This window comes from Argiope bruennichi, chromosome 1 (genome assembly GCF_947563725.1).
Source record: "Argiope bruennichi chromosome 1, qqArgBrue1.1, whole genome shotgun sequence".
Taxonomy (NCBI): Eukaryota; Metazoa; Arthropoda; class Arachnida; order Araneae; family Araneidae; genus Argiope; species Argiope bruennichi.
This window is the reverse complement of record NC_079151.1, coordinates 90,272,194-90,416,372: the sequence shown is the minus strand read 5'-3', so window position 1 is coordinate 90,416,372 and position 144,179 is coordinate 90,272,194. Positions and strand designations below refer to the sequence as shown.

Sequence of the window (144,179 nt, the reverse complement as noted above, 5' to 3'; positions counted from 1 at the left end):
AATACTTCTTTTAGATCAATCCTTCAGGGGGGTGGGATTAGAAATTTGAGAAGTAATAACACTAAAATATGCAAATTCCGAATCCTTTAGCTTCCAATTTTACGCTTAAAATAATTTTAAAGTCAACTGTAAACAATTTTTAGATCAATTGTTTAACGACCAGAAATAACAAGTTCCAGAATTTTATCGAGAATGTTTGTTTTAAAAGGAAAAAGAAGACCGTTTCTATCTAATCAGTATTTCAATCGAACGATAATTAAAAATGCATTAAATACTTGAAATAAAACTATTCCATGTTGTGATCAATCGTACAATCACGTTTTCAAAATATGAATTTCAATTCACCTCTCTTTACTTTTTCTGGCTCTTTCTGTTTCAAATAAATAAAATAAAATAAAATGTGATACAAATTTCCATTCTTTCAACAATTTATTCGCCGTTTTAGAGTAAGTAGTAATAATGAAAAAAAAGTGAGATATTCCCTTCCAACATTGGCTGCACATTTAGTTAAATGAGAATTAGCCTGGATTCCAATTGTAGGCCTAAAGAATTCAAGAGACTTCTTCTGAATCTTACATGTGTATGTCTCTTCTAGGGAATTATGATAGAGAAAAAAGACAAAAAGATATTTTCTTGATGAAATTTTCAATTCCTTGAGAGATATATTATCAGATTTTAAAGTCTATTTCCAGTAAATGGGAAGTAAGATAGAATTTTAATTTCTTTTCTTTAAATTTTTCGCATGACTCTCCGATTTTATTTTGCATGTAATGTGAATTGGAATTAAAAATGAAATTCTAAAATAAAATATTAATGCATTTGTTAATTTTATTCAAGTTGATTTCATTTCCCTTAAAAAAGTTTGTTTACTGTTTAAGTGAAATTTTGATTACTCATACTCATCTTTATAAAAAAATACATTTTGTGAAAAAATATCAATAAAAAAATGTCATTTATCTTTGAAAGATATTGTCTGTGTAATTTATTAGATTGGCATGGAACATTATGCTTTTATTTCATTTAATATGATTGGTGGAAAATAAATTATAATAAATCGTTTAACTCTATTGTTTACGACTTTGCATCCAGAAAGAAGCTTCTTCTGAAAACCCTTAATATTTAAACATTCTTCGAAAAAAGAAGCGAATATTTTAGTTGCTTAGATTTAAGTTTAAGGAAATATTTCAATGCAAGGAAAATTTAATCAAACCTGAAATTGGCTTTGTAATTATGACAATAAAAATAAAACAGGGGATGCTATAGATTTTTTAAAAAAATGAATCATAGGTATAAAATTACTATCAAAAATATTAATATAATATTAGCAGATAAATAAAAAGCATATAAATTATTCAGAATATCAGCATTTAAAGTTTTACTTCCTAAAACTAAATATGCTCCTCATATAAAATTTAAGATTAGTTTTTTTCAAATTAATTTTTATAAATTTTTAAGAACTGATTAAAAACATTCTAATTTTTCTCTTAATAGCCCAATGAGAAAATTATCATAATTAAGTTTTGTTGATTTAAAAAATATGAATATAGAAAAGAAACTCGTTCAGCATTGAAGTTTTATATGAATTGCAGAATATTTTTAGAATATATACAATATCTGAAAATATTATTCCATAAAAATTTCCGATTTATTGTTAATTTCAGTTTTGTATTAATTTCAAAAAGATTTAAATGGCTTGAATAATTACATTTTATTTTGTTTCTGTCAATAAATGTCATTAATTATGAAGTCCAAATTTTACACAGTTTTTTTATTCTATTAATTTATATAGTAAAATATTTTTGATGCTCCAACTTTTAAATAAAAAAAAAACGTTTCAATCTTCTGCGGCCTAATCTGACCGAGTTATAAAGCTTTAAAAATCATTATTTTCAGATAATAAATCTGATTTTAGACCAATCAGCTTTGGAGAATCTTCGGACATTTTTAAGTGTATTTATTTTTAAGTTGCTAAATGAAATGGTCTAAGATCGCAAAATTTTATTAAATGGGTTTTATTAATTTAGATTATCATAACTCAAATCAGTTTTTTTCTCAAAACAATTAAATTTTTCTTATTAGTGTCGTATTAATATTTTATTAAATAAGATTCACAAGATCGGAGGTTTGTATAAAAAATTATAGTTGTGTAATTAAATCAATGTTTATTTTCTCAAACTTCATAAGATATATAATTACTTATTTCAGCGAGACCAATTTTCTTAAGATGTTTATTATTAACCTATTATTAATGGTTTAGGAATCAGTTGCAGAGTCATTATTAGAATGGATATCCTGTATATAATAAATTACATTTGCCTTAAAAAAAATCACAGAATTAATGAATTAAGATTAGAGATATTTTTAAAATGATAGAAACCATTTTCTTGTATTTATTTTTCTAGAAAATATTATCTTTCCCATTTATTTTATTTCATACATACACATGCTAAAACTTACACTTATCTAGGTTTAATTGGTAATAATAGTTAACTTAAATATTAATTTGAGTTTTTATCAAAGTTATGGCAACATTTTGATAAAAACTTTTTAATTCAAACTTGATATGAAAATTATTTTTGAGCTATAATATTTCATAACATTACTTTTCGAAAAGCATCAAAACTTAGTTTAGTTTTTAATTAATCAAACTTTAAAAAAATTGTTCTTAGGGACACATTTTTACTCTCTAAATTATATATGCCAAATTTGATTTCTCCAAGTCGAACGGGTCAAGGTTGTAAAGCACTACAATATACGCGCACGCAAGCACCACACACACTCCTCTTTATTATTATCGGAGATTAAAAGTAAAAAAAAAAAAAAAAAAAAAAAAAAAAGATAATTTTATACTTTGACAGTTTATTATTTTTCATTAGAATGCCTAAGAAATGTGTGAAATGTTTAATCGTTTCATACAATGACTTTCAATTTTTGGTATTCTATAAAATGCATAAGTACTGGACATTTTATAAAATACCATCTATTGACTACAGAATGTCGGATTTCAAGCTTTACCAGTAATGTATATATATTTTGATTACATTCATAATACACACACACACATTATATATACCTCATTAATTACACCAATAACGATAGATACGCTTATAAGAGATTTATTGAAAAAAATGCAGATGAAATATTTAAAACCACATATAAATGGCTCGAAATTTTCGTAAATCTCAAAACTTATGAATAAATCTTTTTCCATTTCCAAATCATTCCATATATTCAAGCATTCCATCAGATCACTCTTCGTATATCCATAAAATGCAAAACCCCAAGACTTGAAGAACCACATATGTTCTCTTCATGTATGAAAAAGCTGAAACCAGAAAAAAAATGTATCGTGCTCAACGTTCGGAGTGCTTTTTCGGATGGAAACGTAAATTAAAATCCTCCTGAATGTATACAGAACTGACTATCTAACAAAATGGAAAAAGATTGAGTGCAGATTCGCATGCATCCAATCCGGCATTTTTTCCACATTCCAGCGATACTATTCGTTCCGCCAAAATTGGATAAGTTTTACTACTTCTGAAAAGAAAAAAAGGTAAACCACCGATGAAAAATGGCACAAAACAAGTTTTAGCCTTTTATGGATGCATCCAGTAATCATTTCAAATATTTTCGATGCTGTTGATGTTTATTAAGTTGGATAACTTCAGGTAAAAGCTAGGAAAGAGACATCAGTATTTGAATGCATTATAATATTTTAAAGCAGACTAATATTGATTTAATTTTTTCTGTTCTATGCTTTTTCTAGTAAAATTACACGAATTTATCTGAATCTGTGGGAGTGACTGGAATAGTTTGGGTGCTTTATGAATATATATTTTGAAGATGACCAGTAAGTAAGCAGAAATGAATAAGAAATTATCTATAAAACTGATGAAATATGTTTTTTTAGAACTAATTTTTTTAAATTTTAATTCGGAAAACCAAATAAATAAATAATGATTTCTGCTCGTGTAATGTATTGTTTAATTTTTATAAAAATAATCATGATAAAATCATGAAAATCCACATAAAACCAACTGAAATAAAGAATATTGAAACATTTGTAATACTGTTCCCCAGTGGAGTGAGTCTCTTAATAAGGAAGATGGTTCTACAGATAGCTCTGATGGATGCCGAAAGAATGCAAATTCAATCACTCACGGTCTTGAAGACAAACATAGTGACTATTTGGCGATTGATTGTGAATTTGGAGTTTTTGAAGGCAAAATCCATTATTCCAGAAACTACAAGAATTTTGGCAGTGAAGTTGAATATACTTATTCTAATAATTAGAAATGAATTTTTTTTCTGTAAAATCGCGTTTTTCTAAGAAAAGAAATCTTTATAGATAAATTTAAAAAATATATCTAAATATAAAATTTGACCCAAATCTTTAGAGCCGTTTCCAAGATACACTATATATAAATAAAGAATTGACCGTTTAAAGTTATAAGATTACGATGAATGAAATACGATATGAAATTTTCTGATATATACGAGGCTCAATTTATAATAATTTAATAATATACTAAGAATGAAGATATATTCGACCTTTTTTACAATTAAACCTAATTATTCAAAGTTGTAAAAAAATGCCAAATTTTATAAAATTACTCAGCAATTTTCGTCTCATACAGAACAACTCAAGTCAGCCCTCAGCTCTGCTGATATTTTTCGAGGCTGAACGGTATCCACTTATAGATTTATATAATATGCCCTATTTATATCCCTTCAAAGTTATTGAAGATTTAATATTATTAGATGCACATTTAAAACTTTTTATTACAAAGATTCATTTTTTTTTAGTATTTCAAGTACTTCCTTCAAATTTCAATGCAATGCTAAATTTGTATAATATTAAGTATTAGATAATTTTAGCATAATTTGGTTGAAAATTCCGCTTGTTACAGGCATAAAAAAAGGGTAAAATTTAGGAACTTAAATACTGTTAATGTGCAAGAGAATATATGTGTCTATTGTGAGCTGCAAATAAAATCACGGATATTAATATTAGATCCAAAACATCATCAACTACCGCTGAAGCACGATAAATTCAAATCCTTTTCTTCTAAACGTTATCCTGACTGAATGCCACTGCAAAACTTGAACTTAATTATACTCTCTACATAGTAAAAATTCAAAGTTAGTTCGCCCAGTTTTTCAGGATGAATTTGAAAATCTATGCAAAAATCAATAGTTTCTGGATTCTTTGAATAATATGGTATATGTCTATACAGTTTCCGATTCAAAGGGCCTATTATTCATTTATTGGACACCAAATTTTAATCATTTTTATGTTCTCTCGAACTGCATTAGACATTCATTTTTTTATGGTTGCGTCGATTTTTACATAAATATGAATCCAATTCTCTTGACTTTCGATATCGAAGAAATAAATTACCAGAATGCAAAAATGTCCATCTTTTTTTTTACTTAATCACGCAGATGATGGCAGAAAGGGAAACAAAAGCAACAACAAAAAAAACCCCTCCAGATTTACTGAAAACCAAATAAAAATTTTTATTTTAAGATCCAGAACTCCCAAAATTATTTCAATAAACTTTTTTTTTCATTCCAAATTATTTCATAAAATGACATATTCCAACAAATAACTATTAATATTTCTATATAAATAAAAAAAACAAGCCATAAAGAATTCTCTTTCCTTTCTACTATCTGTTTCCAGCCACTGGCATAAATTCTCTTTAAATAGAAACCTAATTTAAAGTTTCCCGAATATATATATATATATATATGGCCTAACAAAACAGAACTAGATTAAGCGAGGTTAGATACTCGTACATAGATTTATACGATTTTTTTCTGATAATACAGCCATCTTATTCTTTCTTTACTTATATCGTTTTTTTCACTTCTTACGAGAGAAAAAAAAAAGAATACACCCAAGATTTTTAGCATTTTTTAGATACATCTGACAATCAATGCAAATTTTTCCGATGTAGCTGTTTTATAAGTCGGATGTTCCTCTCTAAATACCTGGGAAATAACACATCATTATTTAAATGTAGTATGCAGTTGTAAAGCAGGTCATTGCTGATTTACTTTCTCAATGTTGATTTTTTTTTATGTTGATCTTTTATTAATTTTTTGGATGCTTTTGAAATGGATGAAGTTACTTGGTTAGCTCCTGTCAGGAATATGCATCCAAAGATTAACTACACGTGAACAGAAATAAATAAATAGATATTTAGGAAATTATTTAGGTATACGTTTCTAAATTTCAAATGTATGTTGTGTTTAGAAAAACCGGCCAACCAGCGGTGGTGGTTACCCCAAATTTTCACGCATACTATCAAATAAACACAACATACATTTTGTGTGTTGCCAGAGAATGTGTTGCACTAGTTTGGCGTACAATAGTTATGAAATATTGACTTTTGGAGTGAATTCAGCATTCTTACTGATTCTATTGTGTGATCCTAACCCAGTTATTTGGCGATTAATCCCTGGTATGCGTTAATGATATTCAAAAATCGAATTTGTGTTTCAGACACGTTTTTCTCAACCGACCGAAACAAAAAAATTGCACTTGTACTTAGTCATAAAATACCATAACAAATGTGATATATTTTAATCATTGCGTCTTTGAATGACCGTGTTTACATATTTCTGAAAGTATAGACCGGCAGACAGTCAACCCGTAGTTGGATTTGGCTCAAAACATGACAGATATCTGTACTACAGAGGTTAAATCTGCGTAACAAATTTTGCGTAGTTCGTCCTCTTCTGTTTGAAATTATCTTGTTAACTTATATTCGAATTGCCGGACAGATCTATTCCTCTGAATAGATTTTACTCAACATTTGACAGCAATCTGAAAATTTTATGTTAATATCGTATACCAAATTTCAACAGTCTAGCTCAAAAACGTTTTTTTGTTTTTGTTTTTTTTTGTCACAGACACAATGACATTTTTAAAAATGTGTTTTTTTTTAAATTCAGAGGGGGGGGGGGGGGGACAAAAACTTGGAGATTCGACAAATTTCGAGTTCGAATTGTTTTAATTAGTATAATTTCTCTATACTACGTTGACGAGAAAGTAAAATTTCAGTTTAGATATATTAACGTCCCGTTGTAAAGCAACACTAAGGCTATTTTGGGACGGACCTCATAATTTTGAACCGTGGTCAGATGACGAGGACGACACATGAGCTGGCATCCCTCTCCACGCCACACCATACCAGCGGGAGGACGTTTGACATGACGGATTTAAAGTGCAACAGACCCCCTTACACCACGGTTCTTCGGTGGAATAGGATCTTGAACCTGAAACCCTACGGCTCACAAGCCGAGACCTTACCACCAGACCACCCCGGCCCATGAGAAAGTAAAAAACGTGTTTCTCACTTTGTACAAAATCCAAATATTATAATTACTTTTTAGAATATACAAAAAGTATGATCACAACATTTCTAGAAGTTCTGGTACCATAAAGATTTAATGATGACAAAATACCAATTCTTCACAGTTCAGTAAATGAGATGATGATTGATAAAAACAAATATTTTGTACAGAAATCTAAAAAAAATGGCTTACATTTAAAAAAAAAATTCAATCAAATATTTCCTACATTACGAAATCCTTTGAATAAATTCTTTATCATTCATATAGTTTCACATTCATTCCATCACAACACTATTTATCTAGTCATGAAACTCGAAAGCTTTAAGATATTATCCACAATCTTTTGCAAATAAAATAACTAGAAACAAATTGATAGCGTTCAACTACAGTTATGATTTTCCTTCGAATAGTAATCCAATTTGAATTCTTTCCAAAATAAACCAGCAGACAAACCGGAACAAGATTTAGTGAGTGCGGATTCATATATAGATCTCGTCTTTTTTTCCATAAGGCAAACCTACCATTCGTTCGGTACAAATTGGATTCGTTTCGTTCTTTTTCTTCTAAGAAAACAAACAAATAAAAAGAATAAACAATGAAGAAAAAGAGTACACAAAAGCAGTTAGCTTTTTCATCATCTGCGAACCTGAACAAATCCTTTCCGTGTATTGTATACGTTTTATATTGATAGCTACATTCTGCTGAAGAGCCGAGAAAAGGCGTCGTTATTTCAATATTTTATAAATTTTTTTATAAAAAAAATCACACATTTAAGTTGCCAGCTTTTCGTACTTTCGAATGATTTTTTTATTTGTTTGTATAAGTGGATTCGAGTAAGCACTCGGAAATGTATTATTAATGCGTATTTAAAACAAAAGTAAGCTATTGAGATATTTGATTTCGGTTTCAGAATAAAAAGCAGATTTTGAAGGTAACAAACTATAGACTTTTCTTATTCTAAAATGGAGCAAAAGAATTGTTCATTTATTTTACTTTCAAACTTCCAAAATACATATAATTAGCCGCCTTTGGCGACCAGCTGGTTAACCAGTATTACCACTCGCTACAATTTTCAATTAAATATTTTCAGTAACTTGTCTCTTAATAGCTTCTCAAACAAAACATTTTTAATCTTCAAATTTTGATAGTAATACCAAACTTATACTGTTGTTTAGATATTTACTAAATATTTTCCTAATTTGTTGTCATTTCCGGTAAAACTTCAACTTAAATTAAAGTGGAAGTGCTGAGATTGCAATTAATATAAAGATATTTTTTAATGAAACCAAGCATTCGATTTTATTTATCATTTTTATTGTTATTTATTTATTATTATTATTATTGAATATGAGTATTGCAAACAGAATCGCTCGGTATTTAAGTCTTATGTGAATTAAAAAATATTTTTCATAATTTATGTAATATCTCAAAGAATAATTCAACAAAAATTTCTCAGATTCAGCATAAAATTCAGTTTTTAGTTTTGCTTTCAAAAGGATTGAAATGAAATTCATAATATTTTGTTCCGGCCTATAAATATATTTCAAAAATTATGAAGTCTAAATTTAATGCAGTAAGGTATCATATTCTGAAAAATATTCTGGACACACCAAATTTTAAATAAATGAATGAATGTTTCTATTTTCAACGATCAACTAAGATTGATTTATGAAGTTTTGAGTTTTAAAAATTTAGAAAAACTCAACATTTTCATAATTTTAGGCCAATTAATCTTGAGAAACCTGCGCGCTGATTGGCGTATTTTCTTTGAAACGATCGATGGAAAATCAAAAATTATCCTTTTTTATTGAATAGTGATATTCAAATTTTCATGAATCAGTCAGTTTAAGTGATTGATTTAGTTGATTGGAAATTAACTCTTTTTATTTAAAATATTAGTGTTTCAAGAACATTTTGTTAAACGTGATATCCACAGAAGAAGCTTTATGTAAAATCAAAAATTCGTTATTTATTAGAGCATTTATTGGATCAAGTTACATAAAATATAATCATTTTCAATTTAGACCATTTTAGAAGATCTGTGTCTATTACTAAAAGTTTTCAAATTAGCTGTGGGGTCCTGATTTGAATGGATATCCTGTTCATATTAAACAAAACTTGCCTTAAAATAAAACTGATTTATTGGATTAATAATATAAAAAGTGTAAAAGATCATAAAATAAATTTTCTTGAATTTATTTTTTAGAAAAAATAATATTTCGTATTTGTTTTATTTCCTACAGACACGTGCCGAAAATTATATTTTTGCAGATTTCATTTCCAAAAAGATTTAATTTATTTTCAATTGGAGGTTTAATCAATGTGATGGCAACACTTTGGAAAAAGCTAATTTTTCCCCGAGAATGCGAAACGTGCTCGTGCAACTTAAATTTTATTTTTATTTTGTACGAAAGAATTGTTGAAAAATATAGTTAGAAAAATTAATTCAAAATAGAAATTCAATTTTAAGGTTAAAACATTGGTATCATTTAAAAAGAGAAATTTTTTATCTTTAACTTGATGTAAAAATCTTTTTTGTGCGGTAATATTTTTGGAAGTTATAGCAGAAACACGCCAAAATTTCGCTTATTTTTTAAATAAATAAAATTGTAATTAAAAATTCGAAAAAATAACCCCAAGGTGCACATTCCCGGCCTCCAAGGTATACACGTGCTAAATTTCGTAGTTGTTGGTCGAACGGTCTGGCCTGTAGAGCGCCAACACACACACACACACACATTGAGCTTTATTATAAGTATAGATATAGATAATAATAATATAGAAGTAGATATAGTATATAGCATAAGAATGCTGCATTTGACAGGTCAGAGTCTACGGCTGAATGTACGCATATTTCAACCAAATTATTAATACTAGGTTTACAGACGTTTCTTATATACCCATCTCTACGACACACGTCAATTGAACGCATGAACGACTACATATATTTAAAGAAAAAACAACCACTTAGAAGGCAATATGATTTTATAAGTAAAAAATAAAAATACGAGATATCTATTTATAGAAAGTCTTTATTATTCAAAAATTTTGGAATATATTATTTCAATATTTTACATTAATTTCGCGCATCTTTTACACAAATACTCAGCTGTGTTTGTACACTTTCCGCAAACAATCTTTTCACATATTTTATAAGTGTTAATGTTTCTGCTTTCTTTCACAAAAGCCAATTTGATAACCCTTGCGTTTTTACGAAGTACTCGGTGACGGAAGATTATAATCTATGTTTTTGTATTTTTTTCTTATTTCCTTCAGCAAGTTTATTGGACAACTGAAATTGAAAATCATTTAGGATAGTTTTGATGTAGTACATTCTTGTGTGAGATTTATGCGTTTATTGCCACTAAATCTCAAATGTTGAAAAATAGCTAGAGAAGCCATCGAAAAGATGCTACCTTGATAGTATATTTGAGCATCATTTTGTATACTTTGTCGATTCCAATCTTTTTCTCATTGTAATAAGCTATTGTTTCCGGGGTATGTTTGTTATTGTCTTTTAACACTAGGTTTACGATCGCGTCAGATTGACACACATTCGTAAAGATAGATATACCACATAGAGTATTACAATATTTCAACACGTTTGAAGAAAACAGACATCAATATATACCTCGTTCAATTGATAAAAGTCAGAGCAAGAGATAAAATAAAAATGCGAACTTTATAATTTTCCTTATAATATTTGAAATGTGTCAAAATGACGCTCTTCCGTAAACCTAATGTTAAAAATGCTGGGGAAAGTAAAATTAGTTTGTTCATTCATGTGTGAATTACATATCAGCTACAAGTGTAACAAGTAGTAATAAGAACCTTTGTAGCTGTTCTTGAACCTGTGTTTTGAAACTGCGGATCACTTTGGAGCCACACTACCTCACCAGCCATCCCTTAACACTATTTTTCAACTACTGATTTTCTTAATAATCTCATAGCTTTCTTTTCTGGTAAGAAGAAGCAAGCGTCTGATTATCACCACTGTCAGCAAACTTATTAGATATAAAAATATAAACAATGCAATCAATTGTAACAAGCGTCTCAATACGGATAATTATAAAATATAATCAAAAGCACTTCTTAATAATAATTAATGAATTATTAATGATAAAGAGTATCATTCGGTTCGATTTTCCCCAACGGAACTAAGTTGGTTACCCTTAAATTACCTAAAATTCTTACAACATTTATTCGTGAATTTCCTCTACTCTGGTCTCCTGCTATGAATATTTAGCTTTTCTGCTTCAACGATTCTTTCGTTTTAGATCTTTTCAAACTCAAGCTAGCGTTCTTAACTTTCTTAGCTTGCATGCATTAATCGGTTTCACGGAGTTGACAACCCTTCCGAGCAACTTCACGAGGAAAATATTTAATGAAATCTCTGAAACAATTAGCCAGTTAAAACTCGGGCCAGTGAAGGGATAGAGGTCGATTCTATTGAGTTTCAAATATTTCAACTAAAACAGCAACTCTCAGAATTCTAATTTTCAAAACTTATTGATCGATATTTCTTTGGTGCTCGTTCCCAATGAGTTTTTTCTGAATCTTACCATCTTTCCCTTTCTATGATATTTAAAATTCTTAATGAGTTTTGGATGAATTATATATTTGAAAAATAAAAATATATATTTGATATATTCATAACATATTAATAAATGTATATTAAAATGTACTAATAAATAATAACTGACATATTAACAATTATGCAGGTAAAATAATAAAAACGTTTTTTAAACTCTCTTTAATTATTGCACTAAAATATTGATTCTTTCATCAAAAACTGGGGCTCAAAACTAAACTGTAAAAGCGTCAAGAGACAGATTGGATTTGGAATCCCTTCAGATAACATTTTGATTTTCATTGAATGTTTAATATTTTATTTTATAATATTCTTCGTGTTTTAGTTTCTACATACTGCTTTTAGAATATAGTTTTTTTCAATCCAATCCCAGAGTTTTTAATAATAAATTGCGTTTTATGAAGTAGCACAATAATGAAAGCATATATTCAAAACTTTCTCATTTTCATTACTCTTTCCTTTTTAAACTTTAACATAATATTATATAATCATTTCAACTTTCATCAGTTTACTTTCAGAGAGCGAAATTGTATTAAAGTCAACTGATAATAAAAATCTGAAAATTTTAAAATAGTGTATTATCATCTACAATTTAGAAATGTGTAAAATTTCATGATCAATGATGCTGGGAGATGGGGTCCTGGGAAGAGCCTAGACTCGAGGGTCTTTTTTCGTCCATTTGGAATTGTAAGGTAATGTTTAATGACATGACACATATGACTTGCGCCTAAAGTTAAGTATGATATGACTGCTAAACTATGGTAAAAGATTTGATTCAGATTTTAAATTTTATCATTAAAATGAATTTCATAACAGAAGTTCATAAGGAAGAGAGTAAAAAATCAATTATAAAATTCCATATTTGCAATATTTATTTCGCAAGTTTAATAAAAGCGTATAATATTCCATAAAAATATTCACTTATGCAATTCTTTCATTTAAATACAGGATTTACACACGATTTATACACGATTTGCATCAAAATTTTAAATGACTAGATTTTGTAATCTTAGTACGATAAATTCTCGGACTAAGTGTAAAATGGTCACTCAAACATTCACAACAATCAAAGTCAAGAACTAAACATAGTGTACAGTGTATCTAAACAGGAAAGAAGAGTAAGAACATTAATTCCTGTTTGTTTCTTTTTAGAATTTATATGAGATTAGTTTTACGTAATTAAGCATGTCTATCATTAATCAAACGCAAATATGTATATAAAAAACAACAACAACAAAACAATCCATCTGTCTAATATATCCCTTTATCATCTCGTAAAACCCTGGCTATAGGAAAGTAATCCTCACAAAACATCTCTCTTACAATGCTTTGAATAGGAAAAATAATATATTACTATTTACTTACCTCATTCAATCTCAGTTGCCAAATTCTGACTTTTTCTGGCTCAAAATTAGAAGACCAATTTTCATCAAACGAGGGATCCATTATTTATTTATTTCAAAATGCATGCACATACGAAACGCACAGGTTTAAAGTCAACTGTCAAGTACTGCGTATTAAGCCTAATTAAATATGCCTGTCATGGAATGTACCTTTCTGACACCAATCTCAAATCACAAAGTAATGCTAAAGATAATTAACTGTGTTTCTATCTAAACTTTTTTTCCTACAGGGCAAACAGTAATAAGCATTTGAATCCATTTGCGTTGTTTCGTTCTTTCGTAAATTACTCATTATTTGCACATATGACGTAACAGAAACTTTCATTCCTTTTAACAAACTCGGCAGAGAAGCCACAAATATCCAAAATTTAATATTGTGACTTGGATTGTTATTTTCAGTTCGAAAATTTAATTTTCAAACCAATTATTTAAAACTTATTTTCCAAAACTTTATATTATAATTTTCTTTATTTGGAGAAAATGACAAAATCAGAGTTATTTTTCTTTATTTTTTTCGTTGAGAAGTTCTTTTAATTTTCTTTTAGCTAGTTTGAATAGTTTTGAAAATAAGCAGAATCCATAAAATTTGAGGCATATTATAGGGAAAAATTATTGTTTTCTAGCCGTAAAAAATTGAAAATAATAATATTTTACTTTAACTTCATTCCTTAATATTCACTCCAGGACATCAGGACCTCTTTTTTCTTCCTCTCTTTGTAATTGATTCGTCTGTTTTTTTTTATTATAATATAGCAGAGACAATTAGATTAATGTAGCTAAATTAATGCTACATTTTGAAACAATAATAGCTTTTTTTGAGATGTGCCTATAAATTTGAACCAAGGTAAATACATAAGGACGATACCTGAGTTCGGACCCAGGTCTGAAATTTCAGCACCAATTCAAAATGTGCTGTGCATTTTATTCATTTAAAATTGTTTGTATTAATTTCTGGTTTTGAAACAAAGCGAGCTCCTCTGTTTCAGGACAGACCTCATAAATTTGGAAGTGTAATCTGATAATCATAATGACATCTAAGTCGAAACCCACCCTTGAACTTTCTTAATACCCTCCTTCGAATTCGGATTTGAGATTTAAAACACCCTAGATACCTATGTAGACTGCTTATTATTGGTGGAATCAGTTTCAAAGCTGGATCCCTCTAGTTTCGAATTCGAATCATTACCACCAGGACGCAGCGGCACATAAGGAGGCTGTGAGAACGAGGAATAACTATATAACATTTTGTTTTAAGATAGTTTTGTGTCAATTTATTATTAAACTCTCGAAACTCAGATGAAATAGTTATTTATGGACTAATTTTAACTTGAAGATGGCATTGCATGACCTTAGCTCCCATTTTTATGATTACACTCTACAATTTTATATAGTCATCATCTAATATAGTATAAAATACAAAAAGAAATTTTGCACTTAAATATCAATACGCAATTTTTCATTTTAGCCCTTTGCGGTGTAAGGGCAATGGCTAAGGTTCCCACAACATGGAACACTTAATTTCGCTCTCTTCTAAAATCGTTAAACTCAACTATTAATAGAAGAAAAATTATTTAGGATTAACTTTTAACTTTATTTTTTAATAATAAAGGACAACTGAAATCAAGCTAATCCATAATTTTCAACTATAGCGCCTGCCTGCGTAAAAGCCTGATTTTTCAAGGAATTTTGTTAATTTTTTTCTATTAAAAATAATTGTTAGAAAAATAGTTCCAGTGTTATTTTGTTGTTTATATCTTATCTATTTATTCGATAAATTTTTAAATTTTTTTATCGAGAAAGCATACGTTGAAAGGATACGTTTATCGAGAAAGCATATAATCGTTGGATGAAATTGGGCGTTACATCGGTTGTGTTACCCGGCCGGGGCGCTATGCTGGAAAGAGCATACCTGTGTCTTCGTTTACTGTTCTTTCTTTTTCATGGAAAATGAACTCAATACAAGGAATATTGTTTGGGAGTGTCTGAATTCTCGGAAATTAAGACCCTTACTCTTGGTATTTAGTTTTATGATTTTACTTTTTTAATCCGTATGTTTGGTCATCTTTACTTAAAGATGCACACATTTTGAGTTTCCCGAATGTTATTTTTATATAATAGTATAACTATTTTTTAATTATATATTTATATTATAACTCATTTTTCATTTTAAATAGAAATGTAAATTATTTATTGTAAATTAATTGTATTGAAACTGGCTCGGAGAGATCAACTAAATCTTTCATGAATACCAAAAATGTTTCAAACATTACCCTCGAATAGAGAATCTGAGAATGCATTCTTGTGGTTTGCATTGGATCAGGTTAAATCTGCCACATATGTATAATGTAGTCTTTTTTTTTTAAACTCATTTTCGCTCTTTACTGCAATGCTCGTTTAGTCGCACTTTTCTCAGCTCTAACAGCGTAGTGTTCCAGCAAATGGAACACTCCCAGAATCAAAACGCGTACAATCTTCATGAAATTATATACACCTATATTAACCTAAACAGGTTAATTACATTTTTCGTTTGAGTTTAAAAATTAAAGGGTAGTGTGCCGCGAAGCGTTAGTCAACACTGAAAATTCTAAAAATATTACCATTTTTACTTCAAAAAGTTTGATTGTATATCTGTGAAAAAAAATAGAAACGGTGTTTAGATTTTACTTTTTATAATTTTTAGTTTTTTCTAAAAGAGATTTTATGTCAGATTTGGAGGGGGTTTAGATAAACATGAATAATTAATAGTTAGAGGTACCTTTCTTTATTGAAAAAAAAAGTAAAGAAGGTAAGATCGGTAGAGAAAGTATGAATAGGGTGAAGATCTGAATATATCATCTTGGTAAAACTCAATTAATGAGCAGAATATTTTCATTTATCCAAAAGAAAATAGTCAACCGAAATGTTATGGATCCATAATAACAACAAGAAAGCACTTTTGACTGAAAAAGAAAGAAAGGTAGAGAAAGACCAATAGAAGAAATATGAATAGCTCGCAGATTTTAATATATCATTTTGGTGAGACTCAATTAATGAGTCGAATATTTTCATTTATCCAAAAGAAAATAGTCAACCGAAATGTTATGGATCCATAATAACGACAAGAAAGCACTTTTGACTGAAAAAGAAAGAAAGGCAGAGAAAGACCAATAGAAGAAATATGAATAGCGCGCAGATTTTAATATATCATTTTGGTGAGACTCAATTAATGAGTCTAATATTTTCATTTATCCAAAAGAAAATAGTCAACCGAAATGTTATGGATCCATAATAACGACAAGAAATCCCTTTTGACTGAAAAAGAAAGAAAGGTAGAGAAAGACCAATAGAAGAAATATGAATAGCGCGCAGATTTTAATATATCATTTTGGTGAGACTCAATTAATGAGTCGAATATTTTCACCTATCCAAAAGTAAAGAATTCGAAAAAATATTTTAAATCCATAATCATGACAAGAAAGCACTTCTGACTAAAAAAAAAAAAAAAAAAAAGAAAGATAGAGAACAAAAGGATCGGTAGAAGAAATATGAATAGCTCGGCGATTTTAATATATCATGTTGGTGAGACTCAATTAAGAACGAATATTTTCATCGATCCAAAAGTAAACAGTTCGATGAAATATTATAGAACCCTAATCAAGACAAGAAAGCATTTCTGATTAGTTCAATATAATGGATTTATATTAGGAAGAAATACTTTAAAGAATTCACCTGAAACATATAAGAATATAAGAAAGGCATCATTTCAATATTATTTAACTAAAAAACAGAAAAGTAAGCTGAAGGAACGATATTAAATTAATTCATGTCTACATTGATGAGATATGAAGATTAAAAAATAAGATTTAACTCTTCATTAGACTGTAATTTTTTGAAACGATAATATGCCAAATGTACAATACACAAATACTCGCTTGTTACCAGAATGAAAATGTAATGCTTTTTTTACGTAATTTCTTGTCACAATTTGAAATATAAGCCATTTACCAAGTATTTAAACAGTTCACTAAAGTGTCACAAATTAGGCGAAGAGATTATATATTAATATTATTGCAAATTAATAAATGCATAACAATAAATGTATTACAATAAAATGTTATAAATGTATTACAAAAAATGTAATAAATGTATTACAATAAAATTTAAAATAAAAATAATTTTGCGATTTTTTTTTTTTTTAGTTTTAATCTTTTATTCGCAGATTACCAGAAATAACATGGATATAGTTCTGTATTATTGGATTATGAATTCATATACAGACACTTTAAGCATACTTTAAAAATATAATTTAAGTTGTTATATACGTTTTGAAATATTCCACGTAAATCAAATTTTAAATCATAATTTTTGAAAAAAAAAGTCTACAGTGTTTATATGGGAATATAGAAATGGCAACAAAAATATTTTTGAATAAAAAAATAAGATTTTATTAGCAACCAAGACTTTTAAAGAGAAATAAATGATGAATTTTCATTAAAGAAGGGGCTTAAAAGTATCTTTTTCAGAATGTTGCAACAGCGAAATGTGCGTATACAATTTTGCGAATAAATTATAATAGTTCAAATTGTTTATTCTTTGAAATCTTTAGAAAAAAGCTTCATTTGCGATTTAAGTGTTTTATACTTAATGCCACATTTATGTTGTATAAACACATATTTTAATAGAGTTTTATATTAATAAAGTTTACTTTTTTATTCAAATTCTAGTGTATTATTACTACCGATTTTTAAAAGAAATACCAATTCTTGATTTGAAGCATAAATTGTTATTTTTAGTGATCTTAAAGATTAAAAAAAGCAAAAAATATGTATTTAAAAATTAAGAATAATAGATTTATATTATATTTTAATGAGTATGAAAATATAAGCAAATTGAATTTAAGATCTAAGGATCACATTTTCTTTTTCTAAATGATCCTTGTGAGGATCTTTATTATTTTTAAATTGATAACATATTTCTTTTATTTGTAGAGACATCCACTAGCAAATTTTATTTATAATTTCCAGACGTCTTTCGCAGAAATACTTTAGAAGGAAAAAAGTACATTTTAAAGGAAACTCAATTTTTATCAAAAGCATATGCTTCTTTTAGATCAACCCTTTACTTTAAAATGAATAAAGCTAGAAAAGTAATAACACTAAAAAGTATATGTACCGAATCCCCTTGATCCCAGTTAGACATTTATAAATTTGTAAGCATTTTCAGATCAATAATCTACTTACTAGACGCAGTAAGAATTTTATTGCAAATGTCTGCTTGGAAAAGAAAAAAAAACAAGTTTTAGCAATCTTATCATTGTCCCAGACAGAACCCGGCTAAAAATACATTAAACGGTTGGAATCGCGCTGTTCCCTGTTAAGGTTCAACCACGTTTCGGAGTTAAGAATTTCAATTCGCATCTTTTCTTACTTGCTATCTCTTTTTTTTTCTTTCTTTTAAATAAATAAATGAGATAAAATACGATGTCATATAAATTTCTATTCGTCCCACAATTTATTCACCGTTTTCAGTGAACGAGCCAATAAAAGAAAGTGAGATATTCTCTTCCCCTTCCGGCATTGGCTACGTATTTATTTAAACGAGAGTTTGCCTAAATTTCAGCTGTAGGCCTAATATATTCAAAAATGCTCTTCTTTAGACGAGTTTTGCAAATTTAAGTCCCTTCTAGAGGTTTAACTCCAGAATTTGGTGATCTGATCGAAAAAAAGACATTTTGAACGGATAAAGTTTCTTTTCTTGGTGAAAATTTCAATGCCTCGGGAGATATCTTGTCAGAAGTTAAGGTTCATTTTCCAGTAAATGCGAAATAAGATGGAATTTTATTTTCTCTTCCTTAAATTTATTTCTCAAAGCTCCGATTTTATTTTCCACAGAATATGTGTCTGAATTCACGATAGAATTTTAAAATAAAATATTAAAGGATTTGCTGATTTTTATTCAAACTAGTTTTGTTTTCTTTAACAAAAAAAAGTTTGTTTGTTGGTTGGTTAAAAAGAATTTTGCTTGCTTTCATTTATCTTACAAAAAAGAAGAAAAGTAAAAAAAGAATTGCAAAGGACATTTATCTTCAAAACACATTTTATTGTGGCAGTATATGCTTTATTATATTTGGAAACGCTTGTGTGTTTTTATTTGATTTGATACGAAAGATTCAAAACATTTTTTCTTGTAATAAAAATTTTTAAGCTATTGTTTACAATTTTATTTAAAAAGACACTAAAAAAGATTTGTCTGTGAATATTTCTAGCATTCTTTGGAAGAAACAATGAATACTTTAACATATCAAATTTATACTTCAGGAAAAATGGCATTGCAGAAAGATCTTGAGTAAAACAAGATTTGCAATACAAAATTGGTATATAAATATTTATTAACCCCAAAAAATTGACTTTAATAATTTTTGAAAATGTATCGCAGTTATATTACTGCTGATCATAGATACTTATATAATATCATCACATAAAGAGAAAAAAAAATTAGTTGGAATAATTTATTTTTTTCCTCTTTATATTTGATATGTTTCCACTTTATGACAAAAATTTACAAAATTTTAAAACAAATTATCTGGAAAACAGAACTTTGTTCGGCAATTATTATTTTTTTTATATAAAATTGTGTGGGTTTTTTTTTTCGAAAAAAATTATTTAGATGCGAATCTTATGCTGATTGCATATGAACATTTTTCAACCTTAACTTCATATGAACTGGTCATTTAAATAAAAAAAAATCATGAATGCTCTTAGTTTAACATGTAAAATGTGGGATTCTGTTACAGATCAAGAAAATATAATAATAATTTTACGAATATTCCTTTTTAACTGATAATAACTTTATGTTAATTGTAAATTCTGTCATTTTACGAACATAAAAGAAATCGATCATTATTCGCCACAGAGTAGACATTTGAACTTAAATTGAAATATAATTACTTTGTGGAAATAGATATTAAATTATTAGATTTTTAATTAATAAATAATAAATATCGGAATGTTTTTTCCCAATAACTTTGAAATATATTATTAAAAATAAGTCTTTTTTTTTTCACGATGCTTTCTTAAAATTCAATGAATTTGTTTTTCAGTGGTTTTATTTTTATTTTTCATTCAATTTTTTTCTATAATTTCTTCTTTTCATTTTAAAATAAATTTTACAGTAATATTTTTCAATGCTTCAACTATTTGCTTTTTATACACCCGTATCATGATGATACCAAATACATTTTTGCATATTGTTGCAGCTATATAATTTGAAATAAATTACAAAAATAAAGCAACGAATGAAGTAAATTACAGAAATAAAGTAATGGATCAAACCTAAAGATTATAATAATATGAAAATTGTTAGGGCCTTGAATTTTTTTCTAATTTTTCAGTTATTTTTACCAACTTGCCAGTAGAATTTTTTTTCTAATTTTTCAGTTACTTTTACCAATTTGCCAGAAGTTAGTAGTCAGCGAATCTGTTCATGTTTTTACTTGTTATGTTTGCATTTAATAAACTCCATAGAATAAAACAAGATAATCAATGATTCATGTGAAAATAATTTTTTACAAATTGTACAATTTACATGTACATTTTTTTTTATAAACAGTAATTTTGAATATATATATATATATATATATATATATATATATATACGAATTTCAGAAAAAAATTTAACGAATAAATGAAAACATTCTTCAAATTTCAATAAAATACGGTTAAATTCATTAACACTTGGTTAATCACACTATCTAATATATAAATGCGGTAATGGTTTATTTCAAGTAATTGTTTGTTAGAAGAGCAATATAAAAACTCTCTGCTATTAATTTCCGTAATTAAAATTAATGCCGTAATTCCTAATCCACACAATTTTAACCATGTCTATAAATAGCAGAGCTGTTCAGTAATGAATTATTACAATATTTAAAAGGGATAAAAAATGAAAAAATAAAATTTATCATACATTTCTAGAGGGATAAAAATGAATAATAGATAGCTTATGTTTAAGAATTATAACGTCACTGCTGTGGCTGTTTCAGCCGTCCATTTATACATTGTTTCACTTTTACCTAAGCTAAAAAAAGAATCAAATAAAAAATGGAAAAATTCAACAGATACATTGAAATTTTGTGTTTGTCTTTAAACAAATCGTCAACTAAAGCATATGGGACGCTACAAAAAGTATATGGGTAACTGTCTTATATTGTAGGATAGTTAGAAGATGATTAAAATGTAAAAAAAATGGTATATTCAATGGTATATAGTAATTTAAAACGATAGCAATGATTGTTCTAACGAATATAAACTTCAACACAGTTGCTGTAATAATGAATCAATATGCTCAAAACACATTAAATTTCTATAAAAAAAACTGAACTTTTTATTGAATGCTGTTCACGCGAATGTCGCTTAACGCCAAACTTGGCAATGTTAAAATTACGGCAACCCCTTTACCCGCCCTTCCGGTCGAGTCTTTCAGGAGTTCATTAGAACGTTGACCCGCATCGGCTCCCGCAGAAGCTGTGTACAACTTCAGTTTGTAAGGCTTAACAAAGCCAACCGCAATGCAATACCGCAATCAGCCATGTATGATATGATCTACTTACCGCAAAAGGAGTGTATATAGTGAAAATAAAGAAGTTCAAGCAAAAGTACAGTCCACTGCTCATTTCGAATCACCATATTTATGGTCCGTCGAGCCGGAGTAATTGCTAGTAAAAGTAATCATGGCTGATGATCAACGAGCAAAAATCATATCTCTTAACAGAAAAAGAGGTAGTATAAAATCCTCTTTAACAAAGCTGAACTCTTTTATCGAAACGAATGATTCAAAGGACTCAATAGTGTATCAAACTAAACTGGATAATCTTCTCAGGATTAAACAAAACCTAGAACAGATTAAAGAAGAGTACTTCGTCACAGCCGAGGATTCCGAATTACAAGAATTGGAAGATTCGGTAGAAGAATTAGAAGAAGAGTGCGAAAGACTAGAGGTAAGCCTTAAGAAAATATTAGCCTCTAATAAGGAACTTTTATCTGCTTCGAACTGTAATTCTCATTCTAATGAAGCATTAAGCAAAAGTACAGTCCACTGCTGATTTCGAATCACCAGATGCCTTTCACAAATTTCTAAAAGATAAACTGCACATGATACTTCATGGATTGAATAAAAAGCAGTGGAAACCTACTTATAGATTTCTTTAATCTAGGAATGATGTAAAATATTTTTAGATTAATATACTCTATTACTTTTCTAAACAATTTAACTTATCTCACTGATATTATCAGCAGATTATTAATTCCAAAATTTAATTTAATACAATTAATTCTTAAATATCAATAAGAATGATTTTAGAAATCAATCACCCACAAAAAAATCGATGAAAGTATATGCCATCAAATTATTCGTAAGATCCTTTTTAAAAGAAGTTATAACAAAAAGAGATTTTGGTTTAACAAAAAATCTTCTTAAATTTTCGATTAGTGATTTTTTAAAGTCCCTTACTTCCGAGAAGATAAAGAAACAAGGGTTTAAATAGTAAACATTCTATGTTCCAAAAGAGAAATGTTAGAAAATCTTTAAAAACTATTTGTACTATGCTTAGGCAGGTTTGACGTTAGTAGTCTCTTTCCATTTTCTTTTGAAATACTTAAAAAACAAACAAGCACTTTTTACATTTACCACATTATAAATTACTGCTCATTTGAAAATTTTTGATTTAATGAATTTTTTAGTATTTACATCGTTTGCTATTTTTATTCTTTAATTATACATGCTACTAAAAAATCAATATTTTTTGTGAAATTAAAAAAAAAAATTCTGTTTGATCTCAATTTGATTAATAAGATTTATCTGATTGATTGATTGATATGAAAAATCTGATTTATCATCTAAATCTAAATCTGATAGATGGGAACTTCAATTTATATTATAAAAAATTCAAGTAAGATTATTGTCAAAATAACAAAAACATTTTTTTTTTCTTCTGCCAAAACCTTTTCAAATAAAAAAAAAAAAGAAATGACTATTAAAAAAAACCTGAAAATTATAGTCAAAGATGAATTTCAATTTATATTGTTAGAATTTAAAGTATAATTATTGTCAAAAAAAGAAAAATGTAATGTTTTATTCCATCTGTCAAAACTTTTTCAGATAAAAATGAATTTAAGAAATGATGAAAAGTGCAGGCAAAGATTAAATACAGGAATGAAACTTCTAAAGTTGCGCACTAGATGGCGACACAGAAAAACCTCTTTCATCATTGCAGCATTATTGTCGCACTAACATTCGAACATTTTTGCCTCTAAGCTTTTCAGTTCATTTTTATTCTGTCTATCAAACATTTCGATTTTTTTTGTAAAATTCTAACTTAATTAACGTTTTCAAAATATATATTATGTTGTTTGATATTTCTAAAAAATAATTATAAAATTATAATTTTTAACTTCGCTATCCAATTATTAAATATTATTTACACTATTTTAAGTTTGCAGTTTATATATTTTAAATAAAAAATATTATAAATGATAAATAAATAAATAATATATATTAAATATTATTTCTGTTTGGTTTAAAATTTCAAAGATGCATTTTTTAAATACGTGATGTACTGAATCTAAAATTTTAAAAGATTTGCAGTTAAACATTTTGCTATTTCAGTCTGTCAAGTTTTGCTACTTAAAACATCTTATATGAAAATTAAATTAAAATTAAAAAAAATAGTTTTGAACGTTTGAAGGGGGAAAGGGTTCTCAAGATTGGTATTGCTGAAGAATCTTTAGAAATCTTAATCCAGTTTTGACAGATTTAAAATCCAGTGTTTGTTTAAAAGAATTAGAAATTAAGAGGGATTTCATTAAATTGTATGTAGAGAAGAAATTAAAAGGAAGATTGTATGATTGTGACTATATCTAAATTCGATAAATACAATCATATTTTTCGGTGAAGGTAAATATTAATGAATTTTGTTTTAGACTCCACCCAATATATTTCAGTCTTTTTTTTAATGATAATGTAAAAATAAATTTATTTTACTTATTTTGATAATTCATTCTCTCAAGAATTCAAAAATATATTTTATTTTCCTTCTGTTTTTGACATTTTCTTTCATTATTAATTATTAATATTTCAATCCACATTTTTTTTTAACTTGAATAGATACTGTACTTTGTTTTCCCTTTTTAATGAGTTGACAGGAATTTAAAAAAAATTATTATTGCTTAGAAAGCTTATGAAATTTTTCCAGCAGAAAAAAAAATACAAAAAAGAAAATAATAGCTGCCTTAGGTTTACTACAATATCCTTAAACAAAGAATGGAATTATTAAAAGTTTACTATTAAGTTTTCAATTGCAATTTTTAAAATAACGCTGTTAACTTTCCAAACATAAAAATAACAAAAATTATTTCGATAGTTTTTTTTTTTTTTTTTTTTTTTTTTTTTACAAAATCATCAATTCTATTCAAAATGCATTACATCACTAACTCTGCAGGATTCCAAAAACACTTTTATACCGTATCCTTTTAAAAAATAAGAACTAAACGAATTATTTTTCTGCTATTCTTAATAAAGCAAAAATGGTGACATAGACTTTTAAAGGTTCAACAATCACTTCAAATTATGAAAAATGATATTCATATGTGAATGAATATAATAATTATTTAAAAATGTTAAACTGGAAAAGAAGATACTTTTGAATATACAGTGCCGATAGCAAAAAATCATAGAAAATTCTGAAAAGAAACACTTTAATAATGCTCTGCATATTCAATTGTATGTGTTTTAATAATTGTGTATTTCCTGTCCATTATTAAGAAAAATAGCCTAATAGGTTTTTTTGGAAGGATTTTGAATTGTTGGATTAATAAAGTCAACGTTCCAGATCTTAGATTAAAATGAATAAAAAATATTCTAAACTTACATTCTAGTTCTTTTATGAACTCCTTATCTAATTATAACACTCGCTATTATTTAACTAGCTATACAAATCCATGTAAAGATGCAGTCACCCACGAATATCCTTTGTATTTTATACCACCTCCCCCACCAATCTTTAAAATGAGAACTATATCTTTCTCCTTTTATTTATTTAATGGCAGGAAGTGAGATTTATAACGAAACAATAAGTGTTTTTTCATTGTTATTTAAAATTCCCCTTTCAAACGCTGTATTTTAAGATGCTCGTATTTGTGTGATTTTCTTCACAATGGAAAAAAGATCCTTCCGTTCTCCAATATCATTAAGTGTTCTTTTTCATTTTAACGGCAAATTGTTTCGAAGAAAATTCAAAATCGATATTTCTCTTGAATTCTAAAAAAAGTAGTATAAAAAAAGAATACGTTTATATCTATATTTTCTACTAAAATATCTATCGAAAAGTATTGAAACTCAGGCTTGCTTTCGAAATACTGAAAATTGAATACATGAAATAAATGAAAAACTGGTTCATTATGTTATGTTAAAATATTGTCGCAAAAAGGAAGACCTGTACATACTTAGCGAGGCTGAGAGGTAAAGTACGAGCTTGTGAAGCACAAGATCGCGGGTTCGAATCTCAGCGAAGCGGTATTACATTAAAGGTTGGACTTTAATTAAAATTTATTGTTATTCATTTATTAATGTTCTAGAAGCTTCTAAAACTTTCTATAAACTTCTTGATAATTCCTGATTATTCTGTAAAAGGTATGAATTCGGAGTTCCACAAGCAGTGGGATCAATTCTTCGCCTGCTTAAAGCTAATAAACTTGATATTGCGTTAATTTGTGACTTGTTATTTTTCGCGTCTTTGTGACAATTCCTATTTCCTTTATAGATTCAGTATTTGTATTTAATTTATTATTTATATTCAAAAGAGAGAGAGTTGTTTCTCCTTAATTTTTAGCATACTTCTGCTGAAAGTACTGAGAAATAGGATTTTCATCCTATTGATATATTGGACTCAAACTGTGAAGCAAAGCTGCACTTTAGATGCTAAATTTGTATACCAAATTTTATCTATTTAAAGCGACATTGAATATGAGGAATACCTAAATCGTCACAAGTTTTTGCATTTATTTCGGATGGAACTGTTAATAGATTCATGAATCCTTGAAGCAGTTCAGAAGCGAATATCACGAACTAATTAATAACTTTTCCACTAAATTAAATCATAATCAAATGCGCCGGAATCCCAATAGAGAAAGTTCAAGGCCCAGCGAGCCAAACATTCTGTCCATATATTCTTACTCAATAAATCATTTCATCCGAAGTATCAACAAAACTGGTATTGATTCAGATATTCAAATAATCTTAAGTCCCTGGAGATGTAACTATGTTATTGCCACTTTTAAATTTCCAACTATTGTAAAAGTCAGTTTGCATTTCAGAGCACAGAAAGAAGGTCCTTATCATTCGAATAAAGATAAATGTTCCTGTAAGTTCAAAAAAGCATATAGATATCGCGATTGTCATCTCAGAAATGTTCTTTAACACTTTCGCTTAACTTCTTGTGTCATGTTTATAAAGATAAAATATTTTGGTTATCATTTTTGTCATTCTCTTCCAGATGTGCTAAAAGTGTTCTGAACTTATTTATTATTTAATTGAATGGTTAAATTAAAATTTGACTCCGCACCCGTGGTGACATCTGATAGTCAGTTTGGTAAAAATTTTATTTCAAGATTAAAAAGTAAAAAATAATTTCTAAAAATTTTGCCCCTTCATATAATGAAAAGATGTTTAAGAAACTTGTTTTTAATTGATTTTATTCTTTTAGAGAATAACTAAGATTATACATGCATTTTTTCACCTCACTATTAATCTAAAAATATAAATCTCAGTGCAATGATAATTTGAAATATTTCGAATAATTTACAATATTATATAATAATGTTTCAGAGCATCTTTTACTTTAAGATTCATTTTCTTTTCAAATATGTTTCTCTGTTTTTTACATGAAAAAAATGAGTCACCAACTCATAACTTTATAAAAGTCAGCATCGAAGGATTTATCAGAATTTATTATCTTTTTCAAGCTATGAAGAGAACGAAAGAAATAAACCCGAACGCAACCATCGATTTGGCTCTCATTCAGATGGAAACGTAATTTAAAATCTTCCGAAAGTCATATAAACTGCCTGCCAAAACGAAACTGGATTAGAAATTGGTGAATCTCATGCATCTATTTTAAGATTTCTTTGGCGGCCTTCTACTAAAAATGGATTCGCTTCGTTGCCTTGGCAGAAGACAAATAATACGATGGAGCTAAAAAATGGACGCACAACAGATTTTTGCATTTTATGGATGTGTCTAGAAACCTCAAAAAAGCTTATTGATTTTTCAGTTGAAGATGCTTTGAGTCTGATAACAAAAAATGAATGTATTCCATAGAATTCAATAGTAATACATATAAGTTGGTCCTATGGAATTGGCTTGATTTGCATGGATCATTGATGGTATAAAAGCGATGCTCGTATTATTCGTAAATGGATAATCTATATCCCATAAAAGGTCATGAATTTTTGATTAACCCTTAACTGGGGAGGTGAAATTTTAGGACTTAACTGGGGAGGTGCGGTCTACGAGACCGCATTTCATTTACACTTAAATTAAATTTTTTAATGAATGTATTAGTATGGAAAACTGCCAATATATTTTTCAAATATTTTTATTGATATATAGATATGTTTTAGAAATTTTTCATAATATATTATCATTGAAAAAAGTAAATGCGTTGGAACATCATTTTCTCCTCAAATTACATGTTACAATAAATAATATTCTTGAAAAAGTATATTACTTTTTACGTTTTAAATCATAATTATTTTTACAGTATATGAAGGTATATAGAAAACAATATAATGTAAAAATCAGCAATTATATGAAAGATAAAAAAATTGACAATAGGTAAAATTGGCCCTTTTTTTATCGGCTTGTGTGACTTTCATAGCGCGGTTTTCTAGGGCATTTTAAACATATAAGTTAGAACTAATCTAAAAATCAACCTATAAATTCTGTATATATATCTCTTGGTATATTAATATATTTTATAAAATTTTCAAAATACATTATCACTAGAAAAATTAATTATGTTTGAACATGCATATCAAAATCAGTTGAATGCGAACTTTCATCGAAAAACTCTTCTGTCAATTATTTGTATCCCTAAAACCACTTTCTGCTTCATTTAAAAGTGTCTGGAGTACTGCTTCATAATAGGATCAGTAAACTGAATGATATTTCGGGCCCACGTTTTAGCGCCATCTGCTAAGCCTTGTTTATCACTGGGACACTAACAGGGAGATGCGGTTTTAGAGACCACACTCGAAGAAATAACTGAATTATTTTAAAAAGCATCTGCTGAAATCGGTTGAAAAAGTGCACGTGTATTGAAGGTCACAAAACAGGAAGCTACAGGGTCAATCCATTCAATTGAGATAAAAATAGAATAGGGGTGACAGAAAATCCATCGCTAGAGGTCTCACAGACCGCATGTCCCCAGTTAAGGGTTAAACTGACCTGAAGACACAAGAAATAAAAAAATCTATGTAATCTCTAACTATATTTATATGTGGATTATTGATAGATGGTATAAATATGATGTTCGAATTGTTTGTTAACATATAATATATGTTCCATAGAGTTTGGATATTGCTTGAACTAATCTGGAGACCCAAGAAATAAAAAATAATCTATCCAATCTCTCACTAAGTTTATTTATGCGCACCGTTGTTCAAAACAATTACGTCGAATAGAAATAGTTACATTTTCTTGAGAAAGTCGTTAAGAAGAAACTTTATCGTATATTCGCTAATAAAGACGTTCATTCCTTTTTTCCAGCATAAAATTTAAGAATCTTAGGTAAGGAAAGGAAGGTGAATGCCACGAGTGCTCTGAATTTTATTTTCTTGTCCCGTTCTTAAATGTTCTATGCTTCTTAGTACAACGAAGAAAATGAATCGTTTCAAATGTATCTAGTACCAATCAAAATAAAAACAATGTAGATGAGCCATCTATCGAACTCACAAAATAGAGGTTTATTTTTGAATAAATATGCAGTACAATTGGCATATTTGGCAAATAATGTACAGCATAACTATTATAAAAAATCTACACAAGAAATTTCCTTCAAATTGTCTAGCATGTTCTTTTATAAATATACTTATATATTATTAACTACATACCATTAAAGAACAATAATTGCGGACGAGTCTAATAGTGAGCTATCTTTGGCAACTGGGAGGCGGTTAGTACTCAAGACCAAAAAAAATAACCGAATATATATTTTTGGATATCTTTTTTCTGACTGATTGAAGCCGAAATTTAACTCAGAGTTACACTTTCATTAACAGATTGACAAGTCTGTAAAAATATACTTAACAAGTTTCGTTGATATAAAATATGTACGTTTCTAAGTTCATACGTTAACGCGCATGTGAAAGTGTAGATCACTAAACGGTTAATTCTTTGACAGGATTTACTTTAGAATTTGATGAAATTACACTTTATCTTGTATCAAATTTTATTTATCCATCTCGTTACGTTTTGAGTTACATCTCTTGGACATAAGTGAAACATCCATGCGATAGTTAATTTCATGTCAGATGCTGTCAAACCATTTCGCAATTTTTGATGCATATCCGACAGTCACATGCACGTGACTGTCTTCTGATATTACTTCTTGAATATTCATTCTGTTGAAATGGATCGTAGATTTTGTATCAGTGCTTAATTTGTGTAACAGTAAACGAACTGAAAACACTCAATGAAAGTGCTTCATATAGTAATGAAATGGAGTATTGCAAGGATTTGGTCTTGGATTTGGTCAACCAAGTGAAGCTAATGGTGAATGTTTTAGGTGCATAAATAAAATATTAAATTTTCTTCAGTATTTTGTTGAAATTTTTCTTCCTGTCGTTGCTTACAGAAAGAAAAAAATTGTACCTTCGTATGTGACAAATACAATGCACCTGCTTTTGTATAACACTACAATAACACAACAAAAATACTTACTTTAAGCGATCTAGCGAGTTACGTCATGGAATTACAAGAATAGGAAGATTATTATCTGGAATCGATCCTCTGACACTGCTATTCATCGCTGAATTACTGAAATACTGATTAGTGAATTGCTCTTCAGAAACGAATCTATTTGCTAATTACTGGGGGCTTTATTAAGTACAAACAAATGCCAAATGCCCATAAATTCTACCAGAAAAGCAATTTATTTCTATATATTTGATACTGATACTATTTAAGTGTTTCTAGATAGCGTTACTCAATTTCGTTTAATTTGGAAGACACGGAAGATATTTTCTTTTTATCCTGATTTCTTGATTCATGAGCTTAGCTAATTGTGCTAAATAAATTGAATTTAGAACCACAATTATATATTTTCTGCTCAATTCACAATTTCTGAGATTCTTCTCTCAACACGTTAGTTGTCGGTTTGAATCGCATGTGATTCACACCCACCGTCTAATCAGATGATCGTTTCTCTACTATAGTTATGATACAGGGCTAAAAAGTGGTCATCTAATTAGATGAATGAACCGAATTCTATTGAACTAAAGCAACAAACGTATTTAAGATTTAAAAAATTTAAAACTTTATTATAAGAAGCATTTAAAAACACATACCGAAATTCAATGACCATAATTATATAACACTTGAAATTCTTATTTATATTACTGCCTTAAATTTGTTCGAAAAGCTACTCACACACGTATAAAAATTCACAACACACTTTTGATTCCATTTTTATGTTATTTTCGATTTCTTTTCAACCCTTCATGTGTTTAATTTGTGACTACTCTCTGCAATCTTTTAACCATTGGTGCTGCTGCTGTGGCGACATTGAGTTGCATGCATACTTTAGACACATACAATGCTATTTTTTATTCATGGTTCCAATGTAATTACAAATTTGATTTCAAGATCACTAACTGAAATCTTAGTAAAAGTCTTTCAATACCGTTAAAATAAAAAAATAGCTTAATTAAAACAGCAAATTAACATGCATGCTTTACTCTTAAAGTATGCATGTCACCCATGTTACCATTACATGGGCTAGTGGTGTGTCACGGGTTAATATTCTACCGAGTCCTGACGTTCTCCAGATCACCCTCCACCTGCCTCGTGGATAAGACGGAGGATACAAGTCTTGAGGGATCCAGATACACCCTAGATCTTGTCGGAGATCTCCACGACAAGTTACTGAGAGCTAAGCATTTTACAGTCTATCACTACAGGGGATAAGCCCCTGCCGGGGCTATGCATCTTATCAAAGAAGCTTATTTGCGCGAGTTAATATTCTACTTTCGTCTATTTATTTTTCCAACAGTGGCGCCAATAAGCCTCAGTACAAAGTTGTACTAAAAACTCTGATACAGAATATCCTCATTATATTTTTCGATATGAAGTAAACGAAGAGAAAAAAAATTAAATAAAAATTCGAACACGAGATCTTGTCGAACCTTCCTGTGTCAGACTCCCAGAGACCAAGAAAACAATTTTTTAGAATTATGTTTGTATCTTTGTCAGCACGATCAAAAAACGCTTTGAGTTAGACGGATGAAATCTGGTATGGAACTTTAGCCAAAATTGTAGACTTTCATCAAATTTTGAATAAACTCCATTCACAGCAAACTGTTTATCCGACTTACCAAATGTGAGTAGCTGTTTCTACTGGCACTTGTCATCGATAAGCTCACTGACTTTAGAAGTCAGTGAATTTAAGCCAAGGGTCGTCTCTTGTTTTTCAGTAACGCCATCTAGGGCCAAGTGTAAGACTTAGCTACACACACGTCACAACCCTTTTTACGGGGTGGATTTCTTTCATGCATTTCATTCACTCATCCACAGATCGCAATTTAGACTTGAATCAGAGAGCGATCACCCCTGATCCAGTACCCCCAGTGGTATAACTCTCGACATGGAGGAATCTGTGACCACAACAGATTTATACGTGCACCAGTCACCACAGACACGGAGAGTCTCCGGCCGGTGGGGTTCGAACTCGCAAGCCAATGGATGCAAATCCAACGCCCTACCAACCAGGCTATCACGTTCCGCCAAATATGAGTAAATACAATAACTCTAAAGCGTAAAGACCTAGATGGATAAAAATTTAGTATATAGATTTAGAATTTAAAATATCAATCGACCGAATCGACCAACAAGATGGGCTTCTGCCACCTATATATTCTGATGCATGTAAACACTGAAACTCAACAGTTCAATAAAGTTTAGTATGCAGTTTTAGCTTTTAAAATGTTGAACACAATCAAATTTCAAAATAAATCTCTCAAAGAGCTGATGTTTTTTTTTTTTTTTTTTTTTTTTTTTTTTTGTGGTTTCGCATACATGCCCGAGAGATGGCTCAAAAACTCAATGGCTTGACCAAATGAAATTTCGCATGCAATCTTATGATTACAATTGAAGTTCTGTATCAAATTTTGGTTTCGAATTTTTTTACAAAATAAGGTTGATATCGATCTGAAATTTTTACCAGCAATTTTTTTCTTTTTTATAACTCATACCTCAATGTAATTCCAAAGCATTCACTTAAATTTCAAAGAGATAAAACGTTAATTTTCCAAATTGGACACTGTTGCGAGATCCCTTCCGTAATATAGTGCTGGTGCCATGTTGAAGCTTCTTATAATGTGATTTTTTTTTCTCATGTAAGCAATAGACAGTAGAGATCTGTGTGTTGAATGTGGCTAGATTGGTTAACTAACCACTGCCTTCTTTATACCTAAATTATATGTTATACTAGAGCAACAGGTATCGCATCTCATTAAAACCCTACACTTCATAAACGGACATTTCTTTTAAATTTAGTCTTAACTCATTTCATAAGTTGTTGTTTTTTTTAATGACAGCAACTTTTTAATTTAGAGTTTCCTTTCAGATTGATAACTTTTTATTAAGCTGTGAAAGATTGACTTTTCAATTCAATTTTTTACCATCACCATCTTTTATCTGGTAACATATATAGTCGCTCCAAGCCAAACTCCTACATCAAAGAAACGATACTAATACAGTCAAAATTTGTAAAGTAAAAATGATAAGAAACTTAATTAAATGAATTGTCAGTATATTTTAGTATATTTATAGCAATTATAAAAACAAATAATAAAAATTATAATTTAATTCATTTTAACCAGAAATTACAGCAAAAATCAAAACAGAATATCAAATAGTGCACAGGCCAAACTCAGACGGATAAGAAGATTTTAAAGTGTAGTTAATATTTCAAATAAATTATTTTGTATGCAAGTCCTTGTTTTTTATTACCATTTTAAGATACTTAGGCATAAATTGCCAAATGTTTCACAAAAATTAATTTCGATATTTTTTCATTCCTGCAACAATGCTCTTTTCAATTCATCTTTGCAGGAAATAGGGTGTTCCCGGATTTTTTTCTTCTAGTATACCAATAAATGCTCGATGGAATTTATATCTGCTCCTTGGGTTGGAGTGTCCATGACATGAGGACAATTATACAGAAGACAGGAATTCACTCTTTAAGTTTTATGTTTCGGATCATTATCCTGATAAAATCGCCAATTGTTGCCAAGAGAAAGTTTCAGCACACATTGTCGCTAATTTTTCTTTAAAATGTCAAAGTAGACAATAATATATCGAAAGGAGATCGAATCCCCCTTCAATAAAATGCAGGATTCCTGGGTCAATAGCTGAAGGCGAACCCCTGACCATTACTGATCCACCACCATGCTTCACAGCTGCTTTCAAATTTTTTTTTGTGCGAAATTCCTCTTTCGATTTTCTCTAGGCTTGCCATCGGATTCAAAAATTTCGAATTTGCTCTCACCAGAAAATAAGACAATTTTTTCCAACAAAAAAAATCCTTGTTTCCACGTTCCTTGTGAATTTAAATCCTTATTTTGCGAATTTAAGTCTTAATCTGATTTCGCTTACTTATAAAAGGTGCACATTTCTTTTATTGTTGATGGGCTAAAATTTTTTCCTAATTCCTTTTCAGCAATAACAGATAGGATTGATGCACTAAGGAACGGATTTGCTTTTACTTTTCCGATTAAATATCGATCATCTGCTTCTCAAAATTTTATTGTGGGTTGTCTTAGGTATATTTTCCACTTGATTATTTGTTTTAAAGCATTTTATGATGTCATTAAACATTGAATTACTTCTGTGAGCAATTTGATATTTCTGGCCCTTACTTTCCAACTTTAGCATGCTTAATAACCAATTTTCTTAATTCAATGCTCGTTCTGCCTCTTTGCGTTGATATTTTAATTAAATTATTATTTAATTCCACAATAAAGGAAAATAACAAAATTGGGAATTTCCCTTGAAGAATTACAATGTTAACCGTAAAGGTGGCAGTAATTTTTACCCAGGGTTGCAATTATTTGGTGCTTAATTGCGAGATGTCCGAGTTTGACTTACTGACTTTTTTTTCACTAACTTTAATTTTATGACTAAATTTTTGATTATAATTTATGAATTTGGTGCTATTTGGTTTTGTTTATAGCTGTACAATGAATTCACTGTCAAAAACACCTTTTTCGCGTGTTTTCTAATTCATTTTAGTTAAAATATATTGGCATAGCAAGTTTTTTTCCTGTTGTGTTCCAGTTTGGCTCGTAGCGACTGTACATGCAAATTTCAAAATCTTAAAAATTTAACATATGTTTGCAAATCAGAATTTGGCCAATATAATCGATATTGAATCTTTTTTATCAATAGCTGTTGCAAATAAAAGGAGAAAAACTAGAAAGCAACAAAAAAAAATCAAATCATAATAATTACCTGGGCAAACTGATATACCTTTGTTTCCTTCGAAAAAAACCCAGGTCACCCCAACACTTTGTCACATACTCTCTAATAAATGTTACGCCAGAAAAACGCCTTGCATGCCATTGCTGTACAATAATTACTAAATATTAACTTTTGAAACTTGCCTTTTTACTGATCTGTGTCATCCTTAGCGAAATTTTTGGTGATTAATCTCTGGGATTTTGTTAATAGTATCCAAGAATCGAATTTGTGCTTTAGACTCATTTTTCATAATCGATTGAAACAATGACTTGACACAAAACTGCACTTGTCACAAAATCTCATACCAAATGTCATATTTTTATAGCGTTTGAGTTTTCGCGTGTATGCCTCTGAAAGTACAGACCGATCGACTTGCCAACCAGTTGTTGTATTGGCTCAAGATTTGATAATTGTCTGTACACAGATGTTAAATCTGTGTACCGAATTTTATCTCTATGGCTCTCTTCGTTTTATAATTATCATGCTAACTTATATTCGAACAACCGAACAGACGGACTCCAGATTTGACAAAAATCTACAAATTTAGCGCCAAGACCGTATACTAAATTTCAAAAGGTCTGGATCAAAGCTTTTTTTAGTTATCTTTGTCACAGACAGAATATGTTTTTGTAAAAATGAGTTTTTCGAACTCGAGAATGTCTGAAACGTGGAAGTGAAAAATGTCGAGTTCGAATTTTTTTTTTTTTTTTTTTTTTGTTGATTACTATAATTTATCTCTATTATGTATACTAGAAAGTGAAAATGTGTAGATCATAAACATAATCTCAAAGTCTTTCAAATTGCTCAACCCTTTCTAGGGCCGTGGAAAGTATGCTTTCCACCAAATTTATCAATCTTTGTATGAAATTATGTAGGTTGGTATAAGTTCTGACAAATTGTTTTAGTAAGTCAGAAACTTAGATGCTTCAGTTTTTTATCTCAGACAAAATGATGTGTCTTGATTTGTTACTTAATTATTAATTAACCAAATTAATTAATTAATCAAATTGAATTTATCTAATAAGCTAAATGAATCCCTTTTCTTATTCTAATTTCAAGCTTAAAAATATTTTAACATAATATGACAAGAAAAAAAATGGCCCTTTAAAGGGTTAATTCGTGTAATTGGATAGATTACGTAAATAACGCTTGAAGAATATTGCAAAAATACTGCTGTTGATTATACAGAATTTTTAAAGATATTGCCTTAGAAAATGCGCTTTATGATTGATAAAATTTGATTTGACTCAATATTGTATTTCTTAAAAAAGGCTAGGAAAATCATAATAGTATATTTATACTATAACAGAAAAAAATAAGGAAAAATTATTTTTTAACCCATTTTTTTAAATTGTTCTTTATTTTTATTAAGTTTTCATATTTCTAATATTCTTTATTAAAGGAATTTTTTCTAAAGCTAAAAGAAAAACATCTTTATCTGCAATTAGTGAATTTTTTAAAAGAGAAGTTTCTTTATTTAAATACGAAGAAAAGAAGAAATACACATTTAATATTAATAAAAGATGAAGCAAAGACTGATTTTAAAAATGTTATGAATTGAAGATTATTTTAGAAAAACGAAGAAAAAACAATTCAAATGAAGAAACCGAAGAAATTAACTCAAGAAAACTCCTTTGAAATAAGAAACTCAGGCTGATTCAGAATCCAAGTAAACTAAGAATAAATCTAATAAAAAAATTATTATAATTATAATAAAAGAAAAAGATATAATCATGATTCCACTAATTAATAAAGAAAAAAAATGCAAAGAATTCCAAAAAATTCTTTTATTTATATATCATTAAGTTCTCTGAAAATGGAATAATTTATGGAATTGAGAAAAAAATAAGGAAATCTTCACAATATTTTTTTAAAAAAGACATAGTTAACAATGATGATGATAGCAAAAATTATTTGTTTCCCTAAAAACCTTACATGCATTATTCTCAATAAAGGAATTAACCAAAAGATATTAAATTGCTTGCCCTTAAGCCGTAATTTTTCTTCATTTCAAGTTACTAGTGATATGACATTCATATATCGTGGCTTAGACTTCGAATATCGGCTATGCTGGCATTTTTCTGGGTTTCTTGTAGCCAACTTTATACAAGAAACTCAGATCAAATTGCCAATATTATAATAATTTCCAGAATTTAGTGAGAAACGGCACATTTTTGAAAGCAAAAAATCGGGTCACCCGGGAATATATGAAGAGAATATTCTACTGGTGTTGTATAAGATTGAAGTAATTTATGTCCCCCACACCAGATGGCGCTGTTTTTTATTATGGTTGATTTTTACCTTTTACTTCTGTATATTTTATGTAAAGAATAGTTTCTTCTTCTGCCTTATAAGGTGCGGTAGTATGATATTTTTGTTTGTTTTTATAATGTTATATAACTTCCCTTGAATCAGGGGATGGACCATTTAGAAAAATCTTTCAGTCTATTTTATTGATCTCCTATTTTACTATGTACAGATGTAATGCTCGTAATCCAAAAAGATCCATTCAACAAATCAATGTTTTGAATAATAATAACTGGAAACAAAAAACATTTCTCGAATGGGCTTGTCATCAATTGTTTGAGCAAGTATGGGACTGCCCTATCAAATGGCAAGGGAATTTCAAAAGCTCCAAATCATGAACAATAATTTGATTAATTTTGTAAATATCCAGACCTAAAATTTAGATTTTTGTTGATTAAAAATAGGTACTAAAGAAAGATTTTGAGCAAAACCAATAAGGCTCTTTGTCCTTTTTATATTGTTAAAAATATAAATCTCATTTTAGCTATTTGAGGTCAATCCATACTTTAGAAATTTGGATGAATTTCAAGAAATGTACTTGGATATACTATCTTATCTGAAACTAATAAAATTTATGATTCAATGTTATACAATTCAGCTATGACGCAAAAAAAAAGAATAAGAGATTTCAAATAAAATGTATGAACATTTTTATATGACAGAAAAACAGTTTAATATATTTTTTATATTATATGCATAAATCTGTCTCGGACCTACATAATACTAAAATTGTTGCATGGATTTTACTTTGGATTAGAAGAATATCTTTAAAGCAACAAAAAATAGGAAGATTATAAATTTTCTGTAACTTTTAAAAATACAAAACCATTAAAAGTCAAGTTTATTACAAATATATGGCTAATAAATTCAGTTTCCAAAAATTACATTTGTTTATATATTCTTAGCAGACTTCTCCTTTTCAAGAAATAAATTAATAGATCAATAAATATTTTTTTATGAATCTACACAAATTTTGTTCAGCCCTACTAAGTTTTTAAGTTCAATTGGCTTTTTGCACTAGAAATCTAACTTTGAGTAGCAATTTCTTCTGAGCATAATTTTGTTTTATTTTTATATAGAAATGACCTTTTTAGAATGTGTAGGGAAGATTTTGATTTTTCTCATCGTTTTTCTCATTAACGCTATAAATAATACATGGGCAGAATAATGGTAAAATATAAATCAAATTTTCACTCACTCTATTTCAAAAAATACTACAATTATAGAATAAGCAATACCTCATGAAAAAGAGAACATTTCACTTTCTTTCTTGGACAGTTACAAAAGTTAGTCTTTTTATCTTTCAACAACATAATCTCTATGATAGTCTGATTTTTTGCAGATGTGGTGGAGATTTCAATTTTCTTAAAACCATTGCTATATGGTCCTGGAGTTCATTCAACATAGCTTGCAATATGGCAACTACGAAGTGTTTATAATTTAATCCAAAGCTAGAAATTACAAACCATAAGATACGGAGGCTAGTTTGGTCACCAAAAATGGGGTATGTTACTCGCACCATCACATTCTATTTCTTAGAAGATTTCATATATTCTTAGTTTGCTTTCTGCTACTCTCTTCTATAGCTGTCTTGAGACACCACTTGTCTTTTGATTAACTTCAGATTCAAAATGCTTTTTCACCACACTGATCCACAAATCTCTTGTGTTCTTCCGTCGGAATACCTATAAAAATTGTTAATTTGCTGTGAAATTAAATAAAAACCCCAATGAAAAATAAATTATAATAATGATTCTTATTTTTATTTATATTTAATTATAAAATTAAATAGAAAAGAATAAATCAACTAATGTACTCTCCCTTCCTATTGGTCGTGTCCAACTTTAATCAATAAAATGTTTATTACTTTTATTAGATTTACATTTTACAAAGAGACATCACAACCACAATTGCAAGACTCATAACAGGACATCTGAGGGGCATGAGGATCATGCGCGATGGCTCCAGACTCTATGGAGAATGCAGATACTGTCCAGACTTGCAGCTGGATCCGAAGCATATTTTCAGCTGCCTTTCTATTATTTCAGCACTCTTCAAAATAGACATTGACTGCATCAGGGATATTCTTTATAAAGTTGAAGATGTGGGCAGGCCTATTCTACATGCTTTCAGCCCAATTTAATTATACCCTCTACCCCCCCCGCTTTATTTTTTATCGCACTTGTCACACGACAACAACAGTAACAAGAACAGATTTACATTTTTAAAATTTTATTTATTGCATTCAAAATATATTTACTGTAATGAACATGCTTTCTACATGTATAGATTGCATACAAAATATAGAACATTAGTAACAGGAACATAGAAAATCTGAATTTTAATAAGCCTTTAATTCTTTTTACATTTATATTACAGATTGACTGAAATTCTTGAAATGACTTCTTCAAATAATTTTATATTTTTGAGCATTGTAGATTGCATATTCTAATTTAATTTTTCTATATTAAATTAAGTTATAAAATAACATATACAAATTCTATGTGTTCCTGATACAAAATTTTGCAATGCATATACAATTATGAAAAAAAAAATCAACAGAACTGAAATAAATGTTGACTTGTTTTGTTTCCATCGTACATGGAGTATAAAATTCTTAATAATATCCTAAATCATACTTTAATTTTTAGATTTTGAAGGAAAAATACAAAATCAATACTGTTTCTCTTTTTATCAGTCATAAAATCTGCCGTCTCTTAGCTAAAAGTTTTTTTTTTTTTGTTCGACAGATTAAATCATGAATAATTACAACTAACAAAAGCAAATCTGTCACCAATGTAACTTATCGTCGAAACATCATTTTTCAAATAAATGATAAAAATAATTTCACCATTTGAAACTGAAAGATGGAAGTGCTTGAAACTTATCAAAATATCAAAGAAAAAAAAATTAAGAAATTTGAATAAGCAAGATAGTTTAAATCAAAAATTTTAAAAAAATAATTCTAAATGACAAGGATTAAACTTATTTGGAATTCTTTTTACTTAAAATTAAAATATTAAAATTCAGATTTGTACCTGAAATTTTTTTAATGATGTTTGGACTGAAAGTAAATGATGCATATTTTATTTCCTCTCGTTATTTTCGACTTTCATGAATGTAATTCAAAGCCTGCATCCAAGTCTGTTTTGGATATAAATTCAAAACATAAATTTGTAATTCTGAATTGGAAGAAAATTATTTTTTTTCATAGAGATATAATGATCGTTTGAATATGCAATAAAAAAAATTAATAATCTTTTCTTCAATGCTTCAGGGCCTGTGTCACTCACAGCAAAGTAACAGATAGAGAAAAATAAAAATACAGGGCCAGAAAATATCAATCAATTTTATAAATTTTGCTCTCATTTCTTTTCTCACCAACTTAATATTTCTACTGTATAATGACATAGAACAAGGATTATGGAATATTATTTTTCTACTTATCTTCTATACATCCTTGAATGATAAACACATACATTGAACTAAAAGAATAATATTTGCTGTCGTTGTTGTTTAGGTTGAAATCATTATACCAGTTAAACTTTGGAATATTCTACATCATGATATTTATAAATAATTTTATACATAATATTAAATAAAAGACAAGCGATAATCAAATGCATTTTCTTTCAGATGCAATACATCTCGTTTTATTTGTAATCTCTAACATCCTGCTAATCATATGTATTTATGAATATGAACTTTTTAAAGTGACTTACAAAGAAAATGGAGAGCAAGAATCCTTGTAGTGTAGTCGTGACAGCAAATATGTATTCGCATATCAATTCAGCTCCCTTAATGTCAGCTAGAAATCCAAATACCCAAGATAAACCTGAAAGAAACAAAATATTATTGGATAATACTGGATAATTGGATTTGAACTCCAATATAAGTTACATTCTCCTGCTTTTAGTGAAACAAGTATCTCAAGTTGAATAATCACACACGCCCTGAGGAACACGGAGAAATCTGAATGACCGGCGATTCGCGACAACGTTGGCAGAAACTGATATTAAGTTCTAAGGATCATCACCGGCCACTATACAACCCTTGCCGTGGGAGGTACGTTCTGTCATTAATAGGGGTAACCGATCCCACACCATTTCTGTAAGCACCCGGATAGTGAGAACCAAACACCATACCAGGAGCTGCCTATCCTTATATCATATGTGCCCTCAAGAGGGATTTAGTAAAACTGGTGCATATAGCTCGAAAACATAATCAAAATTAATGGAAAATTTAGGAAGAAGGAGTATAGGATTCTGACAGATTTGGGTCTCAAACTTGCTCTTTCTTGTCCTGAAGCCGAAATTTGGCCACTAACCCATTCCCACCCTTCCACATACAGAAAGAAAAAGCATTAAAAAGAATCAAGCTGTTATACAATTTTTTAGGCTGTAGGATTAGACGGCATTGCAAAACTAAAACATTATCTGTTTTGATACTTTTTCAATAAAAGAATTTTCAAAAAAAAAAAATCATCCCTTCAAGGGCGAAAGTACTTCTCAAATGCAGGACGTGCATAGTGATTATGGTATTACCTTCCTTAACTGTTAGTTAGCTAATTAGCTATATTAACGTCCCGTTTGAAGCAACACTAAGGCTATTTTGGGACGGGACCTCGTAATTTAGAACCTCGGTCAGATGACGAGGACGACACCTGAGCAGGCATCCCCCCTCTCCACGCCACACCAACGGGAGGACGTTTGGCCCTGACGGATTTATCGTGCAACAGACCCCCTTACACGTCGGTTCTTCGGTGGAATGGAGTCTCGAACCTGAAACCCTACAGCTCACAAGCCGATACCTTACCACCAGGCCTTCTTCCTTATTTGATTTAGTTATTAAATAAAGGCTATTTTAATCTTAACTGTTCACCACTTTCTGTACGTCCAATCGAAGTTGAGGGCAACAAAATAGTAATGCTGACAAAGTGATTTATATAGAAAAAATTTGAAGTTAGAAGAAAATCTTGGAATCAAACAGTCAAAATGTCAAAGCCTTTATATCAACTTGGAATGACAGAAATGAGTGTCGCATGAACTGGTGGGTAGGAATTGATCCATTTTTAAAGAGGCGAGTAACAGGTGATGATAATTGGGTTGCGTGCAGCAATGATAAAATTAAGGGATATTGGTATAATAACGGAGAGGGTTGTTCAACAGCTTAAAATCCATTTAACAGCGGACGAAGGTTAAGCCATGCATTTGGTGTGACCGGAAGGGAATCATTTGTCACGTGCGTGAGAGCTGTTATCTGGAAACCAGATCATTAATTTACAGAAGTACGTTTCATAATTTAGACAGTTAAGTGAGTTATCGATCAGAAAGGGGCAGAAAGTCAACGGAAAGGGCATAATGTTTTTCATCAAGTAAAGATAAGATATACATGTTTTTAGCTAACGGATATTATGTTTTACCATTTAACTATTTTGCTACATCCACATACTCAAAATAATGTGAGGAATACTTCGCGTGAAAACTTTATAAAGCACTTGAATCTGTTTATTAACTAGAAAGACTTGTGAGTAGAGGATTCTGTAACTAAAAGAGAGGTGTAATATTAAGCAAAATGACACATTTTATGTTGATCAAATATAATATTAAATGAAATGATCCTCCAGATTTTGCAAAATAATGCACGAACATTTTGTATCAATATTGTATAATGTTTAAGTTGTTGTCGGGCAAAAATATTAAAAACATAACATTCCTCAAAAATAACATTTATTCTGATAATAAAATTTTAGTTGTCCGAAACTCAAAAAGTTATTTAAAAATCTTATCAAAAAGTTTAAGTCGTACAGTGGCGTTTGTTTGTTTTTTGCATTAATAAATCTTAAGGACAATTTCGCCGTTGACTTTATTATGCTTGCTTCATTAATTCCGCAGAATATAAAAGCATTTCATATGAATAGTAGAAAATGGTTTGAAATTGGCTTTCATTCAAAACACTTATGAAAGTGACAAAAAGAGCAATGATATTTACATATCAAAATTGAATGTTACATTTTTTTATAATGAAGTTTGTATAGATCAACTACATTGCGTGCGATTTAAATAATTAAATTAAAAATATCTTAAAAGTACAGGTAGCTCAAATTAATTAATTCAAGAGTCATTTTATTACTCCAAATGATATTAAAATTGAAAAAAATATTTCAAATGATGCTCACGCCATTTATTAAACAAATTAACCCAATATATTAAAATTCGAAAAAAAAATAGAGTGAAAAACGTATTGTTTTTATTATAAATTTATTCTTTAAAGAAAATCCATAATCGAAAATCGCAAGGAATGATATCAAGTTAAGAAAGAGGCTAAGTTATATAAAGAAAAAACTGCTCATCTGCTTTTATGTAGTTTTATGTGGGAACAGCAACATTTTGTATGAATAATATATTCCAGAAAATTGACATTGCTCATGCTCTGGAATTAAAAATTGATAACATGCCGAAACATTGTTTTCTATAATGAATAGAATAGAATCCCCACAAAAATCACCATCAAAATCAGCGGAAGTAGTTTATTAAAATTTGATAAAGTTTCTCGCATAAACTTCAATAAAGGTTTTATACTCTTCCACCTGCACAAAACTGTGGACCTTGGGTAAGGCAGCGAATGTCTTACATGGCATTGTCAAATAATATTTAAGAATTAAAGATGTTTGACTAGCCATAGATTTAGTATTTAACTAAATGTCTCGTACTAATATGTATTTCAGTCACCTGACTGACTTTGACCAAACTTTTCCCCTCATCTATAGTTGTAGTCAAAAGATTACATACTAGATTTCATTGATTTAAGTTATTGGATTTTCATGTATGCGGAAAAATAGACAGACAGACTGTTAGTACTTTGACAGATTTATTTTAAATTTTGATAGGAATCTAGATTTTAGATGTTAAATCTATAAACCAAATTTTATCTATGTAGCTCTTTAGATTTTGTAGTTGTCGAATTCACTTGTACTCGAGCAGCTAGACAAAATTATAGACTCTTTCAGAATAGATTTCCTTCAAAAGTTGATAGAAATCTACCAATTTGGTTTAAGACCTTATTGCAAATTTTATCTTTTTAGCTCAAAGCATTTTTTAAATATCATATTCAGAGACGGACTGATATAAAACCAAAAATGTGTCTTTCGAAACTGGGAGAGTGCCTGAAAAATGAAAATGTATCAAAATCTGAAATTCGATTTTTTTTTTTTTTTTTTTTTTTTTTACAATTGCAATATATTAGGTATTTCGCAAAGAGAATGTAAAAATAATTATAATAAGGCTCACTAATGTTTTTAAGCTTTTACAGATTTCTATCATCTTCTATATCTAGAGTTTTCTATATAAAAATTCAGTTTTATTTTTAATCGCATAGTCTCGCTATAAAATTAAAGATTTTATTTGCAACTATAAAAATGGTACAATGCGTATCACAATGCCATCTATCGATGAAATTTTGTATTACTATTATTTTTTAGTTCACGATGAGTTATAATATTTTTTATTTGAAATCTTTGTCACATTTTTATGCATTTCGACTAATATAATTAAGTTTAATTTGAACAACATTGTATATTTAAAAATTGAATATTTTTCGGGACATTTTGTATGGTATTTGAATTATAAATATTCACCTTTAGAATGGAAATAACATGTTTGAAATTTTACCTAATAATACTGATGCGCAGAACACAGCCTTTGCCCGGATAATCAATTCTTGTCTTTCCGTTTGATTTGATCTCAATTGCTTTGTTGCTCGCCCACAAGTATTAAAATATAGGATTACAGCAAATGTTACATAATTTATAAGCAGCATTAGTATCACAGGAGCAGCCACACCATAGTAGAATCCTTTGTCAGATAACCAACAACTGAAATTAAAAAGGCATTTCAGAAAAAGTTCAATTATTTAAATGCATAAATATATTTTTATCATTGACGTCAGATACATTTTACATCCCAAATATTTGATGTGATCAAATCACGCAATGTCATTATTATAAAACAAATTCATTTATTACAGTTGGTAAATAATGGGACGGGGCTGTTTCATACAATTTAATGAAATTCAAAACTTTGAACCACATATGTGTAGGTGATCTCATTGTTACACTAATCACACTATGCTATACCTGTAAAAATTCTATAATTGCTGTTTGAACCAACTGCACAAGTACTCTTCGATTTCGTCGTCTATTGGAAAATATTGTCCCCGCAGTGCTTTTTTGAACTAATAGATGATGTGGAAGGCGCATGAGACAGATTTAGACTATTGGGTGTGGATCATGAATCAAGAATTCCCATTTGAACTTCTGCAAAAATGCCTTGTTGCTTTATCTGAGTATAGTCCAACGTTATCGTGAAATGAACGATTAGGGTGGCACCATGAGTAGGTTTTATTGGCATATTTAGAATTAATTGCCTTCATAAACTGTATTAAAGTTTCCAAATAGCACTGAGCAATGACTTAATTCAGGCTCCAGGAAATAGATAAATTATGACTTCTTGCGATCGAAGATGGTTGGTTGGTTGGTTAGTTTGGGTTTTTTGGCACAAGGGCCATTCTTGGTCATACTGTGCCATGCTTATGGTAAAAAGTAGAGCTTTGTTGGTGATTGGAACTTCGTATAAAATTAAGTATGCTTATGTGTAAACTAATATAAAATAGCTAAAACAAATTAAGACGAAATATGACATCTTTTTTTAAAAATAATAATAAAAATGGAAATTGTTGAAGTTAAATATATGGTAAAAGGTGTATAGCAATTAAAAATTTTAAAATATTTGGATGATAATTCTCTCCCAGCAATTCTGGGAGAGTAGCATTTGATAGATGAAAAAATTGTGGCGATGAGATTCAAAAGCTGGGCATTCAATCAAAATATGACCAACTGTCAATTCGGTGTGACATGAGGAGCACACAGGTGCCCTTTCTCCGAAAAGCAGGTGTTTGTGGGTAATCCGAGTATGTCCAATACGTAGGCGAGACAATTAGAAGCGATCGAAGAAGAATGAAAGCATTATCATGCTAGCACTAATATGGAGTGTCTCGAATTACTCTGTTATCATTCGCTTATCATTGCTTTAATAACATGAACAGTCAACTAGCAAGTGAAAAGAGTTCGAATCATTTCGCCATACCAGTAACAACATTTCAGGCTCGTCTTCATTTCTCTAAATACCATAGTTGTGATTTAATGGCCTCTGTCTTGTTATTTATTGATTCTACTAAGTTACTAAGAATTGTATTTAAATATGTAACTAAAAGTTTCACAGTACAAATATATTATGCTCCTTACAATATGGGTGAATTTCTTGAGCAGAAAAAAGGTTCTATTGTTATTCTTTTTGCTGTCATAAATAAGTTCCGAGTAATTAGTGGTTGCCCTTCGACTTCAGAAGACAAGTGCATCATCTGAGATGGAGTAAACTTTGAAGCAAAGAGCTGATCGAGGAGAAATCGAGATTTATGATAAAACAGATCGAGGTTTGGGTGTTGAACATGATTTTTTTCCTACTTCCCTTATTAACATATCTTTAATCCCGCGTTTTAAAACAACGAAATGCAGTCAGATCACAGCAATCTCTTAATTTATCAAAATAGTCTGGTATTTACTGCTCTGACGTCACAAATTTTATATTCTAAAGCCAAGCTATATAATGTGAAAGAAGGCATAGTAAAGCCTTTTAATACGACCTAAAAGTTTTGATTGAAAAGATTCAAAAGGAATCTTTGAAGCATACAACAATTTATATTCTTTTAGTCTTAAAGATTTTTTTTAACTCCGCAACTGCATCTTTCTTGATTAATTGATAAATTATCCTAAAAATGAATAAGTAATCAGAAACTAAATAGCAAAATTAACTAAATATAATATTAATTAATTGAGCGAATACTTAAGTACGAGCGCAAGAATTTTGTTGATAGTATAAATTTATTCGATGAAATTTATTAATTAATAATGAATTTCGATATTAATTTTAATTTCTAATAAATATACGAAGTATAAAGTTTTTAATAAATAGAGTATAAAAGAAAATTTTTCAGATTGAAGAAAAAATAAAGAAAGATGGAATTTATTTTTTTCATCATCAGAAAAATATTTCAGGAAATATTCTCACAAGCAGAATTTTCTGTTTTTAATGAAATGAAATGCATTTACTGCTTTATATTAAAGATAAATGTCTAGGAATTATTTATATTAAATTTTGATTTAGATAGTAAAAAAGTATTTAAAGGATTAGCTCCTTCCACATGATATTATTTAAAAAAAGGCATATTTTTTATACTTACTGTTTGTGTTCATTGAAATAGAAATCGGTGTTTACGCCCAGTATGATTACAACGATTACAAAAGGAATTCCTGAAAATACATAATTTTAAATATTAAAATAGATTATGTCAATATTGTAATTTTCATAAAGGTAAAATGAAGTAATTATCAGGTATTACTTAATTATATGAACTAAAAATATTTGTTTAAATACTTAAAAAAAAGTTGTGATTTGAGAAATCAGCAATTATTTACGTCCAAATGTAGTGCATAATCATTAATATTCATTCGAAAGCTTCAAATGAGATAAAAAATGTAAAAATATGGAATGGCAGCAAATATTTGTATCCATGAATAAAATTTTAGTAATTGCTTCTCTTCCGTAAATATAATTTCAGTGGAATGTATAAAGTCAGTTAGGGATCGGATTTCCTTCCTTAGCTAAAAATTGCAATAGAAACTACAATCATCAAAAGAGGGGGATGAAAAAACAGTAACGATGCATTTCCATTACATGGATTTAATAAGATAACAAGTGTTAAATATGACAACCACCACATGATACTGAACAATCACATTTGTGGCCGCTGCGTGCAGCTCAACTAGATGGATTCTTCCTATGGCCTGTCGAATATCATCTTGGAATTTTCACCAATGTAATTGCGGTAAATAAACAACTATGATATCTTCAAAACTTCCAAGCTGCAAGTTTTGTAATTGTGGAAGCTACTCGATCATATAGCCAACTATTTATGAATTTCAATAACAGGCAATTTCATCTTTTAATTTTGGGAATGTGGCAGCGGTAAACACGTGACTTAGAAAACCAACTTTAAAAACTCAAAGTTAACATAATCAACTCATAAACACGAGAGCAACTTGATTTGGTAGTCACCTACTTATGGATTCCAACTACGGCCTCTCAAATGTCATCTTTGAATTTTGTCAATGTAAGTACAAACAAGAAAATTGGATAACTTCAAAATCTGAAAGCTGCCAGTCTTATAAACGTGGAAGTTGCTTGATCTTATAACCTTAATTTATAAATCAAACTTCACCGAAAGAAAAATAAAAAGTATTGGTGAACTATCAATGTGGGTTTTAAAGGTTACTGTGGATAACTCATCTTTCTCTGTAATACTGGTACAGCATGTTCAAGCTAAAGAATGAGACATTATTCAGTAGTTACTATGCATTGTTTTCGATAAAATGATGACCAATATTCTTATGAGAAAATTCTTATAATCAAAGAATTTATGAAATCAATCCCAATTCATATAAATTGTGTGTCATGGTATGATTGTGTACTCACAAAGATTCAAAATCATCCTTCTTCGAATATTCTATATGCTGACGCCTCGTTTGATTTTAAAAAATCAGCTCCTTCCTTTTATAAAATAATTGATACATTTTTTTTTATCAAAATGCACATGGCAAATGATTCTGATTGATGTTATCTGGTGATAATAATTTTTGGAATGACCGAAGTTTGCTGGCACAAATGCAAAATCCTGTCAATGATGCCTCGAATCCACGATTTACAAAATTCTAATATCTTTTTAGCTTCACTAATACCGGTGGATGAACCTATCTGTCGTATTCTCCAAATGATGTTATGCGGCAGTGAAGCACTTCTGGGTGAAGTATGGCATGTCACTTCGTGGATATTCCTCCAAGCAACTAACTTCTTCAAAGAGTTAAACAAGCTTCAGTATTCCAAATCATGGGTACTTCTCTTTTTCCAGTCTTGTCACAATGTAGCAGTTGCTGATAAACTGTTTACTGCTTTCAACTGGTACGTTGCGAAAGAGCTGATGAGAGAGAAAAAGAAGAAAAAAGAACGTTATCAAAAATTTTGATCTGGCAACTGTAGCAAACTACAGTTAGCAAATGAAGAATTCGTGTGCATTCAGATAACAAAAACTGTTTTCATAAATCTGTTCATAATTTTCACTTCATATCCTTCCATAGATGACTTCTGAAATTATTATTTTATAAGGAAAAATCATCTTCTGTTTCCATTCTTTCAAACTTATTTGCTCTTTTTTAATAAATTCTTAAGACTTTTATTGAATATATAACTCGCCTTATAAATAAAAGATATATAAAATTACTTTGAAATTAAATTTTTTAATACTTACAGAGAGATGGATTTTGATCCATTAATTTGATGCAGAAAGATTTTGATTCTTAATAAACCAGCCTGTAACAATTAACTATTAAATAATTAACTATAAATTAAGAATCGTTAGAATCTTTAACTGATTCTACATAATTTTTATATCCAATCACGGCGTCGATAGTAGATTTTTATCGATAAATTTATAAAGGCAATAATCAGGTGCATGTGCGGCTGCAAATTAGTTTAGTGTCTAAAAGTGCTTTAATATATAAAATATAGGAGTACTATTTATATGCTCGAAAATTAATAGTTTTTTATTAAAAGACAAATATCTTGCATTGTTATTTCAGAATCGGATTATATTGACATTTATGATCTAACACATTTTACTTCAAACTATACTTACTTCAAAGAGAAAACAGTTCAAATTGATAAATTCGATATTATAGAAGTTTCTCATGTCATGATTGTAGACAGGTTTTATTAATTAGAAATAAAAATGAGTTTTTTTTCCATTAAAAAGAATGTTTAGTGACAAAGGGTATGATTTTGTAGTTGAATCCACTGATACCGCAAAAAATGGCGTCTTAAAAATCAGAAAATTGAGTTTCATTACATACCCCAAGCAAAGATCATTGCTTTCTGTATTAAATTTGGAATATAAGTTCCGATAACTTTCACCAAATTGAGATACTGAATGAATGCCTCCACGAGCATCCAAGTGAAAGACGCCAGCATGAAATAATGAAGAAGAACCGCAATTGCCATACAACCATATATCCATCTGGTTTGTTCGATCCCGATTATGAAAATTAACAGAAATGAAACCAAGGCTAGGGCAAAGTTGAATAGCACCTTGTGCCTTACATCGACTCTCCATTTCCTAAAAAAGAAAGAAGAAAGATTTGTACCAAAGGTAAATTAATATGAAAGGATTTTAATGACATTTGTTGCTTGTGGAGTTCATAAGAATAGTTAAAAATGCCACCATTTTTAAATAATTAGTAATAACATTTGACGAATTATAAAGTATCTGATTGTCATTTCTTATTCTCATACATTTTGAAACTTGTTACCTCCAATCATAAAAATTGTGTCTAGATATAGTCAAAAGTTATCTAAACACAGTCAAAATAATGTTTTTGGGCCTACTTAAAGCAACTGCCGCCAACAAAGTTAACGTGCCGATGCAAATATATACAAGATACAAAAACAAGTCGGCAACAATTCATCGATTCAGTATATGAAGTATAAGTTGCACACACAACTGAGGACAGGACTAATATAACATTCTTTGTTTCCGATTTCGAAAATACAAATATCTGATCTTTTAACAACCTACTTTTCTTCATTCGTAGAATATTTACTTAGTTGGTGCTAATTGCTTGGAGGTGGTTGCTTTGGTTGCTGCTGAATCCCGTTATATATAAAAAGTATATATATCAGTATATATAAAAAGGTACAAAGCGCTGGAAGACATTTGATCGTTTAATTATTGGCTTTATCAGGACATTGGATCAACAAACCATAATTGAATTACAGAATAGCCTCCGCCGTAAATAACTTTTCCTATTGAACTTCTAATTTTGAGAGTCCTTAACGATTTAATTTCAAGAATCTCAGAATCACGGGAACTCAGAATATTGAAAACACAGAATTTCTCTTCAAAGATAAAAGAAATTACCTTACTACAAAAAATATAATTGCAATTTATATTCTTAAGATACTGATGAACAGAAAAGGGCCGATGCTAAAGGGTGTCCCAAAATTAACGCAAGATTTGAATTTGACACCAATTGTGCAGTATATTGTTGGAAACCCTATTTAAAAACCATTTGGCAGCTTATAGTTTAGGGTTAGTACTGTGGTGAAGAGCTTATAAGCCAGTTAACAGCTACGAAACACGGGCAATTGCTTTTGTATTGTGGTCTTGTTATTCATCTGCTAACCACAAGGTCCCAGGTTCTATCCTCGCTGATACCAAACCGCCACAGTAAAAATGAAGCGTTACACGATAGAACCGATATAAATCATACGAGTGATTAACAAAGTTCTAAAATTATACCCATCAAAGAATTGATTGCGGTTCGGTTTCGCGTATTCGAGGGTATACAAACACAAAGTATAAACTCATAAAAGCACCAAGTTAGATAAATTAAATTTAATATGTGATATTCATATAAAAGTTGTATTTTATATCAAACTTTGATCGGCCAAAGCAAAGTAAAATACTTATTTCCTTCTTAGATTCTGAAGCTTTTATTAAAAGTGCCCTAATGCATACGAGAAAATCGGAAGGAAAATATATAGATGTCTTTTATTACATATTATTGGATATAATGCCCTGAACTTAATACATAGCTTATCTATATTATCAAACTAAATTTAGATAATTTTCATCAGAGAGAAATTGTGCCCATTCTTTTTCATATCTCAATTATTAATGCTATTAAATTAATTATAAATATTTACCAAATATTTACATTGATATAAATATAAATAATAAAATGATAAAAGTATTTTTGAAAAATTTAAAAGTATTGTATTTATTTAAAAAAAAAGCATTTTTCGTCATTTTTTAGTGAAAAATGATTTCAAAAATTAGCTATTTTTATACTTAAATTCAAATTTCATTTATAACTTTAAAAAGAACCCTATTATACTTGAATAAGAGAAACGTGAGTATGATGATTCCTAGTCCCAATATTGACAAACAGCAGCCAACGTAAGTGATGACACTCAAGAGTTTCTGGTGGACTTTTGTTAACTTATGTCCATGATTCAGTCTCTAAAAGGTAGAATAAAATAATTTTTTAAAAAGTTAGAATTTAATTTCTATTTTTACAAGAGAAATTAATTTTATTAAAAATATTAAACTAATAAAAAATAAGAATGATTTAACATACTACTCTTTAGAAATACATTCAACACTTTTTTTAAAAACGTAAAATAAGAATAATTAGTCTTTTTTTATAAAAATATAATAATATTCTAGAACAACTAATTTGTATCGAAAATGGCTAATTTTTCCTTTAAAAAATTAAAATAAACATTTTCTTCTTAAAATTATATATTCCTTGAAAATAATATTCATATAGAATACAATAACATTCCTATTGATATTTAAAGCAGAAGTTAAACATTCTGCTTTAAATATCAATAGGCACTTTCAAAGATCAGATCTCTAAGGGTATAATAAAAATTCATTCAATAAAAAAAATTAAAAAGGAAACATTTTTTTTTAAATTTCTAACTTACCTACCTTATAAAGAAGCACTAGAAAAAGAATATTACGACATATATAATAAAGAAAACAAGAGGAAAAGATTAAGAAAAGGGGAAATTTTTTTTAAAAAAAAGTACAAACGAAAAGAAAATGGTCAAAGAAGATAATTTTGAACTAATATTCAGATTCTCAAAAAAAATATATTTTGCTTATAGAGATGCATATGAAAATTCTGATGATATATTACTTTAATTATTAATATTATTTAGACAGGTTACGCAATTTTGAGCTGCGATCAGATGATGGCGCCTGCCATTTCATTTCTCTTTTGCGCTGCACTGATGGAAGGGTATTTAGTACATGCGAAGCCCTCGTACAATATGGTATTTTTTATTTAAATTGAGGTTTAAGCCAGGATTATTCTGACTCTCAGCAAAAATATTACAAATAGGTCACTATTGTCCACAAATTTGATAAAGAGAAATAAATTCAATGTTTAATTTTCAAAAATAAGTTTACAAAGTGTGTGTGATATGAAGCAGTCTATCAATTGATTGGATTATTTGCAATTCTAATGCAGACTGACTTCTATGCTGATTGTCTAAAGAATTTTATTTTATTCTATTACAAAAATTGTCGTAAGTAATAATGATTATCAACTGTGTTCTTCACTTTATTTAATAAAATAATGGTATAGTGAAAATAATTTTGAATATTATTGTTTATATTTATTGTTACAATTTACCCCACTTTTGTTACAACTTGCCCTATATTAGGGACAAGTTTTGAAAAAATACTACTGGTGATAAAATCAACAAAATTTTTTAATGTATTTCAATGCATTTCCCGAATAAACAAATATAATAAAAAAAATAGTAATAACCAAGAAAACGCAAATACATATAAAAATATGAGCATTTTTCTAAAACTCCCCCGTCTCCTTTACAGACTGATAGCTGGACGCCTTGATTACTCTTTAACTAAATGAATCGAAATGACTGTCATCACTAAATTTCGCTATATTACAATATTAAAAGCCCTGTTTGGGCATGCTCAAGAGCCAAAGTATTCGTTACAACTATTTTCCCAGTTAAAGTGTGAATTTCTAATTATGTATATAGAGTAAAATTGTCCTTCGTTGCTAAATAGGAGGTTATACAAAATTAATTATAACAAGAAGAAAGAATAATGAAACAATGAATCAATGAAACAGCAAAAATACTATTAGATAAGTAATTTGAAAGAAACGGTGTGAGAATTTTGAGAACTTAAATCACCATGACAACGGCAAAACTTGTTAGATGATTGCAGAAGCAGCGCACATGCGTGGAGTTGATTAAGATTGAATTGCAGCCTTTGTAAGACCACCCGCCAGCATAATAATTCAATCTTTTATCCCAGAATACGCATCCCCAGGAGCGCTTCCTTTTAAAACTGTTCTGAAAAATATGAAATTTTATTATTAATAGGAAAATTAGAGAATAACAGAGTATTAATCATTTAAAATAATATTTCTTCTACACTTTGAAATGTGAGATAAATTTCGTTCCAACTATTTTCATACATTTTTATTTACACTTCGTTTTTTTCTTACAAAGAAGGAATTTTGAATTTGGTATCTATAGAAATTTTTGTATTTATGATTATAGATAACAATGCATTATTTTAATATTTTCAGAACTCATTTATAATTAAATTGAGTAATGCATCTAAATTTTGATTCAATTTCTGTGGTGGCTTCTGGTTGTGAATTTGTGAAAAATTATTATCAATACTCAATAATATTTTTGATAAAGACCAAAAAAACAAAAGAAAGGAAGGAAAAATCACGCATAGAAAATAATGGGATGTTAAACCAGAGTGGATATCAGATGATCAACCTATCTTGGTGTCCAGCTAAAGAAGATGAGCTCCAGATGGTTTTCTATAAGGGAAAATATTATTTAACCATGAGCATTTTTTTTTCTGATTTAGATTAATAAAAACTTCTTTATTAGTGTACTGTTTGAAGCCATACCCGAAAGGAAAAAATGAACATAACCTGTTGAGGAACGAAGTGTTCAACACTATACATTTTGATGCATATTTTATAAGCAATAATTTATAAGCTATTTTATAAGCTAAGCATATTTTATAAGCTAATAAGGATTTGTATGAAAAGATGTATCTTACCTTCGGTACTTTAAAAACCATCTGTACGGGAGGATCAATATTGCATATATGTTCATTTCCTATGGCGACGTCAATTACAGGACTAATAACTTTTGCGTTTTTAAGAAAATGCATGTTCTTCCGAATAGCAAGAGCCATATTAGTTGCACTATGATTTAATTCCTGTGAAAACAATTTTCTAGGAAAAAGTACAGCAGCTTCGAATGTTCCTTGCTGTTCGAACCAAGTATTAGACCATCGATTGCTGTCGTTTACTATTTGTGTTATATTAGAGCCCCAGTTCTCTAAAACACCTCCAACAGGAGCAGAGGTAGCATTGTCATTTAAAGGGATTGCAGAAACAGCGATATTATTTCTGGCAGCTTTGACGGTTTTGCCGTCGGTCTGTGCATTCGATAAAATATTTTCCATTGAAGAAACAGCCCTAAATAAAACAAATATTGTAAGAAGAACATTTAAATAAAAAAGCACTAACTGCAGTATATCTGCAAAATATTTTGATAAACTAAAATTAAAACAAAAAAAAATGTGTAACAATTTTACGGTCATAAGTTATATTGTTCCCACACATTTCTTTAATATAGATATTATTACGAATCTATAATGCTGATTCTCAGCACAGTTAGTTTCATCGTTGGAAAAATAGTTTTACATCATATATATTGGATAATGATAGGATGGTGGATCAATGAGCCCCTTCGCTTGGCGACAAAATGGATGATATTATAATGTTCAGGAATAGGGATCAAATTATGCTTAATTGTTTTATAACCTTCTCTGCCCTGATCGGGAAGCTATAAAATACCGGCTGTTCAAGCCGAAGTCAGTCGTGCAGTTAGTCGTATAGTGAGTCAATGACGAATTCGTTAGATCAGTCCAGTGAAACGCAAGCGTTCAATGGAGCTCAAGCAATTAGTGGATAGAGAATCGGTACCATGCACCGAGTTATGGAGACACGTATTGAAGCAGTATCGAGTCGTGTGTGGAGTAGCCAGCCGTATAGTAGTGAGATACAGCTAAAGCGAGGAGACAGTGGAAAATACCCGGTGTTTGGAGAAACCGTAGAGAATAACTACTTAGATTCTCTCCTCCTGCTTTCTGTCTGGCCTCTTTGTATGCTTTGGTTATTGTTCACTACCGATTATTACTTGTCAGTTGTTGATTGTTCTATGTATGCTGTTATCTCGGCTGTGTTTTGTCGTCTGTGTACTCGTGTCTTCGTGTTAATCAACGTCGTTATTTGTTATTGAGGTCTGTTGACTGTATCATATCATATACCCGCTACATAGTGAACCAGTTCGAGTTTTCACGGAATTTAGTTTGCCCGTAACAATATTATGAAAAAGTGGGGGGGGAGAGAGTCCACAAAAATCTCTTTACAATTTCAAGAAATTACTAAAAAGATCATTGAAGAATAATGTTAATCAAATTTGTCCCTGTAACTCTCGTTACCAAGATCTGAAGTCCAATTTCATTGGTGCATTCAGGAAATCATATCGTAAAGGAACTGTTTAATAAACATCGCATATAATAACTATCCTTCAAACTCTGAAATGTAATTAAAACAAAATTGGTCGACACATACGTGATGCAACCCCAGTGTTCCGACCTGTCACTGTGCTGCCCTCTTGCGGCAAAGGGAAAAACACTTCAGTGTATCGTGTAGCGTTAGCGAGTGTGTGTGTGCGTTAACAAGGCTGCGCCTGCTATGCAATGATGACCAGAATAAAAGGAAAAAGAGACCAAATTTATTCTTGTGTTGTGATTATTTAATAATGTGAGAGCTATCGACGTAAATTTAGTGCTTGTGTAATCATATGGTCCGTCTCGGAGGAGTGGAAATAGCGATCAGCGATGGATTACGTTTTTTTTTGTGTGTGAAAATATGCGAAGTGGATTAGCGTAGGCTTAGGAAACGAAAGTTGTAGCTTGAGTGGTGTTTTCTGCTTCTGTTCTCTGTGTTTTCGCGTATTCTCTCGTCCCAATTCTCAAGGATAATTATTGTGGGTAAGTGTTCAATTACTTAAATTTTCATTATGTCTTTGTCTAGTTTGAAGAAAGACGAATTAAAGAGTTTGTGTACGGAATTAAATATTAAATTTGCATCTTGCGCTAAAGTTGTAGATTTGATAAGTATAATTGAGAATAGTGACATTTATAAGCAAAGAATTGAGGTTGTGAAAAATTTAATTAAAGAGATTTCAGACGAAAGAAGTAAAAATTCGGATCAAGCCGAAAACGAAAGGCGTTCATTAGAACAAAAATTGGAGATTGAAAGGCTTTCGCTTTTGCGTGTAGAGAAAGAAATAGAGCTTTTAAAACTCAAATCCTCATCGTGTGAGCTTAACGATAATGAACAGAGTTTTAGTTTAGAGAATTTAATTAAGAGTATCAAAGTTTTGACGATTCCTGTTCCCAAAAATGCTGAATGTTTTAATCTCTTTTTCAATTCGCTCGAAAAAGCTTTCAAAACAAAAGCAGTTAGTGATAAATTTAAAGCGGAAATTCTATTAAATCTTTTAGTGGATAGAATTGGCAATTTAATGGTTTATATCAAAGAAGAAGAGTTGAGTGACTATGAAAAAATTAAATCTATTGTCTTAAAACAATTTCAACCAACTTATCAAGAATGTCTAAAACAATTTAAAAGTTCAGTAAATTGCCAACAGAAAATTATGTGCAATTTGCTTCAAGAGTTAGATCTGTTTTTGAGTATTACATTCAACTTCGTAATGTGAATGATTTTTCTAAATTGTGTGAGTTAATGGTTTCTGATCAGATTTTTAGAACTCTTCCTCAAGATTTAAAAAGTCATATCAGTATTAAACAAGGAGAATCTGTTTTTAATGTGCAGGAATTAAGTAGAGAATGTGATTTATTTGTGGCTTCTAAAACCGGAACCAAAACTGAGTTTTCCCGCGCATTCGTTACGAATAGAAATGAGCAAAGGAATTTCGGTAAAGGAAATTTTGAGAATCGTAATAGAAATGTTTCTAAAGTGTTCTTATCGAATACTAATTCTAAATGCGTTATGTGCCAGAACAACCACTCAATATTTAAATGTCAGGAATTTCAAAAACTTTCTGTTAGTGATAGAGTTGCATTTGTGAAATCCCAAAACTTATGTTTTAAATGCCTCTCACCAATGTGCAATGTGAAAAAGTGTTCTGCAAAAAATTGCTTTTGTAATAAACCTCATAATAGGTTACTTCATTATCCCAGAGAGTTTGATCATTTCAGTGGGAGTGGTAAAAACGAAACTAGTACCATAGTTAATAAAGGGGAAAGTTCAACTTTAAACCCGGAAGTTAATTCCTTTTATCCAACTTCTTGCGCAACTAATGAAAATGTGCAATCGACATTTTCAGCTACGAGTACGGTTGAAAATAAACAAATGAGAACTGTATTGTTAAGCACGGCTAAATTTTATATTCGAGATAAATTTGGGAATCTGCAATGTGTTAGAGGGTTACTGGATGTAGGAAGTCAGTCCGATATTATGACTTCGGAGTGTGCAAACAGATTAGGGTTAAAACAAGAAAAAATAAATGTAACAATTTCATGTTTAAATAATTCCTCAATGACTGTTACCAAATTTATTAAAGCTGAAATTTCAAATGCTGATAAGAGCTTTAAGCAAAATTTTGAGTTTCTTGTTGTAGATAAAATCACTGAGTTAACCTCAGTTAAATATTTAAGTGTTAAAGAACAAATTCCTTCTAATATTAATTTGTCTCATAATTTTATGGTTCCCCAAAAAGTTGATTGTCTCCTAGGTGCTAAATCGTTCTATCATTTGTTGAGGCCAGAAAAGATCTACTCATCAAATGCAGAGTTGTTTTTTCAAAATAGTGTTTTTGGATTTTTGGCTTGCGGTAATGTAATGGAATTTGATTCCCCAAAAATTCATTGTGGGTTAATTATTGATGAAGATTTAAACAATACCATGAAAAAATTCTGGGAACTAGAAACTGTTGAGTTAGAGACCCCTAAATCCCATGAGGCAAAAATCGCTGAGGAACATTTTGTTAAAACTCCTTATAGAGAGCCTAGTGGAAAATATGTAGTCACAATCCCACTTAAAGAGGAACCTAGTTGTTTAGGCGAGTCTAAAAGTATAGCATTAAAAAGATTAAATTCACTTTGGAGTAAACTATCTCGTGATAAAACTTATTTAAAATTGTATGAAGAATTTATTAATGAGTATGAAAAGTTGGGACATATGAGAGACGTGACGCATGAGACAGAACCAGAGACAGTGTATTACATGCCCCATCATGGAGTATATAGACCAGAGAAAATGACCACTAAGCTTCGTGTAGTATTTAATGCCTCTAGTGCAACCACGAATGGAACATCATTCAATAGCTTACAATTTAATGGGGGAATTGTGCAGGAGGACTTAATTTCAATTATGATGCTATTCCGCAAACATCCATATGCATTTATTGCGGACATTGAGAAAATGTATAGGATGATTTACATTCATCCCAGTCAGCGAAACCTACAAAGAATACTTTGGAAGGACAGTGAGTGTGGTTCAGTGAAAAAGTTTGAACTGTCGACAATTACTTACGGTACTACTAGTGCCCCATTTTTAGCTACTCGAACGCTAATTCAAATTGCAAGGGATGAGGGACACAATTTTCCCCTTGCAGCACCCGTTGTTGAGAAAGATTTTTATGTGGACGATGTGCTATCTGGTGCTAAGACTTTACCCGTATGCATAGAGATGCAACAGCAGCTCACTTCCATGTTAAAACGAGCTGGCATGAACTTGCATAAATGGCGAGGCAATCATCCTCAGTTGTCTACCACTTCTGGATGCAACTACGACTTTGCAGACTGTGATAACAAAACTTTAGGTGTCACGTGGGACCATACTAATGACTGTTTTTGTTTTAAGGTGTCCATAACTTCAACGGATGTTCATACTAAACGAACAGTTCTATCCACAATAGCCAAGTTGTTTGACCCTCTGGGCCTCCTTGGTCCTGTGATTTCACTAGCGAAAATCTTTCTACAAAAATTGTGGCTTCTGAATCTTCAATGGGATGATCAGCTTCCTCCTGAAAATCATAGTGAATGGGAGAAGTTTTCAACCGAGTTACAGTGCATTAACAACATCAAGGTGAGCAGATGTATTCTTCCATTTTCCGACGTCGAAGCTATAGAGCTTCATGGTTTCAGCGACGCTTCTGAAGCTGTCTTTGGAGCTGTTGTGTACTGCAAATCCCAAACACCTGCTGGTGAGGTTGTTGTCAAGATGGTGGCCAGTAAATCCAGAGTGGCTCCACTGAAGAAGCTCACGATCCCTAGATTGGAGCTCTGCGCTGCTGTGCTGCTGGTGAAATTGATGCAGCGTATCCAGTCGGCTCTTCGACTGAAAGTGTCCAATATCTATTACTGGAGCGATAGTATGATTGTGATGTCATGGATTAAAAAAGAGACGTCCCAGTTAAAAACCTTCGTGGCAAACCGTGTAGCCACACTTCAAGACCTTTCGTGTCAGGAGCAGTGGAGACATGTTTCGTCAGGAGATAATCCAGCTGATCTTATCAGTCGTGGTGTAAATCCGTCCAAAATGCTCGAGAGTCATTTGTGGTGGGAAGGCCCTGCCTTTCTAAAAAACTGTGAGTATCCGTGCAGAGAAATCTCTGACTCTGTGATAAAGGACGATGTAGACTGTGAACTCAAAAAAGTTGACTGTGAAAGTGTTTTAGTTACTACATTGAACAATTCATGTGTTACTGATATTCTTAATTGTAGTAATAGTTATACTAAAATATTGCATGTAATAAGTTATGTTTTCAGATTTCTCCACAACTTGAGGAGTCCAACTGAAAGGAGACTGGGTCCCTTGAAAACAGAGGAAATTAGGAAGGCTGAAACCTTCATAATAAAGGAAATCCAGAGTAGGGAATTTTCAGAAGAGTTAAGGTGTTTAAATAAAAATAAACCTGTTCTTGACAAAAGTAAGATCAAATGTTTAAACCCCTTTTTAGATGAGGTTGGTTTACTAAGAGTCAATGGCAGAATAAGACATAGTAATGTAAATTTTAACTGTAAGTTCCCAATTATTTTGCCTAAAGGTCATAAATTAACTAAGCTTATTATTGAATTCTTTCATAAAAGATATTTTCATTTAGGCCCTACTGCTTTACTACATTATGTCAGACAACGTTTCTGGCCAGTTCAAGGTAAGGCAACGTGTAGGAAAGTAGTGCATGATTGTATTAAGTGTTTCAGAGTTAAACCCATAGGAGTTCAACAATTGATGGGCGATTTACCGAAAGAGAGAGTGACTCCTGACTTCCCATTTAATTGCTCTGGAGTAGATTTTTGTGGCCCATTTCTTGTGAAATATAAACATCAAAGAAAGGGCACTTATCATAATGTGTATGTCTGTTTATTTGTATGCTTAGTTACTAAGGCAGTGCACCTCGAGATGGTCACTGATTTAACATCAGATGCCTTCATAGCGTGTTTAAAGAGATTTGTGGCTCGAAGAGGTTTATGTTCGAAATTATTTTCAGATAACGGCACAAACTTCATAGGAGCAAATAAGGAACTTTCTAAGTTATACAATTTAGTTGTAAAACCTGACGATAGTCTTGCTAGTTATTTGTCAACAGAGGGAATTGATTGGAACTTCATTCCACCTAGAGCACCTAACTTTGGTGGCCTCTGGGAAAGTGGAGTTAAAGCATTTAAATATCATTTCAAACGCATTTTAGGTAATTCCAAATTGAGCTATGAAGAATTCCTAACAGTTATTACGCAAATAGAAGGAATTCTAAATTCTAGACCACTTGCACCTCTGTCGTCCGATACCGATGTGTATGACGTGTTAACCCCTGCTCATTTCGTAATTGGCAGATCCTTAAATACTGTTGTAGAGCCAAATTTAATCGAAGTTAAAGACAATCGATTATCCAATTGGAAAAAACTGACAAAATTAATTCAAATGTTTTGGAGAAAATGGCATATACAGTATCTTAATAATTTGCAACAGAGGTCCAAGTGGAAGGTAGAAAAAGATAATGTAAAAATCAATGAGTTAGTGCTTCTTAAAGATGAAAACCTACCCCCTCAAAAATGGGCATTAGGTAGAATAATTGAGTGTTATCTGGGTGAAGATAAAAGGGTCAGAGTTGTAAAAGTTAAAACTCAATCTGGAGTTTATAAAAGAGCCATTTCAAAAATTTGTATTTTACCTATTGATGTGTAATCTTATATTAGTGTTCTTTATTATGCGATTAATGTTATTACCTTGTAATGTGTAGTGTTTAAAATCTGAATTTGTATGTTTTTATTCAGCATTGTGCATTGAATTGTGATATTCCATAGTTTTTCCTTGTGTGTGTGTGTGTGTGTGTTGACAACATCATGTCAAGGCGGGCGGTATGTTCCGACCTGTCACTGTGCTGCCCTCTTGCGGCAAAGGGAAAAACACTTCAGTGTATCGTGTAGCGTTAGCGAGTGTGTGTGTGTGCGTTAGCAAGGCTGCGCCTGCTATGCAATGATGACCAGAATAAAAGGAAAAAGAGACCAAATTTATTCTTGTGTTGTGATTATTTAATAATGTGAGAGCTATCGACGTAAATTTAGTGCTTGTGTAATCACCCAGAACTAAATAAATGTTGAAATAACCATCAGATCCATTAATATTTGCATGAAATAAGACATTTGTAGACAGAGAAAATATTAAAAGAAGAAAATATAGTGTAAGTATAAAGTAAATTAATGCTACTACTGTCTTTGTTGAAGTTATGCTACAAAGTGCGTGATAAGAAAGCGAGTCCCGTTTTTATTTCATTCGTGCAACTAATGATGTCCTTTTAGATATGAATTAACCCTTTCTAGGGTCGTGAGAAGTATGCTTCCCACCAAATTCATCAATCTTTGTATGAAATTATGTAGGTTGGTATAAGTTCTGACAAATTTTTTTACTAAGTCAGAAACTTAGATGCTTCGGTTCTTTATCTCAGACAAAATGATGTGTCTTGATTTGTTACTTAATTATTAATTAACCAAATTAATTAATTAATCAAATTAAATTTATCTAATAAGCTAAATGAATCCTTTTCTTATTCTAATTTCAAGCCTAAAAATATTTTAACATAATATGACTAGAAAAAAATGGCCCTTTAAAGGGTTAAAGGAAGCAAAGATAATTTCAAAGTCTATTATTCTTTTTATAATTTCTCCTGTTTTATAAATTAATTTTTCTTGATAAAATTTTAAAATATCACAAAATTTTGAAAATACTTTTTGTGTAGTAAAGTATTTATAAAATAATTTTTATAGATATATCAATCGATTAAAAGTTTTACTAAGATGTCAAGCATCATTAATTTTATTGCCACGACAATACATTTAGGAATCAAAAAACCTTCAGAATGCTAAAAATACAAATAAGAGAAAATTGGGTAATCAATTTAAAAACTTGTGTTAGGTGGATATATGTGATAATATTTTTCTTCTTAAATTGTGTGTGGAATTAGATCAATGATATAGGAAAATAGGTTTATAAAATTAGTGATTAAAAAGATCTTTTCATACTTTTATTTTTTTCAATAAACCAATTCTAAAAACTTCAGCTTGAGATATATAAACGTCATAATAAATTAATATAGATCTAGAATTTTAATTAAATCAAACGCAATCTCAGTCTGGAAAAAAATGCTTCAGTCCCTAACAATTAACAATTCGATGCATTAAGGTTTCAATATAAAACAAGCAAAGGTAAAATGTATTGCTGACAAAATTAAGGAGCAGGCATAAGAAATTAGCCATCTGAATTTATCATATCCATATAGCATATGGAGATCCCCCTTCTCCATATGATTCCTTTAAAAACAATCACATAGAAGAATTTATGACCCAGATTAAGGGTTATAATTCTAAAATACAAGATGCCATAATGTATTTCATTTTATTTGTGGAAATTTTTTATTGTCTAACAGAGTAAATGACAATGAAATTGAAGAAAATCACTTACCTAGTAGATGCACGTGTTAAAGAATATCTTTTATCCAATGTTGAAATTGCTTTTATAACTGTGTCTACAGTATTGACAACAGGTTCCAAAATCTGCGCAATATGGAAAATAAGGTAATATATTTTATTAAGTTATAAAAAGGAAAGAAATATGTGGTTGAAATTTTACACTTTCATGTTTAAATTAAATATGAAAAGATATTGCATTTTACTTAAATTATATATCAAGCTCAAAAAAGAAAAATGCCTGTATAGGTATTTATCTCATATTGTTTCTGAATGAAATGGCAAACTTATGTCATCCTTGCTTTCATTTGAAAAGTCAAGATTATCAAATTGGGACATGCATGATACATAGTGAATTAATTTACCCGTTAACAGTGTTTGACGAGTATACTCGTCATGGAAAAAATACATTTTGCGTTATGACGAGTTTATTTAAAATAATTATTATATTTATATAATATTTATGCAATATATATATATTATATATATATAATGTTAAGGACAATTTAGATACGCATTTCCCGAAAAGGTCGAAACTTTTAACTGGTTAACGAATGAAGCAAAATACATAATAAATGCAAAGTAATAAAAAGCTACTACAGAATAATCATTCACACAATTTTAATACACTTCTCATGGATTAAATATGTATATTATTTTTCTGTATTGAATCTTTCTTGCTATATGTATAGGTTTGCTCGGTTATGCAATACAGCATTTTTTTTGTGAATTATGTATAAAAATATACATAATTTTTAATATATACTATTGCCAAATGTTATTATAAGGACGAACGAAATCAAACGGTAGCCACGGGTTGAAATAATAAAATTTATTTTTTAAAGTATTCAACAAGACTACACATGCATTTTCCCCACTGGTTCACCAAGTGGTGGATATCTTGTTCGTAGAAGTTATCGTGGTGAAACTGAAACTAGTTTCGAATAATGCTCGTGCCTTTGCTGTCCGAGTAAAAGAGAGGGCGTTCAGTGTTTTTTTACACTGAATCACATGATGAAAGACCGGGACAATACAGTAAGTGTTCCACACTGTTCACTAAACCTTTGTCAATTTGTTCAATGTGCTAGTGATTGGGCTGTGTATTGTCATGGAACAAGATCACTCTCAAAAATGAGGAAATTATCCATTTCTGCACACGAGTGAATGATAGAGAGCTTTATGGGCACATTTCTTCATTCGTTAGTGCTCGAAATTCAACACTGAAAGATGAATAACATGATGTTGCTCTTCTTAAGTTGCAAACATGATGCAGAAATGATAACCGACTACCTACTGGACGATATTTTTGACTGAGCGCCAATGCATCATGTGTGCCAGATGATTACCTGTTACAAGCTCATTATGTATTAGAGGTTTTTTTTTTTTTTTCTGATCTCGCTCTCTACCTTTACACACAGTTTTCGATTCACTTGCGGAAGAATGCACTTAATTATAAAAAATGTTTCCGTTTTTATTCTATCCAATCTTATATAATCAAACATCTAAAAAATTCTTGTATTTCTTCTATTGTTAAGATAAATTCCACCTCAATTCTTGTTCTCACAATTGCATGAAGTTGATTTATCCATTCCTGTGTACCTTAAATTAGATTATTTAAACTTCTTTATCTATACTTTGAGTAATAATTTGTATTTCTTCAACATACAGTACTTCTACAATCGTCTGTGATTGAAGAAGTAGTGCATGCTGGTTTTCCGAGCTATCATCTTTTTTGAAACTTTCTTGATTGTCTCCCTATTTTAAAAAAAATAGTACAGAGTATTGTTGTGTTCCTCATATTCAGGAAAAAAATCAGAAATCTTATTGCATTTAGGCAATACATTAGAAAAACAAGCTCAATCTTGTCTTGTTTGACTAATAACTTCATACTTCTCATTTAACAAGAAAACTTATTTTTTTCCTGTTACTTATTTTTTATCAATGCCTTACTTAAACCTCATAATATTCTATTAAATAACAGGAATTATAACATAATAAAATTTAAAAAAGAAAACAATTTATCATATTATGCAAGTTTTTTTACTTACTTAATTTCACCTACAACATTATTTCAAGAAATAGTGATATGAATTGTTTGAAGATAACTTACTTCAGATTCAATGGCTGGTACATCAGCTACATTCTCTAATATTTGCGCAATGTATTTAACGTCAGCCGAATTTATTTCTTCAGAACTGGTCGTTAATCTTTCCATAGTCAGTGTAGAGTTTAAAATATTGTCCTCAGATATATCTTTCTAAAATAAACAGCATTTTATATATATTTGGATCAGAACTCCTGAATAGTTAATTAATTTGTATTTATTTTGAAAATAGTAATATTCTGAAATAAGTATTAAAATTGAAAAATAACTTTTTAAGGCATGAATTAAAGCTATAAGAGTGGTAAAGAATACCATTTTTTAGCAATCAAAGCTAAACAAATACTAAATTGGTAACTTGAATGGAGAAATAATTTAGCTGTATGAGAGTTGCGCCAATTGAAACGTGATACTGCTATAATGAAAGCATCAGTTATAAATCAATAAATGAAAATAATAAATACCATTTCGAATATGTGCTGGCCACAACTCAATTCATCTTTAATAGTTCAAAACAATTAGTAATTTCTAAATGCCATAATCCTTTTTTTTTTCTATCCTACCATAAATCAAGTGCAACAGCAAAAATTTTGAAATCCTGTATTATTCTTTTTAGGCTTTAATTTAATGCGTTCTCTGCTTTCGAAAATTTTAGAAAACTATCTACTCTTCCATGTGTTTATGCTTTTTGATAAGCAAAAAAGTTTTTATGGCTACACATTTCACAATCAGGCAGGATTCGAATTTAAGAACTCTTTTTCTCATAATATTGTGGGAACATTCCCTTTCTTTCTTTTTCTTTAATCTTTCTGGGTTGAATTTTCTTGCTTCTGTAACTACTAAACAAGATTAAAGTTTCTGAAGTTAAAACAAGAGGATAAAAGCCTCCTCTTTTCGTATATTACACATTTCTTACAAAGTTAAATTCTAATACTTTTTTTATTTCAAAAAGATGAAAAAGGAACTTACTTTCGACAGTTTATACAGATTCATTGTTACTTCAGACTGGATATTGCCGCAATTCTTTACTTCTGAACTCCAATATGCTCCCGTATTAAAATCTCCTAAACACTGCCTTTCAACAGCATCGCCGTCGGCTAAAAAAGAAAAGTATGCATTAGCAATACCGTAAATAATTTTTTAATAAATTTTTTCCTAAATTTCTTATCTTTATAATGCATCTTTTTATTCTCTAATATGGGAATTAAACAAATCTCTAATAATATAGTATAAGTAATAATAAGTAACATAGTAAAACTAATAAAGTATTTAAATCAACTAATTTTTATAGAAACTCCGCCCACTTACTGGGCGTTGAGCATTCCAACAAGCTCGATAAAGGATAACAATGCTTTATTTCACAATTAAACGCAAAATACGAGTAGTAAAATACAATCGAATTTCAGAAAACAGTTGTGGAAATCAATATCACATAAGCAAACAACAAATATTTAACTGAACAATGGCTTTCAGAATATCATTCTCTCTCTTTCATGAGTAGAGTATGGAAGCTTCTGGAATGATCCTGTACATTTATTCCTAATAGAGGTATTGTTAAAATTCTTGTGTTTTCAATAACCCTGCGTTTTTGTATCCAAAGAGATGTTGTTGTCAAGATTGGATGTAGAGAAATTGCAGTAAATTTAATAACATCTTTCATAGTTTCGCACACTGTCACTTTTATTAAAAGGATATGGAAATTTCTTGAATGATCCTAAAACTTTGCTCTTAATATAGACATCTCTTAAATTCCTGTGTTTTCGAAATCCATTTGTTTTTGTACCTAATGGTGAGTTAGAGCTTTTTTGGCGAGCACATTTCAGAGAGAGAATTCACTCGATTCACTGTTTCTAGTGTGTGCGCCTTCGTTTGTATACCTTCTGTGAACAGAGCGAAGCTTCTTGACATATCCCGTATCTTTGCTCCATACAGAGACACCGCTTAAATTCTTATACTTTTAAGAACTCCTCGTTCATATACACAGAGCTGCCAAATTTTAATTTGTTGGTAAAGTTATAGCAAAAGATAAGGGTGATTGACCTTGGATTCATTAAAATGCCTTTAAAATTATATTCCTTACTAACAGATTAACTGCGCAGGAAACCAATCTTAAGGATTCTCAACGCTATTATAAAAACCAAATTATTTGTATCAGATCCAAACTTTAAGAAAAAGCATTTGATTTTAATAGCTTTGTATAATAAACACTGTAAATATTCTGTAGATTGTTTAAAAAGTGCAATAATTTATAATAAACTTTAAATATTTAACAAATATTTCATATCGAACCTGTAATGCACATTTGTTCAGACAAAGCGCTTTGTCCAATAGGGGTTTCAGGCCAAGTAAGGTTATAACCATCGTAACTGGATTCTTCTCTGGGGCAAACAACTAATAAGTAAATGGAAAATAAAGTATTTATTATTATAATATTTTAAATTTGCAATAGAAGCGATTCTACATCCTTTATTTTATTTCTTGATGTTCATTTATAGTACGCAAGAGAACTATCATATTTTCGTTATTTATAATAACAACATTGTCTATGCATTCAATTTGATATTTACTTGATTCATCCATCCACAATTATTAGATATTTTATTCTATTTCAAATAAGTGATTTTACATTAAATTTTCCTTTGTGAAAAGTTTCTTTCTGCATTATCTTTATATTTCAAATAATCTTAATATTCAAGGAACTTGTCTCCAGCCCCAGCTATTACTAATTTGACAGTTTTGGTTTCTCACGAAAACTCCTGCCTTATAGATATTCCATCAACAGTCACCTGTTCTTCACATTAATCTCTACTAAACACATTCCCCAGTTGCGCACATATATTATGCACTATTAGGAGTTCTGTATAATATGAAAAACTATTCACAATATTCCATAATGTTACTGAATATGGAATAAAATAATATTGCACAATATTACACAATATTGTACAATATTACACAATATTGTACAATATTACACAATATTGTACAATATTACACAATATTGTACAATATTATACAATAGTGTACAATATTATACAATAGTGTACAATATTATACAATATTGTATAACAATTGATGTATTGTAACATCTATGCTACTTGTATTATGTTTGAATTCGTGAAATGAAATTCCTAAATCTTGTGAAGAATCAAAAATATTTAACATCAGTAAAAAAAAAGTATTTAACTCATAAATTGTTTAAAGGCAACACACTGAATGTTGCCTTTAAACAACAGTTTTCTCTTCTGTTGTTGTGCTTCTGATGACACTTGTCACGGACAAGCCCGCTGTTCGAAGACAGCCGATTTAAGCCTAAGAGGGAGCGCCTCTTGTTTTTATTGTAGAGCCAACTAGGCCCAAGAATACGACTTAACTACACACACGTCACAACCCTTTTTACGGGGAGTACTACATTCACGCATTTCATTCACTCATCCACAGATCGTAATTTAGACCTGAATCAGAACGAGCACCTCTGATCCAGTACTCCCAGTGGTATTACTCTCGACATGAAGGACTTTGTGGACACGACAGATTTATACGCGCGTCAGCCACCAGCACGCAGGGAATCTTTGGCCAGCAGGGTTCGAATTCGCAACCTAAGGGACGCGAATCCAGCGCTCTACCAACCAGGCTATCCCACCCTGTTTTGTTTTTTTAAAGTACGAGAATAAATTGAAACTTTTATACCTCTGTTGTCATTAAAATGCATGATTTGAAATATTATTTAATCAATTGGCAACACGCTGATGGTAGCATGAGTGTGGATGAAAAATTAAAATTAATTAATGTATTTATAACTTGTAACTTTATTTCCATTTTGTTTTGTTTATATAAGCAAGAACACTGTATTGCTACTTGAACAATAAGATATTTAAATCTATATTTATCAATGTTTCCGATTTTTCCTACATAAATAAAACAATGTTTGTTAATTTACAACAAACCGTTTCTTACCCGTAAGTTATACTTAAGACAAAATAGGATTTTTTAAGAAATTTATCCCAAGATTTATTCTAGAAATGACACTAAAAAAATATTTTGAAATCATTTTTTTTAAAAATCGGGCATCTAAGAATAAATATTTGATTTTCTATATAATTATATTTATCGAATAATGAGTTTTTAGAACCCAACTTTGCTGAATCATATATAAATATAGAGCTTTAAAAATGTATAAATCTTATAATTTGAGTGTTTTTATGAGAAAATTTAATCTAAATAATTTTCAAATATCAGCATTTTCCTTTTCAACAATAAAGCCAGTAATTAAATAATTTTTTTATTTTTTTAATGTAAAAATCATAATTGGAAAAGTTATTATAACTAGCAAAAAATTCGATTTCAAAATTTTGGTGATTTTATTGTTTTAGATTTTTTTTCATAACTGAAAAAAAAAATATTTTTGTTTCTATATCTGAATAATTTTTAACAAATATAAATAAAACATTTCGAATATTGCAAAATGCCAAATGCATAAAATTTTCTTAGTATTTTTACATCTAAATTACTGATTTGAATCAAATTTTATATTGAATCTATAGTTGAAAATAAGTACTTTCCCAAGATACATTCTCAATTTTCTTCACTATAACATAAAGCTGATAAAGAACGTGTTATATTCTTTCAGATATTTCCTGCATGCATATTTCAATCTCCTCATTGAAATTATTAATTACTTTTATCATTGAAAATTTTTAAAAAACTTCAAAATACTGGTAAAATCAAACTATCATTATCATTCTTCATATTATCAAACTATCATTTTTTGTATTTATTTTGAAATTCTAGAATATTTTTTACTCTTTCAGGCCTATGTTTGAAGTAATCTATAGAGCTACTTAAAGCTATATACATTCAATCTGGTTTAATACTCAATAATAACTCTGTAACTGATAATAGTTAGTTAATAAATAACAATAGTGCAGTTTAGATTGTATTTTTAGTTCCATCTGGGAATTATATCCACTTGATAGTAAAGCTAGTTACTGATTTTAAAAGATTTATTAATTTCATAAATGCTGGTAAATTTTCTTTCTTTGTATTAAATTCTGCTTCTATTTGATAAGCTAATTTCGAATAAACTCTTGTTTCCTTGATTTTTTTCTAATCTGTTTGAGAATGTTTGATTAGCTTAATTTAGTTTGAATACTTTTCACTTTTTGGTTCACTTATGCTGTTCATTCTACCCCAGTGGAAGCTTAGTACTGTAATATTCATATCTTTTATCCATGAAAAAACAATTATTTACCTGTACTTCTGAAAAGAGTATTATCTTTGCTTATGAGGAGCTTTTTCAATATGCCAGCTAATTTATCATTATCTTTTCTTCTTTCTTCAAAGATTCTTCGTAATTCTTCTTCATCTCCAGAATCTTTCCTAATATGAATATGTTCATAGATATGCAACTCAGAACTGCAACATAATAAAAAAAAACTCTGAAATAGCAATAACTGAGCATGCGCATTCAAAATACATCGAAATAAGATGTAGAGGGTTTTAATGAAAAGAATATTTATATATTAATATACTCGATAAAAAATTCCGTATTCCGTAATAAAAATAGAAGAATAGAAAATAAAAATTTGAATCGAATAAATTGGTTAACGAAGTTAGATATTCTTTTCTCTAAAGGATTTTTAGTATTTGATTTTTTTGTTAGTTTTCATCAACCTTATTTCTTTTCCGTTAGTTCTTTTGTAAGAGTATTTTAATGAATTATATTCAAATACTTTTATGAGCAGCCACTTGTTATTACTATTTCAATAAAAGCTAATTCACATTATTGTGTAAAGATAAAAAAGTGGAAACTGAGTTGTCAAATAAAGTATTGAAGAGACCAAGGCAAACTTTGTGATCACTTGATCGTTTCAGTTCTTTAGTTAAAATCTACAAAGCGGAAGAGGGTATAAGTTTTTTGGTTTTATTTAAAATCCTTTCGCTACTGACCCCACCCAACCGACCTCGCAAATTCTATTTTACCAAGCTAGTGTCTACTTCAAATGAGGGGTGTATGATGTAAATGGAGTTATCACTAAAGATGTTTTCCCTTTTCATCCTGCATCCTTTGCTTCAAACAAAAATCGGCTTTATAATATAGAATTTGCACGACCGGTTGGGCAGAAGAAGTAGTAAAAAGGTTAAAGCAATAATTGCTGTTTCTCGTTTGTTTAACTTTCGTGTGCTAATTAAGTATTTTTACCTGCGATTTTTACAATTTTGCTCACATTTTGAATAAGTTATATACACAAATACAGTTTTTAGGACCAATTAATGTAATGTTAAAAATTTTGTCAGATGCTATGAAAATTGTTGTAAAACGTTATCACGTGGATTACTGGGAGGCGATCTCGAATATAAGAGGTGTTGGTCGACGACAATATTCATCCTCGTGTGGTGCTGAGTACTCAACTGCTATGGTTTCGCTGAGATGTATCTTACTATCACAACTACAGCTCCAATGCCTGTAAAAGATCATCCCAGGTCAACATTTCAGCGGAGATGACTATGTACAGGTCACTATGGGCCATCACACGTTGACTCCTTTCTCAAGTGGCAAATTGCATTAACTACGATACATAGAAATTAGTCTCAAGGCATGACATTTGATGCAATTCCATTGATCCTCTTATATCTATATTTATAATAAAGCTCAGTGTGTGTGTGTGTGTGTGTGTGTGTGTGTGTGTGTGTGTGTGTGTGTGTGTGTGTGTGTGTGTGTGTGTGTGTGTGTGTGTGTGTGTGTGTGTGTGTGTGTGTGTGTTGGCGCTCTACAGGCCAGACCATTCAACATACAGCTACCAAATTCGGCACGTGTATACCTTGGAGGCCGGTAATCTGCACCTCGGGGTTATTTTTTCGAATTTTTACTTAGAATTTTATTTATTTAAAAATTAAGCGAAATTTTGGCGTGTTTCTGCTATACCTTCCAAAAATATTACCGCACAAAAAAAATGTTTACATCAAGTTAAAGATCAAAAATTTATCTTTTAAATGATACCAATGTTTTAACCTTAAAATTAAATTTCTATTTTTAAATAAATATTTTAACTATATTTTTCAACAATTTTTTTCGTACAAAATAAAAATAAAATTTAAGCTGCACGAGCACGTTTCGCATTCATGGGAAAAAATTAGGTTTTTTCAAAGTGTTGCCATCACATTGATTAAAGCTCCAATTAAAAATAAATTAAATCTTTTTGGAAATGAAATCTGCAAAAATATAATTTTCGGCACGTGTCTGAAGGAAATGAAACAAATATGAAATATTATTTTTTCTAAAAAATAAATTCAAGAAAAATTATTTTATGATCTTTTACACTTTCTATATTATTAATCCAATAAATCAGTTTTATTTTAAGGCAAGTTTTGTTTAATATGAACAGGATATCCATTCAAATCAGGGCCCCACAGATAATTTTCAAACTTTTAGCAATAGACACAGATCTTCTAAAATGGTCTAAATGGAAAATGATTATATTTTATGTAACTTGATTCAATAAATGCTCTAATAAATAACGAATTTTTGATTTTACATAAAGCTTCTGCTGTGGAAATCACGAATAACAAAATGTTCTTGAAACAGTAATATTTTAAATAAAAAGAGTTAATTTCCAATCAACTAAATCAATCACTTAAACTGACTGATTTATGAAAATTTGAATATCACTATTCAATAAAAAAAAAGGATAATTTTAGATTTTCCATCGATCGTTTCAAAGAAAATACGCCAATCAGCGCGCAGGTTTCTCAAGATTAATTGACCTAAGATTATGAAAATGTTGAGTTTTTCTAAATTTTTAACATTCAAAACTTCATAAATAAGTCTTAGTTGATCGTGGAAAATAGAAACATTCATTCATTTATTTAAAATTTGGTGTGTCCAGAATATTTCTTAGAATATGATACCTTACTGCATTAAATTTAGACTTCATTATTTTTGAAATATATTTATAGGCCGGAACAAAATATTATTATTGATTTCATTTCAATCCTCTTGAAAGCAAAACTAAAAACTGAATTTTTTGCTGAATCTGAGAAATTTTTGTTGAATTATTCTTTGAGATATTACATAAATTATGAAAAATATTTTGTAGTTCACATAAGACATATACCTAGCGATTCTGTTTGTAATACTCATATTCAATAATAATAAATAAATAACAATAAAGATTATAAATAAAATAAAAAGCTTGGTTTCATTAAAAAATATCTTTATATTAATTGCAATTTCATCATTTCTACTTTAAATTAAAGTTGAAGTTTTACCGGAAATGACAACAAATTAGCAAAATATATATAGTAAATTGAACGAAACGATCTAAACAACAGTATAAGTTTGGTATGACTATCAAAATTTGAAGATTAAAAATGTTTTGTTTGAGAATCTATTAAGAGACCAGTTACTTAAAATATTTAATTGAAAATTGTAGCGAGCGGTAATACTGGCGAACCAGCTGGTCGCCAAAGGCGGCTAGTTGATAAATAATTGGGAAAAAAATGTTATTCGATCTCAATTTTTTCCAGGGAATTTAGTTTTGTTCCACTTTATGGTTTCAGGGAAACTTACTTTCAAAATAAATTAAATTTATTTAGTACATTTCATATTTTCGTAGCATTTTGTAACAATTGATACCTTTATCGTCATCGCCTTTCGTCTATACACCCTGCACTTGCTTGTGAAGTCTATTGTGCTAAGTGAAGTTTTCGCTAATTGTTAAAACTTCAATGCCAGGGGCAAAAAAAAAAAAAATCCCATGAACCTTGTTGGCTGCTTTTGAAAACGAATCAATATCCCCAGTGGAAACAGACAGGATGAATAGAAATCTTTAGACCCTGTTTTCATTAAGAGATCAAAAATCGATAATTAATAAGCCTTCAGCGACATTCTTCATCTAGAGAAGTAATTTCGACGGTAAATTAGCTTCAAGATCTAAATCCTATAGGTAAAGAGTATCAGTTTTACTGATCTAGAACGAATTTCTATTAATTTCTCCTCAGTGCTTTTTAACGTTCCTGTTCTGGTAGAAATCGAAAAATATCCTTTCACATCGGAACAAAACTTTCGAATTGAAAGCCGAAACCACATAATACTTATCATCCACGGTATTATCTATATTTAATTGATCCTCCGTACTCGTGCTTCTGATTTACCAAAAAGGTAATTAATACCCTAATCAAGTCGACACTAGCTTTCGTATAAGACATTGTGAATATGATGCAAGCAACAATAAAAAAAATATATATTCTATTCAAAGACAAAAAATTGAATACATCAGAAAATGTTAAAAATAGAGAGATTTAGAAAGGCAAACATGCTATAAAATGATCGGGAGAACAAGTATCTTTATGAAAAATAGCCAGCGCTCAGGAGATAAGAAGACTTGCATCACCAAATCAACAGTAGTTGAATTCATTCAGCACTGGTAAAATATTTGAAACAAATACTATCACATTCAGGGGCATTATTGTAATGTTCATAGTTAGTTGAATTCATGCGGCACTGGTGAAATATACGAAAAAACTATCAAATCCAGGAGCACCATTGTAATGTTCATAGTTACTTGAATTCATGCAGCACTGGTGAAATATACGAAAAAACTATCACATCCAGGGGTCTCATTTTATTGTTAATATTTAGTTGAATTCATGAAACACTGGCGAAACATACAAAAAAAATCTATCACATCCAGAATCATCATTGTAATGGCTTCATTATTTATAATTTTATTCATACCGACGAATTCAATAAAAATTGAAAGTCAATTAACAGAATTTATTCAACAACAATTAAAATTAAAACGAAAACTCAAAAGTAAAGAACGTAACAACAATTCTAAAAAAGGCGTAGAAAAAAAATAGCAAACACAGTCCATAACTTTCTTTTATAATAAGCACATGACTTCGTGGGCATGTGCAAGGCACATTGGTAGAAGGCGACGACGATGAAGATATCGATTACCATAATTCTTTGAAATAGCAAAATACTTACGTAGTGCAAGTGACATCTTTCAGAGCAAACCATGATTCTTTCGGGAAAAATTCTTTCAAACATTCATTTAGTTCGTCAATATAAGAAAGCTTCAATGATAGTAAATGCGAACAGTTGCTGAAATTTTCTATTTCTGATGTCATATATAGAACAAACGTGTGCAGCCCTACAAGGTATTAAAAAAAATCGAAATTAATCCAAATATCCTCTTTTATTATAGATTCAACAGTTTTTTTTTTACTAAAGTATTTAATTCTAAAAAATTCTGAAAATCAGCTAATAAAAAATGAATTACTATTTCAAGTATCCATTTAATTGTATCGACTTTGAGAAATGTTCTTCAACAGAAAAAAAAATTAACAGTTTAAGTGCAGTCAGTCTTAACATTGATTGAGAAAGAAAATACCAACGCTTATATTTTTAAATGGATACGGTCAACAATAAGCACCCAATCACACTAGTAATTTAAGCGTTTGTAGTTGTTTTTGTTATTTGTTCAGCAATGTGGTGACGTGTTTATTACAAAGGATTCTCAAAAGTCAAAGAAAAATAATTTCTTTTTATAAAAAAAATCACATCTCATTCATTCTAAGAAACAAGTTGTCGATATCCAAGTAATGATTTTTTATTTTGTTTAGTGAAACAGAATATTTTTAGATTATCTTTAGTATTTTTGTTAAAAATGTTTTCCAATATGTGTTTTAGTTTTCTTTATGCAAACGAACACGTTGTTAATTTTAATACAAGCTACTTTTGACGATCAGCTAGTTGGATATTGGTTATATTTAATTTGAGTTAAATAGTTTAGATATAACTTCATGCTTCCGTCAAAATTTCTGACATTAAAACCATGTTATTTAAATTGTCTCACATTCAGTTCATTACGTATATGAAGATCAGTTTCATGAAATCATAGCGCTATTAAAAATATAAATGTCCTTGCTGTTCATCAATCTTCTAAATTTTGCAATAATGTAACTTTATTTTCTTTTTTGTAAACTACATGGGTATTAAAGAGATTCCCTTTTCATCAGATTTAAACAATAGAATTCAGTTAAATATTTAATAAAACAATATAGACGGTTTGAATTTCTGTACCGTAATGAAATATATTGTCAAAAATAAGGAAAAAAAATAACATTTAAAAATAAATTGAGGAAAAATTCCCACCAATATTAAATTGGTATCATAAAAAACAGATTTTTAAAAAAAATTTGGAACTGGTGCAAATTTCCTTTTGATGCAATAATATTTTCGGAAGTTATCGCTGAAAAACGTTAAAATTCAGTTTAATTTTTAATTAATTAAAATTTTAAAAGGTATACATTCTTAGTCTTAAAGATATAAATGTACCAAATTTGGTAGTTGCAGGTCAAAAGGTCTGATTCCACACACACATTCATATTTATTTCTAATAGGAAAGAACTCAGTTAACAGTTCCTTTGATGCCCAATTTGCATTTCTAAAGTAGGAATTTTGAACATCATTGGTCTTTTCACGAAAAAATGAAAAAAAAAAAAAAAAAACCCAGAAACTTAAGAAAACTTTACTTTAGATGGCACAAACGAGACTATTATCACATTAGGTATAAGGCGACAGTTAGAGCAATTTTTTTTATTTTTCTTTTGAATGAGTTCATAAATTAAAAAAAAATTTTTGCTTCTATTTTCTACTGAAATTCCAGAGTACGGACTTAACGTCATTCTCTTACAGCATGTTTCATAGAATGCCGAATAGTACTTGAGATACTTGATAGACAATGTTATTTTTATACGTTTGTCTTTATCTGCACAATCATGCCGTTTTCTTCAAATTCAAGAATTAGCCATCTCTATTAATTAAAATAATTAGAAAATATTGATGTTCAACACACCAGACTACTTGACCTAGATTTACCAAACTTGGAACACATATACTAGGGCATGTGAAAATGTGTACATGGGGGAGATTTCATGGATTTTTTAATTAGAATTTTAATTAATTAAAAATTATGCTAAATTGTCATGTTTTTCGCGATAACTTTCGAAAACAGTTTTATACAAAAATAGTTTTTACATCTTTCTAAAATTCAAAAAAACCATTTATCTAATGATATAATTTAAAAAACACTGCACATTTTTCCTGATGTATTAGCATTTTTAAAAACATTTTTTATCTAATTTGCAACAATAAATTACATTGCTGAACTGAAACTCGAATCGTTTTCATTGTTTTATAAAATATTTAATCTCAGGGTCTTCTTCAATCACTGAAAGTTAAGAAAGAACAATTCTGTTTAATATTTCTGTAGTTTACAAAAGAATAAAAAGTGAATTTGCTGTACTGTAGAAATTAGAGAGATTAATCGCATAATTGCATTTTTAATAGCGCTATGATGTCTCACTACTGATCTCTTTTAGAAATAGTACACAAAGGGCAGAAAATCTGTAAGACTATTAGAACAACGTAGTTTTAATGCCTAACAATTTAATGTAACCGTGAGTGTGAAGTTAACTTTTAAGCGGTTTAACTGAAGCTAAATATAACCAATATTTCTGGCAAACCAGTTAGTCTATGACAGCGACTAGTATACAAAATATGTGCATAGATAAATTTGAAGAGAACAAGACATTATTTTATCATTTCTTCTTGGTTCTTACATGCCATCACTTGTCAAATAATTCCAAAAGAATACAAAAGTATTACGCATGGGATACATAAACCGTAACCATAATCGGATACTCCGACACGCTGGATGGCATACCGGAAAATCTGAATGACCGAATCGTCGTGAGAGCAATACTGGTTGGAACAATGGTTAAATCCTAAGGGTTATCACCGGCCACGGTACACCCTTCCCGTGAAAATCACGTCCTGTCATCGATAGGAGGTAGCCAACCCCCACCATTTCTGTACCCGCAAGACGGCGAAAACTAACAACCATGCTGGAATATTCTTATCCTCATTTCTCAGGTGTCCCTCGGTGGGTTGCATGGAGTACATAAAGAAATATATTAACTTAATTAAAATATTTTGTTGAATTTTTGTTAGTTTAAAGATGTAGACAACGGTTAAAATGCAGAAATTTTGCAATTTTATTCTAAAAGGTTTCCTTTGCAGTTCATTACAATAATCTACTTTAAAGTAGAATGGGTCATTGTTACAATCATGGATCATTTACATAATTTCGCATGAATTTTCTTAATGTAATTAAATAAATTATCTTTTACAGATCAGAAAATTCACTCAAAATCCAAGGATATAACAATTAACAAAACAAAAAGATATTGGAAAGGAGACAGTTTGGAAAATCTGTGTTTTAAATTTCATCTCCAATACTAGGAAATCCATATGTTCTACAATATTAAATATTAACATTAATCAAAGCAATCACAATTTTCCATCGTAAAATGTTTAAAAAATATTAAAAGTTTCATTTGAAAATTTTGCTATTAGTAATAATCAACAGACAAATTGCATAAAATACCTGGATTTCTAACCAATATTTTAGGAGAGTAAATTTGCTTATAGGGGATTGTTAAGTCAACAGAGCACCAATAATATCCTTGGAACTGCACTATGGCTTCTGGTTCAATTGGTGCTTTCAAAGACATAGATAAGTGATTCTCGAAACTTCCCGAGAACAAGACAGCGCCGTCTTTAAACCAGGCCACACTGTCTGATACGAACCAACCAGAGGGAATACATTTCAAATTCACATAAGGAATATCGCCGGAAACATGCCTCCTTTTATGTTTTGTCTTATTTTCAATATATACAAAAGGTGGACCTGTAAAAGAATTCAGAACTAAAATATTTTCACAAAACTAATTAAAGACTTAATAAATACCAATTCCATTGTACTAAGAGAGACTTTTTGTTTAATGTCTTTGTGGGTGTAATCATAATTTTACACTGGCTCTATTTTATATTACTTAAGAAAATAAATTTGTTGTGGGAATTATTTGCAAAGTTCGCTTACACTAGTAAGATTAAATAAACAGGAATAAGTAATATATTAATCAGAGATAATTTCGCAAGTATCTTTCACATTTTTATCACAACATTTAAATTATATTTAGAAAGTGAGGACTCTTCTATTTTGATCGAGGCAGTAACAACTAACCATAAATAACGTATGGTCATCACATATTTGTTCTTTTAAAGAGTTATTTTTAATGATCAAAACTGTCAATAAACAAAAGTTGATAGTCGGAGAAAGATCCTAGTTTCTCTATCTAACGCTTTTCAAAGTGTAATCATAGCTATGAACTAGCTTTCATTTGCAATATTTGAAAAAGCATGCTGCTCACTGAGCTAGTTACGATCATTTATATTACAGCGTTAAATAAATAGGAGCGAACAATTTATTATTTATATATGGTATCACACGCATCTTCCACATCTGTACAGGAACTTTAAAAACGATATTTAAAAAGTGAAAAAAAAAATTCTCACCGCAGTGTCAATTAATCTCAGTAAAAAAAAAAAAGGTGCTCTCTGTTTTTATATTTCTGTTAAAACCTTTTAATGACTTATTTTCAAAGATGAAATCTGCCAATAAATGAAGTATTAAAATCCCACACCAAATCCTATAATTTATTAGTCAGAAATGGTATCTCACTTATCTTCCACATCTGAACTATAACCTTTCAAAAGATATTTTTTAAAAAATGAAGATTCATGCATTGTCATTACAGCAGTACCATCTCACCCCAATTAAAAACAGAACAAACAACTTATGATCGCTGTATAGCTTCATTCACAGAAACAATTTTAAAAGATATTTTCAAAGGTGAAAACTCAATAAATGAATACTGAAAGAACTACATAATGTATTTGTCCTGGATATTATTACTCAAATAAAGTAAGGAAGAATCACTTGGAAAGGAAGCAATGTAGCAATTTCGGAATATCATTTATCCATCAATCATACTATTTTTCCATCCATTCTGAATCGTAAGTGATTCATATATTCATTGTTATGTATTATTAAATATATTATTATATTTATTCAATGTATTAAGATACATAAATTCTAAAAGAACTAAAGTATTGACAATATGCGCCCTAATATGAAATGTTTAAGAGAATTGCACTTTCTTGAAATCGTAAACAGTAGAAATTGCTTCAGTGAAAATCTTTCTTCTAAAGGACCATCTGGTTATGCTTCAGTACTGTCTAACCATGCTTCCATATTTGATAAAATAAAAGCAATTTTATGTATATATATTTTTTCAATTTATACGAATAATGCTTCAAATGTAAAGAAATATTCGTAAAACGTAGGCTAATTTGTGTAAAATAGTTCCAAACCTCAAGCAAATGACGACCCCAAGTTTAAGTGAATTCTTGTTACAAACATGTAACGCCTAATGGTATATAGAGATGTTGATGCATTCATATCTCAAACAATATAAATAACCTTATAAAATGTTTCATTATGAAGACAGAACATGTATTTTTTTTTAATTTATTCAAATTCTGCATCAAGCAAGAGAAAATACTCCAAATATTTAGGCTATTAAATATGGTTACAGCGTTATCTTTCAAGCATGAAGGAAATCCTTCGAAGTCGTATATATTTGACGTTAACCTTAAAAAAAATTAACCTTCATAAAAATTTTTTAATTTATTGTAATGAATTCATTAGCATGAGAGAATTAATTATAATTTTTTAAAAATTTACTATTAAGGAATTCGTAAATCATTAATAATAACCTGCAACTATTTTTTAAAGCAAACAATAGTACCGGATCTTGCTAATTTAAGTGATTAAATTTAGTATGTAGTTGCACCATGTATTAATTCTGCCGACTGTAAATCAATAAAATATTATAAAATTTATTTTTAAATACTCAACGTACATCAGAGCATGAGATGACATTCAAATAAAACGAACTATATGATGATGTTAAACATTTTTACGAATTATTTTGTCCACAAAAGATTTTGTACTGGATTTTTCAAAATTCGTAGCATAGAATTAATGGCTTTTAGAATAAACAATTTTAATAGAACTGAAAGGGGATTATGTTACTACTTTAAGCATTAAATCACAAACAAAAGAAATAGATAATAAAGAAAACTTAAATTGTTTACCTACAACATCATTGAAAAATTCTTTTCCTCTGCAATTTTAACAGTAATGAAACTGGGTGGAAATAGAGGATTTACCAATAGCAGTAATGTATGTATGAATACTGAAGGAAGGATTGGTGTATAATTGTACAATGTACACCGCTTAAAAATTTAGCCAATGAATATCAATTGCAGCTATACGCTTGTAAGAAGCTCTTCATACATTTAAAGTTGTAAGGCAATTACTCCATCAATATGCTATGGATATGTTGTTATTATGACAGTAATTTCGAAAGGACACTTCATATCTTTATAATTTAAATTCACCCCATCAAAGCAGCCAAGATAGACAGCAAACAAAACAAGTGATATAATTTCAAAACTTTGATTTTAGAGATGTCTCAAACTAGGAAATTCGCCAAAATCTCGATTTGGGTCTTTTTTATGGCAATTACAATACACTTTCGCCTTGTATAGTTTTTATGCAAGAAGATAAAAATGCTGTAAAATCATTTTTCAACGATGTTGTAAGTCAGCAATTCATGTTTCTTCTCATATCTGCTCCATATGTTTATGCTTCACCTCCCTCTATTGTCATTTGCAAACATACTTTGCCACACGAAATGAAATGGATTTTTTTTAATGAACACTACCATCTCTTGAAATTTTCCCCATGAATTCTGAAATTCTACATGTTATATAGAATAAATTCAAAAAAGTATTTTTAATTTTAAAAAATTAAAAAAACTTAATTAACAAAAGATTTATTCTTTTCGAAATAAAAGAAAAGCACTCATTGCTTAAACTTTCGAGTATCTGCACAGGTCTGCATTTCACATATAGAACGCTCATTTGATAATGGCTCTTTCAGAGACCAGGCAATGTTGCTGTGAGTTTCAGATTCCAAAGTAAGAACGCCTCCAGAGCTATTCATGCTGAAATTGGTATGCCTTTCCCAGTCCACGAAAGTCACTGATTCATCTAGAGTGCTTGACCATTTTATAATGTCCTCTTCTTGAAATAGGTTCATCCACCAAGAGGTTCCTTTAAAGGAAGAAACATAATTAATAATATTTCATTCATCGCATTATTTATTGTATCTTTTTGTGTTTTATCCTTTTATAAGTAATAGTTTTATGTAGCTACAGCTAAATGAATTTGAAATCACTTTAAATACTACAGAAAAAAAAGTCAGCGATTTTAAGCCGAGGGAGCGTCTCTTGTTTTTCAGTATCGCCATATAGGGCCAAGAGTACGTCTTAGCTACTCACGCGTCCCAACTCTTTTTATGGGACGGATTTCATTCAGGCAATTCATTCACTCATCCATATATAGTAATTCAGACCTGAATCAGAGAACGACCACCTCTGAACCAGTACTCCCGGTGGTATTGCTCTCGACATGGAGGACTTTGTGACTGCAATATATTTATATGTGCGCCAATCACCATACACACGGAGAGTCTTCGGCCAGCGGTGTTTGAACTCACAACCCAAAGGATGTGAATCCAACGCCCTACTAATCAGGTTATAATTGGTATTAAACTAAATGAATTGTGCAATCAAGTTAAAACTAGAGGCGAAATAAAAATAAGGATTTTGTTTCAAAATGTATGGCAAGAATCTATAAAATGCAAATAGATGAACTATTTGGAAAGATCAACATAAGAGATTTAATATTTTTTTTTTATTTCCATTCTCTCAAGTTTTTAAATGTTCATTAAATCAGACATTTTTAGCAAAGATAAGTGCTCCAGTGGTTAAGATTCGAACAATATCAAAGAGTATGAGCTTTTGAATAATTAATGTAAACAGCTGCCAACTGGATGGAAGTAGCATTGAAAACTACACTGAAATTCTATTTAAGATATCTGCCATCCTGATTGTTGTTTTAGTTTAGTTATATTAAAGTGCCGTTTTAAAGCAACACTAGGGCCATTTTGGGACGGTACTCGCAATTTTGTACCTCTGTTAGATGGCGAGGACAACACCTGAGCTGGCACCCCCTCTCCAAACTTCCACATCACACCAGCGGGAGAGCGTTTGGCCCCGACGGATTTAACGTGTACCAGACGACGGTTCTTTGGTTACACGACGGTTCTTTGGTTGAATCGGGTGTCGAATCTGAAACCTTCCGATTCCGAAATCAAGAACTTACCACCAAGCCACTGCAGTCCTTCCTGACTGTTGTTAAAAGTCTTAATTAAAGAATTTGGGAGATGGTTTCCCAACATTATTTGTGGACATCATTTTATTTTTTTCGTTTTTCTTTTATTTTTTCGCACAAGTTTTTTTAATTATAATTATTATTTAGATACTGCAAATCTATACTTATTTCATTTATTTCCTCATGACCAATATTTTACCTAAATTCGTTTTCTTATCGCTGATATAAATAAGTTAGTTAAATAAAGCATAGATGATTGTTGATGACTAAAGTTGTTGGTATAGATGAGGATCTTTTGGCAGTTGAATAGGTCAAATTTAGCCTTTAGCCAAACAAAAAAATTTAATAAATACTTTGATTACATAAGAATGCTTAAAACCTATAATATTGTCATCAAATAAGCTAAGTTTAATCGTTATAGCAATATTTTTTTTCATTTCTTTGAGAAATAGGCAAAATCGCATCACTAATAATATGCACTAAGAAGGAATAGCGAGCACCATCCATTTCCTCACATTAAAAGGTGTTGCAGGAATCGAAATTAATTGTCAGAAACAATATGCAGTATGTAGACTATCAAATGTCTGCAGTATGTGGACCATCAATTGACAACATTCTCCTTCAAGGGAACTTTTAAACCGTTGAACTAAATCCATCACACTGGCAACGGATTACGTCAAGAAACGAAATCTTTATTCATTAACGAGTTTTGAATACCAGTGTATAAAAAGAGGGTAATGATTTTTTGTTTACCCACTATAATTATTATAAAATTATTAGATTCCAAACTTAACAAAACAAATTACCTTTTAAAACTGGTCTCAGCGTCCGCAGAAAAGTTTTGAACAAAGAGTAATCGTTCAAATTCCGAATGCTTTGGAGAAGCGTCGATTTGGTTGGAAACGCTTGGCAAGATTCTTTTGCCTCCTCCCATGTTTTCTTCTTGTGATCAACATAATAACAAGTATGTTTCTTTGTAAATTTGTGCCAAGATTTTGAAAACATGAATGCTGTAATTTGTAATTTGTATTATTAGAGAACATTGCAATAGGCATCTTGGACATTATGAATATTGTAATCTTTATGCTTTCTATAATTAGGATACAGTTTTAAAAACGTCATTACATACAATTAAAAAAACAAGAAAAGAAATTTTATATTATCGTATTGCGTCAAATTTTTTCTGAACAAGAAAATTTACAGTATTACGTGGATAACTGCCATATAAAAATTCTCATGTAATTGCTATAACAGAAATTAAAGCCTATTACTTTTTGCTTTGCAACGATGACTTCAATATAGAATCTGTTATACAAACATACTTTGTATTTTGTACATCATTCTACAAATAAAAAACCCTAGAAAAAGCATAATTCGCCTATTTTGTTACTTTTTTTCGTGCTAATTACAACTCATAAATACCATTACAAAAACATTCATTTCATTTATAACCAAACTGTTCTTATTTTTTTATATATTTAAGTGTTTAAATATGATGTACAAAATACAAAGTATGTTATAGAAACATACTTTGTATTTTGTACATCATTCTACACATAAAAAACCCTAGAAAAAGCATAATTCGCCTATTTTGTTACTTTTTTTCGTGCTAATTACAACTCATAAATACCATTACAAAAACATTCATTTCATTTATAACCAAACTGTTCTTATTTTTTTTATATATTTAAGTGTTTAAATATGATGTACAAAATACAAAGTATGTTATAGAAACATACTTTGTATTTTGTACATCATTCTACACATAAAAAACCCTAGAAAAAGCATAATTCGCCTATTTTGTTACTTTTTTTCGTGCTAATTACAACTCATAAATACCATTACAAAAACATTCATTTCATTTATAACCAAACTGTTCTTATTTTTTTATATATTTAAAGTGTTTAAATATGATGTACAAAATACAAAGTATGTTATAGAAACATACTTTGTATTTTGTACATCATTCTACACATAAAAAACCCTAGAAAAAGCATAATTCGCCTATTTTGTTACTTTTTTTCGTGCTAATTACAACTCATAAATACCATTACAAAAACATTCATTTCATTTATAACCAAACTGTTCTTATTTTTTTTATATATTTAAGTGTTTAAATATGATGTACAAAATACAAAGTATGTTATAGAAACATACTTTGTATTTTGTACATCATTCTACACATAAAAAACCCTAGAAAAAGCATAATTCGCCTATTTTGTTACTTTTTTTCGTGCTAATTACAACTCATAAATACCATTACAAAAACATTCATTTCATTTATAACCAAACTGTTCTTATTTTTTTTATATATTTAAATGTTTAAATATAAAATAAAAATATAAATATATTTTTCAGTTGAGGAATAACATAAAATTCTTTGATACAATTCAAAAGCCTCAAAATTAAGGGAAACAGTGTTTTCATAAATATTTCATGACTTTTTGAAAATCTAATTGCTAAACACCTCGATTGTTCTTACTATGTATAATGTAGAGCTGAAATATAAATTTTGATGGCTGGATTGACTATCCTCATCTTTCAAATAATATGAAGTTGATTAAAGATTACTTTTAGAATTCTAATAAAAATGTTAACTTATTTTTTTAACATTTACTTTAAAATGTTATAGGTAACTTTGTGAACATTAATCTTCTTAATGAATGTATTTGTTCCTTTTTAAAATTTACATAAAAATTAGATTTTTGTTACAAAACAATTAAGAAAACATTAAATTTTTTAATATTTTCATTGATCTCAATGCATGACAGGCTAAGGTTTGCATTTAGTTATTTTAATTCTTTTTGCTCTCTTTTCGAAACATAAAAACAATTAAGAGGGATTTCACAACTTACTATTTTTGTATTTATATCTCATAAACTCGACAATTCAAACTTTTTTTACAAACTGACCCTTCTTAAAAGTCACTGCTACAGACTTCAGTGATCTTGACACATTAAAAACAATAGAATCTTGAAATATATTTAGTAATATTTATTATTTAAAATATAATTTTCTATATAATTTGTAACTTCATAAGCCAGATAACAACCTCCGGAAAGGAGTGTACACTTCTATCTAGTGGCTTTGTTACTCGGCTATGAACCCTAACGTTGCGAGTTCGAACCTCAAACTTGCGCACATTTTACAATATTTTGTATAAATATAGGTTTTGCTTTCAAAATAAGTTTCTTTAATGAATTCTCTTATTCAATACTTTCGTTAATCCGACAGCCCTCTGTGTAGCATCTATCAAATTAATATGTCCACTGCAACATTGTTTTACAACTTTTCGCTAAAAAACAATGAATGTTTATCATAAAAGTTTTATTGTTTAAGGAGACAAAAGAGGATTATTATTACTGTAACGATTAAAAATAAGTATAATTTACTTACAAGTAAGCAGTGTGAATGGCTGATGAATACAAGAGAATGCAAGTCTTCTTGTAGGTTCACAGTCCACAATATTATACTGAAGAATTTTATTCATTCGATTAACAGCAATGCAATGGAAATTTGAATTGTTTTTATGCAAGCCACTGTAGTTCATAATCGGTGATCTGTATAACAAATATAACAAAGCAACTACAACAAATATATTATATCAGCACGTTATTCTTAAATTATTTATATAGTCACAAAATTAAAAAAAAATTAAATAAAATATTTTTATTTTTTTAATTATTTTAATAGATAATATTGTGATTCCAGATTTTAATATTCATTAAATACAACTCTATTAAGCAGTCAAAAGGTAAGGAATTAGAGGTAAAATTTTTATTTTATAGTATAAGGAATATTCAAAAAGCTACAATAGTGTAAGAGCAGCATTAAGTTTGTTGTTTAATCAAAACATAAATTTTGATGTATTCTATTACATTTCAAAAAGCGCAAAAACTTTTTGAAATTATATATGTTTATGTTACAAGATAAATGAACAATGAAACAATCAGTACATGGTTTTGATAACCAGATTGCAGGTCTATATCAAATTTCGTACTAAATCTGAACAGAAAAATGTTATTTAAATGTCAGAAATCCTATGATTTTATTGGCAAAATTTAGATCGGTAGAACATTTTAGCTTAATTTAATCTAATCTCTCTTTCTTTTCCGCTCATCAAGAGTTAATAAAATCTTTCACTAATATGGGAATAATACCAACTCAACATTGTAACAAGTTGGATGAATATAAAATTCAGCACATGATCTTTAAAAAATATTATAAATATTAATCAAATTATGAATCCACAAAGTAAAGTTGGAATATCTAAAATGTATATTCATTTATCTTCGTTGCATGATGAAACGAAGCACAAAACATGCCTTGTTACATGATTTGTACTTTGTTACAAGTATACAAAAAAATCAGATTCGTTAATAAGTTAACCCAAAATTACACTGCAATCATAATAACGCATTGATTATCTCATCATTCTGCAAGACAAAGACATCAATTTTTGTATAGACACCAAACCTCATGTTCCATAGTTACGATAATTTTAAAGAAACTCATTAAGCTGGCACATCTTCATTATGGTTACCACCTTTCCGACTGTAATGCAATGATTTTTTACAGATTTTGGCTGGAAAGCATTTCTTCATTTACCCTTCACAGTCCAAAACTTCGTTTCTTACAATTTGCATCTAAGTTTAAAATGTTATGGCTTATTTTCTGGCTATATGCAGATAATGTTACGAAATAAGCACTAACTACAGTAATTGTCATCACTGACGTCATCGTTCTTCTGTAAGGAGATACAAAACATGATCTTTCTGATGACAATTGTTTCAACTGGGATATCACTTACCTTTATATTTAATCTAAGGCATATAGTTCGGAGAACAGCAAAATGTTTTGATTCTTTGCTTTTTAAGTTTTTATAATAGATCAATAGAGCTTACTGTCTGAAAATTCTGAATATGTCTATGAGAAAATCAATGATAGGATGTTCCATCTGGGTTTTATTGATTCCATTATTGTGTTTCAGTAATTACTGTGGTATATTGCCGAAAAAAATATAAATTTAAATATAAAAAAATATAAATTAGATGTTTCTAATTCCCTATGCACGTGATTTACATGCAAATCTGTTGCTTACCTCGGTATACTTGTCCTTTCAGAGATCCAATACCTAAGTGGAAGTTCCGTGAAATTGAATATATTATCTGAAAAGTAATGTGCAAAATACAATATTATTTGTTAAACGAAACCAATATAAGAAAAATAATATAGAAAAAGAATGATATAAAAGCGAGGAGATTCCGAATATTGTTTAAAATTGTTTGAAAAAAAAATGGATTAAAATAAAAGGCATGAAATTATTTAAAATTAAAATCAATATGAGAATACTTCTATTCCTATATTCATCAGAATAAACTATATACATCAGAGGTATTTTTGTTTTAATTAAATGATTAAGAATTTAAAATAAAAAATGAATAATAGAATTTTATTAATTTCTTTACATATTTTTATTCAATCTAACTTGTTTCAGATTTGTAAAGATAGGATTCTGAAATCGATTTTTCACTTATTCCCTGATATTTTAATTTTAATTAATGTTTTATTTAATCTTAGAGCTTTGATATTTTTATTTATGTGTATCCAGATTTACTATTATTTTAATGTTATCAGACAAATTCTAATATTTTTTGAATTAAAATATCAATTAAACTATCAGTTCAATTTTGACTGCATATTAAATCACCTGATAATGCCTGAGAAAAACTGATAGCGAATACCAGGCTCCGCTTAGTAATGAGTTTGAGAAAAACTCATTTCTTGATTCCGTCATATTCATAATTATATATTATAAATTTGGAAAAGGTAAAAATAATTTTTAAAAATACCTTTTAAAAAAAAGAGGTTTTTACTGTTATTAAAATAATTATTCATGAAGCGATACAAGAAATAATAAGAATAGAGAACATAAAAAATATGATTGGTAAGGATTTTATTTTAATTCAATAAAACCTATGCCAGACTTTTTTAAATCCCTTGAAATTACTATTAAAATTTGCCTTAAAAACGTTAATAATGATTATTTTAATAATGATAAGTTAAACCATTAGTATAAAAATGAATATCTTAACAATAAAGGAATCATTATTAGTATTTTGGTAGTTAAAACTCCTTAATCTGACTATTAATTTGTAGAATAAGATTGAATTAATTTTCAAAATTTTTCACTATCTTCTGTACTCAATTTAACATCTATAAGAAGTAAAACAAATGCCAACCTTTGTGGTTTCTGCACAATTTTGCATTATTGGAAAAAAATTGGAGATTTATAAAGATTGTGAATTTAAATTCGTAAATTTACTAAATACAAATGGAAATAGACCTTTAATGAATATAAAGAAATTTGTATTTGGCTCATGTCTTATTAATTACTTTTTATTCATTTTTTTTCATTTATAAGTATTTTTATAATAGTCCCATTCTTTTCACTAACATCTTGATTTAAAACACACACTATAAATTGTAGAATTTCAACAGCACAAATTTTGTACAGTTTATAATCTATATATATCGGTTGTTTGTAAGTTTTTTTTTTCAATTTGTTGATTTGTTGTAGACGTCTCTCGCTTCTACATTCGAATATCTATTATGATTCCAATATGCCTTCTAGCATTCTTTTATAATATTGGAATTTAACACTCCATGAGTGTAAATTACAAATTACATTAACAAATCGAATTATTAGTTTAAAATTTAAATACACAGAAAATGTGAAATAAAAAAAAATGAACTGTGTTGATAAAAGTAATTACAAAAAAAGAACTCCAAAAACCAATGTTTAGATTAAATATTTCAGGTATTTCAGAATTTTGTAGTGATTGCATTCAATATCAGAGCTCACAGTGACAAAGAGTGTATATAAAAAACAATTATGTTAAAATTCAATGATCGAAACCTCTCAAACCCAATGGATAATAAGTCGCCAAGCATAGAAATCAAGATAACACTGGAGAGTTGGAATCCGTAGGCGAATTAAAGAAATACTAACTAATGGATTTTAATACCACATGAAACTTTTAATTATATCTTTTTTCAATGTGTGTGACAATTTTACTTAATTATGGTGCATAATGTGTTACTGAATATTTTTAAAATACTGCATCATGCATGTTTTCGGTTGTTTGCTAAATAAAGTAAATGGCAGCATATAAAATTATATTTAGAATTAAATTCATGCATGAAATACACACGATGCTAAATTTAACCACAATATATACCAACTTTAGAATATAATAAAGGTTAAAAAATAATTTTAATATTTCTATAAATAAAAGAATCATGACTACTAGATTAATTATAATGTCAAACTAAAAAGTTTTGTATTCTAATAATATTTCTAATATAGACTTAACAAATTTTGAGCATGAAAATAAATTCAAGAAATAATTAGGGCAAATAAGACGGTTAGTTAAATATTATTTTAATTTACAAAATAATTCAATAAAATAATTCTCTGTAAAATTTTTATCAAAATAATTTGATAAATACCTAATTCAGAAAGTAGTTTTGTTTTTCGTAATGATTCCAAATCCATTAAAAAACTGGATTTGTTATGGCATATTTCCTCTGCTTCATCAAAAGTTTTTCTGTCTTTGTAAATAACATAGCAAAGGTTTTGATCCAAAATTTTGAAACCATTAGGACATGTAGTTTCCATTTCTGTGAAAAGAAAATGATAATGCATAATTTATATACAAAGATTTTCTTGAAATATCAACTTATTAATATTTGATTGTATACATTATGTTATTTTAGATAAATCTTAATTTTTAAAGCTGTTTCTTTACAAAAACATGTAGTTTTTTTAAGCTCGATCGAAATAATCCTAGTGAATAAAATATTTCTCTAGGTCATTATGATCATATTCAAAAATATTCAAAATTTATCTATTTTATTCATGTTGATCTTCATTCGCAATGTTTTATTCTGCACGAAAATATAAACACATAGGCAACAAATTACAGTCGAAGCATACTCAGGTGCAGTGCTTGCAATAAAAAGCAACTTAAAAGCAACAAATCAGTTGTAAACAATATTAACAAATTATTACAGAGCTCTCAAACAGAACTCTGCAGAAGAGAGACTTTGTAAAACTATTCATGCCTTTTGAACGTTTATTATCCTCTACCTATCCAATTCCGATTCACTACTAACGCTATCCTCGACTCGACACTTAGCACTGATTCAGAACACAATTTGATTCAATACCAACTGATTACAGCTCTGTCTCAGCTTTTTTATAGTTTTCGTGACAGGGCGAAAAAGGTTCTAGAAAGATCTGCATAGCTGACGTTCTGGTGGAATTATCGTCAAGATTCCTGTAGATTCTATTTTGTCAACAATTCGTCAAGCTCGTCATCAAATAGTCTCCAAGGTCATGGGTCACTGATTCGCCATCCTTTCAGTATTCATCAGAGCTGTCTGCAAAACGGCCTTCTGACCAGAAGACTTACTGAGCTCGGAAGCAATACCGAAAACTCGAACAATATGAATCTTCTGTTTCATTCAGCTTTCAACTTATAATAAACATTGAATTTAATAACTTAGCATTTCAATGTTCAAAAGTGAGCCTGCAAAAGTATTTCTTTTTTCAAAAGTATTTCGTTAGGGGTTTTCCTACCAATGCTTTGGGCAGAATAAAGCAACGCTTTCGATTATCCCGCCTTGATTTTCACTATACACTTACCGTACGATCTTCGTAATGTCAGTGTCTTTTTTTCGCTATGGTTTGGTTTGATTAATCTTTACAAAATCGATATTTCTCAAACATATAACATTAAAGAAAACTCAGTATTCAAGGGGAAAAAAGAAAAGAAAAGACGACTTTGAAACTAGAAAATTTCGATTATGATGTTGACAGGAAGAATAATTTTATAGTTTTAAACCATAATAGGTCAATAAAATAAATAGAAAATTAATCTTTAGAAAATATTTGTCATATATTTAAGGGCATTGAAATTGCAGTTCATATAAAAGAGAACTGACCTTTAACAGCCGGCTGGTATTTTGTGCATTTTGAATAATCGAAAGGATGCCATTGAGCTCCATTGATAGCACTAGGCTTGCATTCTCTGGTAATCAGTCTCCAATCTGGAATAAAATAATCGTTTTTAGCAGAAGAAATTAACAGGAAAAACTTTTTTTAAGAAAAAGTTATTATTTTTATTTAAAAAAATGCTCATTGATTAAAGGTTCGAAAACAAAGTTGATACAAATTAAAAATAATATTGAAATTTAAACTTGTCTCTTACTTATGAAAGAAATAAGCCGTGGCATTTGCTCAAGCTCTCATATACAGTTTCAAATAAAACTATGTAAATATCTATTTCAATTTTAAATGGTTAATAAATGCAACTAATGGTAATATATAATATAATCATGCAGAACAAGTTCAATTTAAAAAATAAACAGTAGCTCTGCAGTTAAATATCTCTTGTTCAAATATATTGATTAATATATCAGAAATTTATAGTTTCTCAAAATTTCAATTCTATTGCAATAAAAACTGGGGGAAAATCTTATTATAAAATTCCATTCCTATGAATACGATATAATATAGATTAAATAAAAGTGTGTTATAAAAAGAATTAAATTTTACCATTGAGGCACATGGGTTCAGACATCGCAAACTTTGTATGATTCGTTTCTAACCAGACTAAAGTATCCTTGTATGAGGTTTCTGATGAAGAAACAGTCGTTTCGAAGCAAACATCTAAAAAATAAAACTATGAATATGAAGGGAATCGGAATTATAGTCTAGATTTAATTGATTACTTGATATTGCCATAAAATGGCAATGGAAAAAGTACTTCATATGGAATAAAATAAACATGCATCTTAAATAAATTATTTTTATTTTTTAACTAAAAAAAGAATGCATAACAAAAGATTTATTTTGTTACTTTACATTTGTAACTTTTTCATTTTAGAAATTCGGAGATTCTATATTTGATGCAGTATCCGACTTTTTTAGTATTTGGAATCTATATGCTTTTATTGATCTTAACTTCTAACGAACTTTAGAATTATAAATAATCCATATCAAAATAAGATTCTACCCTCCTTAATTCATTTAATCATTTCTAAGAGTAATATTTTATGCTTTATTAAAAAAAAAATATTTTTTCTCCTATTTTTAAGTTATAAGAGAATTCTTCTTCCCCCATGCCTAGCTAATTTTCTTATGTTACTTCATCCTTTAGAAAGCATGTCCTCCAAGTTAAAAATCATTTCATTAACACCTTGACTGTCATGAGAGGACCGGGTTACTGGTGACCGGCGGGCCCAAATCAATTACAATGTTAGAAATCCAACGCGGCAATCAATGTATTAATTGAAGCATGTATGAATGCTTAATAGTCATAGTATTTACAGAATATGAGATCGTCATGCACTCCGTACAGCTAAATTGATTCGCCAAATGCTTTTGTAAACAAAATGTATCTCTAAAAATATTTAAATTTAATTTAATTTTGTGAATTAAATTTCTTTTCACAAACTGCCCTATAAGAGTAATTTTGATCCATGGTCAAATTTCTAAAACAGCTCACTCCTTCCACACACACTCATATACCTGAAGGGAAATGTTTGACTATCGATTTCTGATGTAAGGCCAGGATCGCATACATTGCACATTTGCTGGCATTTTGATTTTTACTTGAAATCCTCTGATTAGACCTCAAGACATTACCATCATGCAGCCATGGCCCTACTATCAGCAAAAGCCAATAATTATTGTAAACTTACAATCAAAATCAGCCTGAATGTTTAAGTTGTTTCATTTTTCTTTATTTCCTAAATTAAGTTATTGCTAAATTTATTACGTTTTTTAAGACTTTTATTAAGATAGCTGAGAGCTACTTAGGTAAAGGTTTTTTCAATCCACCTAAACTATTTTAAGCTTTCTGATTAATTACGAGCTTGCATTGCTGTCAGCAAGACATATAGCATCACTCAGATATACTAGTTCTACTAACAACTGTTTTTGGTAATCCTATGGGCGTTAAATTCTGAAAATAAAAATTTAGCCAACAGAAATGTCATTCAAAATACTTGCCAGCACTCAGTAACTCCACAGAGGCAGTGGACCATTCTCTAATTCTTGTTTGTCTATCCTGTATATTCTGCTGCAGTTTCTGGTAAAAGCCCTTTTCACTCCGAAACATAGTTCGAACGCTTCCATTCCTCTTAATATAAAAAAGGAACTGGAGAAGTTCAGTGCTGCCATTCTGTCTCCTAAAAATTTTTTAATTTTTTTTTTCAATTTATACAAGAAACAATTTATATAAAAATCATACACACCCTACAAAAAAGTGTAAATCCTGTTATAAGTTTTACAAATTAACAAGAAATTTTTCTTTCATTTTCGGATTTATGCATAAAATGAAAAAAATAGAGGGAGAAAGAAATAAAAGTTAATTCAATATTGTTAAGTAGAAGGTAACTCCTTTATCCATTTTAAGGAACAAACTAATGCGCAATATCATTTAAGATATAGCTCTTGAAAAGTCCAGAAAGGGAAGCTTATTTAGGGACAAACAAGACTGATTAAAAAGAAATCCTCTCGTACAAGCTGGAAAGCACATCTGAGTTACTATCTGGCAACATAAATTGCTGATGTTAGAAACAGTCAAAAATTAGGGCTTGAAAATCATATTTCAGCCCCTAACTTCTAAGATATCGCAGTTATCGAAAAACGTTAAATGCAAAAACTGTTCATCTTAATGAGGTTATAATTTCGCTGATTGTATTTATTTTTCTATCTTCAATATTAAGATATTTATATAGAAATGAAAATTTTGACCCCCTTCCATCACCATTTCCACCCTTTTGAACTAGATGGACCATTTACGATCTCGTCCGAGATTTTCACGTTTCTAACAACATATTCCAATCCCGTTAAAATCCAAATAAAATTACTCTCGTTATCATGTTCTTAAAATAACACAAGCAAAGCGTTATTTTTAAACCTTAAACTTTTGAATGAAAGATGGTTTTACGTTCCAGGGGCCATGATCGTTGAAGAAATTTTCCCGAAGTCTTGTCATGAGAACCATTGCAATAGGTAATCTTCCTATAGGAATCTACTTAAAATACTCAGTTATCAATAATCTTACCATTTTTTGATATCAAACATTCCACACGAAAGTCTTTTGTGGGTAAGATTTCTTAAACAATATTGTCATATTTCTTTACACAAGAACCATCTCCAAAGTACTTGTAAAAACATCACAGTCTTTCAAGAAATCATGCGAAAATTTTCTCACTTGCACAGATTTATGATTCTAAGTAAATTAACTATTACTTGTGACTGTTATTTGATTTCTTCTTACGCCAAATAAAATTAAGAAAAAAATGAATCCACATTACAGACCTTTGTACAACATATAGATCATCCCTTTCTGGTTTGCCAATCGCTGATGGGACAGCTTCCATTATATTAGTCATAACTTCACTCCATTGACTTCTGTCGGTCGAAAAATCAATTTTTGAAAAGTCACTATACTGCCTTATTCGTGAAATATAGTACAAATTTATTATATACGTTGAGAGATCTGTTAGTTGAAAGAAGAAAATATTAAATTTAATTAGAACAAAAACATACAGAGTATATAAGAATCTGATATATATGTACAAAATAATATGTAACTGTTCAGGGTATAATCAGAAAGAGGAGAATCAGAACGTAGTATATCCATTCCATTAATTGGAGTTAACAGGATTTAATTCTTGATATGACCTCAAATAAATGTTATCTGAGCTTAAAAACTTAACTTAAAATGGAACAATAGCAAAAGATCTTGGAGTCATTAGATTTTGAATGTATGTTTTTCTGTATAAATTCGCGCGTGTGAGAAAGTGTTTATGCGTGTGTCTTAGACATAATCATAGTTGTGTTATTGTTCGTATTATTGATTCAACAGTCTTCGATAAGGTCATAATGTTGCCTTTAGAATTTTTATTTTCGTTTATTATGATAGTTATTATTTTCGTTGATGTTGTGAGTTCTACCTTACGACAGAGAACACACACACAAAAAAGTCTTAGTTAACATTTTTTTTTTCTTTTCTATAAACAAAATTTACAAAGAGAATATATTGTAATCTTCAAAAATTAATTCCATTTCCATGTCTGAATAAAACTCCTTGTCCCTCCTTGAGTCTAAAAAGAACTGTGTGTGCCGGGGGAAGAGCTATATTTGAGCGCGTATTGAGGTTCTACAGATCAACCAATCAACTAAAATCGGCTCAGATTTAATTTGGAAAATCGGAACGCGCATTCCCAAATTAATTTTTTAATTAATAAAAAATTAAGTGAAATTTGTATGCTTTCTCACGATAAATCCCCAAATTGTTATTGCATGAATCTGGTTTTTACATGACTTAAAAATTTTAATATTTTTAATTAAACCAATTAAAATAACTCGGTTCTGTTGGCTGTCACAATTTGATTCTTATAAATACTCTTTTTAGTGAGTCATGCACAACAAGTAATGCATTAAAAATTTAATTAAAATTAGAGGCAATTAATAATCTAGGCGATCCAATTTGTCGCCAATGGAAGGCGATAAAAGAAATAAAATCGAAACATCTTGTTTTAAAAGTAAAAAAAATGAAGTATTCATACCTGAAAAAAAATAATCCAATTCCAGTGACTCAAAAGTAATTTTGTATCCTTCAAGCATAACTTTACAGCTGTATGAACCTTGGCGGAGGGCAGGCGAAGACTGGTTGGCGTTAATGGGATCAAGAAAGGAGCCAAGATGCAAAGAATAATCATGCACATTAATGGGCACTCCATTTCTAAACCAGTTGTAGTAGAAGCGATTCCCTTTTCCGCTGACATTGAGATTAGTGAAAGACACTTCACATGTGAAAATACTTTTATTGATATCGGTACTTAAGATGTATTCTTTATACTCTGGTAATACTTTTACAGTTGCACCTGCACAAGTTTTGAAAAAAGAAAACACATCGATATGTTAATATTAGAAGTTTAAAAAGAATAAATAGTAGTAAAACTGTATAACTCATTTACTGTAGTATAATTTATAAGTATAGTTTCCATTATAAACCATTGATAAATTATATTCATTAATAGCTAATTTCAATTTTTAATACTTTATTAAGTGATTTCAGGAATACATTACTTTATGCAATAACTCCCGAATTAGTTTTTGTCTTTTTCATTATAAATTCCTTTTCATATTCTTAGTTCAAGCAGATTGTCCTTTATATTTCATTATCAATTATGACAAGTACATATCTCTAATTTCGAACATAAACATATCTCTAATATAAATAATATATATTAGAGATGAACATATCTCCAACTTCGATGTGTTTCTTTGAACTTAGTCAAAACTAACATGAAATATGTTTAGATCTTTAAATTGGATTATAGTTTGCTGTAAAAAATTAAACTTTTCATATTAGAGTTTAATTAAGTTATATTAATAGCTCATTTGAAAACAACATTAGGCCTATTTCGGGTAGGACCTTATAATTTGAACCTCGATCAGGTGAAGAAGATGGCACTTGAGCTGGCACTCCCCACTACAAATTTCATCACCACATGAATGAGATAAATTTGGTCGATGATTTCAGATTTAAACGTGTCCCAAGCCCATATACAAGATAGATCTTTAATAAAGTAGGCCCTGAAGTCTACACCACTAGCCCACCGAAGCTCCATTTCATCTAAGAGTTGTATAGAACATTATCATATATCATTAAAATATTAAATTTTGATAACAGACACTTCAGATAATAAATTTAAAATATTTAGATATTTGAAAAATTAATACAAAAAGATATTGTAGCTTGATTAATTAATAAAATTGGAAAGCTTCTCGAAAGTTAAATACCCAATCTAAATGAAAAACAGAATACTCTACAGTCGAAGTAAGTCAGTATTAATTTTATTAGAATGCCGGATTTTCTCTTTATATACGAGAAAGTTTTGTGAATTATTTTCGGTTAACCGGTAACTGGTGACGTGCGGTCTGTAAGACCGCTTCCGAGGGATTTTCGGTCACCCCTATTCTATTTTTAGCTCAATTGAATGGATTGAACCTGTAGCTTCCTGTTTTGTGACCTTCAATACACATGCACTTTTTCAACCGATTTCAGAGGGTTCTTTTAAAAATAATTCAGTTATTTCTTTAAGCGCGATCTCTAGGACCGCACCTCCCTGTTAGTGTCCCAGTGATAAACAAGGCTTAGAAGATGGCGCTAAAACTTAGGCCCCGAATTATCATCCAATTTGCTGATACTATTATGAAGCAGTGCTCCAAACACTTTTAAATGAAGCAGAAAGTGTAATTTGAGAAGAAAATGCATGTTCCAACGCATTTACTTTTTTTCAATGATAATATATTTTGAAAAATTTCTAAAACATATCTATATATCAAGAAAAATATCTGCAAAATGTATTGGCAGTTTTTCATACTAATACATTCATTAGAACATTTAATTTGAATGTAAATGAAATGCGGTCTCTTAGACCGTACCTCTCCAGTTAAGTCCTAAAATTTCACCTTCCCAGTTAAGGGTTAACAAGGTCATCTCGCAAAATTGCACGTTATGCGATCAGTTGAGAGAAGAATCAAAATATTTGCTGAAAATCGGTTTGTTATCTCTGAGTCGATGACTGTTAGACAATACCTGTTGAATGCTATGATTTATGCAAGATGCGATGATGTATTATCCTTCATAAGAATAATGTACAGAAAACAGCGATGCTGTTGTAGCTATGGGATCATAAATGTTGTCAACGCGCCTTTGTCCTACCATTGATGGAACCATACCTGCAACTTTATTGACTGATTGCTTTAATGAAAAGCTTTCAATATTGAATGTAGCAAAGAAATGAACAATCCAATTTTAAGGTACATAAGAGTAGATGGTGAATTGGGCTAGAGGTTCCTTTTACCTAAATTTGGCATAGTCATTTGACCATCACGATGAAAATTATTCCTATCCATCAACACAGCATCAATTATCATTCGCACAAAGTACTGAGGTATAAAGGCCCGGGGTCCGGGACACATTTAAATTTTTTTTTATTAATTAATTTAAAATTTTGAAATTTTTTGTACTGATCAGCCGTCTTATTAATAAGCAAAATCACAACACAAAAGTTTTCAAAATTTTTTTTAAACTTAAAATTTAATTTTTTTTAAGTGACGTTGTTTTAAATCGATATAACTCAAAATATTTTTGATCAATTTTCAAAATTTTTTCATTAAATCAAACACAAATATATATTCTTTCATTTTGATTCGGCAATTTAAAAAATATTAATTGAAAAAAAATTGAAAAAATTTGAATGAAAATTTTGAAAAATTCTTGGTTACTTTTTTTTAAAAAACTTCATATCTTGAAAAGTAAAATTTTTTTTTTAAATTTGCTGAATCAAAATTAAAGTAAACAGTTTGAAAAGTATGTGTTTCAAATTTCAGACCTCTATCTTTATATGATCTGGACTTACATCAATTTGATCACAACAAATAATGAAAAAACGCAACATGGTTAAAAATGCCATGGCAACGGAATTTTGACAGTTGGAATTTCAAAGCAGTTGTCAACAAAAATTATGATATCTCTCGTTCTAATTAAGATAGAAACATGATTTGAATGTTATTTTAAGCAAAAACGCATGCAGGATTTTTTCAGCTAAAAAATTTTTTTTTCGAAAATTTGACGATTTATGTGTCCCGGACCCCCTTAATAAAGCGTGATTTAAAGTATCTGTTATTCTAAACTCATCTCATTATGCCCGGTATTACAGCCTATAGTATTACTTCCCTTCAGAGTTCAGGAAGTTTTATAACAGCCAACACTGTGTAAAGTTATATGCCAACATTGAACTTGACTTTAGACCTTTAAAGTAACCGCTTTCTATTAAATGAAAATGAATATTAATATGGGATGTATTAATATATTAATATATGAATATTAATAATTAATATGACCAGCGAAAGATACGTAAATATTGACTTCAGAAATATGCGAAAATAAATGTATTAAGCTACGTAAGGTTTAAACCCTAACTTTAGATGAATTTACAGAAAGATTTAAATGGTTTTGGGAAACGATAAAAAATTATATACATAACAATTAGCGAATTCCAATTTTGAACACGATTGGTTTATTCATAAAATAATTTACTGACATTTTTTGAGTTCTACAAGTAAAAGAAGATTTAATTTTTTTTCCGTTTTAATATATATGTTATATTAACTTTTATAGCTATTATAAAAGTTAATATTAACTTTATTATATAACTATATTAACTTTTCATAGCTATCTAAAAAGCAAATATTTTTATGTTCCTGTTTTTTTCTTTTCTCATTAATGACTAGTATTAGATATTTTTAATAAGTATCTGGTTGCTTATTTATATCAATTTTAGAGCATGAGGGAAAATGTGAAAAACTTGCTCTCATTACGAAACTAATGTGACTCATAACTCTTTTACAGAAAATCTATAAACCAACGGGAGTGGTTTCACTGAAATTTTCTCGCATATTCTCCAATAAAATGTTCCCCTACCCATTCATAAAATTGTCGACCTTGAGAAAAGCCGTGAATGACTTACATAACATTGACGAAAAAAATGTTACGGGATATGATTTCTTGAATGCGAATGTGGCATTTCAATTGAATTTATCTTATGAATGTTATTTTGAGCACTTTTTCTCAAATCCAAATTGAAGCCAAAATTTGGCACATCACTATAGTGTAACATTCCTCGTTTCTGAGCACTGATAAGACATTTACAGCCAGCTGTGTCGTCTCTGTTAATTACTAAACTCCTCAAAATAGCCAGATAGTGAATCTTTTCACCTGGGTGGTTTCGCATCTGTTCATTAGCGACTACAGTGAAAGACCACATGTGGGAATTCCTCGTCCAAGAGATATTGATAGTACTTTCAAAGAGAAAGGGGTGTCCAAACATATGGATGCTAAATGTTTCTCATTGTGAAAGGACTATGTTCCTACTACTCCGTGTTCCTACTACAGGTGTAAATAACTATATATATAACCAATATTAGAACAAGTTGTTCTTTTGTATATATAGGGCTGTAAAATAAAGAATTATCTGGAAATTCTGCTTCGCTATTTGATCAGTCTAGATCAAGACATTACAATAGTTGTAGTTAGAAGATCATATACCGAATTCCATTGATTTAAATCGTTGTACTTAGTACTGCTTTCGAATGGATCCGAAAGTACAGACCTACAGACGGCAGATACTTCGATGGATAGTTTCAAATGTTGAAAGAATCTGCATTTTGGACCTTAAGCATGTGCACTAAATATTATCTGTGTAGTTGTTTACGATGTATAGTTATCGAGTTCAATTGTATTCGAACAGCCAAATAGACAAACTTCATCTGTTTGGATTTCGTTCAGAATTCGATGGAAATCTTCAAATTTGGTCTGAAGTTCATATATTAAATTTCATTCATCAAAATCAAAGTGTTTTTCTGCTATTGTGTTCACAAATATAATGTCAAAAATTGTTTTACGAATTCAGGGAGGTTTAGAATATCGAGATTCATGAAAATCTCGAATTCAATTTTATTTATTTTTTTACAATTAAAATATTTTTTTCTACACTTCGTATTGAAGAAAATAAAAATACTTGGCAGTGTTTTTCAATACGCCATGCTAAAGAGAACTTATAATGCATTCATTAATTTATTTGACAATGATTCAATGAATTTAATGTTTTATGGTGAGATCGTCGTGACAGCTATCGTCACAAACAGCTGCTATAAAATGTAGCGGAAGCATTGTCACAAAACAGAAGATTTTTATAATTATAAATCAATCTATTGGTCAATATATATTAAATTACCTTTAAAATAATCTCTTCCAAATGCAGTGCACTTTCATCAAAATTTTTTCTATCCTTAAACTGTGTTCTAAAGTCACTTTCAAGAATCCCTAACAATGTTATTACTGAATTTCCTTTTGAATAACAAAAACAGACAATGAAGAGACCGTTTCAGCAGGGGAAATAAGAAAAGACACGGTGCTATATCTGGTAAATACGGAACTTGAAAATCCAATTTATGAAATTTTTTTCCAAAAAAATCACTGATAATAAGGCACTGTGAGAAGAAGTATTTTCGAGATGCGAAACCCATTAGTTACTAAATTCTTTTCCGACATTTTTGATGCAGGAACTTGTTCGTTAATATCTTTAATTCTTAAATGACAATTTTTTAAAATCTTTAACAGCAAAACTAACCAACTGATGACATATTGATGATTAAACCAAGTGAGTGGTCAGTGTGATTCACATATGAAGAATTTTATGTCTTTAAACATTTTATACCATTCAAATACTCATAAACAGTTTTTTAAGCCAGTTTACGACATTTCAAATATTTAACAAGAGAAGCCGCAATGCAAAATAAACTCTAATGTATATTCTTTACTCAATTACATTGGAAAATCAATAAAATCCATCTTTAATTAAAAATAAATTCATATAAGGTATAAATTCAAGTTTGTAATGGGTAAAAATATTCCGTGATAATATGAATTGAAATATTTAGGATTACTAGATATTTAAGTCATTGAAATAGTCCATGAAAATTTACAAGCTATATCTTATGTTTACGACTGATGACTTAATGAGATGGTAGAAATAAATAATTTACATAATTTTGAGAAGAATAATAAAAAAAGTGCAATGCAGACTATGTGAAATGGAAATAAAATTTTCACCAATTTAATACTTTTCTATATGACTATCATTTATACTGAGGCATTTGCCCCAGCGCTGGATGAATTAGGATTTTTCGCCAAATTCGTAGAAGCTGCAAGAATTTGTCTGGGAAGTTTTGGAGCACCCATCATGCAACTTCGGCCTTGGGACCCTCACTTTTCAATCTGTTTGGACCCTAGAAGAGGTGTCTCGGCGGTCAGAAGTTTGTTTCTGACGACAACTCAAAAGGGCCGATAGCGTTCTATGAGAATAAGATTTCCAAACTGATCCAGTGCTGAAGCTAGTACCTCTATGTAAATAGCAGCAACATGGAAAAGTAATAAATTGATAATACTTTTGCTTCATTTTCTTGCATTGACTTTTTTATTGTTGGTTCAAAATTATGTACATTACTTATTGATACTGCCTATTACATACTTTACATTAAGCCTTATTTCTCAAAAAAAACCTAGGCATTAGCCGATTTTTTTTATTTAAAAAAAAGTACTGCTAAAAAAGACAAAGGGAAGTTAAAAGATCAAAATCTACTTACTTATCTCTATAGGATCGCGCTCGCAAATAAATATTTTATCCAAACAGTTTACTGTTATATTATTTCCCAACGAACTTCCAAAAACTGTTTCGATGTATTTTACATCGCAGTCGGAATTAGCCTTGTAACCTGTAAAGAATTGAACAAAATACATGTGAGATATTTTGCATAATAGAGGAACGATTGCAGTTTTCTTTTTGTTACCAGCTACAAAGGAAGACTTTTAGAGATGGAAATATGATAACCAACTGAAAAAAAGACATTATTATTCTTTATTAATCAGAAAACACTGTTCTGATTAGTATTATTCTTTTCTAACATTTGAATTTTATGTTATGACTAGGGATTGCAATACCGGTATACCGAATACCGGTATTTTGAGCTATTTGCACAATTTTGTAATACCGGTATTCACAAGCTTAAATACCGGTTTTTCGGTATTTACTAGAAATTTTTAAAATTGTCTCCACTATATGTTCAGGTATCGCGAACATAGCAATATAGTACACGTTTTTGTTTTATGTCACCCTAATGGGAGAAATTAATTAGCTAATTAATGGCTTAATTAATTGCTTAAATCTAAATTAGCGAAACATGGATTATCCCTGAAAGAAGATATTGTATCCATAACAGCTGATGGAACAAAAATTATGAAAAAAATTGGAAAGTTGATTGGTGCAAATCAGAAGTTGTGCTATGCACATGGAATTCAATTAGGAGCAATAGATGTATTATACCAAAAATATAAAGAACAGAAGAATCCAAATACTATGGATATAGAAACTTCGGATTCCAACTTTGAAAAGAGTAAGAATGAGAGTGATATTGACAATGGAGATAATGACAATGTAATTATTGAAGAAGATATTGCTAATGAGGATGAAATATTAACCAATCAGGAATTGCTTCCTATAATTTGTAAAGTTCGAAAAATTGTTAAAATATTTAAACGTTACGCTATAAAAAGGATATATTACTAAAATATATACTAACTGAAAATAAAACAGAATATATGTTAATATTAGATTCTAAAACATGTTGGAACAGTTTACTCCTAATGATGGAACGATTTTTGAAACTGAGAAATCCAATCCAAAAAGCAATAATCGGTATCTGTAAATTAATTTTTCAGATAGTGAATTTGACTTAATATCCAGAACTGTATCAGCTCTACTTCCAATAAAACTGACTATTGAGGCATTATGTCGGAGAGATTCTAATTTATTAACAGCTAATGCAACAATAAATTTCATGTTGCAATCACTGAAAGAACAGCACACATTAGTATCTGAAGAATTATATATTACATTGAAAAATCGCACAGAAGAAAGGCATACCGAAATAGAAAATGTCTTATGGTATTTACATAATTATAATGATTTTAAAAATGAAAATGAAAAGAAGAATAGAAAATAACCAATTCAAATCTGATTAAGTTAGAGTAAAGTTTCTTAAAATTTTTTCCCACAAACCTATCCACATTCAGAATTTGGTTCAATTATCGAAGATTATGATGTCACTACTGTCGATAATGAAAAGGAATTGTATCTTGAACAAAAATTAGAGTTAGCGATAAATAAAAAAATTTCAATGAACCAAAATACAATACAGAAATCAGCTATATCCAAAACCATCCGACGAGATATCGATTTATTTGAAAATGAGGGATTTAGATGTAAATACTTGGATAAAGTATATCGCGCATTGCTAACAGTACCACCAACTAGCGTAGATGCCGAAAGAGCGTTTTCGACAGCTGGTAATTTTTACACAAAATTACTTTTCAGGCTTAATGGCAGTACAATTGATGCATTATGTTTTTTTTAGATCACATTTAAAAAATTTGTAATAGTACCACAAACTGAATAGTGATATTTACAATTTTTTTGTGATTTAAATAAATAAGATGTTTCTTTACTTTTTTGTGATTATATACTGTTATAATTTATAAGTTACTAATTATTTTTGTCATATTTACCCTCTCTAACAATACTGACAAATAAAAAAAAAGAAACACATGTATTTTCTTTTTTTTTCCAAAATTTCTAATACCGGTATTAAAACCGGTATCCCGGTATTAAGTTTTAAAAAATACCGAATACCGGTATTGAAATTTTGGTCCGGTATTGCAATCCCTAGTCATGACATTGTTTCAACTTTAAGAAGTATACTTCATGTTAACAAAGTGCTGTTCAAATGATGAACTTTTGAAATGTGACATTTTAAAAGATTTTAAATCTATTGCCTGTCTGTAATGGATGCTCACAACGGTAAAGACTATTCCTTTTCTATTTGTAACATATTTTATTTAATATGTTCTAATTTAGGTTACCACAAAGTGTTTTTACTTGGGATAAATAAATCATTATATTGTTAATTATCAAATTATTGCGATAAACAGATATAGATTTGAGGAATGGCGCTGTTTTGTAAATAGCATATAACAGGTATTTAAGCAATGTGTTTAGCAAAGATGGATTGAAACTACAATTGTCCATTGTTCATAGAAAACACATGTCCTTCCATACAAGTTATTCAAACCTTTATTTAAGTAATTTAGGTACTTTCAAAGAAGTAAATAATACTGAACTCACATTAAAGTTTGGAAGCCAACTATTTATTAGGAAATAATTAAATGCGCAATCATATTGAGTGCGATGATCCTCATTGAAAGAAGTAAAGCAGCTTTCACACGAAGCCAACAATTGCGCGCAATAAAAGGCCACGCCTACTTCAGAAAGATCACGTGATTTCGACGAGACACTGTCAAATAGTTGTCTCACTCACGCATTTTCCTGAGGTAGGTATGATCTTCTATTGCGCTCAATAGTTGGCATCGTGTGAACACTGCTTAAGGCAGTAGAATAAGCGAGCAATCGCATACGAGTAGGAAGAAATTAAAAGCACGAGCCTAAAGATTTTCAGGATCTATGCCATTATCGAGTAGACGATTTCACCGATTCAACGAATTCAATGAAGTTTATCTACAGTGCATCTATGATGTGCATATATGAGTAAATTTATAAATAATACTGTAAAAATTTTATTATATTCGTTATTTTTTTCGTTATTATCCAGAATAAAAATTGTTACATATCATAATTTTTTTATATCTTCTGGTAAAATGAAACAATTGGTACAATCTTAAAGATTCGGGACGATTAGCGAAAAAAAGCTAACAGCTATTCATTTTTCAAAATACCTTAACGCTGATGGATTAAAAAAAAAACCCGTGAAATTATCGTTTTCCATTTGACGATTTCAGAAGTGTATTTACGATTAAATTAAATCAAAAGATAAAAATTGTTTTCAAAAAAAATCTTTAAATCATGATTTTATAAAAGAATAACAACAAGAAAATGGGCTAATGACAGTTGTTTAATACTAATGAAAAAATATATAATATATTATAATATAATATATAATAATTTAAGTTGAATATATAATAATAAATAATATAATAATTTAACATCATTTTAATGTTTTATTACACATTTAAATTTTCATATGTTCGTAATCTGTTTGGTAACTGCAGTTAGCGTGTAAAATAATTTAGCATTTTTAAATCGTTCCTTTTAAAATGAGATTTTCGGCACATAGTTTTAGAAGAAAAAATTATTGCAAAACACGAACTATACAACATACGGAATCTTATTTAATTTGATCTGATGCTCATTAATTGCTAAGTACCTTAAAAAGTATTAAAGTGGTATGAAAAGGTTTTGAAAAATATTCACGAATATTTGAAAAATAATCACAAATACTGTAATATTTCAAACAATATTGCAAAAAATCTCTTTTTCTTATGGACTTTTCATAATATTTGCTTTCAATTTCTTAAACTCTATTCTTTTTCACATGATTTGTACCTGGTATGTTTAGATTGCTGAGTTCATAATATAATTCAATATAATGGTTAATGTCTGCTTCTTCGCTTTCAATCTTCTCGCATGTTTCTTCGGCCTGTATAGAAACTGAGCTGGTTGAATCTACTTTGAAAGGTTTGACGCAGTTTTTCTCAGTCAGTGGATTCTGATAGAAGAAAAACCAATCTTTTGGGCAGGCCAAACCTGAAAAAAAAGTTTCAAAAAGCTTTTCTTTATTTTCAAAAAGCAGGGTCTATAGGCAAAATATAAAATAATTAAAAACAGAGAAATAAAACATTAAAAGCTGCATTTAATGCAAACAAATTAAATAATTATAGTAATTAAACAGATTACAAATTCTCCAACATTTCATTTAAAATTTAAAATATATAGTTTTCAATTAAAAATTTGTTTATTGTGAAGATTTGCTTTACACAATTTATACTCATTAATAAAAGTTGTTTCAATTCATTGTCAAATATGCAGTGTATCCTAAAATAAATCTTTTAAGCTTTTAAATTGAAAAAACAGGAGTGAACTTACTTCCAGCTACAGGATAAATGGGAAATCCATTGTTATGACAAACATACGGGAGCTCTGTACCACAACTGCGAGTAACGAGTGTACCAGAAATAGTATTTAACGAGACACATTCGTGAAGTGGTTCGTTCTCAGCCCACTTTAAACCCCATTTATCTGATTCCCTGCAAATAAAGAATAACAAATAACCATTTTATTTTGCATCCTCCAATTTCTCAAGAAAAATATTCAATTTTATCAAAGCACACATATTCTCTGTCTGAGCTAATAATAAAGTTGTGATTGCCTATGTGTGGGAAGAGGAATACATTTCCATGAAAGATATGGTCTTTTTATGAGTCTAGTGCATGCTGAAACTGCGATTCCCGTTGATGAAATGAGGAAGTTTGCAGAAAATGGTCTCTGCTTAAATATCGACTTCGTTACCATCCATGGATCAAAATTAAGTTTTCCATTCCAGAATAACTTCAAACAGAAATTTTACTTCAGCTAAAAAATTTCTAAGTAAATTTCTAAATTATAAACATTTCTAAAAACTGTATATAAATGTAAGATTAGTTGTTTTAATATAATAATTATTGGATTTTGCAAAATATATAGGAAGTTCAATTGCTAAATGATTTAAAACCTTCGCATTAACAATTATATTGCCGCATGGAAAAAAAGGTAGTGAACTCTCCATGGCCGAATGGTCATAGCACTGATCTCATAATCAAGAGATCGTAAGTGCGAATCCCGCTAGAGACAATGCGATTCACAGTCTGTGTAAATATTTAATTCCTTGATTTCATGTTCCAGAAGATTCTGGACATTTCTTTAGTTTACCAGGCAAGTGTTCTGGACTTTTCTTACTGTCTCCAGAAAAGTATTCTGGAACTTTCCCTGCTAGTATAAAAGCAGAAGATCTGTCAGTCACTGTGTTCTGAGTTCAGAGTTGAGTTAATAAATTGGTTTAGCTCTACTTCTTGTGTGTGTCATTGAGTTCCACACTAAAAAAACCTACGTGACAATATATATTCTATAAAATAATCGGAAAGATTTTGTTACTTCTTTGCAAAAAATTAAATTAATAATTTGAAGACTTACTTGAAGAGACGTTGCTGGTTAGATATGCTTACATAAAATCCTTTAGTATAAATTATTCCAATCCAGATATACTGTATATCTGCAAATGAAAATTTATTAATATCTAAAATGTATTACCAAAAATAAAATTTATCTTAAAATAATTAGTCGCTGCAAGGAAAGCAACTTTTAATCTGCATATATTTTCATATGTAAAAATTGATAATAATTATAATAAAAATATATGGTGTATCTTACACTTCGGAAATGGCTTGGTTATATAAAACAATTATTATAGTAGATCTTTTTAAATAGTGTATTTCATAATCGATTTTGATATGCAAGAAATTGTCTCTTTGTTTCTATGAGATTATCGGAAACTCTTAAAAATCTTCAGTTCAAGCCACATGCTTGATAATTTTTTAAATATGCATTTATGACCTTTAGAGATATGTGAATGGTTCTATAAAAAAATTGTATTGCTTTTTTAGTTATTCTGTAGTACCAAAGTTCCTTAGTCCCAAAGTTCTGTAGTACCAAAATTTCTTTATCAGAAAAACTTTACCCTCTCCAATCCATTCTTTGATTTAATTCAAATTTATCAAACCATCAATGCCATCCTATGTTTCAAACTTGAAAGTGGAAATAGATAAGAAACCATAAGTAAGAACGTATATATAACTGAAAATTTCCGGAATGATTTAAAAGGATTCCGACAATTACGTACATATTGTTCCTATAATATATCTTTGATTCTTGATATGCAGTAGAAATCTATCTTGGCTTTTCACCAGGAAGTTGCTAGTAAAATATATCCCCTATATTTTACTAGAAACTTTCTGATGAAAAACCAAGACATATTTCTACTGAATATGAAGAAGAAAAGATATATTAATGATTTGCAAAATATATATACTAAATGTGGTATCATCAAGCTACATAAGTTACGGGTAAAGCATAAATTTTCGATGACAAATTGTGATAATTAGGAAGCTCCAAATTCGCAGTCTTTGGACAAACCACATTCTGTTCTAGGTCGGGAAAGGATCTGTTTACAAATCTTGCAAGATTTAAACACATCGCTTCTGGTCTCTATCTGCTATTTGTGCAATATCCGAATTGCGATGCAACTCCTTTCCATTTTCCATGTATCTTTAAGACAATAACAATAACTTGTGTTATCCAATTAATTTTAGTCTAAACAACTCCCTCTAGAATACACATGGCGTTCCATCAATATATCTTAATATATATAAATTACGTGTCACGTTGTTTGTCCGCGATGGACTCCTAAACTACTTAACCGATTTTAATCAAATTTGCACACCGTGTGCAGTTTGATCTAACTTACAAGATAGGATAGCCCTTTTTTAGAATTTTTAATTAGAATTTTAATTATTTATTAAAAACTAACTTTCCCGCCAAAAAAATCTTTGGCGGGAAATCAAAACCGCCAAATGAGTACGGCTTCAGTTTTTTTTCCCCAACAGTCATGAGGCTAGGCTTAAGATTTTTCGGCTGATTACTTGAAACGATTCTATTTATTTTCTTAATGTTTGATGCATTTAAAATTAAACATTGTTAATTAATCGATCTTTCAGATTCCTTCTTAAGTACTTTTGAATTAAAATAAAACAGAATAAAGGGAATTAAAAATGTCTAATCTGCATAGCGTTAACCCAACTGGCGTAGAAAAACTCATGCATTTGCGTTACCGTAACTGGAGTTGAAAATTCACGCATGCGCATTGTGTTCTGATTGTTGACATGACAACCATTATCAACGGATGATTTAAATTATTTTTAGGTTAGTTGCATGTTTTTGTAATTAAATAGTATTTATGTTAGTTATATATTTTTGTATACGCTTATAGTTTTAAGTACATAGTTTTTTTAGTTTTTTTAACCTGTTTTCAACCGATTATTTTAAACGATTCGTTTTATTTTCTTAGTGTTTGATGCATTTAAAATTAAACATTGTTAATTAATCGTTCTGGTCATAATGAATCTGAGAATATTTTGTTGACAAATTCTGGAAATATTTCATAAATTAGGAAAGATATTCTTTAGTGCCCATAAAGTTTAAACGCTCAGTGATTGTTTTCAGTAATCATATTACAAAAACTTTGTTTCAGTAAAAAAATATTATTATATTAATTGCAGATTAATCCTTTCCACTTTAATTTATAGTATAAATTCTACGGGAACAAACAGAAAATTAGAGAGATACATATTACGTTATGACTGAAGGCGTTTATAATATTATGAGAGAATTATATGACTATCAAAATTTGAAGTTTTAAAATATTTTGATGAAGAAGCTATTAAAGTAGGAATTGCATAAAATATTTAATTATTAAAATTTTAACGAACATTAAGATTGGCGAACCGGCTGGTCGCCAAAGGCGGCTAGTTCTTATATAAGGCTTTTTTTTTGGTATGCCTTGAAGCTTTTCACGAATTCTTTCAAATGATCCTATATATCAGCATATATCAAACTACAAAATTTGCCGACCTTTCTATGAATAATCTAATAGCCTCAGCCTGTTTGTAAAAAATTTTCCAGATATTATTATTATTTTTATTTGTATTGTGAACAATACTTAGTCAATTTTATGAATTTACAGTGACAATCAATCAATTATCGATACACTTTTCCGTCAATACCTTCGAAAGAAGTTCGTTCCAAATAAGATGTTGTAGATTAAAGATATTTGTTTAGTTTTTAGCTCCTGAATTAATTTGGCGATTTTCAAAATATGTCAATATCGCCAAGCTCTATTACACAAAAGTTGCCAGATCGTATTCCCGGGTTTATTTAGTGATTTTCAGATTACGCCAAGATCACCATAAGATGCCAAGATTCAGCCAATATGGTAGCAAATTTCTGCTGTTAGCAATTTGCATTTTTTAAATTATTTATTTATCGCGGGAACAGTAGAAATAAACAAGTACCAATTTATACAGTAAAATGAACATAAAGGTTTGGCTGGATAATTAAACAATATTCAGAAATATCAAATCACTATGGGAGCCATAATTTAAGATATTCATTGCTATTTTATGTACAATAAATATCCATGTCAAAATAAATATCCACGATATCGGAAAAGGAAGATAAGGCATTATCTAATAAAGCATTTTAAAATGTGTGAAATTTCAAAGATTGATTGAAATACAATTTTGAAAAAAATTAATACATTGATCGAATGTCAAATTATATACAATTTAAAAACTTGAACATAAATCTTTAAAAAGAAAACCCAATTCTTTGATACGGAAAAAAAAGAAAAATGAAAAAGAAAATTAATTAAAATACAAATATAGAAGTAAAATAAACGAAGAAAAAGGAGAATTCGAAAATATTTCTTTAATAAACTGTTTATTTCGTGAATAATTCCATTTGTTCAACAACTAAGTGCTTTCTGAAATTTGTAACTTATTTTAGACAAATGTATTTCATAGCAAACTGCATTGCTTCGAAAATTAATGATATCGACAGATGTATCATTCCTTTGAAATATCCGTAATGCAATATTATATATATATATATATATATATATATATATGCATAAAACAATCTTCGTTATGGATTATCCAATGCTTGAAAATATGTTCCAAGATTTGTAAAAATATGGAATATTATCAGATTTTCTAATATTACCTAACTTTTACCTATTAAGATTGTAATTTCAATTGACTTGAATGTAAACAGTACGATATATCTAACAACAAAGGCTATTATGCCCTGAATGCAAAAAGGTTGCATTAATTAATGTCAAAATATTTGATTCTTTAATGAAGATGATGTGATTTTTGTTGAATATGATTTAAGACAAAAGAAAGAAAAAAGAAATAATGTATTGTACGATTATAATTTTTTTCAAAACAACTCTTTAGGTTGAATAATTTTTGCATTTTAATAAGACGTGGGAAAATATAGTTGATTTCATTGCATTTGGTGCACAAAAGGCTAGAAGAAATGTAATCGAATTTTCGCAAGAGGCCCAATATTTTGATTCTTTTATTAATTACACGTGCATTGAATATTCGCTTTATTTTGCTTTGAGTCCATTTAGTGATGGTCTAAATCTATTACTAGTATTTAAGTTTATTAAAAACCATAATACATAAATATAAGAAATTTATTCAAGCCAACTTTTTTTCAAACTTAAAAAAAAATTAAAATTCTTAAACTATATATGCTTCCTTTTCCATTCCGAGATAAAAATTTCACGAATCAAGCAGACCTAAGTTCAAAATACATAAATTTGGATTAATCTTTTTTATTATACATATTTTATACACTTCATTCCTTTTCTGCATTTTAAACTATATATTATATTCTAATTAATTTCCTAATTTTTACCTTAATTTATCCCATATTAACTTCATTCTAAAATGTTCTCTTATTTCCTGATCCAATTCCACCTTTTTTTTATTTAATTAATGCAACAGAAGCTCTAAAATTACTGAAATATATAAGTTCCCACACTCAGAGTGAAGGGATTAAAATTTGTCGATCTAAACACTTTCTTTTAAAAGATCCCTATAATTCCCTTACCTAAATTGATACGTGTAAAGAATCTCAATCATGGTGATAAATATTTCGTTGGCATTTCTTTCTTTAATGCTATAAAATGAAATTTAAAAATTCAAAGTGTCTTTTCTCTCTTCAGCCACGACTCTGCTTCAAAAAAATAAAAAAAATATGTGTTTACATATTATATATATATATTCATTTATTTATTCTTTTATTTATTTTCTGTACATATTTTGAGATTTGGATTTCCTTTTTTTCCCCACAATATCGCTTCTTTCCTTTTTTTTTTTTTTTTACTTTTAAGAATTTTCAGATAAGTAAATAATGTAATGTGTAAACCATCACCATTATTGCTGATACCAGTTAATTTCCATTTCATTTTTTCTTATTTGCATTGTTTATGAAATCCATTATTTATTAAAAAATATCTCACTTTTACATTCTTTTTTTTTTTTGCATATTATTTGGATATTTCAGAAGGCTTACATTGCGCCAAGTGTAAGCAGTTGTAAATTCGTTATCAAAATTAAATGAACTTAGTCATTCTGTAGAAAATCCACACCCAAAACAATATTTTGGCATAAGTTTAGAAAAAGAAAAGAAAGTCGCAAGCTGTATTTTCCCTAAGATGAATTATTATTATGCGAAATTAGTTATTACACAACAAATTACATTTTACTCAGTTTTTTTTCTATTCTATTTTCTTAAAAGTTGTAGGCTTACCACTCTAATTTCTAAACTTTAGAAATAAACATATACCTGAGATTGGAAAAATATGCTCTCAATGTAAAGAATTGTTTTAGAATATTTAATTCAATAAATGGTTTTTTTCTTTAAAAAATTACAAAATCTAAATTTTTAGATAGTATCCCGCTCTTATTTGTCATAATTAGCAAAGGAATTTTGACACGCTGACATTTTAAACAAAAACTTCTATTCTGCGACTAAAATAGACCTTGTAATGAAGCTTTGAATTTCATAGTCTTAGGTTAATCAATAACCGCAAAATATTGTGTGTTGATCATCAGTTAATCAATAACCGAGTTAATCGTTATTAAATTCCTCGAGATGGTCATTGAAATGTTCTAAAACCATTCAAAATGGCGATATTCAAAGTTTAATAATTCAGTCTCATTCTAACCTAGTGGCAGAAATATGAGACTTTTTCCCCAGGAATATCTTAGTAAAATAGATTAAACGTACTATGGGCTTGTATAAAAATTTAACCATTCATAAATTTTTCTGCAATTCTTTTATTGAATGAAACAACATAAAATGTATTTACTTATGATACAATGTATTTATTTCATTCAGAGATTTTGCCCGAAATTGAAATATATATTTCTAACGATTTAGAAAATAACTATTACGTTATGAAACTATTTTCATAACATCTGTATATGAAAAAAGAAAATAATAATGCATTGAATTAATAACCCTAGGAAATGAAAAGGAATTAAAACAGGAAACTGTGCACTAATCTGTAAATAGTACAGAAATACAAAAATCAAAGAAAACTTACTTCTCTCTCTTAAATCTTGAATCATTGAGTTATTCATATCCTTAGTCAATAGGTAAGAAAATTCACTCAAACAGGATTCATGAGCGTCCAACCAATTTGCTGGCATGGCGAATGCTTTCAAACAATTCTTCCTTGCCCCGCTACCCTCACCATCATTAGAATTGCTATATCTGTTATGGCATTGACAATAATCCAGCATGCCATCACAATTTGGCATCGTTGCATCTGTTGTAAAAGAAAATAAACCAATTTTTAATTAAAGATTATACTGTGAAGTAAAATATTGAAAACTAAAAGGATCTCTCGGGATTAAAGAGTATCAAAGCTTAGAAGCAGAAAAATGGACGGATTTAGGATAAAAATCAAATAATAATCGTAATGGAGCATAGGATCGCAAAAGTCCTTCTAAAAACTCTACACATGTGTTCAGGCAGCACGCAATGCAAGTACTATACCAGAATTCAATCAATAAAATTTTATTCACGCTTTATTGCAACATAAATTAACGTGATAAAATTAATTAATCGGAAGACTCAAAACTTTTGCCTAAAAGTGCCGCGGTGGTCTGGTGGTAAGGTCTAGGCTTCGGAACAGATGGGTTTCAGGCTCGAGACCCAATTCCACCGAGAAACTGTCATGTAAGCGTGCTTGGTGCACTTTAAATTCGTTGGGTCCAAACATCCTCCCGCTGGTGTGGTGTGGAAGTTTTGAGAGGGGATGCCAGCTCAAATGTCATCTTCGTCATCTGACCGCATTCAAAATTACGAGGTCTATCCCAAGATAGCCCTAGAATTGCTTTAAAAACAGGACGTTAATATAACTAAACAAAAACAAAATAAAAAACCTTTGCAAGAAATCCAGACACGCTCATATTATTCCCGCTGCATCAAATAGCATATCTCCACATTTTTTGATATATGTCGGATATATAATGCTGCTTTAAAAACGTGAAATCATCAAGCAATACCTCAAATGCATATTAGAAAATGCATTTGAAGAAATGCGTGAAATCCAAAAAGTTTAATTTCGTTATGATTTCATAACAAAAATTTTAATAAGTATTATAACCCCAAATATTCTATGCTATTTGTTTTCTTGTACTCTCCTGATTTGCCGATGCGTGTGTATGTCGCAGACGTAATCAAGGTTTTATATGCATTCATATCATTGTATCTAAGTCATCAATAAAATTCAATATGATGCTTCTGGAAACATATTAAGACTAATTGATAAATGGTGACAAGTTGTAGTAAAATCACTTTTGGGTGTACATACAAAGTAAGAGATTTGCATTTTAATTAACCCTTGAATGCATAAATTGTTATTATTTTAAATTAAATATCATTTGAAATCAACCTGAAATTGGGTGTATGTAATGGAAAAATACAAACTCATACAGAATTTTTTTTTATGAACTTTAAAAAAAAACATTGATTATTTCTACATCATCGAGAACGACCGCTCCTTGAGTTCTACAAAACTACTAAATGTGATTCATTACTCTTATCTTGTTTCCACCTGAAAACAATTTTTCCTGTGTGATTTTATTACTTTTTATATAAATCATCTCAATTCGTAACACCCGTTGAAATGAAATTGTACTCAGGCAGCGCGCCAACAATGAAAATTGCCGTAGATAAAGAAATAAACCGCCAAAGATTCTAGCTGCGCTTAGAAACGTTAAAATAGTTTATATAAAATTCAAATAAAGAAAAAACGCTAAAAGAGATACGAGGTTTTAAACATACTATTCAGATCTACATCGCTATGCATTTAAAGATTAAGTAATTTTAATTTCTGAATTTTTAGATATATATTTTAATTATTGCTTAGAAATCGTTGTGTAAAAACGTGATTATAATATCCATAAAAGCATTTGGAGTTATAAATCTCCCATAATAACAAATGAAAATAAATGTTGCTTCTGAGCAACCGGGTCAAATAAAGGGTTAACTTCAATCTAGAGCATTTGATTGCATAATACTGGCAAAAAAAATTTTTAGCACAAATTATACTTTATGAAGGAAAATACCAACGTTTATGGCTAAGATATTTTGTATACAAAGTATATAATGAAAAAATATAATAATCGTCAAAAATTCGGCCTGGAGGACTTAAAGAATCTTCAAGTTTCAGATTTCCCTGAACCCTAAAAATGCATTTTTGGAATTGGTAATTATCTCTGCCTTTCTGCGAGCACAGTAACTCAAAAATCATTTGAGCTAAGCTGATGAAATTTGGTATGCGGTTTTTTTTATACCGAATGTGTTAATTTGTGTTTCAATTTGAAACGAAAATGTATGCACAGAAAGTTTATTTCTCTGTCTGTCTTAGAGTAAGTGAGCATTATAATTACAGAACAGACAGTACTAGATGTATAAAATTAGTGCACATATTAGCATCTTAAGTATATATCCATATCAAATTTTGAATCGAATCGGTCAAAAAACTTACCTCTATTAAGCTATACATTTTCATGCAAAAAAAACACTGCTTCGAATTTTAATCTTTGCTTTAATGAAAGCTGGTAACCAAAATATTTAATCTGTTTTTTTCCCACATAACTACGAAATATAGAACATTCAAAGTGGGACACCGAAAATAAAAATCTGAGTATTTGTGTCATTCCCGGCCTTGTTCAAGATTCAGAATTTTTAAGCGAAAGAGAGGGAAGAAATAATACTTTTTTAGATTATGCATGGAAGTTCTGAGTAAACCACTATTTTGGTGTAATTTATTTTAAACTTTATCCTGTTTTTTTTTCATTAGTCTATATAAAATCTTCTCAAAAATATAAATTTATGGCATTTTGAATTAAATTATTGAATAATCTAACATTAAAGCTTTACTATATTCTTCCTAATAATTAGTATAAGTCTTCCAAGTAGTTGTTGATAACACTTAACTCAAAGCATCAAGCATGGAATTTGAAATATTTTGAAGATTTACAAGATTCAGTTTCAAAGCGTTTCTGTTTCCTCTCTTACAGACCGTTAAATAGTAATTGTTGATGACGAGAGAGTAATTGTTAATGACGAGATCTAGAGAATTGTTGATGACGATTTATTACAAGAACATAGAAGAAAATCAGTTTTAAAAATTACCTTTAAAACCATAAACATTTTGATTATTTTATGTTAAAAAAAGATGGATTTTTTTTGCTTCAAATTATCAGTTACCTAGAAATGACCATAAAAAGCGATTTCAAACCAAAATTTTATATTAATTTATGATTTTAATTCCAGATCCATGCGTTAACTTGAATTAATAAACTCGTCCCTTTTTAAGTTGTCTTACAAATAAGATAGAAAAACATCATGCGAAAAAGGATTGTCTTTGTTTTCGAAAACTCTGTAACATTTTAATACGCCAAATACTGGTAAATTCAAATTTTTGATTTAGAATTGTTTTAAAATTGTAATACTTTCTATACTTGCACTTCTGTGGCATTACTTATAATAAAGCAAAATTACGTTTTGAAATTATTTATATATTTAGTTGAAATACTTAAAAATATTTTTCAAGCATGACTATAAATTTTGTAACTAAATAATAAAAAGTATTGTTGGAAAATATACTTACAAAAACTTTTTTTTTAATTTTCGAAATTAGAGAAAAAATTGTACTGAAATAAAATTAGCATCACTGCAAAACTTTTTCCATTCGAAAATGATGCAAAAATGATTGGAAATGGGAACTAATATTTAATTAAAGATCTATTTCAAATTCTGATTTTTTTCCCTTTAATAAGCGCTTATCAATCTAAAAATAACAGTGCAATATTGATAGATCTAGGTTCAATAATCGGCTATGCAGAACAATTTGGATAATATTTTTTTTATCACAAATCTTGCATCCCGCTATCGCATGTTGCATTTTGTGGATGATATGCCAGCATATGGACGTCATATTTCATTTGAATTATTAATGAATAAATTGATTTTGAAGCAATTTTTTTGGATGATGTGCAGCATAAATTATGCTTATAATCTGGGAGATTCTGCGACTTCACTCCCTCCACTAACTCTAGCCAACCACAAAGAGGATTATACATCAAGCCTCCCATGTTTGTTTCGCTAACCTTGCATGCTGTTATAAGAATAATATACGTCTTATTATAATTATTGCTAAAAAAATTGATTGATCTTAAATGATACGTTTCTTATGCTTTAATTTAAATTTACTTAGAATAAAATTTGATCGATTGAAAAAGTATTTTTTTCTTCTTTTCTTTCCTAGATTTTGCAAGGTATTAGATAATGAATTCTATAAATAATTAAAACCAACAGAAATAATTTATAAAAGTGCAAAAAATAGTAAATGAAAACTTTAAACGTTTAAAGAAAATCCTAAATATATATAACAAGTGCATTTGTGAAGACAATACACAAATGAAGCAAAGAAAACTATAAAAGTATTAAAAGAGCAATAAATTCAGAATTTTAAAATAAACGACATACTTGTAATTAAATAAATAATCAATATATTAATGTCTCGAATATTTCTCTAAAAAATCTAATATTCATTAAAAGAAATTAGTACAATAACAAGTCTCAACGTGTATTAGACATTGCCCTATCTTGTCAGAATACATAGATTTATACAGATTTGAGATGAACTTTTAAAACACATTTTTTTTTCTTCTTCCTAAAAACCCCTAAAAAATTTTAAACAACTAATTTGCACCCTGAATTTGTTTTCTTTCATCGTTTTAATATCATTTAGTTTAAATTCATCGGAAAGTTTATTTTTAATCCTCATGTTTAACTCATTGCAAAAGTCTAGACTAAATCGTACTCTTCTATTTATGTCTAAAATGTGGTATCAGTTACTGTAATTGCCAAACCATATAGCAAAATAATCTGAGTTTTTGAGGAGTCTCATGAAAGAAATATTTTTGCACATAATATGAGAAAGAATGAATTATTTTTTGCTTGGGTCTATAATCTATTAAATTCAGAAGAAATAATAATTAATTTCAAAATTATTGTTATTTATGTTTCTGAATAAAGGGAGAAGATGAACATCGTTCGTCTCGTTTCGATACCTTCATTGTTCTGGAATCTCGGTCTCAATGTTTAATTCCAAAGTTTGTCTTCCTATACGAGTCTGGGCAAATCGAATCAAACATCGCGGGTCTCATTTTACACGTAGTTTATAGGGAGAATTTTGAAGAATGGTATGAACGCCCTCTCAAGCCTCGACTTCATCATCTGTTGAGGACTCGGAATTTCGAATTGTTTCTTTGGCAACTTTCGTACAATTTAGAACTTGGTTTCTAATAAAACAAAGTAAAATCAACTGTAAAAAAATGATTGACCTATTTCTATAAAATCTTCAATGGAAAGAAAATCGTACTAATTCTAATGATTTACAAAAAATTTTATGCATAAAATTTGTAGTTGTCATTAAATTTAATAAAAAGAAATAAACTTACCTGAGGTTTTATAAATGGAGAACAGGACACAAAAGATGATGCTTACGTGACTTTGACTTCCAACTAGCATATCTTATATGACCTATGACTTATAAGTCAATGAAGTCTGGTTCTATTCATCTGAAAAATTAAATTAGGTAATTTTAATTACTATTAGACCATTTTATGCTGGCATTTTAATTCAGAATATATTTCAATTATGATCAATGGACATCTCATGCATGAATTAACAAAAGAAGCTTTTGACAAGAGTTCTGTAATAAATGCAAAATTACCTCTAATTTTCATGAAGACTACACATAAAGTTATTTCAGTTTTTTTTCTGTGAATTTCTCTCTTTGATATATAGAAAATTTCTTTTCCCCACCTACGCTAACAAAAAAATGGATCAAATTAATAAAATTTTGAATCAAACTGAATAACACTAAGTCTACTAGTCTTTTCTCTAGAGTTAAAAAAAAAGAGGTTAAAATACTATTTTTTTTATAATTATATATTATGTATAGATAATTATAGATCAATGACAGTTTTTAAAATGAATTAATAGTTGTTAATAATGAAACATAAAAATTTCTTTTGTATCCAAAGAAGAATACTTCATAATCTTTCAATTATTAAATGAATTAAAAAACGTCTTCGTATTAATCAAAAGATCACGAATGATAAGGCATAACTGTAAAGTAAAGGCCTAGGTCAAGAATGATTCAATATGATAAAAATGACAACAAAATTTTGAATAAAAATGAATAACTCAATGCAGATCAGTTTTTTTTAAGTAAAGCTCAAAAAGGACATATACATCATTTTCCTTCGTTTATACAGAAAAATAAACTTATTTTCCCATTGAAGATTTTAAAAAAATTATTTTTATTAACAATAGCAATCATAATTATTAGTCAATAGAATTGAATAAGATATCTTCATGTAATGCAGAAATAAAAAAGAGCATATGTCTTGAATCTTCTGTTTTTGACTGACTGAGTCTAAATTTTGATACTGTTATGGAAACAATCGAATGAATGTACGGAGAAAGAAATCCAACACGTCATATAAGTGAAAACATGTTTTATTCCATAGAAAACACGAATCACACAAATGGAATCAAAGTGTGCGCAAAGAGCAGCAGTTATAGAAACGGACAACCGAAACAAATGAAAAATAACCAATTTGGAAATAACATTAACGTTCTAAGAGTTCTAAGAGAATAGCAAGAGAGTTCCCAAAGAGAGAATCAATTTCTCATGTCAGGGCATCATCTTTAACAGTTTCCGAATAGTATATGAAATTTTATAGAAGAATCTCTAGATCTCATTCCTTAATAGATATAATGCAGTTAACCTTTCTTTTAGTAGCTAAAGTCGTCAAGTCGCAAAATAGTTACTTAAGTCGGAAGTCACTGGCCTGACATCCGTTAAGAAATATCTTTAAATCTTTCTTTTCAGTATTGCGATTAACGATGCAAGATTGAAATATTATAGATTCATAAAAATGCTCGTCTGCAATTTTTGCTTCAAGACAGAGCAACGAATTTCTTTTATCTAAGTCGTTGAATCCTTTAATTATCTCTATCACATACAAACGCATGTACTAATTGATCGATTGTCTACCCTTGCAAGGATCGGACTCAAAATTTAATACAGATAAATTTTAATGATAAAAGTATGTATCAGTTAAATTTATTGCATAATTAAGTTACAGCAATCACTTGCAGATGGGGAAGCAAATAGACAGATTTCTTGCAGATAAAGTTTGTGCAAAATTAAAGCAGCAAATTTTGAGTAAATATAAGATACCGAATTTCATTTATCAAGTTTGTTCTGTTTATTATTTCTGTGAAAGTAGACGGACAAATATAATTTCAAAAAATATTTGCTTTTTTCCATATTTAAGATAGTCTAAAAAGTGAAGATATATCAAAATCACATCTTCAATATTTGAATTCTATACTTTCACTGTGTACTTTTTGTATGCAAAATAAAAAAGTATATAGAAAACATAGTGTCAATTAAAAAATTACAGAACAAATTAGAAACCACCATTGACGCAGTACTTTCTAGTTCATTACGATAAATTCCTTTCTACCACCAAGGTTAAACGAAAAAAAAAAAAGCCTACCTTATCATTAAATCAGAATATCAGTCATATCAGTTAAATCAATCGTATTTCCTTTCCCTGGAAAAATACCTGTTGATGCATGGGATGTAATTCATACGATAACATCATCGTAGGCATGATTTGTAGCACCAAGGTTGAACTAAATGGATCAGGGTCATTATTCGGAAGTTTCAAAAATTATGTCTCAGAAAAATCGTTATCAAACTTTTTTTATAGAATTAATAGAAATTTTGTATTTTCCATCTCTAAAGAAATATGCGATGAGTTTTTATTTTTTTAAAAATATATTTTAGTACTAAAGAATATTATTCGCCTGGAGTATATTAGAATGAATTTTAGAAATTTAGCTAAGAAATAAATATTCCACAGATCTGCAGAATTATATAATGGCGCTAATGAGTCAGGTTACAATTCGAATCATGTAATATCTTTAATAATAAAACGTCTCGAGAGACTTCTTCAGTGTTAGCTCGCTATAGAGAAACAGTCATATTATTAATTTAATATCATTTATCTATCACATCACTTTAATGTCATTCATCTATCACTTGTACAGTATAGTCAAATATGGCTCTTGTGCCAATAAACTCCATAAAAACCAAACTATCACTTTACAGACATCGCAACTTTTGAGCGATTTTGTACGACTTCCTTATTGGGAAACTGCAATTTAGAAATGGATTAATAATATGAATACTCACATTCAAGACCTCCTATACATCGACCAACTTCCGTTGAAACTGATTAGCATCAAGCCTAAACCTACTTACAATATTTCATCTTAATCCATTGTCTAAACGATTCCTAATACTCAGTTTTGATGTAAACAATCATTTAAATTACCAGTATTTGTAAACTGGTATACTACACAAGGTTTCCACTTTTATCCGTTAGAACCCCTCCCCCTTAACTATTAAACTAATTCAACCTAGGCCATAAAGTTATTGTTCAGGTATAGTAAACGGGGAAAGAAACGATCAAAAGGTCTATCAGAAAGCTGCAGAACACTCTAGATTTAGTATGAAAAAATGCCTTGCGGATCAATATTCAAAACAGAATCCAAAAAATGAATTATTTGATTATGTTTTTCAGCACTATGGTGCCGTAAAACGCGAACAATGGGAGAAAAAAACAATTTTACGGATCAAGTACGAAGATGGACGTTTAATAAAAAGAACCTTCATACCTGGTCGCTGGAAAATTCAAGATATGGTGTTAAAGTTTGACATCAATAATGCTGGTTGATAATTGCTCGGTTCGGAATTTTTAATGATAGGCTCACCCCTATTTGATAGATTTGAACTCCTATTGCCCCCAAGTCACATCTCCACTTCCTCCCCCCCCCGAATTCGCCGATGTATGGCGTTGTAAATTCTCTTCTCGAGTAGTGCATAGCTTTTTTACCATACCAAGCCACCAACTTTATGGCTTAAGCTGTAGCCGTTTAGATGTTGAGGGGGCTGTAACGGATGTAATTGGAAATTTATGTGTTATTTGAAACACGCATAATGAAACCGAATGGAATTGATCTCTAGAAAATTTCCTCATATTCTAAGCAATGTTGTTATCCATGCACAAAATTGCGGGCCTTCGATAAGGCCGTGAATCCCTTGCATGGCAATAGCAAACAATTGTAAAGAAATCTAAATCTTTGGCGCTTTTTTTAGTTATTAATCCATGGTTTGTAGTTAAAATACAAGCACCCTAAAATGGAAAAGATACTTTAGTTAACTTCTTTCCGACCGATTGAAGACAAAATTTGTCATAAAACTTCAGTGATAATCATAATATAATATACTAAATACCATTTATTTAACTCGGACGCTTCAAAGTTATTGTGTTTACATACATGTGAAAGTACAAACCGACAGACGATTTTGTTCAAAAATTTGGTATGGATCTACAGATTAGATGCAAAACCTGTATATCAAATTGTATCTATGCAGCTCTTTAATTTTGTAGTTCTCGTGTTCACTTGTACTCAGACAGCTGGGTAGACAGACTTTCTCTGAAAATATTTCATCTAAAATATCATAGAAATCTAGTCAATATGCTACAAGTCAATATAACACATTTCATCTATCTAGTTCAAAGCGTTTTTGAGTTATCATGTTGACAGACAGATATAATGCCAAAAATGAGTTTTTCGGATTGGTGGAGATTCAATACTTTCTCTTTGAATATTTCGTATACAAGAAAATAAAAAACGATCATTTAAAACGCTCTACAGGCCAGGCTATTATACCAATCAATGCCAAATTTCGTGTGTGTGTGTGTGGTTGAGGCATGCTGACAAAGGAAGAGTTTTTCAAAATTTTCCATCACTAAATTTTTATACTATTATAAAAAAACAAATTTACAATTTAAAAATTTCCAGAATAGGCTTTCTTGTTATATTAATTTTGTTTCCTTGCATTTTTTTCAGTAATTTTAATACATTTTCTAATTAATCTTTTTACAATTTTTTGACGTCAAACTTTTTATTGTTTTAGTTACAGCATTAACGCACAGACTTAATGAGTTCATATAATTTTTTTTTGCACACGTTATCGATGTTATTTAATTAATGGCAAATATTTAAAATAAAATTAAAATAGGCTAATCAAGACTAAAACATAAATTATATAATGTTGCGGATAAAGAGGTTCAAATATTCTTTTTTTCTGCTTAAGGTATCCGAACAAATTCGAACTACTTTTTTAGAAAAACGTGGTAAAGACATACTTTAACTATAGTTCTGAATTTAAGACTATTAAAGAATAGCAACAGAATGTCAATATTTGAAATAAACATTAATAATTTTTGAAAATTGATATTTAATAGCATAAATTTAAGAACTTTCTTAAATAACTTCAAATTGGTTACACCAAAAACTATTACTCTCATCCAAACAAAAAGTATAACAAAATAAACTACATAGTTTTCTCTAGGGAATGAACTAAAATCGCATGGTTATAAAAATAAATAAAAATTTTACAGCTAGTTGAAGATTTATCATGAAATTTTTAGTAAGTTTATGACGTTATTATTCAAACAATAGGCGCAAATTAAAAAAAATATTCACTCAATCCAAATTCTTTTAGTTCATTCCCTTGAAAATAGTATAAAGACAAAGTGCACCAAATTTCATAGTAAAATGATTTCATAGTAAGTTAATTGATTTGTAGTGAGCAAAAAATAAGTAAAAATCAATTTTGAGAGAGAGACATTTAAAGTATGCAGTAACATGTTTTAATAAAAAATTATTTGTGTACATACTTAAAATCCATCACATTTGTAGATTTACCTTCTTTCTCTTCAGATTTTAATAATTTTCCTTTATTTAAATCATTTTATTTTTTTTTCCGGCAATTTTTGCAATTGACAGTGAATGCCGCCTAGATTCATTTATTCCGTCTTTGTCGAGATCAGCAAATACTCTAACTGCATTTGCACTAGGATACACTCCAATAACCTTAAGGATATTCAATAATCCTATAAAACGTTCATTAAAATGTATTACAGGCTGTATAATCAGTAAATAATCTTACAAATGTATTAATCTGAGGGCTCGGAGCTCAACAAAGACATCTTTAGGCACAAATTTCCACAAAATACCGTTGAAACTCTCATTGGCATTTTGCGTTTTTCCTTGCAAAAATTTTTCCATATTTAAAACTAAATTTGTGTTTTAAATTTTTAGCACGTTTTTGACCCTTTAAATCGGTGCTTCCAGTCCTTTAAATGTTCACTTCCGGTTTAATGATCATTGTGAAAATAGTAATATCTTGACCTCTAATTAATGTGGAGACAAAAGTAAACCTATCTTTACCGGACTGGTTTACTTTACTTTAAGACCATCCTTATAGATACAAATTACAAATAAAATATTCAGACAATTTTATTTTTTAAAAAGATTTACTTTTTATTATAATATAAATGCTTACATTTCATTTTTCAAATTTAATTATCTGCAACTTTGTTTTATCTCAGTATTAGCTATAGCTATTTTGAATAATTGTTAAAAAAATGTTTTTAAAATAAATTTTCAACTCTAGTATATGCGACTTTTATTTGATCATTGATGAAAAAATAATTTTATTTAACTGTGAAATATTTAAGTATAATATATAAATTTTTCTTTATTTGATAAGTAATTTATTATAAGGAAATTTCAAAAGACGAATTTATCTTTTTATTAGTGAAAACACTAAATATGTTTATTGCAAGTGCGTATTCGATTATCTACATTTATTAATTTTTCGTACAGGGAACATATAAAGTAATTATTGTTGTAATAATTGTCAAAGATTTCGACTCATATTTTGACGAAATTTTAACGAACGTCCACATTATTATTGAATGAATTTCATTTAACCCGAAAAACACATTTTTGGAATTGTATATTTCTGTCTATGAACATAAAAACACATTTTTGGAATTGTATATTTCTGTCTATGAACATGACACCTCAAAAATGCTTTGATATAAATGGATATACCATTTAGTTGGATTTACATCAAATTTGTAAATTTCAATTACATTTTAAAAGAAATTCCATTTAGAGGAAGTCTGTCTGTCTGGCTGTCCGAATATAAGTTAAAACGATAACGCCGGGACAGCCAGGTTGGTAGGGAGTTGGATGCGCGTCCCTTGGGTTGCAAGTTCGAACTCCGCCGGCCGAAGACTCTCTGTGTGTGGTGGATGGCGCACGTATAAATCTGTAGAGGTCACAAAGTCCTCCATGTCGAGAGTAATACCACGGAGGGTACTGGATCAGGGGTGATCGTTCTCTGATTCAGGTCAAAATTACGATCTGTGGATGAGTGAAGGAAATCCGCCCCATATAAAGGGCTGTGATGTGTGTAGCTAAGTCACACTCTTGTCCCTAGATGGCGCTACTGAAAAACAAGAGACGCACCTTTGGCTTAAAATCACTGACTTCTAAAGTCAATGGGTTTGTCTATGACAAGTGCTTTTAGAAACAATAACAAAATGAAGAGTGATAGATGGATAAAATTTGGTTGACAGATTTAACATTTAAAATGTAGATTTGTATCAAACTTCATACGAAATCCTTCAGGTGGTCGACTATATATTGGTTTGATCTTTTGTATGCTTATGAAAAATAATCCAAAAACTTAAATAATTTTTATTTACTTAAGTTGTTCACTGTTTTAGTACTTGAAAGTGTAGATCTTTTTCGAATTTATATTAGTCAAGGGGTTGAGCGTTTTTCAGTCTGTTGTTTCACAAGCATATCAACGCGGTAACTAAACAACGCAACAACTTAATATTTTGCATGTGATTTTTTTGTTACCTCAATTGTAACTCTGTATCATACATTAGTTTCCAATCGGTCGGGAAAAAAAGGTGTCCAAAAATATGCATTCGGTGCCATGGTCTTGAGTACGGACCACATCCCAACGATTAATTTTCATAGATTGCTCATCGCTCGCTATTAGACTTTTCGGCAACTATTGTTCGTTAATGGCATGCAATACACAAGTGCATTTATTAAAGAACATGCGAAAAAAATTTCAAGAAATTACTTCTACAAATATTTTATAACAGTTAGACAGTACATTATTTGCTAAATATGTCATTTGCATTGCACATACTTTCAAAAACAAACCTCTATTTTGAGAGTTCCATAGATCGCTCATTTGTTTTTGATATTGATTAGAATAAGATAAATTTAAAACTAAAAACAAAAAGTTGAGCACTGTTATTTTCTACTTTTCTCATGAAATGTATAAAAGATTTTAATATTATCGACTATTTTATAAACAATTATGCAATAATCATTGATTCTAACAAATAATTAGATGCAATGGTAAAATATGATAGCGAAAACCTATTTTACATTATAAAAAATCTTTAAAATAATTTATAAATAACTATTACTCACCTTAATAAAAAAGATGGATTAATACGTGAACTTACCATTTTACCAAAAGTTTTTCAGATAAAACTAATCAATATGCATTCATATTATAATATCGTAATTTATATTATCTTATATATATATTACATTTTATTTGAAAAATACATTCAATAAAAAAAAATTCTTATAAATGATCTAAAATTTTACCTATAAAATAATTTTTGGATAATCCATGATAATGAATCCATGTGACGGCACTACGGAAAGTGCAATTAATCCCTTTAATAAAAGTTATCCACTAGACAAAATATTTGTAATACGGAGAATGACTCTTTAATTAGACAAAAAGTTCCTGACGAAAGCGGAAGAACATCCTGTGCTTATTCTAACAATAGAATTTTCAATTTTCAGTTTGCATGCTACTGAAAAAGAGATGCTCATGTTTACTATTTTTTATATTATTTTAAATTAAGGTTTTACCTAAAGCAGTGGAAGGGTGTCCCCAAAATGTTTTCGCATATTCTCCAATAAAGGGTCGCATTTTCCTTCCTCGCATAACATTACAGAACTTCGGTAAGTCCGTGACTGCTTTTACATGACATTGGCGAAAAGTAATTACGTAATATAGATATGTCACCTGATTCTATCATTTTTATAGAATCTATCCTACGAATATATATTTTGATTGTCTTTTTTCCCCATTGATTGTACTTAAAATTTGATTCTGAAATTTGAAAATTTGAATTGCAGTTGTAGTTACAAATTTAGGTACCAAATTTCATTGATTTAAGTCATTGTGTTTACGAGTTTGCATATATGTGAAATGCAGACCGATATATGATTACCCTTTTTATAGGTTTGGTTCAAAATGTGATAAGAATCGGTGTTTTAGATACTAAATGTATTGTCAAATTTCATGTTTACAGCTCTTTTCGTTTTATAGTTATGAAGCTTATTTGCATTGGAACAGCCAGATAGATTTTTTATGGACGGATTTCATGCAAAATTTGATAGATATCGGCAAATTTACTAAAGTCCATTTACCAAATTTAATCCATCCAGCTAAAATTATTTTTGAATTACTGAGTTCATAGATAAATAGACATGACCATCTGATAGACATATGGTTATCAAATTCATGAAGGTTTAAAACATGAAGTTCTTCAAAATCTGTTGTCATTTTTTTTTAACGTTTTCAATATTTTCTCTGCACGTCGCATACCAGGAAGTAAAAATCAAATTAAAAATGATGGGTTTATTTTATTTATTTAATATTTTTTCCAAATATAGCGATTGCAGTTGTTGTCTAAAAACAAAATGTTTTAAAATATACTTTTATAAATGTTTTAAAAAAGTAGAAACTTTTTATATTTTAATTTTTCTGCCTTTTTAGTCCTTAATGTATAATTCATTACTAGAAATGTTATGGAATTTCTAAAAACATTTCTTTTCGAAAGGACTAACAGATGTCAACAAGTGCATAAAAGTAAAAATTAATACAATCAATTAATTGGTAATTAATTTATGAAGTTATGAAAATGGTGTATTTTCTTCAAGTGCACAAAAACATACGAAATGTCAAAATTCTATTGGATCAGGAAATAAGAGACAAATTGATTTCAAAATCCTATTTTTACAAACTTGGAACAAGTAAAATAAATGAGAATAAAAATATCCCAATTTTTCTCTCTTGGGCTTGTCACTTAGTTTTATTTTCAAATTAGCAATACCCTCACAGCGTTGCCCGTGGAATTACATCCAAGAGTAAAAATTAGCTTTAAATTTAAGTCTAGCCTCTACCTGATATGACTTGGATATATCACGTAACATCAAACAAACATAAAAATATATACAGAAATTATCAAAAATAACTACAAAGCAATTTTTTGTGGCACACATTCAGAAATATTTGGATTGTTAAAAAGGTAAAAATATGATATGTTTATAGAAAAACAGTTCACTAAAAATATACAATAGAAAAACTGTTTTAAAATTTAAAAATATTCAAATAGCTGTCACTGTACTCACTGTTCCACAGTTGTTTATCAACTCTGTATAATCAGATATGAAAATGAAATTCAGCTTGCTTCATAATATTTCTTTGTAAACTATATTGGCTGTTTCTCCTCCTTGTGCCAAGACAAAGATTTTGTTAGAATTAACTCTAGAAAGTGCCTCATAAAGTTGTCCATAAGTAAAACATTCGTCTCTTAAGTCAATTCCAGCTGTGTGAAACGTGTGTCCTTCGGCTTTAATTATTGTCATGGCGAAACAGAACCTAATTGGAAACTGAACACGTTTAAAGGAAGATGGTAAATCTGTTGCAATGAGAAGGACCTTCGATATTAAAATTGATTCTCCATCATCGGTTAAAAGTATTGCCTCAATAAAGAATTTAAAACTTTTATTTGTAATCGTGTGCTATTACACGGTTTTAGAGGGTTTAAATTAGGTAATGGTATAATAGGAGCCCCAACTTTTAAAATTAGTTTGTGTGGAGGAAGACCAGATGGATTAAGAGAATCTGAAAATCCAATTGGATAATGAACAGCTTCTTCACTATCTACAACTGTGTCCATTGAGTAATAAACTTGGTCTGGGATATCGAGTAAAAATAGTTCCAAGTTGTTGACTTACTGAGCATGGTTATTTGTAAGTGGTAAAATTGCCCTTTCCTTAAACCAGGCAAGAGACTTATTGTGAAGCTGATTGATATCGGGATAAAACTTTTTTGGGCATAATGAGTTTTGAATCGCTGTTTAAAATCAGACGTAAACAAAGAAATGTATCGCATATGCATACCACAACTCTTGCTATTTGCGAATGCGCAGTTTGAGGTTTTCACACATGTGCGGATAAGTGCAAAGCACAGATACTGCTGTTTTACGCATGCACGAACCGTAATAGGAAGATAATTAAAATCGCAATTTTTGAAAATGTTTTTATTTTGATATGACTTCAATATACTGAAACTTTCCCCAATAAATTCCCTACAAAATGATACAAATATCTCTAATTTCAGTTAAGTATTTCTTGAGTTTTCTCTTTCAAATATGGAGACGATTTCAGGAGACTTCATTTTTATATTATGTATAGATATAACTATACATTTTCATTTCCGAAGTACAGCGAAAAAAATATTTTCTTCAAAAAGAGAACAAATAGATCCTTATTTAGTCAGTAGAAAAAAAAATTTAAAATTCTATTTTTTTTTAAATCTTTTTTTTTATTTATAAGTGCTTGAAAATCATTTGAATAGATCTCTTTAGATTTTCTGAATTCATTATTCTTGAAAACTGATTCAAATGCTATTAGTCAGATGATATAGCATTTGCAGGCTTTCAACAGAAACAGACAAAACAACACTTCAGTAAAAAAAAATTTGATTTTTGGGTGCCGTCTAATTGTGTGTTGCAAATTTTTTATTCACTCGTATATAAAGTCAAAGTCTAGTAAAACATTGAACAAAGGCACACAAAAAACCAGACTTTGGAGTTTTGAAGAATTTGCACGTTTCCGTAAGTCTAATTTAAAGTCTTAAGTTCGTCAGTCTGCCTCTGATTAGGATAGCCCAAAAACGTTTTGAGTTAGACATGTGGGTTTTTGTTTTCACCAAATTTGTAGATTTCTATCGAAGAATAAACGAAATACATTCACATGAAGAATATCTATCTGCATGGCTGTTCGAATACTTTCTAAATAACTTCCAAGACTTAAATAGATAAAATTTGGTACACAGTTTTAACAATTGTGTGATAGAAATTTTAAACTAAATCAGTCAAAGCGTTGTCTGTCAGTTAATGTGTATTAGCACGCACGTGGATGAGATAATTCAAAAACGTAATGATTTAGATCAATAAATTTTTCATGTGTTCTTATCACTAAATTGAAATTTATGTGTCACATTTTAATTTCCAATGGCCGAAAAAAAAGACATTTAAAATCCATACTCGGTTTTCTTCAATATATTATAGAGCACAAAAACCATGTACATAATTCTGAAAACTTTCAAAGGCACAATAGTGTTTTCTCGGTCACTACATATAAGCAACAAAATGTATTTAATTGTACTATTGTATCGCTCTTTCCTTCGATATTTTTGAATTTTCAGAGAATCATCAAGATAATGAAAAAAAAAAATATTTAAAATGAACTGGTGATTTGTGATTCGTCTTGACGGTTAATTACCTATTTATCATTTCATTGAGTTCATGTCTCATTATGACTCAGACGATATGTGACTTTTCTGACTGGCTTAATGTATCTAGCCATCCAATCAACCATGGTTAAGATATTAAAAAAAATGCATGTTTAAAGGGCCATATTTTTTACCTCACTATAGGTTGCATTAAACTCCTGATCTCATGACTTTTGGACCTTGTCTTAAGCATGCAGATTTTCCGCATGCTTGCTAAGGACTTATTCTATACACAATGTTGGTTTTAAGCCTTTAGTGGTGGTACGCATTATGCGGTCCCACTTTTAATAATGAGGGATCACTTTTAATCAATGAAATTTCATTTTCAATACATTTTTAACTAAATCAAAATGTTAATGATCTATTTTAAGGTAATGTATAATAACTGTGTTAAAATGTATATATTTATTAATTATTATGATTCATAATTGCGTGGCATCCATATTTGCCCATAATATTAAAACAGACGCTTAAAGTTTATAAATACTGTAATAACAAATTATGTTATAATAATGGATAAGGAGCTGCATATTTATATTTCACAATAATATTTTATAATTAATTGCACTTTTAATTATAAAATATTATTATCAGATATAGTGACTATATTGTCATATTAGTTCTGTATTAATAGTTCTTATTAATGTACAATTAATATTTAGTAGTAATAAACAACTAATTATTTAATAAGAATATATAACTCATTTTATAATTCAAAAAATTTCAATATTTCATAAAAAAGCATTTATTTAGAAAAAGGTTAACATTTTTAAATGGACTTACCTGCAACCACTCTCAGCCCAGAGGTCCTAGGAATCTGCCTAGTCCAAAATCCGTCATTAATTATTTGCACTAAAGATTCTACTGCTACAATAAGTTTTAGATCAATTGCACATCACTATATGATCATCGTTTCCGCTGTAAACGCGGAATCTAAGAACGACTTTTCAATACAATCATTAGAATTTCATTATGATTATAGGCTGTTAATAGAAACAAATATATTTTAATGTCCTTTTCCAATACGGTCTATGAGTTTTAGTTTTGAGAGCGATCCTAAGGAGAAAATCGAATTTTCAAATTAATGCATTTTTGTTTCACCTTCTGTCCCAATATCGAAACTTTTTTTTTTTTTTCAAATGCTGACGGTGAAATTCTTAAGATTTTAAATTGCTAAATTTTATCTAAACGTAGGAAAAATCACCCGATATACTTACTACCAAACAGCCACTTGTGATGACTAGTTGTTTCACAGGGAGATAAATGAGCTCTATGAGTACCTCATCAAAATATTTCTAAACTAAGTTTTGGAAGATATATAATAAACGCATAAGATTTTAAAAGCCTTAGATCATTCTCTTCCTTGTGCCATGGATTTTCCCTAATTGTCTGCGTATATCTTTAAGCATCCAATTACATCACAAAAAAGAACGACAGCATTTAAAAAAAATTTCATTAATATTTTATGCTAATGAGGATTTAATCTTTAGAGCAATAAAATTTCAAAACTTTTATTAGAAGCATATTTTATATTGAAACATATTTAACATGAGAAAAAATAAGCCGAATCTTCATATATTAATCATCAACAATTGGAAGAATAAAAATGAAATATTACGAGCAACAATGAAAGAGATTTGAGTTTCATTTCATCAACGAATTATTGTTGCAAAATACACTTAAAATACGATTATTTAAAAAAATCAATTAAAAATAAAAAAAATTATTCAGCAAAAAAAAAAAAAAAAAAAAAAAAATGGCATAGTTACATTCATTTAATAGTATCTGCTATCACACAAATAAAGATGTTTAAAAATAATTTTTACAAGATGTAGGTTATATTCAAACACAAGATGTTTGAAAGATATTTTAAATTTAAAAAAAATAATAAAAGAGAAAAAATTAATGACATGCACTTGCTTTATTTTATATTTAATAAAGAAAAACATCAACGTTGGGATTTTTTTATAATGTATTAGAGCATTTTAATGCGAGCACCATTAGTCACAAGTAATACAGCAAGTCGATGAGATTTCCAATCAGAAATTCTTTTTTAAAGCATTGAACCTGTTATGTAATTCATAGTGAGGAAAAGGTTTTTTTTCCATCCTTCAACTCGTCAAAGAAAAGGAAACGTAAAGCATTGCTAATATTGCATGGCTCTACTAGGCAGGAAAATTCTATATACTATCACAACTAATATTAAAATAATATCATGTTTTTGAAAATTAAAGAATTTTTTTTACCAATTTCCCATAAGAATGAAGATGATAAAATTTTCTAGCTTTAACTCTCATAACTTGCCAGTAATTGCAAAAAAATGGGATATTGACATATTACTATACATAGATGTTAATATTCATATTTAAGCACCTGCTTCGTCAAAGGCATAAGTTATAATTCTCGATTTGCTTTCATTTAGAAAATTCTGCTTCTCCCCCAGTCCTCTTCTTCTTGCTTGTTTGAAGAATAATATGTGAAGAAATGGAAAACACATTGTAAATTTCTTTAAAAAAATATGCCGATAAAAATAAATTACTGATTACAGATCGTTGAATGTATTCTACTGGATACATGCAAAACAGAGCAAGATGCAAAAATATATTTCTGCCATAAAGATTAAAAACCAATACGCACTTCTAAGCGCTTGTTGGAGCTTTTACTTATCAAACAATTGAAAAAATTAAGGAAAAAAGAAGAAAAGGAAAGATATGCAAGACAATTTTTTTCAATATATTTTATTTTCATCAAAAATTTTACATTTTTTTAATTGCTTCCTTATTTTCCTTAAAAAAATAGCGTTATTGAGATTCAAAATAAACTGGAATAAAATTTTGAAAGTTAAAAATTATTATTGTAATAAAAGATACAATCCAGCAATTTTCTGTAGATTTATAACTGTCTTTGCTAACTGTCTTTGTGTCTAAGTTGCGACACCAGTTAAAGAACGATTATATGCAATTCATTATGAGAGATTTTAAATGATCCAAGTCTCTTATTTCTTATCATTTCAAATGGAATAGAATGTTTCAACCTGCAACTGAATCTTATATCCAATACTAAAAGTATTCATTTAGAAAGGTGGTAATGAAGTTCTACGACAACTCATCTTTTGTATTTCACTTTCTCATGTGACGCTATTCGTGCCATAAATAGAAATACGTATTTGGCAACACTGGAAATTTATTCAGAAAAAAAGTCAAAACAAACACTATTGTTTACTGCAAAGAGCACATGTTAAGTTATCCATTTTTGTTATCGAATTAATTTAAAGGTATTTGATTACTCTTTATAAATTTGTTGATTTTATGATTCATCTTCCATGACCTAATATATGCTATGAATTTTAAATTAAAGTTTTAAACCCAATAGATTTTTTTCATATTGTTTAAAACAGAAGTGTTAACATTTCATATTTTTAAATTAGCATTATTTCAGAAAATTTAATATTAGATTTAGTTGTTAATATTTTGTATATTATTTAAAAATTTTGGAATCGTGTTGATGAATTAAAAGACAAAGAATTTTGCTACTTTATTTCTATAATAATAATTGATAAAAATTTATATTAAAACATACTTACGATTGTCTTTAACTATTAAACAAAATTTGATGCATAAATAATCCTATTCGGTAAAGCCTTGAAGATTCATGTTTTTATACTAATATTGAAGTTTAATTTCACTTATTCTTAACTTACTTCAGTATACTTTATTTGTGACATTTATCTGTAAATTCATTGAATTTATACTTGCTGTAAATTCAGAACATTCTTTTCTTTTACATTTTTTAAGTACATATATCAAAAATATGCTTACACTATTCAATAACTGCACAAAATTATATATAATGCTATACAAATATGTTTCAAAAAGTATAAATTGTTTCATATATGTATATTGTATAGTAAAAATGATAAAATTATGAAATGTATTATTAATTTATGCATATTATTATTAATATTTTAGATGATAATTTTAGCATTTATAATACAAAAGTTTTCATAAACCCAGCTATTGCGTGAGGGCCAATTCCAACACTTTTTCTACGTTAAATCATTTTTGATTGAATCAGCAAACAATTGGGAGATTTTTGTAATTGTGCTTATTATTAAAAGATTAATATCTCATGGAAATTTGTCAATGTGTCTTTTATATGTTCTGCTATTAAAATATTTCATGTATAAATTGACAAGCTTTGAACTTTGAATCGGTTCTTTTTCTGATGAAGTGAGATTGTATTTTAGTATACAGCTAAAACTGATCAAATCAAAGAAAATGAGTTATTTTTTTGTATTTTTAGTAGGGAAACTCCTATATATTTAGATATTGTCATTACAACCTATATATATTGATAAGCACTTTTTTTTTTCCTGTTGTGAATATGACATTCAAAAACAACATTTTTGAAATTCTATAACTTAAATTATATTCTTTGTGAAATATAATATACATATAAACCTGAACAGTTTAACTTTGTATTGTTGTCTTTTGATTTTTGACAAAAAACTTCATTTAGAGATTAAATCTGTTTATCACAAACTTCCTGAAAGTTTTCTGTTTTTGAACATTGTTTTGCATATAGCGATGGTGTATTATTTTGCCTGTGTTTAGGACTCTGCATTAATATGATCCTACAACTAATTTGTTATAGCTTTGATTACAATGCAGGTAATAGAAAACTATTTAATTTCTAAAGCTAAGTATAAATTTAAAAAAAAATTAGAAGCAGATAAGAAAATTTAAAGTGAACTCTCTATAATTTAGAAAATGTAACAATAATATTGAAGAGGAATTTATATATAAATGAATTTATTGCATTACATGTTTTAATTCTTAGATACATTCTAATTTTGGTAACATTATCTAAGTATAAAAATTTAAAATGCTTCATTCCACATTGATAACTTTCTATCATTCAGTATTCTAAAATTAATCCAAAAACAATAAACCTTATCATTAGCCTATTTGTTATATTTGTGCATATATTATGTGAAACTGATAAAGAATGCTCATATTATTATATATTAGCTAAACTTAATTTTCCTGCTATTTTAGAACTAATTCTTTTTTTCCCATATTAAATTCAAAGGTAAATACAGTTTTATTTTAGATTCTTAGTTTTGTTAGCTATAATTTTTTCCATGCTTCTCAAAACATAATTAACATAACTTCAAACTACCTGACATTGATGCATTGTATCCTATTAACTTCAAAATCTTTAGGGTCAATTTTTTTATCCTCGGAAGACTTTCCCTTTCAAATGTATTAAACCCTATACTGCATTCCCAACTGTTTCTTTCTGTTTTAAATCTTTATCCTTGAACATGCATAGTTTTCTCACAAATGACAATGGCTTTGAACTGTTTTACCTTTATTCAGTTAAGTAGCCACAAAAAAGGAAGACAAATTTGAAATATTTTCTTTAAAAAAAGAAAAACTTTCCACTTTGGAGTTTGAAAAATAATTGGCGATGTAATATTTTGTTTTCTTCCAGAATTATAAATGGTAGCTCATTGAAATATACCTTCTTTTAAGTGATTAATTTTATGTGTAAAATACTTTTTCTAAGTTCAAGATTACAATTCTAACAAAATAAATCATATTTTTTTCAATATCCTTGAGATATGAATTCATAATTTTATATAAGATTCAAATTCACTTCTGTATGTATCAAATTTGAATGTTGGGAAAGTGTTCACTTATGAGCATACCACTTATTTAGCAATGTCTCCCATTTCTTCATGTGAAAAGTCTAACTTCATATAGAAAGCATTTTCAGTTGCGAAATTTACATCTCTTTATATGTGAGGCGAAACATGCTGTTAGCAACTTTGATCATTTTTATTCATAATCAGGCAATAGTTTCAATTTTTATAATCCTGTTTAGTATTTTCAGTTTTGTGAATGTTTTAAATTTTAATAGTTTAAATATTTTAATTTTTTGTGTATTAGTTTGTTTATTTAATTTTCTGTTAATATTTGCATTAAATTCAAATCATTTTTATTTTTCTTAATCTGCATATTCTAATTTAATTTGAAATAATTTTTATAGGGGATTTATAAAAGTGTGTACTTTTAATATTTTAAATTTCTTGGAATATAAATAAAAATGTTTATGAACTTATTTGTTAGTATTGTTACAAAAATTCCAATCATACTCTGGAGGTTTTGTGAATCAATTGCTGTAGATATTCTTCCATCTCAAAATTTCCTTTTAAAAAAGTTGGATTTTTTTATATATAAATTCTGTGTTTAGACTACCAACTGATCCTATTCATTACGTTTTTGTTTATTTTCCCGTCATAGTATTTCAAAAATTTTTAATAACCCATGCCAAAAAAAGATTAAATATTATTTAATCTTTTTATATTCTTTAAAATTTATTTATTGGGGCTTTATTTTATTGTTCATTGTATAAAAAAATGTGCTTCTAAGTTAATATAAACTGATTTTTGAATCGTCGTTGGTTGCAATCTTTGCTAAAATTTTCTAAAGAATTGAATCTTATTATATTTTAATTTGAAGCTAATTATGAAAGGCTTGTAGCTATCTCTATAGATTTTTTTAAATATCCTAAGCAATTGTTCCAAACTAATTATGTCTTATGTTTTATTTGCAGATTCTTTTTTGTGATGAGTAGAAATATCTTCAGGTTGAAATCTAAATGGTTTGTTCTGGCTTCAGGTGGTAGTGCTGTATTTGGATTGTATCATTATTTAAAACCAGATGAAATTGAATGTCAGGTCTCTATAAATACATATTCACATACTTCAACCAAGTGGGATCACAATTGGGACAAGTATTTTTTTTTTATGCTATTTAGAATACTATTTCATATTATTATTATTATTTTGTTATAAAAAGTGTAGTAGTCTTGCTATGAAAATAGTCAATAATCATTTAATATTAATAAGTTTAACATTAATAAGTTTTCCATTTTTTTCGTCATTACTAATGTTTTTAAAAAGAGCTTTCCTAGTATCTTATGCATTGATGTTTTTTCTCATAATAATAGTAAACAATGTATTATAATCAAATTTGTCGAACATGTTAACTCTTTAAAATATTAATTACACTGCTATCTAATATCTAATTAAACAATCTCTTTCAAAACTCTCATTCTAATCCGAATATAAGATAAAAGACATAAGAGGTTTTTAAAGATTCTTCACTTTCTGATTCTAAATGTCTACCATTTGTTATTTCTGTTTAATATTTCAAAGTAGGTTTAAAAATTAGATGAATAAAATTAAATAAATCTGCATTTTTTTTTTTTTTTTTTTTTTTTTTTTTTTTTGTAAAATGAGAAATATTTTATTATGGATCACTTCTAATATAAAATACATAATTTAAGTGAAACAGTATGTTTTGACTCTTTACTCTATAGTTTGTTATTGAACATGAAATTCTACATAGCATATGCTCAATATTTGATAAAAAGTATATCATATAGAAGTATAGCTATAAAAATACTTAGTATAATTCATAATTTGCTCTGTTGAGTGTTTCTTCTTTCCTGAAAGTTCTTCAGAAAGCATTACTCTTTAAAATAAAAATTTTCTTGCTATTGGATATTCTTCAGATAAATAATGTCACGTCTGTGTTAATATGTAATAAGAATTATGACCGATAAAATTCTTTAAAATCCTCATACTTGTTTTCATTTTACATTGTAAATTGAAAAATGAGTAATTTTAATAAAGAGACTAATGATTATTGTGTGTTAGAATTTTATTTTTGTCATTGTTTTAAATGATCATTTTAACCATTATCCCGTTGCATCCATCCCTAACCATTTTTCATTCATTGTCCCATTGCATCAGCCCGTGATGATTTGGTTGATATCTAGTGAAAGAAAACAAGAATAATAATTCTATAACTAATCAAAGGTAACCAAAAAAAGAAGAACCCTATGCTCTTTATTCGTCAGTGTCCCTACTACAGTTTTGATTTTTCTCTAATCTGCTGTCTCAAAAACCTTAACTAGATATCAGTAATGATATTTACTCACAATTCATAAATAAGTTGAAATTTCATTCATAAAGTAATTCAACTCTATTTCTGGTCTGAATTGATAGAGGTATTTTTGTGTGTTACCAATCCTACATTGCTAAAATCTCTACTAAAAAAATTATCATGATTTAGTCAGAATTGAGAATTGTTTTGTGTAAGAATGCAGATGAAGATATGAGAATCTTTATCCTTATATAAAGTTATATACTTGTGCTGCAGATGATGATTTTATCTTAATTGAGGTTAATTGCTAATAAACGAGCTAGTTAGTTTTTTACTTTAACCTTAATTTCATTGATCATTTTGGAATTACCATTGAATCAAATGGATATTTAAAATGGCTCCAAGATCTTTATATAAAGTGCAGTTAGTTTTCCCTGTGCATTGTAATCTATCCTCATTAAAGAATTCAGCAATGGGAAAAGCCAGCGTGAGAATTTTGACTACAAAAGCACAGTAGCAGAGACTTACCTGCATAAAATAGTGCCTAGGCGATTATCAAACTAGCCCTCCTTTTTATCTTTTAACCACAATCCTAATATTATCCTCTTCCCCCCCCCCCTCCAAAAAAAAAAAAGAGAAATTTTATGCTAGGTGAGAGTTGGAAGTTAAGCATAAGTAAATATATGTGAAGCATTTTTGTATTAATATTGCTCAGCAGCTTGTTAACGCTTTCTAATTATTCAAACAAATTAGTTGAACTATTTACATAAATTAAGTAATATAATAGTTGCAAAAACAATTAATATTAAAAATATATTTAAATCATATAAAAGCATTTGGGATTGTATTTTAAAAAGTAATGATTAACAAATCAGAATATACATTTTATGCGATTATTTCAGAAGTGGTACCAGAAAATTATCAATGCCAGGAACCTTCAGCAATCTTTTTATGGCTCTAATCAATAGAGTGCATGCTGATTTTATATATTTCTAATATGTCTATTTTTTCAAATTTCTTATTTGAATCATTTTTAGTGGTTTAAACTATTAATATATCAAATATTTTCTGTAATATGAAAGTAAAATTTGGTTGAAATTGTTCAAAATAATTTTTTAAAATTATTTTACAAATTTTTTGACATATTTTAATGAAAGAACTGTCTCTATTTAATGATCATAATAAAGTTCTGTCTATTAATACTAAAAAAAGAAATGTGGATTGCTATGTTGCAGAACAAACTATTAGAATTAAAATTACCAAATTTGAGATAAATATATTTTGGAGAATGCACTGAAAGTAATCTTTTGACATTTGAATTGGTTTTAATAAAAAATGAAGTGAAATTTTGATGGTTAGTGATAATTTGTGATAATATTATCTCGCAAACAGATAATACTAAATATCTTATCGTAGATGTTAAAATTCATAATTTTTACAGCATTGAAATTTAAACTCATCTTTTTAATGATATACTTAGTTGTAGAATTAACCCCAATTTTAACCATTTTTATTTAAAAATTTCTGCGTATGATTTGTAACAATAATTTCATTTGTTGAAATTTAAGTCAGAGCTATTTTCATCACTTTATGAAACATTTGAAAAGTTGTTTCCCCCCCTTTTGCCGACGAAAGTTATTGTATCTCAGCTAATTCAGTTTAAATCGAGAATTTTACTTCACCCTTAAGCAATGAATTTTATTTCAGGATTAGATTTTTTATGCCATATGTATTAAGTGTACACAAATTATTTAGGCTATATTCGTAATTTCTAAAACTACAGTTTTTTTTTTTAACTATGCATGCACAATATTTAACATAAAATAATTAAAGAGATAACTCATCTATAGTTACATAATTTCATTTAACTCCAGAACAGACATGAATTTCTTAAAAATTCTAAACATTTTCATTTATTCTAGATTATCTCAAATTCTCAATTTTATTTTTTGAATTGCAGTATATTAAATCATTGTCTCCATTTAATTTAGAAGTAACATCTTTGAATTTTTTTAATTTAAATTCAGATAATTTATTATAAAAATAAGAATTTTAATTAATATTCTTTCCTACATTTTGCTGTTTTCAATGATTTTGATATCGAATACTGAGTTATTTTCTTTAATGAAATGATTGAATTAAAGGATTTAATGATTATGAAAAACAATAATCTGAATGTTTTGAAGTATGTTTTCTTTAAAAAAAAATATC

The 144,179-nt window shown here is 29.1% G+C and overlaps 3 protein-coding genes across 3 annotated transcripts in view; 1 reads left to right on the top strand and 2 right to left on the bottom strand.

The window, feature by feature from the left end:
- Positions 1–38,309: 38,309 nt before the first annotated feature.
- On the bottom strand, positions 38,310–80,156 carry LOC129976235 (adhesion G-protein coupled receptor G6-like). The gene is made up of 15 exons (XM_056089715.1): positions 79,798–80,156; positions 76,332–76,497; positions 71,592–71,755; positions 68,630–68,731; positions 67,310–67,437; positions 66,350–66,496; positions 64,235–64,326; positions 55,231–55,654; positions 54,336–54,497; positions 52,496–52,620; positions 50,453–50,715; positions 47,731–47,800; positions 45,105–45,307; positions 41,157–41,269; positions 38,310–39,119 (listed from the first exon to the last, which is right to left on the bottom strand). Exons 1-15 carry the CDS (start codon positions 79,922–79,924, stop codon positions 39,015–39,017), a joined length of 2,391 nt encoding a protein of 796 aa, XP_055945690.1. The 5' UTR covers positions 79,925–80,156; the 3' UTR covers positions 38,310–39,014.
- On the bottom strand, positions 80,014–130,086 carry LOC129976230 (uncharacterized). The gene is made up of 19 exons (XM_056089702.1): positions 130,020–130,086; positions 122,107–122,198; positions 121,832–121,951; positions 116,395–116,619; positions 110,352–110,430; positions 109,269–109,429; positions 108,729–108,929; positions 104,860–104,988; positions 98,208–98,525; positions 96,955–97,135; positions 95,638–95,816; positions 94,180–94,293; positions 93,567–93,671; positions 92,070–92,240; positions 89,659–89,725; positions 87,954–88,117; positions 85,364–85,567; positions 83,185–83,435; positions 80,014–80,100 (listed from the first exon to the last, which is right to left on the bottom strand). The coding sequence occupies exons 3-18, from the start codon at positions 121,899–121,901 to the stop codon at positions 83,185–83,187; spliced, it is 2,619 nt and encodes an 872-aa protein (XP_055945677.1). The 5' UTR covers positions 121,902–121,951; positions 122,107–122,198; positions 130,020–130,086; the 3' UTR covers positions 80,014–80,100.
- A 7,086-nt stretch (positions 130,087–137,172) lies between these two features.
- LOC129976826 (serine/threonine-protein phosphatase PGAM5, mitochondrial-like) overlaps positions 137,173–144,179 on the top strand; it is a 15,870-nt gene continuing 8,863 nt past the window's right edge. The window contains exons 1-2 of the mRNA XM_056090508.1: positions 137,173–137,284; positions 140,632–140,811. Of these exons, the coding sequence (XP_055946483.1) occupies positions 140,645–140,811 (167 nt within the window). The 5' untranslated portion in view covers positions 137,173–137,284; positions 140,632–140,644. The remainder of the gene's footprint in view (positions 137,285–140,631; positions 140,812–144,179) is intronic.

What these genes read in the sequence shown, in the direction of transcription:
- LOC129976235 (XM_056089715.1), bottom strand. Translation starts at nt 79,924, where the DNA reads ATGTCTTTGAAAGCACCAATTGAACCAGAAGCCATAGTGCAGTTCCAA. An exon ending in TGAACAAATGTGCATTACAG is followed by an intron (nt 67,438 to 68,629) that starts GTTCGATATGAA and finishes TTTCTTTTTTAG; the next exon opens with CCGACGGCGATGCTGTTGAA. An exon ending in CTGCGCATCAGTATTATTAG is followed by an intron (nt 41,270 to 45,104) that starts GTAAAATTTCAA and finishes TGTTTCTTTCAG; the next exon opens with GTTTATCTTGGGTATTTGGA.
- LOC129976230 (XM_056089702.1), bottom strand. Translation starts at nt 121,901, where the DNA reads ATGCTAGTTGGAAGTCAAAGTCACGTAAGCATCATCTTTTGTGTCCTG. An exon ending in GCGCGATCCTATAGAGATAA is followed by an intron (nt 98,526 to 104,859) that starts GTAAGTAGATTT and finishes AAACTTGTGCAG; the next exon opens with GTGCAACTGTAAAAGTATTA. An exon ending in GAAAGGACAAGTATACCGAG is followed by an intron (nt 88,118 to 89,658) that starts GTAAGCAACAGA and finishes TTTGTTATACAG; the next exon opens with ATCACCGATTATGAACTACA.